Source organism: Pan paniscus, chromosome 6 (genome assembly GCF_029289425.2).
Source record: "Pan paniscus chromosome 6, NHGRI_mPanPan1-v2.0_pri, whole genome shotgun sequence".
Classification (NCBI taxonomy): domain Eukaryota; kingdom Metazoa; phylum Chordata; class Mammalia; order Primates; family Hominidae; genus Pan; species Pan paniscus.
Window position 1 is genome coordinate 79,217,487 of NC_073255.2, and position 144,179 is coordinate 79,361,665.

Below are 144,179 nucleotides of genomic sequence, written 5' to 3' on the forward strand. Positions count from 1 at the left end.
GAAGTATTCATTACCTCAAGCATGTATTTATACTTTGTATTACAAACATTCCCATTATATAGTTTTAGTCATTTCAATATGTGCAATTGAATTATTAACCACAGGGTCAATTTATGATCATAAAAATTATATGAGTATAATTAATATCCATACATTTCTGAGTCTTGATTAAATATTTTTTAAAATTTGTTTTATATATTTTTTGTACGTGTGGCCTCTCTGCTGACAAACAAAAACAGGCTTTTAGTTTTTATTTACATAGAGTTACATATACAAATGTATTACTCTAAAGATGTACCAGCCGGGTGCAGTGGCTCATGCCTGTAATCTCAGCACTTTGGGAGGCCGAAGTGGTCAGATAATTTGAGGTCAGAGTTCAAGACCAGCCTGGCCAACATGGTGAAACCCCATCTCTACTAAAAATACAAAAAATTAGCTGGGTGTGGTGATGCGTTCCTGTATTCCCAGCTACTAGGGAGGCTGAGGCAGGAGAATTGCTTGAACCTGGGAAGCAGAGGTTGCAGTGAGCCAAGATGGCACCACTGCACTCCACCCTGGGTGACAGAGCGAGACACCATTTAAAAAAAAAAAAAAGATGTACCTTAAGTATAAAAAAGTTATATAGCAAGTGAGTGTGTTTGTGTGTGACTTTGTATGCATTTTCAGAACAGAGGAACAATATTGAAACAAGTTTATTTTAATAAGGTGGGTAATTAACAAGAAACCTGGAAACCTTAGAGATTCTCAAAATCTATATTCTGTGGCTTATATTGAATTCGTTACTGTAAAATCTTATCCCACCCAAATCTTATTTCAAATTGTAATCCCCATGTGTCAAGGGAGGGACTTGGTGGGAGGTGATTGGAACATGGGGGTAATTTTCCCCCATGCTGTTCTCATGATAGTGAGTTCTGAAAGATCTAATGGTTTTATAAGTGGTGGTTTTTCCTGCTTTCCCTCCTGCTGCCTAGTGAAGAAGGTGCTTGTTTTCCTTTGCCTTCCACCATAATTGTAGGTTTCCTGAGACCTCCACAGCCATGCAGAATTGTGAGTAAATTAAACCTCCTTTCTGAATAAATTACCCATTCTCTGGTAGTGTCTTTATAGTAGTGTGAAAACAGACTAATACAGAAAATTAATACTGGGAGTTTGGGGCACTGCTATAAAGATAATTGAAAATGTGGAAGTGACTTTGGAAATGGGTAATAGGCAGAGGTTGAAACAGTTTAGAGAGCTCAGAAAAACCCAGAAAGATGTGGGAACGTTTGGAACTTCCTGGAGACTTGTTGAATGCTTTTGACCAAAATGCTAATAGTGATATGGATGATAAAGTCCAGGCTGAGGTGGTCTCAGATGGAGATGAGAAACTTATGTTTAAAATGGAAGCAGAACATAAAAGTTTGGGAAATTTGAAGCCTGACCATGAAGTAGAAAATAAAACCCAATTTTTTGAAAAGAAATTGAAGCCACTGCAGAAATTTGCAGCAGTAAAGAGGAACTGAATGTTAATACACAAAACAATGGGGAAAATGTCTTCAGATCTTGTCAAAGATCTGAGGCAGGTCCTTCCATCACAGGCCAGGAGCCCTAGGAGGCAACAATGGTTTCATGGTTGAGGCCCAGGGCCCCACTGCTCTATGAAGTCTTGGGACTAGGTGTCCTGCATCCCAGCTGCTCCAGATCCAGCTGTGGCTAAAAGGGGCCAAGGTACAGCTTGGGTTATTTCTTCAGAAAGTGCAATCCTCAAGCCTTGGTGGCTTCCATGTGGTGTTGGGCATGTGAGTGAACATAAGACAAGAGTTGAGCTCTGGGAACCTCTGCCTAGATTTCAGAAGATGCATAAAAATGCCTGGATGTTCAGGCAGAAGTCTTCTATAGGGGCAGAGCCCTCATGGAGAACCTGTAATAGGGCAATGCGGAAGGGAAATGTGGGGTTGGAGCCCTCAGGCAGAGTCCCCACTGAAGCTGCCAACTGGAGTTGTGAGAAGGCCACTATACTCTAGACCCCAGAATGACAGATCCTCCATGAGCTTGTACTGTGTACCTGGAAAAGCCACAGGCACGCAATTCCGGTCCATAAAGGAGTTGCCTAAGGCCATGAGGGCCCACCCCTTGCATCAGCATGGCCCAGAAGTGGGACATGAAGTCAAATGACATCATCCCAGAGCTTTAAGATTTAATTACTGCCCCATTGGAATTCAAGCTTGCATGGGGCCTGTACCTCCTTGGTTCTGGCCAATTTCCTCCATTTGAAAGAGTTTATCTAATTCCTGTACCCCCATTGTATCTTGGAAGTTACTAACTTGCTTTTGATTTACAAGCTCATAGGTAGCAGGGACTTTTCTCAGATTGGACTTTGGAGTTAGACTTTTGGGTTAATGCTAAAATGAGTTAAGACTGTGGGAGATTGTTGGGAAAGCATGTTTGGTTTTGAAATATGAAAAGGGCATGAGATTTGGAAGGGGCCAGGGGCGGAATGATACTCATGGTGTTCTTGTGATACTGAGTGAGTTCTCATGAGATTGGATGGTTTTATAAGTGGTCATTTTTCCTGCTCTCCTTCACCTAGTGAAAAATATACCTGCTTCTCCTTCAACTTCTGCCATTATTGTAAGGTTCTTGAGGCCTCCCCAGTCATGCTTATCTGTGAGTCAAATTAACCTCTTTCCTTTTTAATTACCTAGTCTTGGGTGTGTCTTTATAGCAGTGTGAGAATGGACTAATAGACACAGTAACTTAATAACAAAGGTATTATTGTCCTCAATTTACAAGGAAAGAAAAAGAGCCAGAGAGAGAAATAATTTGCTCACAATAGCAGAGCCAGTATTAAAACACAAGCAACTTTGACTCCAGAGATAATGCTCTTGAATACAACAATAAAAACCCTTTCAAACAGAAAAGAAGTTACCTTTAACATCCATTCTTAAAAATTTAACAAAAATGAAAATGGATACATTTGTATTGTTATATATGTATATATATGAATGTATATTATAAATAAGAAATACTTCATATAAGCCAGAAAAAGATAAATACTTATCTTAATGAATAAAATTGAAAAGCAGATGAATTAATTATTATTTGCAGATGATATATGTGTTTACTTAGACAACAAAGGCAACTGAAAGGCTATTTTAGAAATCTATTCAGGTGGAGAGGCAGAATTCTCAGATGACCCTCAGGTTCCCACTTCAGTGCACACCTGCTGTGTATCATTTTCTCCTGAGTGTGAGAAAATGTGTGTGACTGTGGGGACCTTATTCATGTAATTAGGTTACAAAGGTATTGGCTTTCTGTTTATCATAAGAGAGATTATCTTTATTACACCAAACTTAATCAGACATGTTTTTAAGAAAAAGAGCACATCATAGAAAAACACCCCTGCTTCCCTGAAATTAATCAAACTTCTAGGTAAGCCAGGTTGTAAGCTGCTTATGGTGGCCACATGGCAAGGGATATATTTGTATATTGTCTCTATTTTTGCCTTCAACATGTTACTTTCAGAAGGAAGAATAGGAGGATCTCATGGCAGAGGAAAAAGAAGAGATCTTATTAATACAAGAAATAATCACTCCTCATCTGGGACAGCTTAAGAAAAACAGAGACCAGAACATGACCACATCAATGGGAAACAAAGGCAACTTGGTTGAAAGGGCTCACTGGCATTAGGAAGCAATGTTTACACAGCCGAAGTAAATGATCAGCCTCTGGGATACCAATAGTCTACCAACAGTCTACCAATAAGGCTGAATTCATTCTCATTCTGATTAAATTAGCATTTCTGCTCCATTCTGTTAACTCAGTTTTACATTCATGACAAAAATACCAGGCAGACCATTGAGTGTCCTCCTAGAATTGAACTTATCCTGAAAAAGCATACCCAATTATTTAATTTCAACACTGGAAAATGTTGAAAAAATAATGAATTTATTAATAATAATAATCTGACTTTCTAATTTTAGAGAATTCTCCTATTCTGTAATACAATATTGAACTTTGAACACCTTAACATGAATATTTCTTGAATGCATAAATTGTTATGTAGGTAGTTTCTCTTTTAGATTAATGCAATAAGACTAAAAATTAGAGAAAACATTTGAAATGAAATAAAAGTCATCAGAACCACATCTTTCAATGGCTTGGCACAATTACCATGCTCTTTGAAATGGTCAAGAAGCAAAGGCAAGGTTTTGTCTTTGCCCAATTATTAAGTCCTTGACCTTTTGAAATCTAATATCCTGGCTAAAAAAAGTAGGAGGGACTATTTTTAAGGTGGCTGCCTAGAGTGTGCAATTCAATATGAGAAGAATTTTGATAATTAGGCAAGAAAATGCATACCACATACACACATTACTCTTCTCTGATTTGCTTTAACATTGAAAGATTGGAAATTGCAAATCTCGTCTCTCAATTTAGGGTAAATTAACAAAAGATTCATGTTTCAGTTAAGCAAGTTATTGTATAAAAGTTATAGGTAACAGATGTCATTGGCTGCAAAAAACAACAAAATAGTATGACTACATTCAGTAACTGTCTAGCCATGCAAATGATAGACCAATTAGATTAAGATCCTAACAGGTGCTTGCAGAAAGCATTTACGTGCAATGTTGTGACCCTCCCCCAAACACCTTTTTCTGTCTCCTTACAGAGATACCAATTTTTCCTGAGTATCTCAGGGTGAATACTGGGAACTGAGATGCTCAGTGTTCGGAGTTGATTACTGGAAACATAGGTAACACATTTCTTCTATATTATAAAGAAATTTTATGAATCTTACTCTGCCTCAGAAAGGCTTTTAGTAAAAGATTGCTCATGTATGACACTCTATTTGGATTCATGGACATTTTCAATATTCCATTTAAGTCAGAGACACTGAAATGTCAACCAAATTTCATAAAACATATTTGAATGAGATGATGTTAGCTAAGAATTTTATTTCATCAGTAAATTTAGAGGTACATAAGAAATGTGTGTACTTTGGGCCAAATCACAGTGTTTGCCACATGGGAACAATTCAGACAAGTGCTCTTCATCATTACTCTTAAAGTAGCACTAGCAAAACACCCATTTCCTGGCATTAGCTGGCCTGTTTTTCACTGATGTGAAGTGCAGAAGGCATTGAAACAGTGAAGAAGGATGATATACATGGAATAATTATATGAAGTACAATTGTGAATAAAAAGTAGCATTTGATATTGTACAACTATAGATAAGATGACTAGTATGAGATAAAAATATTTTTAATTCTATTGACAGAATAACTTCATTCACAATATTACTATTTCAAATAATTTTTTTGCTTTTTATCCAATATTACCTGAGCTCCATAGGAATCAACAAAATGCATCTTTATTTTACCACAAGAATTTTATTCATGCATATGCTTAATTTGCTGAAAATATGTGAGCCTCCCATGAAAGATTTATACTTTTATTGTGTCATCTTTTGCTGAGAAGTGGCTGTCCTGCCAGAAAACTGCTATTCTCAATTGTCCTCACACTGACTCTGCTCAACATAGTGACTGGAAGTGATGTGTGCATAAAAAGCAAATGTGTCTTCTTTGCATCTTTTTTCATCTATTGGCTGAAGAAAGAGAGAGTGCAGATAGGAAATTTAAAAAAAATCTAATCTCCGAATAATCACAAAGAAGTTCTCTTAACCAGAAATAAGCCAAAGGGGATGGTGATGTAAGCAGAAAATGTATTACGTTGCTAAGCCTTTGAAATTTTAGGGTTTATTAGTATGACAACCTGCATTGCTTTAACAAACATATTAGTCTTTCAGTTTTAATTCTTCTGAATATGATTCAATTTCCTGATGAATCTGAACTGAGAGGAGAATAACATATTTGTTAAAATTAAAAATGTGAGGAAAAATGTCAATTCTCATAGATAGGCCTAGGGCCATGGGTAAGGTCCTGGGTCTTCTACTTGTATGAAGATCACAGAGGATTATGACACCCATGCGTATTGAATAAATCCCATGGGTGGTACAGAGAGTCTCATAACAGGGCCGAGAACACAGATGAGATTGAGTCTTGTATGAACACACAGCCAAAAGTAGAAATTGTTACATGTCCATGTGTACACAGCTCACAATTGAGGTCCTGAATCTCACACCCAGGGGCAGTTGAGAGCTAGAATTGAGACTCTCATATGCGGATCCAGTCCACAGGTGAAGTGGGAACTCTCCAACCAGGATTCAGCACACCATTGATGTTGTGACTCCTCTACTGGAACACAGCTTGGAGAAGGGATTGGGGCTCTCATGGCAGGATGCAATCTGCTGTTGAGATTGTGACTCATGTACTTGGGCCTAAGTCTCAGGAGTTGTTGACTCTTACACTTGGAGTGGGAAAATGTGTGGAATTGGGAGTCTCATTCCTGGGCCTTCCTGCAGGTGTCTGTGACATGCACTTCTACGTAGAACCTTCGTAATTTGATAGTCCTTCTGGGCTCAACACACAGATATCTTGTGACTTATACCTGGGCCAAGCACCTAGGTGATGTGACTATTTTGCCTGGCCACTTCCCTCAAAGGAATTGTAATTGTAATATATCTCTTTACTGAGCACCTAGGTGACATAAATCTCTCCTTCCTGGACCCTGCCCACAAGTAAGGTTATGACATATCTAGCATTAAGTCTAGCACTTAATGATGTGACTGTCCTATCTTGTTTGTGCCCTGCCCTGAGGAAGCACTGTGACATTACTGGCCTAAGTAAAAAGGTAATTCAGGTCTTCTGCCTGGGACATGTGCACAGGGGGGGATTGTGAAATCTCTTGGCTTATCATCATGATGATGTGATTCTCCTCTCTTGTCTGGAACCTTTTTCCAGTTGGGATCACAACATATTGCTGGGCCCAGAACTGGGTGATGTTATTCTTCTCCCAGGGCCCAGCCTACAAATGGCATTGTGGCATCTCTCTGGGCCCATTGGCTAGGTGATGTGACTCTGCTTTTCTGCCTGGACACTTTCCACAAAAGGAATTGTGACATATAGCTGGACCCAGCTCCCTGGTGATGTAACTGTCCTGTATTGGCCCTGTGCAAAGGGTGCATTGTGATATTTCACTTGGCCAAGCAGCTAGGTGATATGACTCTCCTGAATGGGCCCTGCTCTCAGAGAGGATTTTCACCCATCGCTGGGCCAGTCATATAGGTGATGTGTCTCTCCTCTGTTGCCTGGACCCTGCCCAAAGTAAGAATTGTAATGTATCACTTACCCAGCACCCAGGTGATATGACTCTCATGTCTGGTTCCTGCCCACAGGTGAAATTGTGACATACACATGGTCACAGCTCACTGGTGGGATGTTGACTCTCGTACCTGGATTCAGCTAAGAGAACAGATTTTGACTCTGATATCTAGGCTTAGGGCAACAGGCAAGGTCCTGGGTCTGGATAAAGCCCTCAAGTGATACAATGTCATAACAGGACCAAGAACAAAGGTGACATTGTGACTCTCATATGCACTTCCAGCTGATAGAATTGTCACCCTCACACATAGACAGTGCTTACTGTTGAGGTCCTAAGTCTCACACACAAATGCAATCCAGACTTGGAATTGTGACTGTCATATGTAGATGCAGCCACAGGTGAGATAGTGACTCATTTTGAACTCAGCTCAGGCACAGCAATGAAACTCATACCTGGACCCAATCAATAGCAGAAATTCACAATCCTGGACATTTTCCAGCAAAACGTGTAAGAGTCAACACCTCTTGTGGGTTGAGTTTCCTATTTTGAGGTATAAGAGTCAACATATTTTTTTGTGGCTAAGTCCAGGTAGGAGTGATCACAATGCTCACAATGAACTGAGTCCAAACATAGGTAACAATCACACCTGTGAGCACTAACTAGGTAGGAGGGTCATATCACCTGGGAGCTGGGCCAGGAATATGTACCCATTGTTCTAAGCCTAGCTACAAAAGTCAAAATCTCTCTATTGTCTTGGTCTAGCTATGAGAGTTATTACCTTACCTGTGTTTTGGGCCCAGATATACATCACAATTTGAAGTCTGGGCAGGAACCAGGAAGAAAAATCACATCATCTAGGTGTCCCCTGTGGGAGAGGTCCAGGTAGGAGAGTAACATCTTCTTGGTGCTGAGCCAAGTGAAATGTTCCAATGCCCTCTGTGGGCAGGGCCCAGGCAGAAGAGTAGAGTCACATCACCTAGATGCTGAGTTCACCAAACATGTAAAAATATCCCCTTAGGGCAGGGCTCATGCAGGAGTGTCACGTCATCCAGGTGTTTGGTCCAGGCATATGTCACAATCCCTCCTGAAGGCAGCACCTGGGCACAAAAGGAGAATTACACCACCCAAGGGATGGGCCCAGAGATGTCACAGTGCCTCTGTGGGCAGGGCCCAGGCAGGAGAGTCACATCACATGAATATAGGGCCCAGAGATATTTACAATCCCCACTGGGGCAGGGCCCAGGGAAAACGACATGAGCCACATCACCAGGTGCTGGGCCCAGTGATATATTACAATCCCCTCTGAGGACAGCACCAAGGCAAGAGTTACATCACCTAGGTGCCTGTGCCAGGTATATGTCACAATTCTACTTGTGGGATTAACCCAGGCTAAAGAGGCAAATCGCTCAGGTGCTAGGAAAAGGTATATGTCAAAATCACACCTGTGGGTGTGAACCAGAAAACATGCTACGGTGCTGAAGCAGGGATATGAAAAAAGCAGGGATATTTCTGTTGGCAGGGCCTAGGCAGAAGAATAATATTTCTTGGATGCTGGGCCCACTGATATGTCACAATTACTTTTGTGGGCTGGGCCCAGGTAAAAAAAGAGGGTCATGTGGCCTAAGGACTGGGCCCAGGGATATGTCACAATTTTCCTCGTGGGGAGGGCCCAGTCAGGAGAGTCACAGCACTTGGGTGCTGAACTTAGAAATATGTCACACCAGGCACGGGGGCTCACACCTGTAATCCCAGCACTTTGGGAGGCTGAGGATGGCAGATCATTGAGGTCAGGAGTTCAAGACCAGCCTGGACAACATGGTGAAATCCCGTCTCTACTAAAAATACAAAAAAATTAGCTAGGCATGGTGGTGCATACCTGTAGTCCCAACTACTTGGGAGGCTGAGGCAGGAGAACCACTTGAACCTGGGAGATGGAGGTTGCAGTGAGCTGAGATTGCATCATTGCATTCCAGCCTGGGAAACAGAGCAAGACTCCATCTGGGAAAATAAAAAGGAAATAGGTCACAATGTCCTTTGTTGACAAATCCCAGACAAGAGAGTCACATCACCTAATAGTTGGGGCCAGTGATATGTTACAATTATCCATGTGGGCAGGGTCCAGGAAGAAAAATGATAGTCACATCACCCATTGATATGTCACAAGTCTTGCTGTGGGCAGGCCCCATGTAGAAGAAGAAAATCACACCTCTTAGGTGCTGGGTGCAGTGTAATGTCACTATCTTTCTGAAGGCAGGGCCCAGGCACATGAGTCATACCTATTAGGTTCTTGGCCCAGGTATATGGCACAATTTTATTTGTGAACTGGACCCAGTCTGCAGAGTCAAATCACTCACATGTTGGACAAAGGTATATGTGACAATAACACTGTGGAAAGGTCCAGTGATAAGTTTCACCATCCTGCACATATCTTGACTCCCAGTAAAAGATTCATCATTGTGCTTATAATTTGGACACAGATATATGGCACAATACAACCTGTGGAGAGGGAGAGGCCAGAAAAGACACATCACTTGGGTGCTGGTCCAGAGATATGTCACAATCCCCCTTGTAGGCAGTACCCTGGCAGAAGAGTCACATCACCTGGCTGCTGGGCCCAGTGATATATCAAAATCCCCCCTGTAGGCAGAGCTTAGGCAGGAAAGGAGACTCACTTCACTTAAGTTATTAGCCTAGACAGGTGTCACAGTGGCCCCCATGGGCACAGCCAAGGCAGGAGAGTGACATCACCTTGGCCCTGGGCTCAGCAATGGGTCACAATCTCTCCAGTGGGCAGGAACCAGGCAAGAGAGGAGAATCACATCACCTAGATGCTAGGCTAAGTGATAGGTTCCAACGCTTCCTGTAGGAAGAACTCAGTCAGGAGAGTCACATTATGTGGGTGCAGTACCCAGCTAAATGTCACAGTGCACTCTAAGCACAGAGCCAAAGCAGTAGAATGAAGTCACATCACCTACATAATGAACCCAGAAATAAGTCACAATGCTCTTTGTAGGCAGGTACCAGGCAGGAGAGTCACAGCACCTGGGTGGCTGCTGGTCACACTGAAATGTAAAAATGCCCTTGGCAGGCAGGGCCCAGGAAGGAGTTTCACATTATTTAGGTGGGTGGTCCAGGTATATGTCACAATTTTATCTGTGGGCTGGGCCTGGGAAAGAGTCAGATCACTAAGGTTCTGGGCAAAGGTATATTTCCCAATCACACACTTGGGAATGTACAGAAATGAGTTTCACAGTTTCAGACGAGTCCTGGCTTCATGTATGAGAGGCAACCCCTCCTGTGAGTGGGGTTCAAGTAAAGGAGTTACAGTCTCAACAATGCACAAAATCCATGCACAACAGCCCCAATCTCACCTGCAGATTGTGTTCTGATAGGGAACTCACAGCCTCACAGGTCTGCTGAATCATGGTTTGAGAGTCACCAAACCACCTGGAAACCAGATCCACATATGAGAGTAACAAATCCAACTTGCAACTGTTTTGATGTGTGATATTAAGTGCCTCATTCGTAGGCTCTGTTTATGTGTAAGAATGAAGAGCCTGTCGGCTGGGTCTGCATACGAGAGTCACAATCTCAGCTGTTAGCTAGGCCCTGTTAGAAACTCTCTGTATCGCTCTAGGGCTTCCTGTGATCATCCTGAGTGTTGTAATGTTCTGTGAACTTTATACATGTAAGAGACCCAGGACATTACCTGTGGCCTAAGCCTGGCTACAGAAATGAAAATATCTCCCACTGGCTGTGTCCAGGTAAGAGAGTCATTCTTGTGCCTCTGAGCTGGACCCAGGTATATGCCACCATTTTACATTTGGGCAGGAACAAGGCAGTAAAGTCACATCACCTGGGTGCTAGACCCAGTGATATGTCACAATGCCCACTGTACTCAGGGCACAGGCAGGAGAGTCACATCATCTGAGTTCTTGGTTGAGCAATATGTCACAATCCCTTCTGTATGTAGAACCCAGGCTGCAAGAAGAGTCACATTACCTAGGTGCTGAGCCTGGCAATATGTCACAATGCTCCCTGCTAGCAGGGCCCAGGAAAGAGCACAGAGTCATACCACATACCTGATTGGCCTAGAAATTTGTCATAATCTTCACTGGGACAGAACACAGGAAGAAAAGGAGAGTCACATTACCTAGGTTATAGGCCCAGTGATATGTCACAGTCCCTACTGAGACCAGGGTCCTGAAATGAGAGAAAAGTCATACCACTTCTGTGATGTGCCCAGAGATAGGTCACAATGACCCCTTTGGGCTTGCCCACACAGGCCATGAGAGTCACATCACTTAGGTAACAAACCCAGAGACATATCACAATTTCCCCTGAAGGCAGGGAAAATTTCCCAGAGTCATGTCACAATTTCCCCTGAAGACAGGATAGTCACACCACCTAGGTTCTTGGCCCAGCAATATGTCACAATTCCCAATGGAGGCCAAGATGAGGCAAGAAAGTAGAGTCACATCACATAGGTGAAAAGTCCAAAGATATGTTACAATGTACCCTGTGGTAAGGCCCAGGCTGGAGAGTTACATCACCTAGGTACTTGATCCAGGTATATGTCACAGTCCCAACTGTTGGCTGGGCCCAAGCAAATTAGTAAAATAAATTAGGTGCTGTGTGAAAGTATACACCACAATCACACCTGCAGGAAGGACCAGGAATAAATTTCACAGTTCTACATATTTCCCAGCTTTAGGTCTGACAGTCAACACCTCTTGTGAGTTGCATCCAAATACACGAGACACAGTCTTAACATCGGACAGGATCCGTCCATGAGAGCTCTATCTCCACTGCAAACAGTGTTCCCATAAGATAGGCACAGCCTCACCAGGGTGCTGAATCTTGGTCTCAGAGTCACTATCCTACCTGTTGACCAGATGCATGTACGTGAGTCAAACTTTCAACTTTTCATTGCCTCTGGGCGTGAGATTCAGAACCTCAACAGTGAGCTGTGTCTATATGGGAGAGTGACCATCCTTATTGTTGGCTGGGTATGCATAGGAGATTCACAATTTCCTCTGTGTTTCTGGCTGTGTTATGACACTCTCTGTACCATCTGAGATTTTCACATAATATGCTTGAGAGTGGAATTCTGCTCTGTGAACTTTGTTTGTATGGCTCTAAGATCTTACCCGTTACCCTAAGCCCAGGCAGAAGTCAACACATTTTCTCTTGCCTGGGTCCAGGTATGAGAGTCATCACCATGTTTGTGAGCTGGGTCCAGAAATGAGTCACAATCTTACCTGTGGTCAGATCTGCATATGACAGTCACAATTTCAACTGTGAACCCTGTCCACAAGGCAAAGTCAGGACCTCACTAATGGGATCTGTCCATGTGTGTGGGTGACAATTCTTACTGTCAGCTGGCTGTGCATATGAGAATAAGTCTCAACTTTGTATTGGGCTGTGTTGACACTCTCTGTACCACCATAGGGCATTATGCTGTATGCATGAGTGTTGTGATTTTTTGTGACATTTGTGTGTGTAGAAAAACCCAGAATCATCCCCATTTCCTAATCCTAACAATGAGAGTCAACATCTCTTCTACTAGCTTGTTCCAAGTATAAGAGACAACACTGTGCCTGTGAGTTAGTCAAGAAATGACTTCCCCTTCGACCTGTGGCCAAATCCACATATGACAGTAACAATTCCAACTGTGGTCTGCATCCATATGTGAGATTTATAACCTCACCAGTGGGTTGTGTCTAGGTTTAAGAATGATAATACCATTGTTGGCTGGATGTGCCTATGAGAGTCACAAACTCACCTGCTTGTTGGACTGTGTTATGACACAGCTCATACCACCCAAAGGCTTTATAAAATATTTGTGTCATAATCTCCTGTGACATTTTATAAGAAAACCCAGAACTTCACCCACCTCGGCTGGGTGTGGTAGCTCAGAGCTGAGGAAGATGGATCGCCTGAGGTCAGGAGTTCAAGACCAGCCTGGATAATATGGTGAAACCCTGTCTCTACTAAAAATACAAAAAATTAGCCAGGCATGGTGGCGGGTGCCTGTAGTCCCAGCTACTCTGGAGGCTGAGGCAGGAGAATCACTTGAACCTGGGAGGCAGTGGTCGCAGTGAGCTGCAGTCATGCCATTGCACTCCAGCCTGGGCAACACGAGCAAGACTCTGTCTCGAAAAAAAAAAAAAGTGTTTTTACCATTTAGTAGGAGGAAAAAAGTTTTATTTTCATCAATATTTGCATTGTATTTTAATGCACAGCAGGAACTTGTAAAAGAAAACCCAGAAAAATAACTAGGATAAGGCTGGGCACAGTGGCTCATGCCTGTAAACCCAGCATTTTGGGGGACTGAGATGGGTGAATCACCTGAGGTCAGGAGTTCAAGACCAGCCTGGCCAACATAATGAAATCCTGTCTCTACTAAAAATACAAAAAATTGGCTGGGCATCATGGCAGGTGCCTGTAATCCCAGCTGAGGCAGGAGAATCTCTTGAACCTGGGAGGCAGAGGTTGCAGTGAGCCAAGATCTCGGCATTGCATTCCAGCCTTGGCGACAAGAGCAAGACTCCATCCACCTCAAAAAAAAAAAAAAAAAAAAAAAGGATATAAAAATCACACCTGCAAAAAGTAAGTGGATTAACTTTACATAATATACTTTTCAGGTGAGGACTGGCCAGCCTCTGCCAGTTCTCGAGCACACTCAAAAAAACTAACAATTATCAAGGGTAAGTATCAGGGGAACCAGCCCCCCATTATTTCAGTGTAGGTTCTTCTCTATTTTCCCTAAGTGTCAGCTGGTCTGAGAAATAAAGAGAAAGAGTAGAAAAGAGAGAAATTTTACAGTTGGGCCTCCAGGGGTGATATCACATGTCAGCAGGTTCCGTGATGCCCCCTGAACCACAAAACCGGCAAGTTTTTATTAGGGATTTCAAAAGGGGAGGGGGGTATGAACAGGGAGTAAATCACAAAGATCACATGCTTCAAGGGGCAATAAAAGATTACAAGGGCAGAAGGGCAGAGCGAGATCACAAGGCCAGGGTGAAATTAGAATTACTGATGAGGTTCCATGTCCCACTGGGCATGCATTGCCTTGATAAACATCTTAACAGGAAGCAGGGTTCAAGAGCAGACAACCAGTCTGACTAGAATTTGCCAGGCTGGAATTTCCTAATCCTAGCAAGCCTGAGGGCACTGCAGGAGACCTGGGCATATTTCATCCCTTATCTTCAACTGCATAAGACAGACACTCCCAGAGCGGCCATTTTAGAGACCTCCCCCTGGGAATGCATTCCTTTCCCAGGGCTATTCCTTGCTGGGAAAAGAATTCAGCAATATTTCTCCTATTCACTTTCTGCAAGAAGAGAAATATGACTCTGTTCTGCCTGGCCCCGCAGGCAGTCAGACCTTATGGTTATCTCCCTTGTTCCTTGAAAATTGCTGTTATCCTGTTATATTTCAAGGTGCCCAGATTTCATATTGTTCAAACACACATGTTTTACAAACAATCTGTACAGATAATGCCATCATTACAGCGTCCTGAGGCGACATACATCCTCAGCTTACGAAGATGACAGGATTAAGAGATTAAAGACGGGCATAGGAAATTATAAGTGTATTGATTGGGGAAGTGATAAATGTCCATGAAATCTTCACAATTTACGTTCAGAGATTGCAGTAATGACAGGCATAAGAAATTATAAAAGTATTAATTAGGGGAACTAATAAATATCCATGAAATCTTCACAATTTATGTTCTTCTGCCACGGCTTCAGCAGGTCCCTCCATTCGGGGTCCCTGACTTCCCACAACAGGTAAGAAATAGAAAAGGGAAGGCCCCCCTCCAGCTAGTTTTCTCCCTCACCATGAGGCTATTTTTTTGCCAGTTTTGTATCAACAAGTAGAAAATGGAGTCAGAATGAGATTTGTACTTTTGGGGACTCTGGCAGTGAGAAACAAAGTAGAATATTAGATAGGCTTAGATATCCTAGAGGAAGATTTCTAGGTTACAATTTGAAATGCACCAAAAACTTGTGTGGTGTTAATGAAACGACTCAACCACTCTGAGTGTCAGTTTCCTCACGTGTATAATGGGGATCTATGCCTACTTCATCAAGTTGTTGCCAGAGTTAAATTCACTATCTTTTTTTTTCTTCTTTCAGACAGAGTCTCGCTCTGTCGCCCAGGCTGGAGTGAAATGGCACAGGCATGGGCCATCATGCCCAGCCTAAATTCACTAGTATTTAAAAGTGGCTGTTCCTGCAAGTGTCCACATCATTAATAAAATAGTATCAGACGCCAGGCACAGTGGCTCCTGCCTTTAATCCTAGCACTTTGGGAGGCCGAAATGGGTGGATCACCTGAGGTCATGAGTTTGAGACCAGCCTGGCCAAAATGGGGAAACCCCATCTCCACCAAAAATACAAAAATTATCCGGGCATGGTGGTGGCAGGCACCTGTAGTCCTAGCTACTCTGGGAGGCTGAGGCAGGAGAATCACTTGAACCTGGGAGGCAGAGGTTGCAGTGAGCCGAGATCCTGCCACTGCACTCCAGCCTGGGCAACAGAGCAAGACTCTATCTCAGAAAAAAAAAGTTATCAGACTTCAAAATACACAACAGAAATAATAATGAGACCAAAGACAAGATTCCCTGCTTCCTAAACAGTCCAGCAATACCCAGATGAGAAGACTGACAAGTAAGTTGAATTCTTCACAGCTCCACTGGAGAGAATGAGCATAGGGGCTCCAGCAAGATAAGCACATGGCCAGTGTCCAGTGACTAGTCTGGTGAGGGTAGAATCCCTAAAGACCCTGTGAAATACAGTTACACAACAGGCTAACAGGAAAGAAGTGGAACAAACCAGGCAAGCCAGCAGATACTACCAGGAGTGGGTGAGCAGAGGAGAGTCAGAGCCACAAAATCTAACCAGAAGACACCAAATTGCAAGAAGCTTCTGCTCTATGCATAGCAGCTGTGGCTGCATCAGGACCAATCTTCTCAGATAGCTGCCGTTAGACAGCACACACCAAATATCAGTGCTTCTAAACACAGGTCCAAAGACTCTCCTCTCCATTAATCCTCATTTTAAAATGATGGATAGGCTCACATTACAACATTCCCTTTTGACACTTGTGGGCAAGGGTAATCAGACACCATTACCTAAAGAGGGAACAGGGACTAGGGCGAGAATACTGAGGGACTGGGGAGGGATGCATGCACTTTACCACACAGACTGTCCCTAGAGGCCCTACTGTTAAAAAGAGCAGAGACTGCCAGAGGCGGTGGCTCACGCCTGTAATCCCAGCACTTTGGGAGGCTGAGGCGGGTGGATCATCTGAGGTCAGGAGTTTGAGATCAGCCTGGCCAACATGGTGAAACCCTGTCTCAACTAAATATATAAAAATTAGCCAGGTGTGTTGGTGGGCACCTATAATCCCAGCTACTCGGGAGGCTAAGGCAGGAGAATCACGTGAACCCAGGAGACAGAGGTTGCAGAAAGCCGAGACTGCACCACTGCATTCCAGCCTGGACGACAAAGCAAGACTCCATCTCAAAAAACAAACAAACAAAAAGGGCAAAGCCCTAGTATTCTGCTGTCGTCTCCCTATACTTCCTCATCTTGCCACCTGCATAGATGACACATGGTTTCTCTTCCTTTCTTTACAAAGGCACTGATGAACCCAGGTGTAATTAATCCTGAAGTAGTAAATTCTTTATAAGCTTCACAAGTACAGTAATAGAGTTCAATGGTCACAATCATGTTTTCCCTTTTTTGACAGTGTACCACATTCAAAAATCACAAATGAGAAACTATTGGAAGTGTGACATGAATGAACTATTACTTTCATGTAGATTAACAGCCAGATTTTTACAGATTAGATATAAAAACAAGAAAGCTGGTACCAACTTTGTGAAAGTAACTTTCTTCCTTCCTTTTTTTTTTTTTTTCTTCTGTTGCCCAGGCTGGAGTGCAGTGGTGCAATCTCTGCTCACTGCAACCTCTGCCTCCAGGTTCAAGCAACTCTCCTGCCTCAGCCTCCTACGTAGCTGAGATTACGGGCACATGCCACCATGCCCAGCTCATTTTTGTATTTATAGTAGAGACAGGATTTCACCATGTTGGCCAAGCTGGTCTCGAACTCCCGGCCTCAGGTGATCCACCCACCTTGGCCTCCCGAAGTGCTGGGATTACAGGCCTGAGCCACTGCCCTTGGCTGAAAGTATCTGTTTCTGAGGACACAGGATTTTAGGGACATCAATTATTAAGAGGCTACATGGAAGCAGAAGTGCTCCTGGATGTTTCCACTATCTAGACAAAAAATTTCAACACATCAGTCCCAGCAAGTTTAGTTACATCCCTGACTGCTGTAGGTGATGAGCATTCCATCCAAAGCAGAGATGTTAAACTTCATAGGTTTCAAATGACTTCCAAGTGATCCACACCTTGAAAGTTGCTCCCACAAAGCTGGAGCGCCATCTGTTCTGGAGAGAGCTGGTCACCATCCACGTCTTTGAGACAGTGGCCAGTCAGGTCTAAGGTGAGATGAGGCCCATGGTTACACGTGTAAAATATCAAAACAATCATCATGTTTAGGTTGATTTTTTGGAGGCCTAGATCCATAAATGGGTAGGTGAAAATGGCCCACCAGACACATGCCTGGAAATATTGGGGCTTTCTCCTCTGCTTTTAGCAGATCCCAGTGTGCCAATAATTACTGTCCCTCATGTCTCAACTTCCACTTCCACGAAAAAGGGGTCAGTGAGGTCGACATTTTCACCAAACCACAGCCCATGTTACCCACTGCAAAGCTGAAGTTGTATACGGGCGGCCCAGGCAGCAAATTTCTCCCAAATGCTGCTGAACTGGAGCTCTGCCTGGAGTAAGCAGAGGCCGGTGGCACAATGTACGATGTCTCAGACAGACATCAGGCCAGTTTCCGTAGTACTTTAGGAAAGCAGGCGGCTCCCTGGGCTGGAGGCGGCGCGATGTCATGGAAAGACCAGCGGGTAAGGATAAAGAGAGGAAACCGAGCTGCTCAGTCGGAGGTGGGACCTGCCAGATTGGGGCAAAAGCGAGGTGTACTTAGAAGAGTCACACCTTTCTCACTGTCCAGCCCAGATTTATCCCTCATATCCCTCTCCAAACTCACTCCCCATGGAGAGAAAGGCAGCAGGGGGTGAGCGGGCACCACTGCTTTGCCAGGTCCACACCACCCTGCCCCTCCCACTGAGCCCGGTGCCTGCTGGAACTGTAGTCCTGCAGCCAAGCGACCAAAGAGCCGGGAGTCGTTGAGAGACTACAACGCCCCGCATGCCCGGCGAGGTGCGCAGCGCCCTGCCTCTCTCTCTCTAATGGCTGTGCCCCAACCCCGAGCCCGGAGCATGCTGGGATTGTAGTCCTGTAGTCCTGCAAACAAGGGGCTGGGAGCGGTTAAGAGACTACCACTCCCAGGCCAGGCGCGGTGGCTCACGCCTGTAATCCCAGCACTTTGGGAAGCCGAGGCGGGCGGATCATGAGGTTAGGAGATCGAGACCATCGTGGCTAACACGGTGAAACCCCGTCTCTACGAAAAATACAAAAAAGTTAGCCTGGCGTGGTGGCGGGCGCCAGTAGTCCCAGCTACTCGGGAGGCTGAGGCAGGAGAATGACGTGAACTCGGGAGGCGGAGCTTGCAGTAAGCCGAGATCGCGCCACTGCACTCCAGCCTGGGCGACAGAGCTAGACTCCGTCTCAAAAAAAAAAAAAAAAAAAAAGAGACTACCACTCCCAGCATGATGCGCGTCCCCAGGGCTTCGCCCGCCCCCAGCCCTGCGAAATAATACTGTCGCTTTGTCACTAAGGGGCTAGGAGCGATTAAGAGAGTACAGCTCCCAGGATGTACGGCGATGGCACCCGTTTCAACTCCGCTCCTCTGAGCGTCTAGAGCGGTTCCCCCATGCGGAGGAGGTCCTGGCTGTTCCGAAATCTCGCCTGCCTGCGGGGAGCAAGCATGGCCTGGGCAGCAGATCTCAACCTGTGATTGTGACATCATCGCCCCTACCTGAAATGCCGGCTTCTTGGGCGGAAGTTTGATTTTTCACAAATCTGCAAGGGGCAAGGAGCCTCTCACAGCCTGCTCATTGTTACGTAGTTAGATTTACCCTCCCGCAGCTCAGCTCAGCGCACATCTTTTCTTTCCTTATCCCGTCCTTTCCCTCATCCCTGCCTACCCCGCTTCTGACATGCATAGTGCAGCTTCTCCGTAAAGGTGGAGCTAATGACCCGTGGGCCTAGCAGTTGTTAGGCCTTTTGGGAGCTCACGATGGGAGCTCCCTGGTAAGTGAAACCGTCAATTCACTGCCTAAAATGACAATACCCCATCTCTGGTATCTTTGCACTTGCCTCTTCAAAGCCACCTTTTCCTTTTTCTGTGTATGGACTGTCACAAATCCTCCTCTGCACCCCAAGAACACCCCATTGGATTTCCGGGCTGGCTGCTTGGCCTACACACCTGGGTCAGGCCTCTCGCCGGGATGCTCCTGCCACTGTAATAAAGAGGAGAAAACGTCACAGGGGAAAGGCCTGACTCCTTCGTACAGTCAGGAAACTCAGCCTCACAGAGAAGGGACCCCTCTCTTATTTTCAGAGTCCAAAATAAGCCATTTTGGGAGCCACATCCACCACTTTTGTGACTCCCACACAGGTTGGTTCCCAGGAATCAGGTGTCTTAGTGTTAATACTGGCCAATAGGACAAAACAGGACCCTTGGTCCTTCACAAAACATTAGGAATATTTGTGTACTGAGGTAATGTACAATGTCTTTTTGCCCTGAATAGGGCTCCCTTAGAAACTCTTTTAATAATAATTTTTAAATATCACTCTGGAACCACTTTTAGTAATTTGCTGAAGGAACATCACAGTAATATCTTAATTCTTAAATATCTTAATTCATCCCATGTTTTTCTTTTAGTTTTTCAAATTAACTCTAAGTAATTCATACTGTACATTTCCAAAATTGAAGTACACACAGCTTTAATTCTGCGCAGGGAGGATGCAGCAGGAGAGAATATCCTGGGCACATCTTTCTGGAGAATCATTTTTACTACAAGATTTGTAAGAAACAAATTTATTTCCAAAGTAAGAAATTAAAACTCTAAAACAAGGCTAGAAAGTCATCTGCCTTTAATAACCCTTAGTCATCTATGCCTGATATGTGAGACTTTCTCCAAGATAAAAACTCTCAAGGATAACCTATTTTCCATCATTATAAATAGTAAAAATTAGAAATCATAGAAAGTCAATTGAAAGCCCTGTCCTGCCAGTTTCTTAAATCACAATATGGCCTATGGCCTTGGTATGGTTTTACTTGGATTTTTTTTCTGGGATTTGTTGACTTTGCTTGGATATAAAAATTAGGGGTTTTGGCCTGTAATCCCAGCACTTTGGGAGGCCGGGGCGGGCGAATCACGAGGTCAGGAGATCGAGACCATCCTGGCTAACATGGTGAAACCTCATCTCTACTAAAAATACAAAAAATTAGCCGTGTGGTGAGGGGCACCTGTAGTCCCAGCTACTCAGGAGACTAGGCAGGAGAATGGTGTCAACCCGGAAGGCAGAGCTTGCAGTGAGCTGAGATCGCACCACTGCACTTCAGCCTGGGCGACAGAGTGAGACTCCATCTCAAAAAAAACAAAAATAAACAACAAAGAAAACAAAACTTGGGGGTTTTGACCAATAGTTTTCAGCTATTAGTTGTTACTTTTGTACCACATTTATTGGTAAGACTCTGTCCATTTTCTTCAAACTTTTTTTACTCTTTTTTTTCAGATTCAGTAGTTTCTATTGTTCTGTCTTTTTCTAATCTATGAATCAACCTAAAAGTACTATTTTAAAATTTCATTATCTTTCTATTTGGTTCTTTTTAATAATGTGCATTTCTTGCTGAGATTCCACATGTATTCATTCATTATGAGAACGTTTTTTCTTCACCCCATGACTATAGTTTCAATGGCTGCTCTCAAATACTTGACTGCTGATAACAACATCTTGGACGTTTTGGGGATAGCTTCTAATGCCTGTGTTTTGTCTTGTGCATGAATTACATTTTGTGTTTCTTCTCATGTCTCTTAAATTTTAAAATTGTATTTTGAAAACTATAAATAATACTTACAGAGACTCTGGATTCTGTTGTATTCCTTTGAAGAGTGTTGTTATTTTTTGAAGAGGGAGTTAATTTGGCTGGATTCAAATTCAGATACCCTTCTCCCTTTCAGTGGGCACAGCTAAAATTCTCATTCAGTTCTTATCTGTACATATATCCTATGTATGATATATAGATGTGTGTTTCTATATAACAATATATGACATTGTATCCAGATTTTACCATTGTTATTTGTAAGAGTATTGTTCAACAAGCTACTCCACCATTACTGAAAGCCAAAACTTCAATTTTATATTCTTTTTGGATTTTACATAAATGGCATTATATAGTATGTATATTTTTACATCTACTTTCTTTTGTACATCACATTTGTAATATTCATCAGTGCTGCTGCAGATATTTAAACACTGAGATTACAGGCATGAGCCAACATGTTCAGCCTATAATATTTTAGGAGGCTAAGGTAGGAGGATCACTTGTGGCTGGGAATTTTAGACCAGTCTGGACAATATAGTGAGACCCTCTCTCTACAAAAAAATTAAAAATTAGCCAGGCATGGTGGCATGTGTCTGTCATTCCAGCTACTCAGATGGCTGATGCAGAAAAATCTATTAAGCCCATGAGTTCAAGGCTGCAGGAAGTGATGATTACAATCCTGCACTCCAGTCTGGGTAACAGAGCAAGACTGTCTCTTAAAAAATATATATATAAAAATTTAAAAGAATTTTATACATGATGTTAAATTACACATAAAACTAACTATTTTAACTATTTTAAAGGTTTCAGTTGACATGAATTAAGGACACTCATTAATTTGCTACCATAATTTCCATGTATAAAAAGCATTTTCCATTTTTTGAAACTGAAACTGTACCCATTAAACAACAGCTCCTTGTTATTCTCCCTCTAGCCCCTGGGAAACACTCTCCTACTTTGTGTTTCTATGGATTTACTCTTAAGTACCACACATGAGAGGAATCATATAGTAAAGAAATCATGAGGAAGAATGATAAAAACATATCACATGCTTATTAATTTTGAATAAAAACACCAACAGAGATCAGTAGTACATGGTGATTATAAATAAACAGATAAATGAGAAAAAGGAATTGGCAGTGTGCATTGTATTTATGACAATGGGGCCTCAAGTACCATAGTAGTGAGTCCTCTGCCCCAGTCACAGGGCTGGTCAGTGGTGGAGCTGGAAGCCCAGTGTAGCTGTCTGACACCCGGATCCCATGCCTAGCCCAAATGTCACTGAGCTCTAAGGTACTTTCCTCCTGCTGGTCCAGGCACTCAGTGTTCCCTAAGATTTATCATGGCATGTTCTCCATGGCCAGGAGGGTGGTGTTGCTGGACTACTGGGATAAGAGATCCAGCTGGCAGGCAGGTTGTAGCTACAGTATAGAGGCAGATGTGAGGCTAGTAGAATCCACATCCCTGGCCTCCTTCCCAGTGCCTGCCCAGCTGGAGTGCTGGGTCCCAGGGGTCATCACGCAGCAGGGCCTGACACTGACCAGGGAGCCATGGCCACAGGCTCTTGGCAGCTGGCCCAAAACAAATATTCTCCATGCCCTCTGACAATCTGCTAGACCCTCACCTCTCAGTCTTACTGAGCCACTCAATTAACTGGAGGCAGACCCGAAATTGCTCCACAGGCTGAAGGTGATAATTGTCTGCAGACAGCTGAAGCAGCTGCTTCTCCTGGAAGACTTTGATCTCCTGCAGCTAAAGGGAAGGACAAGTGGAAGATGTGGATAGGAGGTTCCAGGAGACAGGGATTATGAGATTTCAGGGGACAGGCCTTGAATGGACACCCAAAAGTGAGTACTTATCCCCATTACCACCTGACGGCACAGGGTGTTGCCTCCATCCTGGGCACATTTTCCAGTTATCTGGTGATGGGAGACCCTGCCAGAAAGGATTTTGTGGATGGGAGTGAGCCTGGGATGGGCAGGGCTGGAACCAGGATCCTGAGGCTTGGGAGAAGAGAATCCAGGATTACATCCTTAGATCTCAGCACTTGGCAAACCTCCTCTCATGAGAGCCTCACGGCTGCCTCTGTGAACTGAGGCTTCAGGCCTATGAATCTATGAATCTTCCCTATGAATGTTGAAGACTCCACATCAGCCGCCAGTCCCTGTTCCCTGAGTGGTGAAGCTGCAGAGCTGCCTGCTTGCAAAGCCCAGTGAGGTTTGGCCTGAGCTGGACTCAGACTCTCCCTCAGGTGGTGCCAATGGAAGGAGAGTAAACTTCCTACTAACCGGGCCTGGGTGAAAAATGTTGAAGGGAACTTGTGGGGAAGAGAGGTAACAGGGGCTGGTTTCTGGGGCTTTTCTCTTAAGGGCCTCTTCCTGTTCTCTAATGCCAGGCAGCCCCAACCTATTTTCAGAGTTGGATACAGACAGCCCCTCCTCCAGGAACTGGTTTTTGATTTCAGTCCCCTACTCACACCCTCCATTGTGATGGGTCTCTTTATCTGTGTATCAAACCTTTTCAATAAATCTAAGATGCAGAGGATGGAATCTAAATCCTCTGAGATGCTCCATCCTCTGCATCTCAGATTTACTGAAAAGGTTAAGCTGGGTGCAGTGGCTCATGCCTGTAATCCCAGCGCTTTGGGAGGCCAAGGCAGGTGGATCACTTGAGGTCAGGAGTTCAAGACCAGCCTGGCTAACATGGTGAAAACCCATCTCTACCAAAAATATAAAAAATTAGCCAGATGTGGTGGTATGCACCTGTAATCCCAGCTACTCATGAGGCTGAGGCAGGAGAATCGCTTGAACCCGTGAGGTGAAGGTTGCAGTGAGCAGAGATCATGCCACTGTACTCCAGTCTGGGCAACAGAGCAAGACTCTATATCAAAATAAATAGATAAATAAGTTAGATACACAGAGTATTCTCCCCAGGGGCATCTGTGAGTTTTACCTCTCCACTCTCCCCCAGTGTTGCCCCAGCTACTCATCTTCCTTTTTTTTTTTTTTTTTTTTTTTTGGTATTATTCACATTTCCCTGGAAGTCAGACAGCCAGTGTTCATTAGAAAGGCCCCTTAGACTAGGTCCCCTCCCCACTCCCTTCATACTGCATTACTGCCAGGGCCACCAGGGTCAGGGCATGTGCACAAAGCAGGAGTTGGGTCTGCAGCAGGTTCTGGGGTTCAAAGAACGGAACAATGGGAGCTGAGGCTCAGGGACCTCCCACCCCAACTCTCTCTGATGACAGAAAAACTGGAGGCTCCCATTAAAAAAGTGCTCAGGCTCATATGAGCTGCCTGCCCTTAGAGAGGTCTAAGTTTACTCTCCTTCCATTGGAACCACTTGAGGGAGAGTCTGAGTCCAGCTCAGGCCAAACCTCACTGAGCTTTGCAAGCAGGCAGCTCTGCAGCTTCACCACTCTGGGAACAGGGACTGATGGCTGATGTGGAATCTTCAACATTCATAGGGAAGAGGGGCCTGATGCCTCAGCTCACAGAGGCAGCCGTGAGGCTCTCATGAAAGGAGGTTTGCCAAGTGCTGAGATCTAAGGGTGTAGTCCTGGATTCTCTTTTCCCAAGCCTCAGGATCCTGGTTCCAGCCCTGCCCATCCCAGGCTCACTCCCATCCATATAATCCTTTCTGGCAGGGTCTCCCATCACCAGATAACTGGAAAATGTGCCCAGGATGGAGGCAACACCCTGTGCCATCGGGTGGTGATGGGGATGAGTATCCAATTTTGGGTGTCCATTCAAGGCCTGTCCCCTGAAGTCTCATAATCCCCTGTCTCCTGGACCCTCCTATCTACATCTTCCACTTAAAAAAGCCAAAGACACTCAGCTGCCTCTCCCCAACTCTCTCCCCTCCTCCTAGCTGGCCTCCAAAAACATGAACCCCCATGTTCCCATGTTAACTCTGTGGTGAGATTTTTACAAGTCACAATGTTATGTGGTCCCTGCCCCCACTATTTCCCAAATCCAGCTCTTCCAGGCTTTTACTCAGATTTGTCCTATAGAGGCATTTCAAGGACTGTTGCCACAGGAGGGAAGGGCTACGGGAGAAAGGCCCCTTGCTCTTTTGATGTGGAGGCCTCCGGCTGTGAGGGAGGAGCTCTTCCCTCTGACTCCCTGGAGCTCCTCCCCATCACAGGGACACTGCCTTTTTGCTGCTTTAGCCCCATCTGGCCTCTCTGTGGTTTCGTCTCCAGGGTGGCCAACATGGATGTCTTCATCTGCTAGAGTCAAAGAAAAGGTCAGTGATACTATGCTCCCTTCACCCAGTTATGCCCAGTTACACTGACCTGGTATCCTGGATAACTGGTGTGAGTAAGCTGGTCCAATGCTCCTGTCATCTCCGGTAAGTTCTGATTCTAGATTGACTCCCTGCTCCAACACTCCCTGTATGTGGAACCTTGGGCATGCAGCCAGGCCTCCCTGAGACTGTTTTCTCAACTTGAAAGTGTGATGGGAACCACCTACCTCACTGGGCCTTGTGAGGACTCAGTTATATGTAGCTGTCACCATTGTTCTCATCATCTCAGGAAGAGCCAGGCACAAGCACTCTCAAAGTTCTTTTCTCCTTTGAAGCTCATCATTAGCCCCTCTCAGTCTCATCATCCCTACATTTTTTGGATAAGAAAACAGAGGCCCAAAGAGGGCAGTGACTTGCCCAGGGCCCTAGAGAAGAGGCCGGCTCCTTCCCACACCTGGAGGCACTGACCCAGCTGACTTTACCCCGCAGCCCAGCACTATCCCTGACTAGGGTCCCATCTTCGTTCTCCATGCTTGTTTAGGTCCTCAGGCAGGCTCAGCTTTGGTGGGAAAGAAACAGGGTGTTTTGGGAGGTCTGGGTGAGTGGCACCACTAACCAATCTGCTAGGCCCTCACCTCTCAGTCTCACTGAGACACTCCATTAATTGGAAGCAGACCCAAAATTGCTTCACAGACTGAAGGTGATAATTGTCTGCAGCCAGCTGGTGCAGCTGCATCTCCTGGAGGACTTTGATCTCCTGCAGCTAAAGGGAAAGACAGGATGCTGAGACAGGGCCTGCAGCATACACATAACTATAATTCAGAAATTGATATACACACACGTAAATATAATCAGAAAGTGATATAATCTTATATGCAACGTTAAATACAAATGTCCCTCAGGCAGGGCCAGGCCCCCAACACAAGGATAAATCGCTGCCTGAACATGCTGCAGGCAAAAACCTGTCACTCTTTCCTCATTCAGCCCAGTGTCTCATTACATCTCCTGTCGATCAGGGTCTAAATGTGTGGGGCGGAGAACCCCAGCCAATCAGTGGTGCTAGCGTGAAAACTGCCCAATCAGGTGCGCAGCTAGAGAGGAAGAGGCGGGCTCTTCAATAGGGCAAGGCCTTTGTCTCCTAGCTCCTAGGCTCTGAGTCCAGTACCCGTCTGTACTATTCCATCTCTTCCGCTCCATTAGCTCCTCGGTGACTCCACCATAGCCCCTGTTATCCTGTGACCTGCAGGTACTGGGAGATCCATAGGGAAGAAGGCGGAACATCCGGAGGCTGGGAAATGGTGAGTGCGCGTAGTGGGTGTCCGGAGAAGGGGGAAGAGGCTGTTTGAATCCGGCCGGAACTGGCTGCGGTGGGATCTTGGCCTCGCGGTCAGCTCTGCAGCAGCTCCGAGTCCCCGTGGGCACAGTTCAGTCCTCACTTCCCTCCGTCGCAGATTAGGAGCTGAGCCAGCAGCCAAAACCCGAGCGTCTTGTTTTGTCCATAAACGCGAATTTCTTTCCAGCCCAGAGCCTTTTTGGGCAGCTCTGTGTCGCAATCCCGAGTCTCCTCCAGATTGTGCGGGGACGTCATAAGACGAGAATCCTCATTCAGGGTCTGGAGTTCCTCCGTGGAAGAAGCAGTGGGCCTTGGGGTCCCCAGTCCCTCCTTTCTCCTTTTAAAAATTGTGGCTTATTTTATTTATTTATTTTGGAGACAGTGTCTCACTCTGTGCCCAGGCTAAAGTGCAGTGGCAAGATTTCGGCTCACTGCAGCCTCCACCTCCTGGGCTCAGATGATCCTCCCACCCCAGCTCCCCAAGTAGCTAGGACTAGGGAGACATGCGCCGCCACCTCGCCTGGTTTTGTGGTTTTGTTTTTTGTTTGTTTGTTTTGTAGAGACGGGTTTTTGCCATGTTGCTCAGCCTGGTCTCGAACTCCTGAGCTCAGGTGATCCGCCCCCCTCGGGCCTCCTAAAGTGCCGGGATTACATGCATGAGCCACTGTCGTAGCCTAAATTGAGGCATCTTTAGGATATAGTTTCGAAGTGTTTTCCAGCCCAACTCTCCTATTTAAATGTAATACCCCATGTTGGAGGTGGGGCCTGGTGGAAAGTGATTGGATTATGTGCGTGAATTTCTCATGAATAATTTAGCATCATTCCTCTTGGTATTGACCTCTCGATAGTGAGTGAGTTCCCTGAAGTTCTTATTTAAAAGTGTATAGCAACCCCCTTGCCTTCTTTTCAAGCTCCTGCTTCACCTTGCACCAGGATTTTAAGCTTCCTGGGTGGGGCCCCCCCAGAAGCAGATGCTGGTGTTATGCTTTCTGTACAGCCTGTGGAACCATGAGCCAGTTAATCCTCTTTCTTATAAATTACCCAGTCTGAGGCATTTATAGTAATGCCAGAACCGATTAATACAAACAGTTTATTTGCACAAACAGCAATTTATGAATCAGAGAATACCCAACTATGGTCTGGGGGCTCAAAGGAGAGACTTGGAACAAAAGGCTTTTGTAAGAGGTATGAGGAAGCAAACCAGATTCAGTATTTGATTGGTTACAGTTATGTATTGCATTTGCACCCATCCAGTGGAAATGTCCTGGTTATGTACTTAGAGCTTTATTGGCAGCTTGTGGTTGGTTAAGCCTAAGTTTTGTGTTTTTTTTTTTTTTCTCAAAGTTAGTAATTTGTAAGAAATTCCTTCGACGTAGTTAGGTTTCCTTAGGCAGAATCCCAGAGCATCATGGCCATTTCAGCCTAATTGCCAGCTATTTAGTTATTTTAATGCTCTACAGGGTCGTTGGTTTTGTCTGCAATTTTCAAATGTTTGGCAAGCAGGGTCTCAAATCCAAAACTTCTCCCAGCCTAACTGTTATAGGGACTGTAGAAAATTCTACATTTCCAATTTCTTTCCCACATTCCCCAATGCCGACTATCCCTGTCCAAATCACATTATCAGCTATTAGTCCTTTATTTAATTTCAAAACGGACGTGGCATTTTAATTGTTTATTTTTGTTTAAGAGAGCAGTAGGTGGCTCTTTTTAATTTCGTCTGTTCGTGAACATTTCACATAACAGGAAAGCAGAGAGTAATCACCTGACGCTCTGCGCATCTCCTCTCATCTTCTCTAGGCACGCGCGCCTTCCCAGCATGTCTTTGGATCCTTTGCAGGGTGATGTGTCCTCAGTCACTCTCCTGTATTTTCCTGGTTCCAAGTATTACAGCTTTCTGGGGATGACCCAAGATACCCACAAGGACCATATCTCTTGGAGTGTCTAGCAAACATTAACCCCTGGGTCATCTCCTTTCAGAGAAGAGCCTGAGGTATTGGGTGGAGCCTCTCAGGGGAGCAGCTGGATGCCCTCGTGCTGAGAGCAGTTTCCTGATACACCCTTCCTCTAAAAAGCTAACTGCTTTAACATTAAGATTTTTTCCCTCTCAACCCTAGCTTTCCTTTCTGCAGACACATTGGTGCTCAACCAATCAGGTGCTGGTATTGAGGGAAAAAGGCACAAATGCATCTTGCCCTCTGGTTTCTCTCAGGCTTGTGAAGGAGAATAACTGTCCCAAAGTATAGGAAAGACCCACCCTAGTGAGGGCGTGTATAAATTTGCAAAGCAAAATACACAGCTGCCACACAGGGGGCAAGTGCAGTGTCTTTTGGGAGAGTGATGATCAAGTACTTCAGTGAGCAGAATGGGGGTGGGAGAATCTCTCAAGTGATTGACACATGAATCTAAAACATTTGTGTTCCAGTCAGCACTACTTCACCCCGTGTTTGTTGCCTTGAATATATATGTTCAGTTATTTCAACTTCAGTTTTTCATTAATTGTATAATGGATTTTATCATTAGAGCTTGAAAGATTAAAAAAAACCACAAATGTTTTCTAAGAGAAAAGAGGTAGATTTCAGAAAAAAAATAGTTTATATTCCATTGGTTAAAAATTCTCATTTACCTTTTATGTATTGCACAGTGAATGTAGTAAGATTCTGAGGTCTGTTCTGTTTTAGCATGATTTCAAACAGAATCCCAGGGCTTAGCTTTGGGAATGCTACCTGGGAAAAGACAGAGGAAATGTCTGTCTCATGATGGTTGCAGAAAAATAAATACATTTTTACAAGAAAGCGTGGTAGATTAACACGTAAATTACAAACATTCATGAAAACATCAGTTTCTGTCTCGTGCAGAGTGGAGAATTTGTGGTAGTGGGCAACTCATTATTTTTTAGAAAAATTTCTACTTCATAGGAAATATTTATGTGTACACAATAAAAAAGTATTTGCCACTATACATACATATCTTTGCTCAGGTAATACGTAACCTAAAGCAATATGATTGTCTAGTATAATTGTAGCCAGTAAATCAGTAGCTTTTTTTTTTTTTTAAGCTGCAATGGATGCAACAATTTTATCAGTAATTCTTTCTAAGCTTATAAAAATATTTTAAATCATATGTTCATGGGAAGTGACACCTCACCAAGGCAAAAGCATTTTTTCCAATAAAGTGCATGAAGGTGTTCTTTGAAAGCCAGGCAGATAATTAGCAGATTTTTTTCAAATAGAATCTTCATCTAAAACAGATTGGTGGCCAAGCCTGCAGAAAGTTAGAGAGAATTTGTCCAGTGCTGGGTTTTTGCAGAGCTATGTATGGAGAGGGCGGTGACCAAATATTCTAAAAGATATTGGTCTTCAATTTAGTGGCATAGGTATTGGCCAAGAAAATCTAATATGGTTCCTTCCAACAAATTTGAAGTAAATCTTTTTCTTCATAAAAATCTTGTTTAAAAAAGAAAATCAAATTTTATTCTTGTATTATTATATTATTATTAAAGCTAATTTTAAGAAAACCTTATAAACAGATGTATTCAATCTCAGTCAGCTGACCATACAAGATAAGATTTCTAGAAACATTTTATAACCCCTTAAAATTTTCTTTATTCTCTTTCTCCAACTTTCTATATCCATTGAATTTACCTCATTTTCTTTATCTTTTATTCTTTCAATTTTTTGTATTCTTTAACCTCTAAACCCAGCAAAATTGCCTTCTCTTTAAGAAAAACCACATCCTCTTGTCTCTTTCTAAAATAATTTTTTTCACCAAGAAACACATCTTATTTTCCTTGTACACTCTGTATGTAAAATTGTTTCTCTCCTTAACAATAGTTTTAGTTATTATATCTTAGCCAGAATTTTAATTTTTAGTAATCTGAATATATAGTGAAAGCCTGAGAAGTAAGCAATTTTAACTATTAGTCATGTAGTAAACATTTAGAAATATATATTTTATAATTTTTAGAAACATAGGATTTTAAATGGAAACATTTTTAATGTGGAATAGGACATACTTACTAACAGATCTAAATATCTTTTGTTTCTGTGAAGAAACCAAAAATATTTAGCTTAAACTTATATTTAAAAATTAATATCTTAGCATTTTATCTTATTTAGAGATAATCTAGATGTTTAATGAATAGCCATTATTTAATGTAGGTTAGCAACAGTCTAAGATTATAGTTTCCATAAAGATTTGAGAAACTATTTAAACACATTACAAAGCAATTAGTATTGTAAGTTTTAAGCTTTTGTCCCATTTACATCTGTTTTATTTATTTATTCTTAATTATTTTTGTAAAATCTCATGAAACATTAGACTGATACACTCATCTGAAGTTAAACTTTCTATTATCCATTTTTGTATTACTGTATTGGACAAGTTATAAAAGCAATAAACTTTCTACATATATATTTTTCTATATATATATATTTTGCTGAGAAGTCAGAAGACACTGTTTTTTATTAAATCAACAAACTAGTCATATTTGCCAAAAGATTTACTCAATTCACATATTCTTGAAAAATATTTGGGCTTTTTTTTTAATTCATGAAAACTTATTTATCTTTAATTTAGTACCATGTAGATAATATACAAACACATTTATAGACATATACATACATGTAGACACAAAATATAACTTACTCATGTTTGTATCTAACAGCCCTAGAGAGGGAGTTCATTGTAAAAGGGAGTAGAGCTTCAGGCCCCAAAAAAACCTGTTTACCCACAACTTCCGGGGCTTCATGAGGAAAAACAGGTACCCTGCCAAAGAAGGAGAAGCCTGTGGCGCTTTATCTGTGTTCTTCAAGGGGTCCCAGGCTGCTAGAAGTTTCCTTTAGGTGTCCTCCTTAGTGACAAAAGGTTTTAAGTGGAAGATGAGAAAGATAGAAGTAAATGGAAGAATTAATTCTAGATGAGACAGTTTGAGATTTTGTTTTCCAAACAGCCGGTAAAGTTTTACATTATCCTTGGCAAAAATCATGTCAGCAAGAGAAGAAACAGGCACATAGAGATACCAGTTTAGGGAGAGAGAAATTCAGTTGACAAAAGACCTTATATGAAAAAACCATAGGCCTCAAATTTATGTATGTATAATATGTGTGTGTATGTATGCATATGTATGTATATGTGTGTGTGTGTGTGTGTGTATGTATATATAGCCTGATTGTCAATTTTAAATAAATGGACTTTTGACTGTAGAGCTTTTAAATTTTTTAAATTTAGATTTTACCCAGGTAAATCGAAAACATTTCTTTACTTTTTCTTTCTAAAATTTACATCAAGAAGAAATTTTGGAGATGGGACATTTTTGTTTATTGGAGGTATAGGGTGATCACTATTTAAAGCTGTATTTAAAATATTTAAAACTATTTAATATTTGAACATTTATCTTTGGAATTTTTGAGTAAATAGTTTTCTTTTTTCCAAACCACAGTATACAGTTTTATTTAGTCCTGGAGAGGAGACTAAACAAACAAAGCAACAAAAGTTTCTATTACACTCTAAACATAAACTGAAATTTTAAGTTGAAGGCATATCTGAACTAGTGACTAAAAACCAACACATTCATGAGGCCAAATCCAAGAAATCCTGTGTGGCTTTAAAACTTCAGAGAAAGAACAAAAAAAATTGTAGCTCTGGTATAATCAAAACTTCTCCTAAGCACAGCTTACCGCAAATGGGGTACAGTCTTTATTTTCAGGCCATATTTTCTAGTATCTCAGCTTCTCAGCTTACCATCTGCCCACAAAGGCCAGACACAAGATTTTAAGAAATGGTTGGTAAAACAGGAGAAAAAAAAGCTGTCTATGGGAGTAGACAAGTTTACAAATGTGTACTCCAAAAGATCAAGAGTAATAATAAAATAATGAAAACAAATACATTATTAATTAATTATTATGTGGGTAATGTTTTTTGCCTAAGCTAGAGATATTCACTGAGATAAAATTTAGAGGTTTGGTCTAAAAAACTTCAATTTTTTTTTCCCAATTTGATCTTAGCTGGAATGCTGTTTTGCTAATTCTCTGGATGTTAACATTTCAAATACATGGTAAGATTTACGTCTCCTAGAGGCTGAGAAAAGACTGGAAAAAGTTAAAGTATGTATTGTAAAATGTACTTTGAAATCTCTTACTAGAATTTAGCCAGGCAAAACAGAAAGAAGGCCTTTCATTAAATTTCATTCTAAAACCTGCCTTTTCCAATTGTGCATGGAAAGATATTAATTTAGAACTGTCAAAAGACCTTCATTTTTGTCATTGCATTTTGGGGTCATCTGAAGTCATGTCGGTCCATTTACCCAGGCATTTGCAAGGTGAAGCTCCATAGGTATTATACATAAGTTCAGCTTATGTTTCTAAGGGATGTTACCTAGAAGGAAAGGCATGGTTTTGATGATCAGTTTTCCATAATTTAGAAACTTTTCAAAGGTGATCATGGCCAGAGCAGTGTACCAGGGCTAAGTGTGCTGTGTATGAGCATCACTCCTCAAGGTGTCACCCAAGAGTTGCTGATTATAGTGCTGGGTGAGCAATGCTTATGTTTACCTTCCAGCTTAGCTAAAAGTCTCTGCAGGTGTTTTTCTTTTGGGAAGACCCTGTGAGACTGGTACACATCACTGAAACTCATCCTAACACCTCCAGATAGTGAATAGGTCTCATGAGATCTGATGGTTTTTTAAACAGGAGTTCCCCTGCACAATTTCTCTCTTTTTTTTTTTTTTTTTTGCCTGCTGCCATCCACATAAGATATGACTTGCTCCTTCTTGCCTTCCACCATGATTGTGAGGCCTCCCCAGCCAGAGTGCGCAGGCAGAAGTTTGATGCAGGGGTGTGGCCCTCCTCATGGAGAACATCTGCTAGAGCAGTCCAGGAGGGAAATGTGGGGTCAGAGCCCCCACACAAAGTCCCTACTGGGGCACTGCCTAGTGAAGCTGCAAGAAGAGGGCCAGTGCCCTCCAGACCCCAGAATGGTAAATCCACTGCAGCTTGCACCGTGCACCTGGAAAAGCTGCAGACACTGGATGCCAGCCTATGAAAGCAGCCAGGAGGGGGGCTATACCCTGCAAAGCCACAGGGGCGGAGCTGCCCAAGGCCATGGAAGCTCACTTCTTGCATCAGTGTGACCTGGATGTGAGACATGAAGTCAAAGGTGATCATTTTGGAGCTTTAAGATTTGACTGGCCTGCTGGATTTCAAACTTGCGTGAGACCTGTAGCCCCTTTGTTTTGGCCAATTTCTCCCATTTGAAGTGGCTGTATTTACCCAGTGCCTTTACCCCCATTGTAAGTAGGAAGTAACTAACTTGCTTTTTGATTTTACAGGCTCGTAGGCAGAAGGGACTTGCCTTGTCTTGGATGAGACTTTGGACTGTGGACTTTTAAGTTAATGCTGAAATTAGTTGAGACTCTGGGAGACTGTTGAGAAGGCATGACTGATTATGAAATGTGAAGATACGAGATTTAGGAAGGGCACGGGGCAGAATGATAGGGTTTGACTGTGTCCCCACCCAAATCTCATCTGGAAGTCCCACATGTAGGAAGGACCTGGTGGGAGGTAATTGAATCATGGGAGCAAGTCTTTCCCATGCTGTTCTCCTGATAGCGAATAAGTCTCATGAGATCTGATAGGTTTTTTTGTTGTTGTTGTTGTTGTTTTTCTTTGGAGACAGAATCTCACTCTGTCCCCCAGGCTGGAGTGCAGTGGCACAATCTCGGCTCACTGCAATCTCCGCCTCCTGGGTTCAAGCGATTCTCCTGCCTCAGCCTCCTGAGTAGCCAGGGTTACAGGTGTGTGCCACTATGCCCAGGTAAATTTTGTATTTTTAGTAGAGATGGAGTTTCACCATGTTGGTCAGGCTGGTCTCAAACTCCTGACCTTGTGATCTGCCCACCTCAGCCTCCTAAAGTGCTGGGATTACAGGCGTGAGCCACTGCACTGGGCTGAGATCTGATAGTTTTAAAAAGAGAAGTTCCCCTCCACACATTTTTTTTTGTTTTGCCTGCCACCATCCATGTAAGATGTCACTCATTCCTCCTTGCATTCCGCCATAATTGTGAGGCCTCCCCAGCCATGTGGAACTGTAAGTCCAATTAAACCTTTTACTTTTGTAAATTGCCCAGTCTCAGGTATGTCGTTACCCGCAGCATGAAAACACACTAATACACGGAGTGGGCGGGACATGACTGCTTCCTCATTCCTGTGTCTCTGGGCCTAATTATTTAGAGGTTAACTCACATTAATCAGATAAAAAAGTTGTGTCTAATTTCTCATTGTTAATAGATTATGTGTATCCAGCACAGGGGTGGAAGCAGTAGGGGGAGAAGGCTGTTCTGGAACACCCATCTGGGCATAAATACCCTAACCATGAGCTGCCAGGCTCTGTGAGGGAGGCACAGATGTACAGCAGGAATTAGTATATGCAGAGGCTCTCTCAGTAAGTAGCTGTTTTGGGCTGGCTTCTGCTTGCAACGAAAGCCATGCCCTGGATATGAGGGTGGCCTTCCCTCAATGCACACACATGTCTGAAAGCACACCTCAGTTTCTGGTTGGTCTATGCAGTGAAAGAAAAACTCATCTTCAGGTTTGTCTTCAAAAGGAGAGAAAGATGAGGTTGCTTAGAACCTCAGGAATTAAACTTGCTGGGGTAGAGACCAATATATGTTTCTTGCTATAATCGCATTCTCACACTGACACAGCTCTTTACGATATGCTATGACCAAGGCTCCCTACAGGCACATAGAGGTCTCTCTCTTCTATCTTAATAGCTGCTGAGTGTTCTAATATAGATGGTGGCATGAGACTATTCACCCTTTGCCCTGTGAATAAACATAGCTGCTCTGTCTGTTATTTTGCTATGACAAATAAGGTCACAGGGAATAACCTCAGAAATATTTGTTTAATGTTTGTAAAGCTCTGTTGCACGGTATAGTCATAGAATTGAGTTTCCAGGCTTCAAAGTTAATGCTTAGGTATTTTGTATATTCTCTTCTAATTTGATTGCACAGGATTGTCTGTTTTTTACAGCATCACTGAATATTGTGGAATTTTTTATAACTGAGATGTAAAAATAGGTATCTCTCTGTAGTCTTAGTGTACATTTCCATTTTTATGATATTATTTTCAAATTTATGAGCCAACTGCCTTTATTCATCAACTTTTTGTCTATTGTGTTAAATACCTAAAATTGTGTTAAAATTGATGTCTCTAGGATGTTACAAAATTTTTTAGGTGATTTTTGTGTCTTTTAAAGTATTTTAAGGTTGTTCTTTTATATGTTTTACATATCTCTTTAAAATTTTCTCCTAGATGTATTTATTGTAGCTTTGGTAATGCCATCTTTTCCCCCTCATTATATTTGCTAAATTTTCACTGGTTTTCTATATGAAAATTATTAAAAATAATATTGTAAAATATGCATAACATAGAATATATTATTTTAATCCATTATTAAGTGTACATAGGCCGGGTATGGTGGCTCAGGCCTGTAATCCCAGCACTTTGGGAGGCTGAGGTTCGCGGATCACAAGGTCAGGAGTTTGAGACCACCCTGGCCAATATGGTGAAACTCCATATCTACTAAAAAATACAAAGATTAGCTGGATTTGGTGGTGTGCACCTGTAGTCTCAGCTACTCAGGAGGCTAAGGCAGGAGAATCACTTGAACCCAGGAGCCAGAGGTTGCAGTGAGCCAAGATCACGCCACTGCACTCCAGCCTGGCAACGGAGTGAGACTTCATCTCAAAAAAAAAAAAAAGTGTACATAAAGTGACAATAAAGTATATTCACACTGTTTTGCAACCATAACCACCATTGATGTTCATAATTCTTTTTGTCTTGCAAAGTTGAAACTCTATATATTTCCCATTGTCCACTGTCTTATAACCACCATTCTACTTTCCTTCTCTCTGAATTCTACCATTCTCGGTCAGTTATGTAAGTGGAGTCATACAGTATTTGTTCTTTTGGAAATGGCTTGTTTCAGTTAGCATAATGTCCTCAAGGTTCAGCATGTGTCAAATTTATTTTCCCCTTTAAGGGTTAATAATATTTCATTGCATGTAAATAATGCATTTTGTTTATTCGTTGCTGAAGACATGGGTTGCTTCCAGCTTTTGGCTATTGTGAATAGTGCTGCCATAAACACAAGCATACGAATATTTTTTCAATCCCCTGCTTTTAATTATTTTGGATATATATTTAGTAATGAAATAGCTGGATCATATAATTCTATGTTCTAAATAGAAGAATGTTCATTTTATGTTTGTTTTTTTCAAGAAATGTCCACATTGTTTTTATAGTGGCTGCACCATTTTACATTTGCACCAGGAGTTAAAAAGCATTCTAATTTCTCCCTCCTCTTTACACCACTTGCTCTTTTAGGGATTATGTTGTTTTTTGTGTAATAGCCATTGTCATGTGTGTGAAGTGGTATTTCAATATGATAGAGCATTGATTTTTATATTTATTTTATAAACAGGTTTATTTTATATCCTGCCACTATGCTAAATCTTGGTATTTGTTGAATCTCTTGGGTTGCTAGGTATATTGATATCATCTAAAAGTAGAAATTATGTTTTTATTTTTTTTATTTTTTTCCTTTGGGAATCATGTTTGATAAGGCTATGTACGATATGCCAGGCACTATTCTAAGAAGTGCTAAGATAGTAACTCGTGACATCAAAATACAGTGTGAGCAGGAGTGAAGATATGGACATTTCTAAAATTACAGCTGAGAATGTGACAAAAGACATCTAATAGAGAAAAAAGTTGGCTTTAAAAATGGCCTGAAACTTATCCCAACAATTAAAAAGTCAACTTTTATAAGTTACACAGGCTCTTTGTGTCTCACAGCTCTCATTTGTGAAACAGAAATAATAACATATTATTTATTTTATTGTTGAGTATGTTAAGAGGCAGTAATATCCTGACTTGAAAATTAAAATATCAGTGTAGTTAACTGAGTAACAGTAATAAGAATATGTCAATTATTGGAATAGATTAGATAATAGTTTATTTAGTAGGAGCATCAACATTTTCATCCTACAAAAAATGTACATCTTTCTGTTTACTCTTTACAAAACTACTTAGTCACTCTCTATTAATTACTAAAACCTCCTAATTCTTAGTAAGGCCTTTCTAGGGCCACCTAAACTTACAGTCTTTAACCACACTGTTTATCAGGATTCCCTTCTTTAGCTCCTTTTTTCCTTATCTTGCCTGGTGCAAACCACAGTTTTGCTCTGCTTTTCTGTTGTATGTGTTTGTATAAAGACATCTGCCTTTGTGTAAATTCTAACCAATTATAGCTGTGACATTTTCCTCAAAACATGTAAATTCTGTGAGTTCTTTTTTATTTGAAATCTCCTATATCTTTACCATATTATGAGCACTCATTTGAAGTAATAAGCATTTAAAAAATACTAGATAAGAAATGTTGAAACAGCCCCCAAAGAATTATTTATAACAAATATTAAACTACAGTTTGTTGCGCGTGAAACACTTATGATTACATTTCAATAGGTTCAGTGCTCTCTAAGTATGTTTTTACAATGTATTTTTTAATTAACCTTAGGCAGTATACTGTTTTAAAAAGTAAAACAAAAATCTATTCACAATGGCAAAGACATGGAATTAACCCAAATGCCTTTCAACAGTGGACTGGATAAAGAAAATGTGGTACATATGTACCATGGAATACCGTGCAGCCGTAAGAAGGAAAAGGATCATGTTCTTGACAAGGACATGGATGGAGCTGGAAGCTGCTATTCTCAGCAAACTAACACAGGAACAGAAAACCAAACACTGCATGCTCTCATACTAATAAGTCGAAGCTGAATGATGAGTTACATGGACACCTTGGGGGAACAACACACCCTGGGGCCTGTCAGGGGGCGGGGAGAGCATCAGGAAGAACAGCTAATGGGTGCTGGGCTTAATACCTGGGTGATGGGTTGATCTATGCAGCAAACTACCATGACACACATTTACCTATGTAACAAACCTGCACATCCTGCATATATGACCCAGGACTTCAAATAAAAGTTGATTTTTTTTAAAAAGTAAAAAAAAAAATACCTAAAAGCAGGGGTATTTGTGGTACAAAAATTCATAGTAAACACATACCCACAAACTATTTGAAAACATCATAATCTGATCTCTTAATGCAGTTATATTCTCCTTTATTACTTAATAAAGTATAGATTCATGGCATAATTGTCAAAGGCTTCCATCTATTCCTACCACATATCCATTGTTGCTGATTTTGTTCATTTTCTTGTTTTGTTTTTGATTTGTTAATTTTCCAACAAAGCTGGGATAAAAGCATCTTCATGCTCATGCTATAATAACTTCTCACAATATGCCCTGGGTTACTCAAAAGAAAATGGAGTTGTTTTTCTCATGTTTTTGACACTTGGGTCAATCATCAACAAGTAACAGAAGCCAAGGACATGTGCGTGCCTGTGAGTTACTCAGCAAGTGTCAGGCAGGCCCTGGGCTGAAGGGAGACTCCAGGTGTCTCAGAAAAGGGAGGTTCTGCTCTAGTGCACACAGACTGTCACACTGTAAATTGTTCTGTGATGCCATGTTTCTCCCAAGGTCAACAGGAACTGAGGACACATAGGAAGTGAGTTATGATGTCAGACTCCTTCTCCCATTTAGCTACCAGTATGTGATTCTGCCCACCTGGACACATGCACACTATATAATAATGTGCTCACAACCCTCTTAGGACTAATCTCCATGCTCACAAATTGCATCTACATTTTCTTTGCTCCTAGAGTTTTCAGCCAAATACAAGGGCCTAGAGGACTTTAGACTTATCCCTGTCCCCAGACCCTAAACCTGGTGCATCCACGCAACTGGGCTTCTGAGTCACCTGATCATAGTCTCTTCTACCTGCATAGACACAGAAATAAGCCAGAGCCTAACCCTTTCTGAGCCACCATCTGTGTAGCACAAATTAGTCTTTCTACTAACTCTGGACTTTCCCCTGCCCATAGGTCCTGTAAAACTAAATAATTCAAAATTTAAGCTATTTGATATTCTAAATTATTCCAGGCCTCAAAGGAATGTAAACACAAGATCTGGGTAATACGACAGGCAGCAGTAACAAGGCAGCTGTAACCTTTGTTTTTCTGTTTATGGATTATACCTACGTCTACATCTGTATTCTTTTGTCAGGTGTTGTAAATGGCTGAAGTGCCCCATGGAAGACCTCTTTACCCTTCACTATTGACTTTCATTGTAGATTAACCTATTGCTTATGGCTATTGCATTGTCTTTTTTTTTTTTTTTTTTTTGAGACGGAGTCTCGATCAGTTGCCCAGGCTGGAGTGTAGTGGCACGATCTACGCTCACTGCAACCTCCGCCTCCCAGGTTCAAGTGATTCTCCTGCCTCAACCTCTTGAGTAGCTGGGATTACATGTGCCTGCCACCACACCCTGCTAATTTTTGTATTTTTAATAGAGACGGGGTTTCACCATATTGGTCAGGCTGGTGTCAAACTCCTGACCTTGTGATCTGCCTGCCTCAGTCTCCCAAAGTGCTGGGATTACAGGCATGAGCCGCCGCACCTGGCTGGCTATTGCATTGTCTTAAGATGAAAATGTTAAATACACTCTTAGGTTGTAAAGGAAAGAAAAACCAGTTGTAAAAAAAAGGTAGAAAAAATACAGTGTAACTGATTAATTTTTTTGTAAATCTTAAACCAGCCTTGTATAGAAACTTGTAGTCTTCTTAAATTTCTTTGTTTTTCGCCTGTAGAAATAAGAACTTAACTTTCAGCTATGAAGCACTCATCTCATTTCACTAGAGCCTTTGTCTCCTGGATGACTGTTTCTAGCTTTTCACTTGAATAAACTCTCTAAAACTGGATGTTGAGGCCTTATTGATTATTCAGATTATTTCAGATTAACAGTTCTTCATAACATCTTTCTTCTGCCTTTACTTCCTGACTAAACCCTCTTTCATGAGAACAAATTGTACCCAATGCCACTCCTCAGGTGCCTGATTCAAATGCCTACTGGAAATCAGATGTCCATGAGTTCAAGGTCATGGCCTTAGACCTGGCTGTTATAAGGGCAAATACAAATTAGAAATACCAGACTTAATTATCCAACTTGAAGATAAAAGACATTTTGCTCTCCTCTTTAAAAATAATTTTAGAAAATTTTTATATGTAAATTTGTTTTGTCTCTATTAAATATATGTAAATCATTTAAATAGGTAAATAGGACTTTGTCAGTCTCTTTAAATTAGAAATGTCTTTCTCTAGGACCTGGAAACCATTGCTTTGAAATGTAAATGGTTTACATTTCTGTTGGACAGTAGGTAACTTCATAAAATATTATGAAGCCAAGGAAAGCTTATTTTGCTTTTGAATATAGCCAATTTAAATTTTCATTGAATATACCCAATATATAGATAGGCTTCTCAATTAATAGTTTTATTTAGGATAAACTATATATGACAGAGTATGCTGTTAAGTCTTCTACTTAAAGACTAAATATGGTGATTTTTATTTCTGCTTTTGTAATCTCAGCAGATTGCCTATGATGCATATCACATTCTGGTTTAATTATGTAATAAAACAATTTTCTTCTACCATTTTAGAGTGTCTCTGAGGTTGGAGATAATTTTGTTTTTAATTATGCTTTCCAAACACTGTAGAGAATTACCAGACAGGATATAAACACAGAGATGCGCACATGGCTTTAGTTCAGAGAGGCTTTTCTCTCTTTGGCTTGCCCCAATATCTGCAGGCAGAATATTTCTGTGCCTATTTGTGATACACAGTCCCTTCCAGAGCAGTTCAGCCAGATTTGTAGAAAAATAGCTTCACAGCAGAGCAATCAGCCATTCCAGCCCCATCTTTCAATGCACTTGGCACCTTCAGACCTGAAAGTAATTCCAACACCATGGGAACCTGGATCCCAGATCTTTAGCCAATGGGCTAACGTTTTGTAAATTTTGTTTATCTTTTCAAAAAACTAACTTTTCATTATGTTTATCTTTTGATATTTTGTTTTGTATTCATTTATTTCTGCTGTAATTTTTATTTTTTTCTTCTAATTTTGGGTTTGGTTTGCTCTTTTCTAGTTCTATATGATACATCAATAGTTTATTTGCAGTTTTTTTTAAAACTTTTTTTGATGTAGGCACTTATTGCTATAAACCTTCTTAGTACTTCTTTCACTTATTCATAGTTACGTTTTTCATTTCTTTCAAGAACATTTTAAATTTTTTTCTTAATTTCTGTATTGGCCCACCAGTCATTCAGGAGCATATTTTAATTTCTCTGTGTTTACATAGTTTCCGAAGTTTTTTCTGTTAGTGATTTCTAGTTTTATTCTATTATCGTCAGAGAAAATACCTGATATAATTTTATTTTGGGAGAGCTTATTTTAAGAGTTATTTTGTGACCTAACATATGGTCTATCCTTGAGAATAACCCAGGGGCTGAGGTGTAGAATTTGTATTCTGTGGCTTTTTGATGAAATTCTTTGTAAATATTTATTAGGTCTATTTGGTCCATAGTGCAGATTAAGTCCAATGTTTATTTGTTGATTTTACTATCTGGATTATGTGTCTGCTGCTGAAGGTGGGTTGCTGAAGTCTCTAGCTATTATTGTATTGGGGTTGATCTCTCTCTCTTTAGCTCTAATATTTACTTCATGTATCTGAGTTCTCCAGTGTTAGGTGCATATAAACTTGCAATTGTTATATTCTCTTGCTGAATTGACCACTTTTTTATAATATAATAACTTTTGTTTTCTCTTTTTATAGTTTTTTTTTCTTGAAATCTGTTTTGTTTAATATAAGTATAGCTATCCCTGCTCTTTTTTTTTGTTTCCATTTGCATGGAGTATCTTTTTCTATCCCTTTATTTTCAGTCTTTCTGTGTCTTTATTGGTGAAGTGTGTATCTTGTAGGAAACAGATTGTTGGGTCTCGTTTTTATTTTTACCCATTTGGCCAATCTGTGTCTTTTGATTGAGGAGTTAACTTAATTTACATTCAGTGTTATTATTAATAAATAAAGACACATCTGCCATTCTGTTATCTGATTTCTTGTTTTGTAGTATCTTCTCTCTCTTTTTCTCTCCTTTTCTCTCTCCCATTTATCCTGTCTTTATTTTAGTAAAGATGATTTATCTAGTGGTGTGTTTTATTTTTTATTTTTTGATTTTATGTATGTGTGTCTATTATAAGTTTTTTTATTTGAGGTTACCATGAGGCTTGCAAATAACATCTTATAACCCATTATTTTAAACTGATGGCAACTTAACACTTATAAAAATGAACAAACAAGCAAAGAGAAAACTAATAAAAAATACAGCTTAACTTTATGTCCCAACTTTTTAACATTTTGTCGTTTCTATTTATATCTTATTATGCTGTCTATGTCTTAAACTTGTGTAGTTAGTATTTTGAATAACTAAGCCTCAAAAGTAGAAATATAAGAGTTATGGCCTTAAGGAGGTAGAGAAAGAGTTATTATTTTTAATAATTATAAGTATGGACTAATCTTTTAGTCTTCTCAAAATATGAATAGTTTACATACCATATTTACAGTGCTAGAAAATTTTGTGTTTGTCTGTGTCCTTCATATTACCAGTGAGTTTTGTCCCACATGTTTTCTTATTGCTCATTAATGTTCTATTCTTTTAGATTGAAGAACTGCCTTTAGCATTTTTGTAGGACAGGTCTGGGGGTGTTAATAAAATCTCTCAGCTTGTTAGTTTTTTTAATGGTTGAAGGATATTTTTGCTGGATGTATTATTCTAGGATAAAAGTTTTTTCCTTCAGTACATTAAGTATGTCATGTCACCATCTCCTTGACTGTAAGATTTCCACTCAAGAGTCCATGGTCAAACATATTGGTGCTTGTTTGAATGTTGTTTCTTTTCTCTTGCTGCTTTTAGAAACCTTTATCTTTGACCTTTGAGAGTTTTATTATTAAAGACCTTCAGGTGGTCATATTTAAGTGAATTGTACTTGGCATTCTATAACCTTCTTGTACTTGAATATATATATATATATATATATATATATATATATATGAAGTTCTCATTATCCCTTTGAATAAACTTTCTACCCAGAACTTTTTCTCTACCTCCTCTTGAAGGCCATAACTTTTAGAATTGCCCTCTTGAGGCTATTTTTTTTTTTGTCTCATCTGACTGTATCTTTTCAAATAGCCTGTGTTCAAATTCACTAATTCTTTCTTCTGCTTGATCAATTCTGCTGTTGAGAGACTCTGATGCACTCTTCAATGTCATTTGAATTTTCAGCACCAGAATTTTTGCCTGATTCTTCAAAATGATTTTAATCAATTTATTAAGTTTATTGGATCAGATTCTGAATTTCTTATTTTTTGTTGTTGTTATTTTGAATTTTGCTGAGCTTTTTCAAAACAGCTGTTTGAATTTCCTGTCTGAAAGGTTACATATCTTTGTCTCTCAGGATTTGCACACTAGTGCCTTATTTAGTTTTATGAGGTTGCGTTTTCCTGAATAGTCTTAATTTTTGTGGATGTTCATTGATGTCTGGGCATTAATGAGTTAGGTATTTATTTTAGTTTTTGCATTCTGGGCTTTTTAATACCTGTCCTTCTTAGAAAGGCTTTCCAAGTATTCAAAGGGAATCGAGTGTTGTAATCTAAGTCTTTGATCATTGCAGTCATATCTGCATTAGGGGACACCCCAACCTGAATAACACTGTGATGCTTGCAGACTTGTAGAGGTACCACTTTGGTGGTCGTAGGTAAGATCCAAGAGAGTCTCTGGGTTACCAGGCAGACTCTTTTTCTATTTTTTTACATTCTGCCAAATAAATGGAATTTCTCTCTCTCTCCATGCTGTGCTGCCTGGAGCTGAGGCTGGTGTAACACTAGCACCCCTGTGGCCACCATCACTAGGACTACACTAAGTCGTACCCAAAGCCAGCACAGGACTGGCTCTCACATAAGGCCCACAGTGACCTAGCTACTACTGATGTTCACTCAAGAACCAAGTTCTCTTCAGTCAGTAGTTGGTGGATCAAGCCAGGCTCATATCCTTTCCTTCAGGGCAGTGAGCTCTTACCCACCCTGGGCTGGGGGAAGCAAAATGCAATTTGGTAGGAAGAACATGGAGTCAGAAGCCTTAGGAATCTACTTGGTGCCCTATTCTGCTGTGGCTTAGCTGGCACCGAAGCCATGAGACAATATCCTTCCTACTCTTTTCTCTCCTTTCTCAAGCATAAGAAGCCACTCCCCATTGTCACCACCACCCAGAGCCCACAGTAAGTACTTCCAGGCTACTGCTGATATCCAGTGAGGACCCAAGGGATCTTGCGTCAGCTTGTGGTGAACTCTGCTGGGCCTGCTTCTTTTGCTTCAGGGCAGTGGGTTCTTCTCTGGCTCAGGGTGGTTCCAGAAATGTCATCCAGGAGCCAAGGCCTGAAATCAGTGACCTCAGGAGCTATCTTGTTACTGCTACCTCACTATGACTGAGCTGGTAATCAAGCTTCAAGACAAAGTCTCTTTTACTCTTCCCTCTCTTTTCCTCAAGCAGCAGTCTCTCCACATGGCTGCCACAGCTTGGATTGCACTGCAGTAGGTCTCAACCCCCAAGGGCTGCAAGAAGTACTACTTGGTTACTGCTGATGTTTATTCAAGGTCGAAGGTGATGAATCCTGCCAGAACTGGTACCTTCCCTTCAAGGCAGTGTGTTCTCTTCTGGCCCAGGGTATGTCTAGAACTGTCACCCAGGAACTAAGTCCTAGAAAGGGGGCCTCAGGGCTTTTTCTGATGTTGTATTCTACTGTGGCTGAGATGATGTCCAAGCTGCAGGACAAAGTCTTCTTTACTCTTCTCTCCCCTTTCCTCAAGTAGAAAGAAAGATTTTCTCCTGGAGCTGTGAACTGCACTGCCTGTGCCTGGGGTAAGGATGATGCAGGCACTTTCTTGGCCATCCCACCTGGCATCTCACAAAGCACCAGGATTTGCCCAGAAATTGCAGTCCCAGTGGCTTACCTTTTAAGTTTATTTAGAACCCCAGAGTGCTTTAGCCCATGTGATGCGGCTACCTGAAACTAAAGTTTTGATTACTGAAATGGACACTTCCTCTCTGACTATGGCTAGTCTGAGTGCTCCCTCTGCAGGCTCTGGCTGAATTCTGCCCCATGTTGCTTTCTGCTGTGACAGGCAGCACTGAGTTTTACTGCTAAGTCTCACAATTACTGCACTCTCCCTTTTGTAAGCCCATGGATTTTCTGTCTCTGCCAAGGTGCATTTCCAGGGAATGGAGGAGGGCTGCTATTGGCAATTAACAGCTTTGTTACCCTCTTCAGTGCCTTTTTCATGTGATGCTAAAACTAGGTCCTGTGATCGCTCCCCAGAGTTTTGGTTCTTATGAAGATGCTTCTTATTTGGATAGTCATTCTACTTGGTGTTTTATCTGGGGGATGGTTGCTGGAGGGTGCTATTTAGTCATCTTGCTCCACTTACCCCCTGCAGCCATGTTGTTTGAATTAAGTGCCACATGTGAGGCTAAGGTGAGCCCAGGGTCAACCATGAGTGCTTTCAGATACTTTCACGAGAGGTGAGTTTAGTTTTAGTCCCAGATAAAGATCATAGAGACTGCTCTGCTTAGGTTTGGTAGGGGCAGGTCACTGCGGCCCATATTCTCATTGCTGCAGTAGAAATTTCTGGCATCTGTGGCAGAGAAGGGCAACTGAGTGTTGGAAAGGGGAAACTCACATTTTGGTTTTTATTTAGGAGTTTACTGGTTCCAAACCTCCCCTGTGATAAAAGACAAACAAAGGCAGACTTTATCTGCAATTCTAGGACCTTCTGCCTGTGAGTGTGGTGATTTCAAGGGAAGGAGTTTTGCTCATGCTTCAAAGGCATATTCTCAAGAAACAGGTTTAATTTGTGCAGATAATCACACCTGGAAGGGATCACAGAGAAGGAGAAGAAAAATAAAGAAATGGCTTATTCTGAGGTGAATGTGTCTGAAGTCAGAGACTGTGTCCACTTTTTCTTCTGAAATATCACGTGTGTAGAACTTGCAAATGTTAACTTCTCCACTTGTGATGTTCTTGCCTAATCAGTTTAACTCCTTTTCCACTTTTTATTCTCCTGATAGTCAAGGGGCTCTGAGAAATACTTCTTTCTTGTATACCAGAGCCTTCTCTTTATTTTCCACATCGTAGCTTTTAATAAGCCGTGAAAAAATTGTCACCATGAATTTATAACCTGCAGCATTACAAATGTTCCTTTTGTGGCTGTTGAACATGGAAAGGTGTGGATGCCCAAGATTCCTGTTTGAGATTGTATCAGGTCCTTGGTTATCACTGAAGAAGGAGAACATGTTCTGTTTAGCTTCCATTAAATCTGTGCAAAACTGCTTATAAAAATGCACATTTAATGAGAATGGTCTTTATTGCCCAGGATAAGTCAGAAAGTTCTGAATAAAAAATAATTAGAAGAGACTTCCTCTCTAGGATGCTAAAGCAAGGAAATAAGAGAGGACACAAACAAATTGAAAAAAAAAATTCATGCTCATGGATAGGAAGAATCAGTATCATGAAAATGGCCATACTGTCCAAAGTAATTTATAGATTCAATGCTATTCCCATCAAGTTACCATTAACTTTCTTTGCAGAATTAGAAAAAAGTACTTTAAATTTTATATGGAACCAAAAAAGTGCATATAGCCAACACAATCCTAAGCAAAAAGAACAAAGCTGGAGGCATCATGCTACCTGACTTCAAACTATTCTACAAGGCTACAGTAACCAAAACAACATGGTACTGGTACCAAAACAGATATATAGACCAATGGAACAGAACAGAGGCCTCAGAAATAATACCGCATATCTGCAGCCATCTGATCTTTGATAAACCTGACAAAAACAAGCAATGAGGAAAGGATTCCCTAGGTAATAAATGGTGCTGGGAAAACTGTCTCGCCATATGCAGAAAACAGAAACTGGACCCCTTCCTTACACCTTACACAAAAATTAAATCAAGATGGATTAAAGACTTAAAGGTAAAACCTAAAACCATAAAAACCCTAGAAGAAAACTGAGGCAGTACTATTCAGGACATAGTCATGGGCAAAGACTTCATGACTAAAACACCAAAAGCAATAACAACAAAAGCCAAAATTGACAAATGGGATCTAATTAAACTAAAGAGCTTCTGCACTGCAAAAGAAACTATCCTCAGAGTGAACAGGCAGCCTACAGAATGGGAGAAAAATTTTGCAATCTATCCATCTGACAAAGGGCTAATATCCAGAATCTATAAGAAACAAACAAATTTACCAGAAAAAACTAAACAAACAGAATGAGAAAATTTTTGCAATCTATCCGTCTGACAAAAGGCTAATATCCAGAATCTGCAAGGAACTTAAACAAATTTACCAGAAGAAAACAACCCCATCAAAAAGTGGGCAAAGGATACAAACAGTCACTTTTCAAAAGAAGACATTTATGCAGCCAACAAACATGAAAAAAAACTCATCATCACTGATCATTAGAGAAATGTAAATCAAAACCACAATGAGATAGTATCTCATGTCAGTTAGAATGGTGGTTATTAAAATGTCAGGAAACATGATGGTGAGGATGTGGAGAAATAGGAACACTTTTACACTGTTCTTGGGAGTGTAAATTAGTTCAACCATTGTGGAGGACAGTGTGGCAATTCCTCAAGGGTATAGAACCAGAAATATTGACCCAGCAATCCCATAACTGGGTATATACCCAAAGGATTATAAATTATTCTACTATAAAGGCACATGCACATGTATGTTTATTGCAGCACCATTTACAATAGCAAAGACATGGAACCAACCCAAATGCCCATCAGTGATAGACTGGATAAAGAAAATGTGGCACATAAACACCATGGAATACTATGCAGCCATAAAAAAGAATGAGTTCATGTTCTTTGCTGGGATATGGATGAATCTGGAAACCATCATTCTCAGCAAACTAACACAGGAACAGAAAACCAAACACCGCATGTTCTCACTCATAAGTGGGAGTCGAACAATGAGAACACGTGGACACAGGGAGGGGAACATCTCACACTGAGACCTGTCAGGGGATTGGGGGCAAGGGGAGGGAGAGCATTAGGACAAATACCTAACACATGTGGAGCTTAAAACCTCGACGACAGGTTGATAGGTGCAGCAAACCACCTTGACACATGTATACCTATGTAACAAACCCACGTGTTCTGCACATGTATCCCAGAACTTAAAGCTTTTAAAAAAAAAGTTTAACTAAAAAAGAGAAAGACTTATTTATATACACCATTAGAGATTACAGAACATGAGAGAGATTTGTAGCTTAAATTTTGCTTAAAACTGATGTTTCTTCATGACTAGGCTCAGATTAAGTTGACCCTTTTTTGTGTTAATGTTAATCATAGCACAGTAGTGTCGTATCCTTTGTTAATCAGCACCGGATACAAATTTCTTTTAATATAGTTGATCTTCATTTATTTACTTGGTAAAAATGCTCTCTGACAGATATTTTTTCACTCGAGTTAATTATTGTACTCTTTATTTTTAATAGGTACCTTGAGGAGTTTTATCAAGTGATGTGCAAAAACAAGATTAAGCCACATTTAATCTGACAGCTCTTCTTCTTACCTTCTCTTTGCATATCGCTTCCTATGGAAAGTGAAGGCTCTCATCTTTCTTTACTGGTCAAATAAACTAAAAACCTAGGCTGTGCCACTTACTGAATTTTTGACAAAATATTCTCCTTGGGCCAGAAGCAATGATACCACTGGCAAACTTCTTATCAATTCAAAAACTCAAGCTTTACCCTAGATCTTCAGAGTCAAAATCTGCTTTTTAACAAGATCTCCTGTTTATTGCTATGCACAATAAGATTTGAGAAGTATGCTTTTAACTCACCATGAAGTTTCCATGTGGGAAGTATAGACAGCTCATCTTGTATTATGTAAATATAGCATTAAGTAATGTACATGCCTGTGTTAATGTCCTTCATTTTATACTGTATCATCAAGAAAAGTATTGTATATACACTGGTTTCGTGATCTTATGCCATTTTTTCTCAGAGTTAAAAATACATTAGAGAATATTTCTGTGCTAGAAAGTATCCTGTTGGATAACTCCAGTAACTCATATAAGTCAGAACCAGCTCTCTTTACTCTCATTTTACCTGATGTCAAATCAAGAATTATTTCTTTGGTCACTTGGTAAATATGTTTTGTTTTTCAGCGAGTGCTAACATTCAGGGATGTGGCTGTAGAATTCTCCCCAGAAGAGTGGGAATGCCTGGACTCTGCTCAGCAGCGTTTGTATAGGGATGTGATGTTAGAGAACTATGGAAACCTGTTCTCCTTGGGTGAGAATAACTTCAATATACAACTCATATTCTACATTAAATATTTTATTTCCTCTTTTTTTTTTGAAGTTCTGCTTCGCATAAATGAGTTTCAGAATCCTGCTTCAAAAAGAAAAAATTGGGTATCTGTTTAGGTAGTAAATATAATCTTTAAGATGTTTCATCTTAACATTAATCTTTCCCTTTTTTGAGCTCATCTGTATATTTCAGTCTAAATTATGGTAATATCAGAAATTTGATAGCATAAAATATTGTTACCCACTCCTAAAAATGCAATTTTCACAACTGATTTTTGATGCAATATTACTGGGTAATAGAGCTAATAACCCACAAATTTACTTTCTAAATATTCTGAAGTTTCTGTTACAAAACAGTAGATTGGAATTAATTTTCTAGAGTCTTCTATAATGTTCTCTCTTCTCTACTGAGCATAGTACTAGATTGGTAATCAGATTATCCTAGCAAGAGTCATGTTATTTTTTTCTAATAAAACAGGTCTTGCTATCTTTAAGCCAGACTTGATTACCTATCTGGAGCAAAGAAAAGAGCCCTGGAATGCGAGGAGACAGAAGACAGTAGCCAAACACCCAGGTAGGTGGGAGTGAGTGAAGCAAATGACATAAATGACGGTTCCCAATGTCAAGGAGGAAGCCAGACCTTGAAACATGCTTCCAGAAGCTCTGCTCCAGTGGAAATCGTTTCTGAGAAGCCTTCATTTCTTTCTCTTGCTTTAACATAGGGGAATTTTTTGTCCCATTCTTGTGAATTTTCTAAGCACTGTACATCCCCTTCAGTAATGTGTGTTGTTGTTGCTGCTGTTGTTTTTTTTTGTTTTTTGTGGGTTTTTTGAGTTTACAGTGATAAAGTCTTTTTCATGCCTTAAAAGAAAATGTGTGATTTGACTGCTTTTCCATTGCTTGGGGGAAACAGCAGTATCTATTTTTGAGAAACTATATTAAACCATTTTTTTAAGTTCTGTTTTTGGATAATGTCTAAATGTAGAAGTTTTGGTGATATTGCAATTTGGATCAGAAATCCCAGGAACACCACAAAAAGATGTGTGCTTCCTGGTTTATAATTTTCTATTCTATGGAGGCTTCAAATGTGATTTTACAGAAATTTATACTCAGTAATTATATTAAAACACTAAGCATCTCCCTAAATGAAACAAACTCTAAAATAGTATTACTTCAAATGTTATTCTTTTCATATAAACAAATGTTGGCAAATGTGGCCAAATTCCTCAACTGTAATATAGTTCAGTGTATCTACTTCATACATTTATTAAATATACTGTGTCATTGGGGAGCTTGCAACATTGTTGAGTACATATTAAACTCCCAATCTTTATTTTAAATGACATCATTTTGTGATTTTATTTAGTATAAAGCTTACTGTGACTGTGTCATTCATATGTATGTATATAAACATGTGTATATATGAATGTGTATGACAGAGACATATAATACCAGTAACGTCAATTTTTTCACAAATAATTGAATACCTATATATTATATATAATGTATTGATTTTATATCTGTATACATAATGAAATGATTAATACAATCAAATTAATGAACAAATTTATAACCTTACATACTTACCTTTTTTGTAGTGAGAACAGTTAAGATCTCTCAGCAAATATTCAGCATACCTAACAGTATTACTTTCTATAATCATAAAGCTGTACCTTAGGTTACCATAACTTATGTCTTTTCACTGAAAATTTGTACCATTTGAACAACATATCCCACTTTCCCCACCTCCAGGACCTAGCACTCACCTCTATACTCTCTTCTTCTAGGAGTCCAACCTTATTATATTCTCCATAGAGGTGAGATCATACAGTATTTGTCTTTCTGTTTCTGTGATGTTTCACTCGGCATAATGTCATCTAGGTCCACCCATGTTGTAGAATGTCAGGGTTTTATTATTTTTTATGGCTAAATAATATTCTATTTTGTATATATGCCATGTTTTTTTTTTGTGCAGTCAGTTTCCACAAACACTTTAGATTGCTTTTGTATCTTGACAATTGTGAAAAATGCTTCAATGAAGATGGAGGTGCAGGTATTTCTTTGAGATAGTAAATTTATTGTATATGCAGAAATGAGATAGCTAAATTGTACAATAGTACTATTAAAATTTTTTTTAAAGAACCTTCATACTGGTTTTCATAATGTTTCTAAGAAATTACACATCACCAAGAATGTACATCATTTTTTTTCTTTAATATATTCTTGTCAACACTTGTTATAAATCTTCTTTTTGGTGTTAGCAGTCCTAACAGGTATAAAGTAATATCTCACCATGAATTTAATTTGCATCTGCCAGATTGGTGACATTGAGCACCTTTCTACATACCTGTTGCCCAACTATATGTTTTCATTAATTAACATTTATTTAGTCCTTGACTTATTTTTAAATCTTGTTATTATTACTGCTATTATCATTATAGTTGCCTTTTATTTATATGAGTTTCTTATGTTTCTTATGTGTTTTTGATACTAACCACTTATCAGATATGGTTTTCTTATTCTATTTTTTCTTGGTTATGCAGAAGCGTTTTAGTTTGATGCAGTTTAATTTGTTTATATTTGCTTTCATTGCTGTACTTTTCTGTTGTATCCCAAAATTCATTTTCAAAACCAATATTAAGGTTTTAAAATATGTTTTCTTTTAAGATTATTAAGAATTTTGTCATACATTAGAGTCCTTATTTTATATTTAGTTAATTTTAAATACAGTGTAAGAAAAGTGGTCTAATTTTATTATTTTACTTCTGGGTATTCCCTTTTCCCAGCCCCAAGCATGGAAGAGACTGTACTTTCTGCACTGTGTGTTCTCTGTGGCTCAGTGTCAAAGATGAGTTGATCTTACATGATTTGTTTCTGGGCTCTCCATTCTGCTCCACTGATATCGGTGTGCATTTTTATCCACAGAGCATCCTGTTTTTATTACAATAGCCTTCAAATGTAGTTTAAAATTAGAAAGTATAATGCCCCTAGCTTTGTTTTTAATTCTCAGAACTGCTTTGGCTATTTAAAGTTTCTTGTAATTACATATAAATTTTAAGATTGAATTTTCTATTACTTCGAAAAATTGTACTAAAATTTTAATAGCGGATTTATTGAATCTAAATTTTCCAATTTTATAGACTGATTTCAGCAGGTACAAATCTTCTCTTGGGTCAGTTAGCTGATAGAATCTTTTTGGGTATGCAGTGGAGAGGGGTTATACGTGGGTCACATGGCTGCTTCTTGGTCTGTTGTGGAGTTTGCCTTTAGTGAGTTTGTTACCAGGAGCCTGGGTAGTTGTTAATCCTGTCTTATTTCTTGGCAGACTGAATTGCCTTTAGGACTTTGATCTGTAGGGCTAGCACTAGGGCAGAGTTCTGCAGTAGGTTTGGCATATGGTGTGCCTGATGTGTGTTTCTTACTGAGTATGTGGCAGGATTTCCTCAGGTCACTCTCTGGGCACCTAGATTGGCAGAACTGGCCACAAACTGTGACTATCGGTGCTGAAACTGAGTCACTGAACTGTTTCAGAGAGCACAGTAAAGGCCAAGGTCTGCAGACCTACTGCTGTAACCACAAATAGGCATCTTTCTTTGGGTCTCTGGATGTGCAGAACCACTCCTTGACTATGGCTGGAAGGAGCCGGAGATAGTTATAGAGTCACTGCAGAATTTTAAGTGGGTCAAAATAGGTGAACCATTTCTTGGTCTGTAGCTAAGACCAAGCGTTTTCAAGTTTGCCGCCTGAATGAGGGCCTGCCTTTTCAAAATGACTCCAATCAATCTTTAGTTCTAGCAGGTTTTAAAACCCTCTCCCTGAAAAACAAAATTATGATAAAGGTCTCTTCTTTGATAAGGGGTCTCACCGTATCACCCAGGCTGGTCTCAAACTCCTGGCCTAAAATGATTCTTCTTCTGACTCACCCTACAAAGTTGCTAGGATTACAAGTGTGAACCACCAAGTCTGTCTATTTCTTATAAGACTGTTCTAGGGGTAATGAACACCCTTACCTTTTGTTCATATTAGAAAGTCTTTATTTTTTTCTTATTTTTTAAAGTAAATTTCTCCCAGATTAAGTATCCTTGATTGGTAGCATTTTTTTTTTTCATCACCTTGAAATTTGGGAAGTTCTTAGGCCCTTTTTTTCTTTAAATAACCTCTGTATGACTTTTCCCCTGCATTCTTCTTCAAAGACTGCTTTCATGAATATATTGGTCTCCTTAATGGTATCTAATAAGTTACATATTCCATGTTGATGTTTTTCAATTTTTTGTGTGTGTTTTTTTTTTCATGACTCAATATTTATAAGTAACATGTCTTTAGTTTTCTGATTTTTGTTTTCTGGTCAATTATTCTATTGTGACTCTACAAAATTTTTCAACAATTATTTTTCTGTTCCACAATTTCTACTGGGTTCTTTTTTTTCTTTGTTCTATTTTTGAGTTATTGAGCATACTTAGTATCATTATTTTGACATCTTTGTCAGATAATGCAAAGATCTTCTTTTCTTAAGGATTGAGTTTTGGAAATTTATTTCTTTAAGTGGGGTATGTTTTCTGTCTTTTTTATGTCATGTCATCCTTTTTTGAAATTTGGAAACTTAAAAACAGCCATCTAATCTAATATTTAAAGACTTGCTTAAAGACTGGCTATAGCAATGGGCCGGGCTATAGATTTTCAGTGCTTCACAAACATGTTCTCAGTTGTCTTTGGATTTTTGTGTGTAATTTCTGAGATAAAGAGACTTTTCCTCATTTTCTTTTCAGATTCTATAATCTTTTGCTTCCCTAGTTGACTGTGGCATTGCAATTCCTCTAGTATTGTAACAAGCATTCACCTTTCTTCTAGCACATACAAACTATAATTCTCATTACTCCATCATTTTCATATTAAGGGAGACAGACTCTATTAATTGGACAGTCTCCTGTAATTTCATAACTTTAAACAGACCCACTGTTCTAGATCTCTCCTGAGGGTAGTACTGGGAGTTGATTGTGCTTTACTTAGCCCAATTGGTGTTGAGGGAAAGAAAGGTTGTGTTGGAAAGTCTTTAAGCTAGACCTGGTTACCTTCTGCATCATAGAAAATATTACTGGAGTGTGAAAAGAGTGGAAAGAATAGTTTACACTCAGAATGATTTGGTAGATAACACATGTGAAATGTCCAAAGGCGAAGGAGAAAACAAGAGTTTAAATTGTGGATTGGGAAGCTGTTCTCCAATGGAATTGATTCTTGAAAAGCCTCTTACTGTCATGGAAGAAAATTTTTTGATGCATACGTATTAGGCTTTTGAATTCTCTAAATCTTCAATTTATTTAATAATCTGCTGGTGCCTTCACAGTGAGAGACAAACTCATATTTTTGCTGTGAGGATCTAAATAATGTAACTGCTCTTCTGTTGCTTTGAGGGATTTGGAAAATTTGTGCAGATTTTTGGAGACCACTATGTTAAGCTGTTTTTAAAAATCTGTTTGTGCCTTATGTTAGACATCTGTGAGAGGAGTAGGGGAGACATTGAGATTTGGTCAAGAGATTTGAGAGAGGCCAGGGACAGATGTCATATGTTTTCTGCTTTATAATTTCCAGTCAACTGATCATACAGAAAATGAAAGTGATAACTTTTATCAGAGTACAAAGCATCTGATTAAGTACAAGAAAATCTAAACATCTATTTCACTTCAAAAGTATCTTTATTTTAGTAGGAACTAAGCTTAGAAATTTAAATGCTGTATGACAAATGCCTGTACTGTGGAATAGTTGATTTGATCTACTCAGCTCACAGAACGCATGAAAACACTAATACCATAGGACACTGTCCAGCATATAATAAACTCGAAATTGTTACCTCTTTCTTAATAACCATTATTTTTAAATTTTATCTTCTTTACTATGAAGATTACTAGGGCTGTGTCCTATATATATTTTTTTCTTTCTTTCTGATTTGCTGTATACCAACTATGTCTGTAATTTCACAGGTTCTGAGCTAATGTGCTCAAATGTATATGTTATATAAAAAGTGAATTAGATAATTAATAGGCACACCATATATTAAAATCTTTGATTTATATGTCTAAGTTTACTGCATACAAAATGTTATCAGCATTTTCATCAACTTTTCTCAGACTTTGTCTACATAATTGTATAAATTTATTTCTAATTGTTCATTTTATTTTATATCATATTGTACTGTATTTATATTGTTTATATTATTTAGTAATATAATGCTTTGCTTCCAAAGGTCACCTTATTGCCTTTACATTTTGTGCAAAAATAGTAGCTATATATTAATGACATAATAAATATGTCCAGTATTATTTAAGTGCCTATTTCATCATATTTTCTCATCAAAGCTTTTTATAAATGATTATGCATTTTCTATAAAATGTTATTGCTTTCACTATATACTAGTGATTCAAACTTTATTGTCTTCAATAGCAACAACCTGAAATCAATCTAGTTGCCTATCAGTGGTGGATTGGATAAAGAATATGTGGTGCCTATACACTATGAAATAGTACACAGCCAAAAAAAAATTATGCTCTTTGTAGCAACACTGATGCAGCTGAAAGCCATTATCTTAAGTAAATTAATGCAAAAACAGAAAGCCAAATACTACATGTTCTTACTTACAAGTGAGAGCTAAATATTGGGTATACATGGATATAAAGATGGAAACAATAGATGCTGGAGGAAGGGAGGAAAGAGACAAGGCCTGAAAAGCTACCTATGGGGTACTGTGCCGTCTACCTGAGTAGTAGTAGCAATATCCCAAAACTTCGCAGTACATAATATACCAATGTAACAGACCTAGACATGTAGCCTTTGAACATGTAGGAAAAGTTGAAATTGAACAAAAATACCAAAATATGTGCTCTTTATAAATGTGCAGTCACATTTAAAATGCATGGCTATCTAGAATAATTATTTTTTAGTAGTACACTATGTTGATTCAATATTTTTTGGTTAATTTTTTTGTTAAATTTTGTTTCACTATTTTATATTTTAGTGGCTCATGTTTTAGTTGGCTATGTCACATTAATTAATTGTGCTTTTAGTTTTTATTTGTGTATAATTTTTATGCCAATATTCAACTCTGTACACATTAAAACAATATTCGGACAGAAGTCAGATATGAATCAGTCATACGTATATTGCCATTATAATTATTTATGTGTTTGTTTGCCTGTGTAAAATATTACTCCTATTTTATGACTTGTATATTTACTTTTTTATTTTTTGGTTATTAGTCAATGATTGTTTTATTCTTAATTGTAAAAACTACAAGGGTCAGGTGTGGTGGCTCACACCTGTATTCCCTGCATTTTGAGTGGTCCAGGCGGGCGGATCACCCAAGGTCAGAAGTTCAAGATTAGCCTGGCCAACACGGTGAAACCCCATCTCTAGTAAACATACAAAATTAGCCAGGTGAGGCACGCCTGTAATCTTAGCTACTCCGGAGGCTGAGGCAGGAGAATTGCCTGAACCCTGGAGATGGAGGTTGGATTGCACCACTGCACTCCAGTCTGGGCGACGGAGAGAGACTGTGTCTCAAAAAAAAAAATTATGGAGACTTATTTTATGTGTTGTATGGTCTCTTCTGAGAATGTGCCATATGTACTTGAGAAGAATGTGTGTTCTAGTATTGTTGAGTAGAGAGTTCTAGGTGGTTTGCAATTCTGTTCCAGTTTCTATTTCTTTACTTCTTTGATCTTCTGCCTGTAGTCACTTGCTATACCCATTCTCTGCCTATGATACTGAAGTGTCTCTGCTGTCTGAAACTGTCAAAGTATACCACCTTTATTTTCAACACTGTCATGGAATACAGAAATTAGTCTTTGGTAAGGTCTCAAAAAGCCAGAAACATGAACACATGTACCACTGTTTTATTTATTTTTGGAGGGGGAAGACAGGAATTGGGAGTCTATATTTAAAGTCATCATGGGATGAAGAATGGCTGTGGTGGGTAAATATGAAATACTTTTATTACACTTCTATGTGGTTCTTGGCATTTTTCTCACGAGGTGCTGCAAATGCTTAACTGGTTCTTACACTTCTCACAAAGGCATTTTGGTCAGTATATTTCTGTTAAGCTTATATGTCTATAAAGGAAGTAGAGCCTGTGGTATTTTATTATGTCACCTTGTTAATGTGCTTTGTATAATTATATATTTGTAAAGTGTATTCACCTAAGTCTGATGAGGGAGAAATTTTGTGGTTCTTTTTTTTTTTTTCAGCTGGCTCTTTGCATTTTACTGCAGAGATATTGCTGGAGCACGACATAAACGATTCATTTCAAAAAGTGATTCTGAGAAAATCTGGAAGCTGTGACCTTAATACTTTACGTTTAAAGAAAGACTACCAACGTGTGGGTAATTGCAAGGGGCAGAAAAGCAGTTATAATGGCATTCATCAATGTTTGTCAAGTACCCATAGCAAAACCTGTCAATATAATAAATGTGGCAAAGCTTTTGGGTTGTGCTCAATCTTCACTGAACATAAGAAAATTTTTAGCAGGGAGAAATGCTACAAATGTGAAGAATGTGGCAAAGACTGTAGGTTGTCAGATTTTACCATACAGAAGAGAATTCATACTGCAGATAGAAGTTACAAATGTGAAGAATGTGGCAAAGCCTGTAAAAAGTTCTCAAACCTTACTGAACATAATAGAGTTCATACTGGAAAGAAACCCTACAAATGTGAAGAATGTGGCAAAACGTTTACCTGTTCCTCAGCCCTTACTAAACACAAGAGAAATCATACTGGAGACAGACCCTACAAATGCGAAGAATGTCACAAAGCCTTTAGGTGTTGCTCAGACCTTACTAAACATAAGAGAATTCATACTGGAGAGAAACCCTACAAATGTAAAGAATGTCACAAAGCCTTTAGGTGTTGCTCAGACCTTACTAAACATAAGAGAATTCATACTGGAGAGAAACCCTACAAATGTAATGAATGTGGAAAAGCTTTTATGTGGATCTCGGCCCTTAGTCAACATAACAGAATTCATACTGGAGAGAAACCCTACATTTGTGAAGAATGTGGCAAAGCCTTTACCTACTCCTCAACCCTTATTAGCCACAAGAGAATTCATATGGAATTGAGACCTTACAAATGTGAAGAATGTGGCAAAACCATTAAGTGGTTCTCAGACCTGACTAATCATAAGAGAATTCACACTGGAGAGAAACCCTACAAATGTGAAGAATGTGGCAAAAGCTTTACCTGCTCCTCAAACCTTATTAAACACAAGAGAATTCATATGGAAGTGAGACCTTACAAATGTGAAGAATGTGGCAAAACCTTTAAGTGGTTCCCAGACCTGACTAATCATAAGAGAATTCACACTGGAGAGAAGCCCTACAAATGTGAAGAATGTGGCAAAACCTTTACCTGCTCCTCAAGCCTTATTAAACACAAGAGAAGTCATACTGGAGACAGACCTACAAGTGCAAAGAATGTGGCAAAGCCTTTAGGTGGTTCTCAGACCTTACTAAACATAAGGTAATTCATACTGGAGATAAACCTTACAAATGTAATGAATGTGGAAAAGCTTTTACGTGGCTCTTGGCCCTTAGTAAACACAAGAGAATTCATACTGGAGAGAAACCCTACATTTGTGAAGAATGTGGCAAAAGCTTTACCTGCTCCTCAAACCTTATTAAACACAAGAGAATTCATATGGAAGAGAGACCTTACAATGTGAAGAATGCGGCAAAAACTGTGTGTCTCAGACCTAACTAATCAAAAGAGAATTCATATGGAAGAGAGACCTTACAAATGTGAAGAATGCGGCAAAAACTGTGTGTCTCAGACCTAACTAATCAAAAGAGAATTCACCCTGGAGAGAATCCCTACAAATCTGAAGAATGTAACAAAGGCTATAGGTGGTTCTGAGACCTTGCTAAACATAAGATAATTCATATTGGAGAGAAACCCTACAAATGTAATGAATGTGGAAAAGGTTTTATGTGGATCTCGGCCCTTAGAAAACATAAGAGAATTCATACTGGAGAGACACACTACATCCATGAAGAATGTGGCAAGGCCTTTACCTACTCCTCAATCCTTATTAACCACAAGAGAATTCATATGGAAGAGGGACCTTACAAATGCGAAGAATGTGGCAAAACCTTTATGTGGCTCTCAGACTTTACTAATCATAAGAGAATTCACCCTGGTGAGAAACCCTACAAATGTGAAGAATGTGGCAAAGTATTGAGCTCGTTCTCACACGTCATTAGACGTAAGACAATTCATACTAGAGAGAAGCTCCGCAAGTGTTAAAAATGTGGAAAAGCCTTTAACAATTCGTCATATTGTGTTCAACATCAGAGACTTACTACTGAACAAATGTAGTATAAAGGTAATGACTTGAAGAACATTTAATAACATCTTAGAGGGTCTCTAAGAACTTGCTTCATAACTGGGTGCTTTTGTGTTGGGTGCGTATATAGCCCTTTACTATTATGTAATGCCATTTTTTGTCTTTTTAAAAAAATCTGTTGATTTAAAGTCTGTTTTGTCAGAAACTAGGATTGTAATCCTTGCTTTTTTACTGTTTTCTATTTGCTTGGTAGACTTTTCCCTTTATTTTGAGCTTATTTGAAATGGGTATCTCAATTACAGCATACCATTAGATCTTGGTTCTTTATTTGCCACTCTGTTTTTTAATTTGGGCATTTAACCCATGTACATTTAAGGTTTGTATTCATATGTGTGGATTTGATTCTGTCATGATCATCTTAGCTGGCTATTTTGCACATTTGTTTATGTGGTGGCTTTATCGTGCCAGTGGTTTGTGTACTTTAGTTTGTTTTTGTAGTGACTGTTTATAGTCTTTTTCTTATTTAGGGCTTTCTTCAGAAGATCTTTTAAGGCAGGTCTTGTGGTAACAGATTTCCTCAGCATTTGCTTATCTGAATACGATCATATTTATTTTTTGCTTCTGAAGCTTACTTTGGCCGGATGTGAACTTCTGGATTAGAATTCTTTTTTTAAGAAAGTTGAATATTGGCCATTAATCTCTTTTGACTTGAGGGATCTCAGCTGCAAGGTTCATTGTTGTCTGAGTTTCTTTTTAGAGGTGACCTGGTCTTTCTCTCTAGCTGCCTTTAACATATTTTTTTCTCTCATTTTGACCTTGGAGAATCTCAGGATTATGTATCTTGGGGATGACCTTCTCGTGGGGTATATTATTGGGGTTCTCCACATTTCTTGCCTTTGAATGTTGGCCTCTCTAGGTTGGGGAAATTCTCATGGATGGTATCCCGAAATATGTATTTCAAGTTGTTTTCATTCTCTCCATCACTTTCAAGCACTCTCTTTAATTATAGATTTGGTTTATTTACATAATCTGTTATTTCTTGGAGGTTTTGTTCATTCCTCTTTATACTTTTTTCACTATTCTTGTCTGTCTTATTTCAGAAAGCCAGTCTTGAAGCTCTGAGATTCTTCCCTCTGCTTCGCCTATTCTTCTATTAACACTTGTGATTACATTATAAAGGTTTTGTATTGTGTTTTTCAGTTCTATCATGTTGGCCATATTTTTCTCTAGACTGGCTGTTTTTTCCATCACTTCCTGCAATTATTTTTTCTTCCTTGCATTGGGTTGCAACTTACCTTTGTAGCTCAATGAAGTTTGCTTCTACCCATATTCTGAATTCTGCTTCTGTCATCTTAGGCCTTGCTGGTAATGTAATTTGGTCATTTGGATGAAAGAAGTCACTCTGGCTTTTTGTGTTTTCAACATTTTTGCACTGATTTTGTCTCATCTTTGTGGGCTATCTTTAAAGTTGCTGAACTTTGAATGGGGTTTGGTTTTTTTGATCCTATTTGATGGTCTTGAGTATTTGATTGTGGTAAAAGGTGGATTCAGCCAACAGGCTTTGTTCCTGGGAGTTTTTTTTGTTTCGTTTTTGTTTTTGTTTTTTTTTATGGTGGTGGAGGGGGCAATGCTCAGCTCACAACTCAGAGGCTGCATACTCTAAATGCTCAGCTCACAACTTAGAGTCTGCATACTCTAACTCTGGGGGAGTTGTATTGAGCCCCAACTGTGTTCTCTGGCTCCTTGTGATTTGGAGTCTGCCACTCTGTGGGACTAAGGTGCCACAGCTGCTGCAGAGTGCTAGTGGATATGGGGTTTCTGCCTGTCTTTGGGTATTCACTTCAGTGGCAGGAGCAAAGCAGCTGGGAGGGGAGTGGGGGTTACCTGCTGGAGACTGTGTGCTATTTCACTAAAGGTAGTGTTGGCTTGGGGCAGGATACTGGCCAGTAAAGGTTTTGATGCCTTCTCTGTGCCCCCCAAGAAGGAATGATTGTTCAGAGTGTGGGAGGATACCCTGTTCTCCGCACAGTTTTACCACAAAGGCCAGGGTGGGGCTTTCTGGCTCTCTACCCACCAAAGCTTCATCTACAATGGCAATTGCTGGGAGTGGCAGGGGCATACTACATTTCCATTTGCTGGTGGGGCAAGCAAAGCCAAACTCACCTTTGCAGACATGTGCCAGCAAAGTAATATGGGGAGTTGCCATGGTCTTGGGGGAAGCTGGAGTACAGGGAAGAAACATGTGAGCTGGTACAGTCACAGGGGCTGCCTTGCTGGAGCTCTTCATGGGTCAGGCATGGCCCACCAGTGCAGATGCTATGGTATGGGCTCCTAGGGTACCTGAGACTGCCCTGTAAGCAGTTGTGGCCAGACTGGATCCCTGGGAGAGGCCAGCAGACCAAGGAGTGCTCAGTTGGATCAGCTTCTTCTGATTTGCAAGACCATCCTGCAGAAATTAGGTCCAACAGTTCCCCTAGGGCTAAAGTCTCTTATGGGAGAAAGTTGAGCCTATGGAAATGGCCGTCAATGGCCACACTCTACTACAGGTGCTCTTGCACTAAACCCTCTGGGTACCACATGAGCTGGGTTGCTGCCCCACCTCTTTGTCTGTCTTCTGGTTGCTGCATCTCAGAGACGTGTAGGCCAGCAATCACTCAGTGCAGTCCGACCAGGATGGAGGATCTGTGCTTTTGGCCAAATTAGGGGTTCACTGGTAATGAGCAGTGGGTAGTTTGTGGGACCCATGGAGGATGGACTGGCCCTCTCTCCTTGGGTAAACTACAGCTCGTTTGAGGTGTGAATAAGGCACTTAGGGTGTTGGATTTTTCATTAGTCTGAGGGTAGCAAGGACAGTTCTACTGCAGAGGCAATGGCAAAAATATTTTCAGTTGCTCTTGGAGGCTCTGTCTAGGGAGTCGCGAAGTTGCTACTGGCTCAATAGCTCTGGCAATGATTGGCTAGTGCCCCAGGCCTGGAGAACTTGCCCAGTGAGAATATATGAGAACAGGCACTCACGTAACAGTCTGGCCACTTTTCTGAAGGGCTGCTGCAGTACGCTGGGTGTCCACTGCAGTTTCTAGTCACCTCAGATTTTCCAGTACCTGACGACATTATCACCAGTGAATACTGTAAAACAGCAACAATGGCAGCATGCCCTTTTTTCTAAGAGCTCCATCTAAGGGAGGTATAGACCTGTTTCCAGCCCCAAAGCAACTGTAGGAGGTAGCTGGAAACCCCTGTTGAAAGGTCTTACCCAGTGAGGAGAACATGATTGGGGACCCACTTAAGAAAGCAATGTAGGCTGGGCGCAGTGGCTCATGCCTGTAACCCTAGCACTTTGGGAGGCCGAGGCAGGTGGATTGCCTGAGCTCAGGAGTTCAAGACCAGCCTGGGCAACATGGTGAAATCCCACCTCTACTAAAATACAAGAAAAGAAAATTAGCCAGGTATGGCGGCATGCACCGGTAGTCTCAGCTAATCAGGAGGCTGAGGCAGGAGAATTGCTTGAACCCAGGAGGCAGATGTTGCTGTGAGCCGAGATTGTGCCACTGCACTCCAGCCTGGTGAGAGAGCAAGACTCCGTCTCAAAAAAAAAAAAAAGAAAGAATGCAGTCTAGCCACATTTTTGTAGGACAGCTCTGCTGTGCAGAAGTACCACTTCCACCCCCAGTTTATTTGGACTCTTCAAAGCCAGAAGGCTGGAACAGCTAAGTCACACAAACAGCAAAAATGGCTGCTCACTCTTCCCTTTAGGAGCTGTATCCCAAAGAGGATTCAAAACTCCATTGATCAAAGAGCACCTGTGGTGGTAGCTGGAGACCCTGGTTGGGAACTGCTTTGCAGTGAGGAGGAATGAGATTGGGGACCTGCTTTAACAGACAGTCTGGCCATGTCTTTTTAGAGCGCCTGTACTGTGCTAGGAGATCCTTTCTGTCCCCGGTCAGCTTGGGCTCTTCAACACATGAAGGTTGGAATGGCTAAGTTGCCCAAGAAGCAAAGATGGCGGCCCACTCCTCTTTCTGGTAGCTCCATCCCAGGGAGGTACCGTACTGCTACCAATGGTTGGCTGGAATTTTAAGCCAGTAGTTCTTACCCTGTGGGGCACTGTGGAAGTGGGTCCTGCAGACCATCACTGCTCAGCCCCCTGGATTTCGCCTCTTGCCTATGGGTATGTACAAGGTTATAACCTCCTGTTTGCTGAGTTGCAGCTACTTTTTCTGGGAAGCCTGGAAAGCCAGAGTATCTGAGGCTCTTGAATCTCTGCACAGGCCTCAGTGGCTGCTCTGCTGAGACTCCATGTAGCTCTGTGTGTTAAATTGAAGGCCTTGGTGAAGTGGGTTCATGAGGGTATCTCCTCACCCGAAGGTTGCAGAGATCTGTGGGAGAATCATGGGTTTCTAGGGTCACACATGCACTCACTGCTTTACTGGGTGGGGAGGTTCCCTTGGCTCCATGTTGTTCCCTGGTGGCCCATTGTCCTGCCTTGCTTTACTCCATTCTCCGTAAGTTAAGTTGTTTCTTTCATTAGTTCCAATGCAAGTACCTGGATGTTTCAGTTGAAGGTGCTGTATCTATGCACACCTTGCATTCTTCTCTGTGAGAGCTACACAGTCTAGCTCCTTCTACTTTTTTATATTAAAATAATTTATTTTCAAAGGCAAATATTGATGTAATTTAACTCTTACATTTGATGCTATGTCTTCATTCTAGAATTTATGTGAAAGAACATGGTCAATGGTTGCTGCACCAGAGTTAGGAGAAGTTCTTCCGTATCAGATAAAAAGATTTATATACTTTCCTATGGAAGATTAAGAGAACTGAAATCTAAGATACATGAAGAAATTCTAAGTGGAAAGGCCACTTAGTGGTTGATTTACAACAGCATTATAAGTGACAGGGTGATAGAAGTGTGGTAAGTGATTAGGATAATATTCTGCATAGTAAGAGAAACAATTTGAATTTTAGAAGGAAATTGCTTTACCATTTGCAAACTAAGGTAATTAAAATACAGTGAATTTCAAAATGCCTTTTTAATGACAATGTATGAACTTAATTTATTTTAATAAACCAAAATTATTGTTATTGAGTTAAGGCTATTTTACATTGAATGTGTATCTTGCCACTAATGTTAACTTATCCCATCTTACCCAAGGTTGTAGGTCAACAGATGGTAACAATATACTATTGTGTGACTGTGGAATAACATCTCTAGTGATTTGTCGGTGGTCTTTAACTTAACATAATTTGGAGAATATGATTCCTACAAATTAACATTTTTGTTTTTCTTGTAACTACAGGTTATTATGATGTTTGTAATGAAGATGAGTATAATGGAGCTATATGTTTCTGAATTCTGAACAACTATTTACAAAATTTTATCCTACTTTTTTCTGTTGAAAATATGACTTCTCTCGTCTGCTAAACACGTACAGACCTTTAGTTTTGATTTACATCAATTTAAATATACAAATGTATCACTGTAAAATAAACTTTAAGTGTAACAGATTTATAGAGAAAGTATTCGTATTTGTTTATGGTTGTATACCTATTTTGAGAAGAAAAGAAAAATATTAGAATGAAACAGATAATTTTACATGTGTTGATATCTTGCCAGCAAACCAGTAATTTCAAAGATTTTGAAAGAAAATCTGTTTTCTCTGCTTTGTATTAAATTCATTTATCTAAAATGTTATTGCTCCTGACTTAGAATCATCTTTTGCAAATTCTTCTTTTGTTTGTTTGTCTGTTTTCTTGTTGTTCACCATAGGCATAATATATCATTTTCTCGTCATCTAATTTCAGAAAACATTATTTGTACTATCCCCTCAGAGATTATGAAAGTGACTGATAAAATTTAATGGTGTTCATAAAATAATTTTCACATGTAATTTCACACTGAGTGTATTATTGTGTGTTATTTAGTATATTTTACATTTTGTTTCAATTAGAGAATGCTATTTAATCCAATTTTCGTTTAGTTATTGATCATTTTACTTTGTAAAATTGATATAATTGATTTTATTAAATTTATTGGGTCAATTTATTCAAGTAAAGAGTTGAACATTTTATTTTGGCATATACATGAAATAAACCAACAAAAGCAATACTAGCTATGTAATAGAAGCTACATAATTAGAAATAACTTCTTTTTGAAATCAGCCTGTTGTCTCAGGTGAAAAATTGAAAGTATCTATAGTGGTGACATTCTGCATATGAAGAGAGTATAATCGTATCCATGCTGCACAATTGACTCTCACAATTGAAACAAGATAAAGAGATGGACATTTTAGCAAAACTAAGTGAAAACCTTGTAAAATTTTCGGATTATGTTTCTACATTTAAACATCTACTGGGGGAGGTAGAGGCCAATTCTATGCAGTTCAAACCTGGAATTGCTGACAGATGTTAAGGGTATGCTCCACAGGTATTGATGCCTAAAATGCCCTGAACTCTTTTCATTTAGATTAACAAAAATATGGTTTTAGTTTTCCTCCTCTATATTCTGGCTTAGACAGAATTATCAAGCTATTTCAAGTGGATTTGATTCTAGATCTTTTTTTTTTTTTTTTTTTTTTTCCTGAAATGGAGTCTCACTCTGTTGCCCAGGCTGGAGTGCAGTGGCACAGTCTTGGCTCACTGCAACCTACACCTCCTAGGTTCAAGCAATTCTTTTGCCTCAGTCTCCCAAGTAGCTGGGACTACAGGCGCCCACCACCACACCTGGCTAATTGTTTGCATTTTTAGTAGGGACAGGGTTCACCATGTTAGCCAGGATGGTCTCAATCTCCTAACCTCATGATCTGCCCGACTCAACCTTCCAAAGTGCTGGGATTACAGGTGTGAGCCACTGCACCCAGCCTTGGTTCTAGATCTTGACACAGCACATCCTCAACTTACTGTCTCCAAGAATAGAAAAGCTGTGTGATATGGAAGAACAAAACCAAACATTTGTTATAGCTCAAGGAGATTTTATTTCTGCCCTGCTGTCCTGGGCTGTCAGAAGTGTAGTTCTGGCAGAAATTACTAGAAGGTAGAAGTGGGAAACGATCCTAAATGAAAATTGGGTGTGTGTTAAGACTGTCTTCTTAGGAACTGGCAGAATCAGCCTTCAGTTCTGGGTAGATTTTGGGCAATTGGGTGATATATAGATAGAGTGGTTATGTTGCATCAGGTCCTAAGGCAACTCGGCTTCTGCTAGTAGTAAAATCCAGTAAGATTGGTATTTTTTTGGACTATGAATTGGGTGATTTTTTAAAATAATAATTTTTAAAATATGTCAATTTTGAATTGCATACCTAGCTAAAAAATTTTAAGTTGAAGATGTAAAAATAATTCATACAAGTAATATAAACTATGTTTTCTTAAATTATTTATTTAACAAATCTAATTACATTTTAAATAAATTGCTGTCACCTGTTAGTATTTGTGAAGCATATATATTTTTAAGATTTTGCCTCTAAAACAGGTAACAATTTGAACAAAGAGGAAAACAAAAATTCAATGATTGGCATGAAAATAAATCTCAGGAAAATAAAAGGTTTGTATGATGACCTAATTAAAATAATGTAAAGGATAAAAATCTTAATATTTGTTTTTACACATTTTTGCACAAAAGTAGCACTGAGATAGTAATGTGCAGAAAGTACTATTAATTATATTCTTGAGACTTTCTTATTGACTTTGGCACTTAGAGAACCTCCAGCACAGGCCCAGGATTCCCTAGGCATTTCTTCCAGGAGAACATCGATGGAAATGAAGCAGAAGGCCATGTCCACAAAGATAAATGGGTGCTCACCTCCTAGAGACCAGTGGGTGCAGGTTGCAGAAAGAGTGGGCCCTTCTTGGAGGTCCGGGAAGGGGCCATGGGCACCATCCTAGAAAAGGGGCCTGGAGCTCCACTGAGCCCTCCTGCCTGCATGGGGCCTCAGAGGGCCCTGGGTGAGGCCAGCCTAGGTGCTCTGTCCTGTCCCTGGCCCTTAAGTCCTGCCTCACCTGCTAGCTTTTTCCACAGAAATCAGGATGGCAATCCTCAGTGCAGCCCCACTAGAGGAAGGAGATCAAGAGTGTCAAGGCCCACACTCATCTTGGCACATTAAGTAACTTACTGATTAACTAGTCAATAAGTAAGAGCAGAATGTGTGGCTGTGACCCCCTGAGATCACATTCTAGGAGGTACCCTGGGTGGCACCTGCCTGAGGCTGTGCATTGGAAGAAGGATGGACAGGTCGACTGGGCTTCAGTGAGCATGTACCCCTAGCCAGTCTGGGGAGACATGGACTTGGCAAGAGCAGGCAATAAGGGTGGCATACAGCAGACATGCTGAGCTGTCGGGTAGGCACAGAGGGGTAGGCATGAGCGGTTCCTGAAGGGGAGTACCCTCTCAGGGCCCTGAGCTCAGCCTAGAGATCCCCCAGCCTTTTGAAGCACAGGCTGTACCTGGAGCTGCACAAGTTGGGAGGGGCAAAAGCACTGGGCTGAGGCATCACCTTTTTTCTTCACTGGCTCCTATAAGCCTCAGGCTTCCCTAGGCATGCCTTGAGGAAGAAGATCCCTCTTCCTTGTGAGTGTAGGCGTAGAAGCAGCCAATCATGTGAGGTAAGCCCACCCACAGCCACTTTTGTGGGCCCACCTGGGCAACCTCACTCCAGTGGCCTGTGAAACCCAGCTGGAATTCCAGGGTCCAGAATTCACATTTGGTTCTAGAACCAAAGAGTTCAGCACCCAGGCCAGAACAGAAGTGGGCCTGTTAATTCCATGGCACAAGGCCCAAATCAGAAAACTGGCTTAACTGTTCAGCTGCACCCAGGCAGTGTGTGTATTGTCCCAAGCAAGTCCTGTTCTCTTCCTGGCTCCAATTATTTCACCTGCAACTTGTTATTTGTACCAGCTCTTTCTCTACCCCCCACATCCTGTGGTTTTTGAAATTCCTCTGAAGACTGCATGAGCTAAGCTTTAAGGGTCACAGTGCTCTAGCCTATTCAGGCTGTGCCAGGAAGAGAGATCTCTCAACCTACCTTGACTCTTAAGAGTCATGTATAAATAGTACCAAGTCTAGCAGGAGGGCTGTCACATACTCAGACTCTTTTTCTGGTCTCCATACCAAAAGATACATTAGAATGACAAGGCAAATAAGACATAGACCTGGCAGTTCTGTCTTTTAAAGGGCAGCCTCAGCCTGGTCACCCTGAACCACAATTTCAGGGTCTGTTTCAGCCTCCCAAAGTGCTGGGATTACAGGCGTGAGCACTCACACCTGCTCAGTGGTAATTTTGGATTTGCTAAATTTCAAAGATTAATCAGGGAGATGTGAGAAGGTGCCGAGACCAGCTCAGCTGGGGAGACCCTAACCCAGCTGTGCTAGAGGAATTAAAGACACATACACAGAAATATAGTGTGTGGAGTGGGGAATCGGGGGACTCAAAGCCTTCGTAGCTGAGAGCCCCGAATAGAGATTTGCCCACATATAAACCAGTGATAAGCATTGTTTCTACAGATTATAGATTAACCAAAAGAATTCCTTACGGGAAACAAAGGGATGGGCCGAAACAAAGGGATTGGCCTGGCTAGTTATCTGCAGCAGGAACATGTCCTTAAGGTACAGATCCTTCATGCTATTGTTTGTGGTTTAGGAACGCCTTAAAGCGGTTTTCCACCCTGGGTGGGCCAGGTGTTCCTTGCCCTCATTCCAGTAAACCCACAACCTTCCAGCGTGGGCATCATGGTCATCACGAACATGTCATGGTGCTGCAGAGACTTTTTTATGGCCAGTTTTGGGGCCAGTTTATGGCCAAATTTGGGGGCCCATCCCTAGCAGAAGTTGAGTGGAACACGTGCTAATTTATTTTTTTAGAGACAGTGTCTTACTCTGTCACCCAGGCTGGAGTGCAGTGGTGTGATCTCGGCTTACTGCAGCCTCAGTCTGGGCTCAAGATCCTTGTGCCTGAGCCTCATAAGTAGCTGGGACCACAGGTGTACACCAGCATTCCTGGCTAGTTTTTGTATTTTTTGTAGAGACGGGATCTTGCTATGCTGCCCAGGTTACAGATACAAATTTATATCAGGTAAAACCGCGAAACACATTATGTGCCCCTCATTCCTCCTGTTTGTAATTCCCTTCTTGCCTTTTCCCTTTTCATATGTTAGGTTTTGAGCTCCTTGGCCTTCTCTCTCTCTTTTTTTTTCTGCTTATGGAAAACTGTTACTGAGCTTGGGAATGTTGTGGGAGAAAGGTAATTTCAGGGGGACAAGAAAGAGAGGCTGGGCACGTGGCTCACGCCTGTAATCCCAGCACTTTGGGAGGCCGAGGTGGGTGAATCACCTGAGGTCAGGAGTTTGAGATCAGCCTGGTCAACATGGTGAAACCTTGTCTCTACTAAAAATACAAAAATTAGCCAGGTATGGTGGCGCATGCCTGTATCCCAGCTACTCAGGTGGCTGTGGCAGGAGAATCGCTTGAATCCAGGAGGTGGAGGTTGCAGTGAGCCGAGATCGTGTCATTGCACTTAAGCATGAACAATAAGAGTGAAACTCCATCTCAAAAGGAAAAAAAAAAAAAAAAAGAGGATATGTTTCTTCTTTTCAGAAGCTGCAAAGTGGTAGACACCATTTCATGTCATAAAATTGGTTCAAATAATCTTATCTGAATAAGGTGTGTAATTCAAATACTCATGAAATTTGTTCTGTTTTCTGTTGCTAAAAACGGTACTTGGGAACAAGATACTGAAACATGCAGGAAATGGATGAATCTCAAAAACATGCTGTGTGGAAGAAGCCAGACCCAAAAGAACATTCCATATCATTCTATTGATGTGAAATTCTAGAAACACCAAACCTAATCCACAGTGACACAGAGCAGATCGGTGGTTGCCTGGGTCAGGGGTGGAAGGTGGATTGACTGGGAGGGGTCAGAGGGAACTCCCTGGAGTAATGGGAAAGTTTTTTTTTTTTTTTTTTTTTTTTGAGACAGGGTCTCGCTTTATTGCCCAGGCTGGAGTGCAGTGGCTCGATCTCAGCTCACTGCAACCTCTGCCTCACAGGTTCAAGAAATTCTCCTGCCTCAGCATCCTGAGTAGCTGGGACTACAGGTGTGCACCACCACACCTGGCTGATTTTTATATTTTTAGTAGACACGGGGTTTCACAATGTAGTCCAGGGCGGTCTCGATCTCCTGACCTCAGGTGATCAGCCTGCCTCGGCCTCCCAAAGTGCTGGGATTACAGGCACAAGCCACCGCAGCAGCCTACGGAAAGTTTTTTTTTGTTGATTTGTTTGTATTTTTGTATTGAGACAGGGTCTCATTGTGTTGCTCAGCCTGGAGTGCAGTGGCTCTGCCTCAACTCACTACAGCCTTCCTGACCTGAGCCTAAGTGATCCTTCCACCTCAGCCTCCCAGGTAGCTGGGACCACAGGCCTTTGCCAACATGCTTGGCTAAATTTTTAAATATTCTTTGTAGAGATGATATATGACTATATTGCCCAGGCTGGTCTGGAACTCCTGGGGTCAACAATGCTTCCACCTTGGCTTCTCAAAGTGTTGGGAGTATAGGCATGGGCCATCGCACCTGGCCTTAAATTTTGTTTGTTTGTTTGTTTGTTTGTTTGTGACAGCATCTTGATCTGTCACCCAGGCTGGAGTGCAGTTTTGCAGTCATAGCTCACTGCTGCCCTCAACTCCTGGCTCACGTGATCCTCCTGCCTCAGCCTCCTGAGAAGCTGGGACCACAGGTGCATGCCACCATGCCTGGCTAATTTTTTTTTAAAAATTGCAGCCACGTATCTCCTATGTTGCCCAGGCTGTCCTGGAACTCCTGGCCTCCAGCTGTCCTCCCGGTTCAGCCTCCCAAAGTTGGGATTACAGGCATGAGCCACTGCACCCAGTAGAAAGTTCTGTATCTTGATAGTGGCAGTGGGTACTGAGGTATATCCATTTGCTAAGCCTCATCAAACTGCACAAAGTGAGACCCTGTCTCAAAAAAAACCTATGCACTTAAAATGATGCATTTTATTGTATGTATACTTCAATAAAGTTTATTTTAAATAATGAAACAACAGTCCATGGAAGTATTTATACAAAGGGGAGGGCGGTCTTTGAAGACATTCAGAATTAAGAGATCAGTTTTAGACCTTGCCAAAAAAAAAAAAACACCCCAAAACCAAAAAACCTTTAACCTCAAAAACCACGCAGGAGGGCGGCTGAGGCCAGAGGATCGGAAATGCCTGTTACTCTAATTGGATATTGTGCTTGATAATTGTTGTCATGGTATTGATATTAAAATATTAAATAGCAATTAAAATATCAAGTGACATCTCTGTAGATATAAACACGTATGTGTGTGTGTGTGTGTGTGTATATATATATATGGGCTGAGCATGGTGGCTCACACCTGTAATCCTAGCACTTTGAGAGGCAAAGACGGGAGGATCTCTTGAGGCCAGGAGTTCGAGAGCAGCCTGGTCAATATAGCAACACCCCATCTCTATTTTAAAAAAATCTGCGGTGAAACCCCGTCTCTACTAAAAATACAAAAAATTAGCCGGGCGTGGTGGCGGGTGCCTGTAGTCCCAGCTACTAGAGAGGCGGAGCTTGCAGTGAGCCAAGATCGTGCCACTCCACTCCAGCCTGGGCGACAGAGCGAGGCTCTGTCTCAAAAAAAAAAAAAAAAAAAAAATCTGGCCGGATACAGTGGCTCACACCGGTATACCCAGCACTTTGGGAGGCTGAGGCAGGAAGATCATGAGGTCAGGAGATTGAGACCATGCTGGCTAACTCGGTGAAACCCTGTCTCTACTAAAAATACAAAAAATTAGCCGGGCATGGTGGCACACGTCTGTAGTCCACCCGCCTCAGCCTCCCAAAGTGCTAGGATTACAGGCATGAGCCACTGCACCTGGCCCTATATCCAGATAATTTTAAAAACATTTTGTTTTAAAACAAGACAGGCAGATCACCTGAGCTCAGGAGTTTGAGACCAGCCTGGCCAACATGGTGAAACCCCATCTCTACTAAAAATACAAAAATCAGCCAGGCATGGTGGCGCGTACCTGTAATCCCACCTATTCAGGAAGCTGAGGCAGGAAAATCACTTGAATTTGGGAGGCGGAGGTTGCAGTGAGCTGAGATTGTGCCAATGCACTCCAGCTTGGGCGACAGAGTGAGACTCCGTCTCAAAAAAAAAAAAAAAAATAGCTGGGAGTGATGGCATGTGCTTTTAGTCCCAGCTACTTGGGAGGCTAAGGCAGGAGAATCACCCGAGCCCAGGTGGTTGAGGCTACAGTGAACTGTGATCCAGCCTGGGTGACAGAGCATGACACTATCTCAAGAAAAGTCTTTTCTTTTTATTATTTATTTATTTATTATACTTTAAGTTCTAGGGTACATGTGCACAACGTGCAGGTTCGTTACATATGTATACATGTGCCTGCCATATTGGTTTGCTGCACCCACTAACTCGTCATTTACATTAGGTATTTCTCCTAATGGTGGCACATATATACCATGGAATACTATGCAGCCATAAAAAAGGATGAGTTCATGTCCTTTGTAGCGACATGGATGAAGCTGGAAACCATTATTCTGAGCAAACTAGCGCAAGGACAGAATACCAAACACCGCATGTTCTCACTCAGGTGGGAATTGAAAAATGAGAACACTTGGACACAGGGCGGAGAGTATCACACACCAGGGCCTGTTGTAGGGTTGGGGGATGGGGGAGGGATAGCATTAGGATAGGATTAGTAGAAGAAAAGTCTTTTCGAGTTAGTATGGCAGAGTGATTTAGAGTGACAGCATAAACACTTGGAAACAGATTGATTAGGTCAAATTCCCAGTTCTGCATCTTACCAGCTCTGTGGTGTCAGAAAAGTTACTGAACCTTCATGTGTCTCAGTTTCCACATTTGAGAAATGGGAATAATAATAGTCCCTATCCTGTGGTTTGGTTATGGTTTGTTGTGTGGAAATTTGGTTCTCAGTGTTGGAGGTGGGGCCTGGTGGGAGGTGTTTAGGTCATAGGGGCAGATCTCTCATGAACGGCTTGGTGTCATTCTTGTGGCACTTAGTAATTCTCACTCTTTTTTTCTTTTAATTTTTTGAGATGGAATCTTGCTCTGTTGTCCAGGCTGGAGTGCAGTGGTATGATCTTGGCTCACTGCGACCTCCACCTCCCAGGTTCAAGCAATTCTCCTGCCACAGCCTCCCAAGTAGCTGGGATTACGGGTGCCTGCCACCACGCCTGGCTAATTTTTTTAGTTTTATTTATTTATTTTGTTTGTTTGTTTTGTTTTTTGAGACGGAGTTTTGCTCTTGTTCCCCAGGGTGGAGTGCAATGGCACGATCTCGGCTCACCGCAACCTTCCCCTCCTGGGTTCAAGCAATTCTCCTGCCTCAGCCTCCCGAGTAGCTAGGATTGCAGGCATGCACCACCACGCCCGGCTTTTTGAGCCAAGGCATTTGAGACAAGAGCCAAGGAGTTTGAGACAGACCAGCCTGAACAACGTAGTGAGACTCCAAAATGTCACCAAAAATTTTAAAAATGAGCAGGGTATGGTGGTGCATGCTTGTGGTCCCAGCTACCTGGGAGGCTGAGATGGGAGGATCACTTGAGCCTAGAAGGTCGAGGCTGCAGTGAGACATGGTGGTGCCACTGTACTCCAGTCAGGGCACAGGTTGAGATCCTGTCTCCAAAAAACAAAAACAAAAAAGTAGGCTGGGTGTGGTGGTTCATGCCTGTAATCCCAGCACCGTGGGAGGCTGAAGCGGGTGGATCACTTGAGGTCAGGAGTTCGAGACCAGCCTGGCCAACGTGGTGAAACACGGTCTCTACTAAAAATACAAAAATTAGCCGAGCATGATGGTGTGCACTTGTGGTCCCAGCTGCTCTGGTGGCTGATGCAGGACAGTCACTTGAGCCCAGGAGGTCAAGGCTGCAGTGAGCTTTGATGATGCCAGTGCACTCCAGCCTGGGCAACAGAGTGAGACCCTGCCTCAAAAAGCTGCTACACTGGTACTAAACTACATAATTATGTAATCAAATTATTCTTTCTCAACACACATTGATATATTGATGAATATATGTGGGAGTTTTATTACTGAAGCATTTGTTTCTTTAGTCTGTTTGCTGTGGAACCACATAGCCTTCCTGGTGTGCTAAGATGTGAACTGAAGTCTGCGCGCAGTGGCTCATGCCTGTAATCCCAGCTACTCAGGAGGCTGAGACAGGAGAATCACTTGAACCCAGGAGGCGGAGGTTGCAGTGAGCCGAGATCGCGCTATTGCACTCCAGCCTGGGAGAAAAAGTGGGACTCCGTCTCAAAAAAACAAAACAAAACAAAACAAAACGAACAAACAAAAAAAAAACGTGAACTGATACTCTTGGGCTGTGACTTCATGAAAAGATATTATCATTGTTTATAAACATAACAATTGTAATAACTTCTAGTGCATATAATTCTCAGAAAAATGCAAACTCTATTTTTAAAAAGTTAGCCAGGTGTGGTGGCATGCACCTGTGTCTAACTACTCAGGAGGCTGTGGCAGGAGGGTTGCCTGAGTCCAGGAATTGGAGGCTGCAGTGAGCTAAGATCATGCCACTGCACTCCAGCCTGGGTGCCAAAGCACATCCCTGTCTCTAAAACAAGCAAACAAAAAAAATGCATATACCAAATGATTGAGGCCGTTCTGTTAGGAGTGATGCTACATTATAACTAGGTATCAACAAGAATGGAATTATATGCTTATAATTGCACTTCTCTGATGACTGGAATTACTTTACACACATTAGCTTCTAGGTCCATACATATCAAACGTTATTTCTCTTTTCTCTTTTTCTTTTCTTTTCTTTTCTTTTTTTTTTTTTGAGACAGTCTTGCTCTGTCACCCAGGCTAGAGTGCAGTGGTGCAGTCTCAGTTCACGGCAACCTCTGCCTCGGGTTCAAGCAATTCCCCTGCTTCAGCCTCCCCAGTAGCCAGGATTAGGTGCATGCCACCACGCCTGGCTAATTTTTTCTATTTTTAGTAGAGACAGGGTTTCGCCATGTTGGCCAGGCTGGTCTCAAACTCCTGACCTCAGGTGATCTGCCTGCCTCAGCCTCCCAAAGTGCTGGGATTATGGGTGTGAGCCACTGCACCCGGCCTTCAAACGTTATTTCTCCTCTACTACCCATATATATATATTTTTTTTAGACAAGGTCTTTCTGTGTCCTCCAGGCTGCATGCAGCAGTGTGATGACAGCTTACTGCAGCCTCAACCTCTCATGCTCAAGCGACCCTCCCACATCAGCCTCCTGAGTAGCTGGGACTACAGGTATGTGCCACCATGCCTGGCTAATTTTTGTATTTTTTGTAGAGATAGGGTTTTGCTGTGTTGCCTAGGTTGGTTTAGAATTCCTGAGCTCAAGCAATCTGCCCGTCTTGTCCTCCCAAAGTGCTGAGATTACAGATGTGAGCCACTACACCTGGCAAAAAAAAAAAAAGATAATTAAAAAAACAAAAAGAAAGTATTCTGCTTACCATGATCCTGGGAACTGGGACCCCTAAGTCCATCAGACCCTAATGTTATAAAGATTGGAAACACATTACAAAACTTAGCCAGGTATGGTGGCACATGCTTGGAGTCCCAGCTACTTGGGAGACTGAGGTAGAAAGATCATTTGAGGGCTGGGTGCGGTGGCTCACGCCTGTAATTTCAGCACTTTGGGAGGCCAAGGCAGGTGGATCACCTGAGGTCAGGAGTTCGAGACCACCCTAATCAACATAGTGAAGCCTTGTCTCTACTAAGAATACAAAAATTAGCTGGGTGTTGTGGCACATGCCTGTAATCCCAACTACTCAGGAGGCTGAGGCAGGATAATCGCTTGAACCCAGGAGGTGGGGGTTGCAGTGAGCAGAGATCAAGCCATTGCATTCCAGCCTGGGCGACAGAGCAAGACTCCATCTCAAAAAACAACAACAACAACAACAAAAACCATTTGAGCCCAGAAGTTTGAGACCAGACTGAGTAATATAGTGAGACCCCATTTCTAAAATAAGTGTTTTTAAAAATTAGCTGGGCATGGCAGGAGGATTACTTGAACCCAGGAGTTCACGGTTATAGTGAGCTATGATTGTGCCACTACACTCCAGCCTGAGCAGGAGACCAAAACTCTGAAAATGGTTCACCAGAAGAGATGCTCAGAGGACCCCTTTCCAGTTTTTTTTTTTTTCTTGGAGACAGAGTCTTGCTCTGTCACCCAGGTTGGAGTGCAATGGCACAATCTCGGCTCACTGCAACCTTCCGCCTCTTGGGTTCAAGCAATTCTAGTGCCTCAGACTCCCAAGTAAGTGGGACTCCAGGCACGCACCACCATGCCCGCCTAATTCTGTATTTTTAGTAGAGATGGGGTTTCACCATGTTGTCTAGGCTAGTGTTGAACTCCTGGCCTCAAGTGATATGCACACCTCAGCCTCCCAAAATGCTGGGATTCCAGGCATGAGCCACCACTCCTGGCCTCTACTTTTCTATTTCTACTCTCTTTGATTCCGGGTCTGTGTGATCCAGCTACCAGGGACACCAGTTGTCAGTGTGTACCACACCTTGGAGGGCAGCATCCCAGATCTGCAGAGTGTTAGCTTCAGGCTGGTGCATTCACCGAGCCTTTCAGGGCTGCCCCATCTTCCTACCAGGCTGCCCACTTCTTTTTCTTTTTTCTTTTCTTTTCTTTTTTTTTTTTTTTTTTTGAGACAGAGTCACCTCTGTGGCCCAGGCTGGAGTGCAGTGGCGCGATCTTGGCTCACTGCAACCTCTGCCTCCTGGGTTCAAGTGATTCTCCTCTCTCAGCCTCCTGAGTAGCTGGGATTACAGGTACATGCCACCATGTCCAGCTAATTTTTTGTATTTTTAGTAGAGACGGGGTTTCACCATATTGATCAGGCTGGTCTCGAACTCCTGACCTTATGATCTGCCTGTCTCGGCCTCCCAAAGTGCTGGGATTACAGGCATGACCCACCGTGCCCGGCCTTAATTTTATTTTTTGTAGAGATGGGATCTCATCATGTTTCCCAGGTTGGTCTCAAATTCCTGTCTTTAAGTGATCCTCCCAGCTTGGCCTCCCAAAGTGCTGAGATTACCCATGCCCAGCCTTAATTTTTGTATTTTGGTATTTAGTATTTTTGTATTTTTATTAGAGACAGGGTTTCGCCATGGTCTCGAACTCCTGGCCTCATGCAATCTGCCTGCCTCGGCCTCCCAAAGTGCTGGGATTGTATAGGCGTGAGCCACTGTGCCTGGCCAAATAAAGGGAAATCTTGAGTCTCTTTGTATTAGTCCTTTCTTTATTGCACTCAAAGAATAACTGGAATTGGGTAATTTATAAAGGAAAGAGATGTATTTGCTCACGGTTCTGCAGGCTGTACAGGAAGCATAGTGTTGGCATTTGTTTCTGGTGAGGCCTCAGGAAGCTTCCAATCATAGCAGAAGGTATAAACCAAAAAGTATCTGAGACAGGTCTTGATCAATTTAGACAATTTATTTTGGGCTGGGCGCTATGGCTCATGCCTGTAATTCCAGCACTGGGAGGCTGAGGCAGGTGGATCACTTGAGGCCAGGAGTTTGAGACTGGCCTGGCCAATGTTGTGAAACCCTGTCTCTACAAAAAATACAAAAATTAGCCGTCATCCTAGCTACTCAGGAGGCTGAGGCAGGAGAACTGCTTGATCCTGGGAGGCGAGATTGCAGTGAGGCAAGATCACACCACTGCACTCCAGTCTGGGCAACAGAGTAAGTGAGACTCCATCTTAAAAAAAAAAAGTTTGTTTTGCCAACATTAAGGATGCATGCCTGGGAGGCAGGTCTGTATCTTTCTCCAAAGATTACTTTGAGAGGTTCAATATTTAAAGGAGAAAAGACAGATATTGGGGAAGGAAGAAGACATTTTAAAAAGGTGTGGGTAGATAAGAGACAAACGGTCGCATTCTTTTAAGTCTTCAATCAGACTTTCTTTTTTTTGTTTGTTTTTTTGGGTTTTTTTTGAGGCGGAGTTTTGCTCTTATTGCCCAGGCTGGATTGCAATGGCGCCATTTCGGCTTACTGCAACCTCGGACTCCTGGGTTCAAGCGATTCTCTTGCCTCAGCCTCCCAAGTAGCTGGGATTACAGGCCACCGACACCTTGCCCAGCTAATTTTTGTATTTTTAGTAGAGATGGGGTTTCACCATCTTGGCCAGGCTGGTCTTGAACTTAAGACCTAAGGTGATCCACCTGCCTCAGGCTTCCAAAGTGGTGGAATTATAGGCATGAGCCACCATGCCAGCCTTTAATCAGACTTTCGCCAAATACACAATGTACATCTGGGGGAAGGGTAGAGGAATACTCACTTAGGCCATTTCTTATCTTTTTTGAGACATAGTTTCAGTCTTGTTGCCCAGGCTGGAGTGCAATGGCGCAATCTCGGCTCATGGCAAGCCTCTGCCTCCCAGGTTCAAGCGATACTCCTGCCTCAGCCTCCCGAGTAGCTGGGATTATGGGTGCCTGCCACCACACCCGGCTAATTTTTGTATTTTTAGTAGAAATGGGATTTCACCGGGCGTGGTGGCTCACGCCTGTAATCCTAACACTTTTGGAGGCTGAGGCAGGTGGATCACCTGAGGTCAGGAGTTTGAGACCAGCCTGGCCAACATGGCGAAACCCCATCTCTACTAAAAATACAAAAATTAGCCGGGCAGTAGTAGCATGTGCCTATAATCCCAGCTACTTGGGAGGCTGAGGCAGGAGAATTGCTTGAACTCGTGAGGCAGAGGTTGCAGTGTGCGGAGGTCGCATCACTGCACCCAGCCTGGGTGACAGAGCAAGACTCCGTCTCAAAAAAAAAAAAAAAAATTTGCTCGGGGTTTCACCACGTTGGTGAGGCCAGTCGTGAACTCCTGACCTCAGGTGATCCACCTGCCTCGCCTCCCAAAGTGCTGGGATTTCAGGCGTGAGCCACCGCCCCCAGCCGTCACTTTTGCCTTTGTCTAGTTCAGGGAATCTGAATTTTTCTAGCAGAGGAAGCAAACAAATACGCATTTGTCTTAGGTGAGCAGAGGGATGACTTAAGAGGTCAGTAAAATTCTTGGTGCTCACAAGGAATTTCCTAGCAGGCAAACTGGGTGACAGGTATGTAGCTTTTTTTTTTTTTTTTTTTTTTGAGACAGTCTAACTCTGTTGCCCAGGCTGGAATGCAGTGGCATGATCTCGGCTCACTGCAACTTCCTCCTCCAGGGTTCAGACGATTCTCCTGCCTCAGCCTCCCGAGCAGCTAGGATTACAGGTGTGCACCACCACGCCCAGTTAATTTTTTGTATTTTCAGTAGAGACGGGTATATCACCAGGTTGGCCAGCCTGGTCTCCAAATCCTGACTTCAGGTGATCCGCCCACCTCAGCCTCCCAAAGTGTTGGGATTACAGGCGTGAGCCACTTGGCCTCTCTCCTTGCATATTCATGTGCCTGCAACCCCAAGAGGGAGCTCCTGGCCCCTTGGTTAGGGTCGGGGCCCCAGAGGCCCAGGGTCAAGGCTATGGCCCCATCCAAAGGACGTGCATCCATGCAAGAGGCTGCATCCGACAGGAATGGAAGAGGCTTCGCTGGGGCCTGCTGGAATTCTTGCTGTGGAAAGCAAGAGGAGGTGCTCCTTGAAGAAACGGGGATACCACGATCTCAGGGGTTCTGTCCTGGCCTGCGTCCCTGGATCATCCAGCCTGTGTTGGGGTGGGCAGCCGACCTCGCCCTTCTTAGCGGGGGCTGAGGGTGAGCGTCCCGCTTCCCCAAAGGCCTAACCCAGGGTTCCAGCCGCAGGCCCCACTGGGCAGTGCGGGGCCCCGCCCGCCCCTCCAGGCCTGGCACTCGCCCTCAGCAAAGATGGCGCGGACGGTCTCAGGCGCCTCACGCGACCCATCCGCCGGGCTCCTCCGGCGCTGCTCTTAGCCCCGCAGACGGCTGCCGAGCGGTGCAGGGGAAAGTGTGATCCGAGGCACGGCGGTGGCTGCGCGCTGGCGCTGCAGGGCTGGATGCTGTATCCCCGGGAGAGCCCGTCGCGGGAGTCCAAGGAGCTGGGCGGCCTCTGGAGCTTCCGCGCCGACTTGGACAATCGACGCCAGGGCTTCGAGGAGCAGTGGTACCCGCGGCCGCTGCGGGAGCTGTGGGGCAGGGCCGGGAGGCGCCCGGAAGCCCGGCGGTGGGAGGGGGGAGCCCCGGTTCCCTGCAGGCGCCTTCCCCTGGGCGCCCCGGAGCTGGCGCCCTACAGGAAGTTAAAGGTCAATGGGCTTAGGGGCGCAGACTTGGGGGACGGGGAGACCGGGGGAACTGGGGAGGGCCGAGGCGGGAGAAGAAGGAAGCGCTGCTGCCGAACCCTCTCACGAGACGAAGGGTGAGCCCGGGCAGTGTCTTTCTTTTTAATGTTTATTTTAAATTTTAAAAATTGTTTTGAGACTGGGTTTGGCCCTGTCGCCCAAGCTGGAGCAGAGTGGTGTAATACTAACTTCTGAGCTCAAGGGATTCTCCCGCCCCAGGCTTGCAAGTTAGCTGGGGCCACCACGCCTGGCTATTAAAAAAAAAAAAACAAAACCTTGACCAGACTTGGTGGCTCACGCCTGTAATCCCAGCACTTTGGGAGGCCGAGACAGGTGGATCACTTGAGGCCAGGAGTTCGAGACCAGACTGGTGAAACCCCGTCTCTATTAAAAATACGAAAATTTGCTGGGCATGATGGTACACACCTGTAATCCCAGCTACTCGGGAGTCAGAGGCAGGAGAAGTGCTTGAACCCGGGAGGCGGAGGGTGCAATGAGCCGAGATCACAGAGCCACTGGACTGCACTCCAGCCTGGGTGACAGAGTGAGACTCCGTCTCAAAAAATAAATAAATAAATAAATAAATAAATAAATAAATAAATAAATAAATTGTTTTTTCTTTTTTAAAGATATAGGTCTCACTGCATTGCCCAGGCTGGTCTCGAACTCCTAGCCTCAAGCCATCCTCCCACGTTGACCTCCCAAAGCACTGATTACAGGCATGAGCCACACAGACACTGGTCTGGCCAGAGCGGCATGTGCTGCACAGAGCTGGGAGGAGGGAGACAGTTTAGACCTCCTGAGGTCAGCTCTGCTGAGGCAGGAAGGTCCCTTGGTTTTCAAGGTTCAGGTTGAGGACAGGACATGATATCAGGCCAAGGACACCACCCCTGTTTTCCTCCTAACTTGGATATGGTCAGCAGAGAAGGGGGACCGGGTGAGGTCTGGGCCGCGTTTTCCTTGCTTGCATCCCCTTAGAAAAACTTTGCACCATTCAGTACAGGAGGAAGAGAGAAGAGGGCTGGGTGCCAGCGTGCGTCCCACTCACAGTGTCCTAAGCAAAGCCCCGCATCCCCCCAAACAGTCTTCCTCCCTGTGACAGGCAGTGGGTCATCTGTCTTGGGAGATATTGGGCCCCATCCACTCCGAAGAGGAACTCTTGGCCCCGCTAGTCCAGGTGCACAAACCGCCTTGGCAATTGATCTGTCCTCAGCAAGTTGTCTGTCCGTTCTGCCAAGAGTCCCCGCTATGTGTCAGGACTTGCACTAGGCCTGGGGGCACAGCTCTGCAGCACACTGGCCCGGGATCTTTTTGGGGACCTAGGAGGTGAGCGCGGCTGTTCTCTCCACCATCGGGCCCCACCCTGGGCGTGCCGGTTCCCTCCAGGTTCAACGACATCTGTCAGGACTGGTGGCTGCGGCAGTTTGTTGGCTGGGTGTTGTACGAACAGGAGGTGACCCTGCCGGAGCAATGGACCCAGCACCTGCGCACAAGAGTGGTGCTGAGGATTGCCAGTGCCCACTCCTATGCCACTGTGGTCAGTGCAGCCAGGAGCAGGCAGGGTAGGTGGGTGGGCATGGCTGCTGAACAGCATGGGACCCCCAGCAGCCACCTACAGCCTGTCTCCTGGGGTGGGATGGTGGGGGGCCCTGCCCTGCCCTGGGGGCTGTGCCCTGTGTAGGGGGATAGGTGGCCTGATCTACACCCCTGGGATGCCATTCTTCCTGTCTGGCTGGCAGGCCCCTGAGCCCCATGCTGCAGGTTATGTGAGGGAGTGCCTGATAGCAGGGCCCCTCCTCATGCCCCAACCTGCTGCCCCCTCCTCATATCTCCTGTGTCTGCAGTGGGTGAATGGGGTCGACACGCTAGAGCATGAGAGACCGACAGCAGCAGTCTGGTCCAGGTGGCCCCTGTCCTCCTGCCCCCGCATCACTATCACCATCAATAATAACGCTCACCCTGACACCAGGGACCATCTGCTACATGATCAACACCTCCAAGTGGATACCATCCTGTCTCCACCGCACGCACCTACCTTCCCATCCCACCCTGTGGTCTTCCTGCTAGGGACAGGGTGGCCTTGGCAGAGTGGAGGCCCTGGATCTGAGGAGGCCTGTGAGCTGAGGTCAAGGGACTCAAGGCAAGGGCCCAGCGAACCACTGTCCTCCGACCCTAGGTATCCCAAGGGTTACTTTGTCCAGAACACAGACTTTGACTTCTTCAACTACGCAGGACTGCGGCGGTCTGTGCTTCTGTACACGACACCTACCACCTACATCGATGACATCACCATCACCACCGGCGTGGAGCACGACAGTGCTGGTAGGATCCTCCCTCAGTGGGGCCCAGGGTGGCTCTGTTTGTTTCCTGTTTGGAAAGCTCTCCCAGGGAAAAGGTTCTCCCAGCATCTCTGAACCCTCATAGTTTCCTATCTACCTATGAAGGTAAAATCCAGGCTGACTGGGGCACAGGCTCCCGAAATTACCCGTGTGGTTGACCTCACTTGGAGAAGAGGGGTCTGGCCTAATGTCACACAGCTCAGGGTGGCAATCCTGTCCCTTCCCCACCGTGCTGCTGTCACTCCAGCTCCCCTTGCTACACATCGTGCTCAAGGAATAGGCAGCTTCGGGGGGCCGGGCATGGTGGCTCATGCCTGTCCTCTCAGCTCTTTGCAAGGAGGCCCTGGTAGGAGGATCACTTGAGGCCAGGAGTTCAAGACCAGCCTGGGCAACATAGCAAGACCATCACTACAAAAAATTAAAAAATTAGCCAGGCATGGTGATGCATGCTGGTAGTCCCAGCTGCTGAGGCAGGAGAATCACTTGAGCCTGGGAGGTCAAGGGTGCAGTGAGCTATGACTGTGCCACTGCACTCCAGTCTGGGTAACAGAGGGAGACCCTGTCTTATTTTTTTTTTTTTTTTTGAGACAGAGTCTTGCTCTCTCGCCCAGGCTGGATGGCAGTGGTGCGATCTCAGCTCACTGCAACCTCCGCCTCCCGGATTCAAAGGATTCTCCTGCCTCAGCCTCCTGAGTAGCTGGGATTATGGGCACCTGCCACCATGCCTGGTTAGTTTTGTATTTTTTTAGTAGAGGCAGGGTTTCACCATGTTGGCCTGGTTGGACTTGAACTCCTGACCTGAGGTGATCCACCCACCTTGGCCTCCCAGAGTGTAAGGATTTTTTAAGTTTTCTTTTCATTTTTAAAATATATCTTTTTCTTTTTCTGAGATGAGGCCTTGCACGGTCGCCTAGGCTGGAGTGCAGTGGCGAGATTATTGACAGTGTTTTGTGGCCGCAGTTCCAAATTTAAAAGAATTTAGTCTGGGTGCGGTGGTTAATGCCTGTCATTCCAGCACTTTGGAAGGCTGAGGTGGACAGACTGCTTGAGCTCAAAAGTTTGAGACCCACCTGGGCAACATAGTGAGACCCTGTCTCAAAATAAATAAATTAAATAAATAAATAAATAAGAACTTAAACAAGAATAAAGGGCTGTGATTAATATATTAAGTCCTATAAGCATATGGTGATGTTTGATCAGGAGAATGAAGCCACCATTACAGAGTTCTCCTATTAATGGTGGGGGGCAAGGCAAGGTTAGTAAGATTTGCTATAAGTCTTCAAAAGGCTATTAGTGGGAGTAGTGTTTGAAGCTCTCGAGAGAGTAATATGATTCGGCTATGGATTCACTCATAGTTTGAATCTGCTAGGCAGAATAGTAAGGACAAAGTAAGTCCATGGGCAATTATGAGGGTAATTGCACCAGTAAAGCTTCAGGGCGTTTGAATGAAGATAGCCATAGTAACAAGTGCTGTATGACTTACGGAGGAATATGCAATAAGTGATTTTAGATCAGTTTGTCATAGACAAATAGAGCTTATCATAACTATCCCTCATAAGGATAACATGTGGAAGGGGTAGGCTATATATTCTGTCAGGGGGCTGAGGATAAGGGTAAGCCGTATTATGCTGTAGCCGCCTGGTTTTAGGAGAACCGCTGCAAGTACTATTGAGCCAGCAACAGGGGCTTCTATGTGGGCTTTAGGAAGTCGTAGGTGAAGTCATATAGGGGTATTTTTACTATAAAAGCCATAATACATGCTAATCATATATGGTTATTGGATCAGAAAATTAATAGTTCTTGGGTGTTAAATATTATTATGTTCAGTGAACCTAAGGTATTTCGAGTATAAATAAGTATAATAGGTAGGGGGAGAGATCCCATTAGTGTATAAAATAAGAAATACGAGCTTGCATTGAGGCGTTCTGGTTGGTTACCTCAGGGGGTGATAATAATTAAGGTAGGGATAAGCGTAGCTTCAAAGAGTATATAAAATATAATTAGTTCTGTGACTGTGAATGCCATAATTTAAAAAAAATTATAGGGAAATCAATATGGAAATATAGAGCTTTTTCCATAGGGGTGACTCCTGGGAGAGGTGGTACTGGCTTGCTATAATTATAAGAGGTAGTAGTCAGGCTGTTAAGATTAGAAGGGGTGATGTCAGCGATCAGAAGAGAAAGTTAATGAGAAGTTGCATAGATTGCTGAATTGATTAAAAAATAATAGGGCAATGAAGCTGATGATTAGGCTGTGAATAGTCGTATTGATTTAGATTATTGAGTTTTTAGAGAGTCATGTTATTGATAGCAGTATAATTGTTGGAATAATAATTTTTAGCATTGAAGTAAATTTAGGTTACGTACATAATCTAGGCCATACGTGTTGGAGATTGAAACTAGTAAGGCGAGGCCCACTGCAGCTTTGCAGGCAGCAAATACTGGGAGGGTAATGGGTATTATGAATGCTAGGGTGAAATGTATATTTAAAGTTATAAGGGTATTTATGATGAATAATGATAATATTATTCCTTCTAGGCATATTAGGGATGCTATCAGGTGGGATCGATAGATTAATATCCCCAGAAGTGATATGGTATATGCTAATATGATATTGATATAAATAGAAGGCATTTGGTAAATATGTTCTATTATAATCTAATGAGTCAGAATCATTTATTTTGGCTTAAACTATCTACCAATTCAGTTCAGTCTAATCCTTTTTGAGTTCATTCATAAGTTAACCCTAGTACTAAAATGATAACTAGTATAAGGGCTGTGCTGATTGTTAGTGTCAGGTTGTTTGTTTGAAGAGCTCATGGCAAGGGTAATCGGGCGATTTCTAAGTCAAATAGGAGGAATGTGATGGCTACTAGAAAAAATTTTATGGGGGGGGAATGCAGGCGGAGGATAATGGGTCAAATCTGCATTTGTAGGGGCTGGATTTTTCTATATAAATATTAAGTTGTGGGAGCCATAATGTAATAACTATTAGTGATAAGGCTAATAGGGTGTTGATTACTAGGGCTAGTATTAGGTTAATTACTGTTTTTCAGATGTTGTCAAAACTAATTGATTGGAAGTCAGTAGTACTCTTTATACTAAAAGAGTAAGATCCTCATCAGTAAATAGAAATATACAAGAATAGTCATACTACATCTACAGAGTGTCAATATCAGGCAGCGGCTTCGAAGCCAAAGTGATGGCTAGATGTAAAGTGATATTTTAATTGGCAGAAGAGACAGATAGTGAGGAATGTTGATCCAATAATGACGTGAAGTCCGTGAAAGGCTGTAGCTATAAAGAATGTTGAGCCATAAATTCATCAGAAATAGCAAAGGGAGCCTCAAAGTATTCTGAGACTTGTAGGAGGGTGAAGTAAATACCTGAGGTAATTGTGATAAGTAGTGCTTCAGTTATTTGTTTTTGATTATTTTCTAGTAGGCTGTGATGGGCTCAAGTAATTGAAATCCCTGATGCAAGAGGGGTACTTCCAGAGGGTTGAGGGGAGAAATGCCTGTTGGGGGTCAGTGTCCTCCTAGTTCTTGAGTTGGGGCTAGACTGGAATGGTAGAATGCCCAGAAGAATCCAGCAAAGAAAAATACTTCTGAGATAATAAATAAATTCCATATCAGAGGCCTTTCGGACAATTGTTGTATGGTGGCATTGAAATGTACTTTCTGGGATAATATCACGTCACCATTAATATATAGTCAGTGTATTGGTTAGTAGGCCTAAAGTTAAAAGAGTAATAGAGTTAAAGTGAGATCATATAGCTAGGCCAGATGTTATTAGGAGAGCTGAGAGAGCCCCTGTTAATGGCCAAGGGCTGAGTTTGACTAAATGAGAGGTGTGTGTTTGGTGGGTCATTATGTGTTGTCATATAAATAAAGGCTTACTAATAGTGTAAAGACATAAGCTTGGATAAGGGCCACAGCGAATTCGAGAGTGGTCAATAGAATTAGAATAATAAGGGTAATTGAAGCTGTGGGAAGGTTAATAGTTGATAATACTAGTGTGGCTCCTCCAATAAGTGTATGAGTAAGTGACTGGCCGTAATATTGGCTGTTAAATGTACAACTAGTGCCATTGGTTGAATAAGTAGACTAATGGTTTCGATGATTACTAGTATAGGGGTAAGTGATATGGGCGTGCCTTGCAGGAAGAGAGCTAAGGAGTTTTTAGTTTTAAAGTGGAACCTGTGATTACTGTTCCTGCTCATAAGTGGATTGCTATACCGAGATTTATTGATAGTTGAGTAGTTGGTGTAAATGAGTGGGGTAGAAGCCCAAGGAGATTGGTTAAGGCAATAAAGAGAATTAGGGATATTAGTATAAGGGATCAGGTTCGTCCTTTAATATTATGTGTGATTATTATTTGTTTTAGAACAAGTTGAACTAGTCATTGTTGAATAGAAATCAATCTTGTATTAATTATATTAATATTAATTAGATAGTTATTAGATGATACTAATTAGATAATATTAATTAGATAGTATATTAATTAAATAGTTGGAGGTTGGAAGGAGTGTGGTGGGAAACAAGATGATTAGTGCTGCTGCGGGTAAACCTAGGATTGTCGGGGCAGTAAATGAGGTGAACAGATTTTCGTTCATTTTAGTTCTCAAGGGTTGTTATGTTTTTGTGTTTCAATTATTTTTGGTGTAGGGGGTGTATGGTAAATGAAATTTGATAGTTTTAATTGAATAATCGAGAATAAAGTTATGATTGTTGATATAATAATAATAGGTCATGTGGAAGTATCTCGTTGAGGAATTCACTGTAGAGAGGTGTGATTTCTGTCAGAAGAAGTCTTTAAAAGGTTAACCCTGGGGTAGCTTTACAGTGAGATTATAGTGTGGATATAGACCAAGTTTTGAAAGTTTTTAATGGGACTAATTTTAAAACAATAGATATAAAGCTGTGGTTAGATCCACACATTTCTGAGCGTTGTCCATAGTAGAGGCCTGGTCATGTAGTGGTTAAGGCAAATTGGTTTAAGCGTCCAGGGATTGCATCTGTTTTTAACCCTAATGAGGGAATAGTTCATGAGTGCAGGACATCTTTGGATGAGATTAACATGCGGATGGGAATTTCTATTGAGAGGATGCTTGGTTATCGAATTTGAGGAGTTGAAGTTCTTCTGGTTTTAAGTTGGCTGTTGGAAGTATATAAGAATCGAAGCTTAATTCTTCATAATCTATATACTCGTAGCTTCAATACCATTGATGTCCAATTGTTTTAATGGTGAGAGGGGGGTTATTGATTTCATCTGTTACATACAGAATACATAGGGATGGGAGGGCAATTAAGATTAAGCTGATGGCAGGCAAGACAGGTCAGACAGTCTTTATTTCTTGGGCATCTATAGTGCTAGTATGAATCAGCTTTGTTGTATTAGAGAAATAATGTATAGAACCAGGAAACTAATTAGGAAAATAATTATAAGAGTGTGGTCATGGAAGGTAAGTAGTTCTTCTATAGTAGGGGATGAAGCATCTTGAAGACCTAATTGAACTGGATGGGCCATTAAGATATATAGGGCTTAACCTATAACTTAACTTTGACAAAGTTATGAAATAATTTTATTAATATCTTATTGAGAAAGTCATAGACGTTATGGGATTGACTTGAAACAGTCTCTGGAGGTTCGATTCCTTCCTTTTTCGCTTAGGTCTTCATGTAGGTTGGTTCTTCAAATGTGTGATAGGGCGGTGGACAGCCATATAGTCATTCTGAGTTGGTAGATGGTTGCACAATTGTTAGAACTTTTCGTTTTGAAGCGAAGCCTTCTCAGATCATGAAAATTATTAGCGTTACTGCTATTAGGGAAATAAATGAGCCTACGAATGAAATAGTATCTCATGCGGTGTATGCACTGGGATAATTGGAGTGATGGCGAGGCATACTGGATAGGCTGTGGAAATGCTGCAGGGAAAAAAGTTAAATTGACACATAAATATGATGGCAAAGTGAGTTTTAGCATAGATTTGATTGAGTGTATAACCTGAAAATAGGGGGAATCAGTGGACAAAGCCTTCTATAACAGCAAATATGGCTCCTATTGATAAGACATAATGGAAATGGGCTACAACATAATATGTATCATGTAAAACAATATCTAGTTATGAATTGGCTAGTACAATGCCGGTTAAACCTCCTACTGTAAAAAGGAAAATAAATCCCAGGGCTCAGAGTATTGCGGGAGATCATTTGATGTTACCGCCGTGTAATGTAGCTAATCAGCTAAAGACTTTGACATGAGTAGGAATAGCAATAATTATAGTAGCAGAGGTGAAGTATGCTCATGTATCTACATCTGTTCCTACTGTAAATATGTGGTGAGCCCATATGATAAACCCTAAGAAGCCAATTGATATTATGGCCTACACTATGCCCATATACCCAAATGGCTCTTTTTTCCCAGAGTAGTATGTTACGATATGGGAAATTATCCTGAAGCCCAGTAGGATGAGGATATAGACTTCAGGGTGATCAAAGAATCAGAATAAGTGCTGGTATAAGATAGGATCACCTCCACCAGCTGGGTCGAAAAAAGTAGTATTAAGATTGCAGTCTGTTAATAGTATAATAATGCTGGCGGCTAGGACTGGGAGAGAAAGGAGTAGAACTGCTGTAATTAGGACTGATCAGACGAAAAGGGGTGTGTGATATTGGGACATGGCTGGAGGTTTTATATTAATAATTGTGGTAATAAAGTTAATGGCCCCTAAAATAGAAGAGACACCTGCCAAATGGAGTGAGAAGATGGTTAAATCTACAGAGGCTCCCGCATATGTTAGGTTTCCTGCTAAGGAGGGGTAGACTGTTAGCCGGTTCCAGCACTGGCCTCTACTATAGTGGATGCAAGTAATAGCAGGAAAGAGGGTGGGAGGAGTCAGAAACTCATATTATTTATCCGGGGAAATGCTATGTCAGGGGCGTCAATTATCAGAGGGATTAACCTCCAGTTATAATTGGTATTACTATAAAGAAAATTATAACAAATGCATGAGCAGTAATGATGACATTGTAAATTTGATCATCACCTAGTAGAGTACCTGGTTGGCCCAGTTCCGCTCAAATAAGGAGGCTTAAGGCTGTACCTGCTATCCCTGCTCATGCACCGAATAGCAAGTATAATGTCCTGATATCTTTATGGTTGGTTGAGAACGATCAACAGTTGGTGAACATAAGTGAAGTGAGAAAAGGTAAAATGGCTGAGTAAGCATTAGACTGTAAATCTAAAGACAGAGGTCAAGGCCTCTTTTTTCCTGTCCCAAGGTGCTTTGCATGTTGAATTGCAAACTCAAAGGAGCAGCTTGAATCCTGCTGGGGCTTGTACGCCATTTTTCCCCCAACTGCAGGAGAAGTAGATTGAAGCCAGTTGATTAGGGTGTTTAGCTGTTAACTAAATTTTCGTGGTTTCAGTCCCACCAATCTAGCAAGGGCTTAGCTTAATTAAAGTGATTGATTTGCATTCCATTGATACAGAATAGAGTTTTTCAGTCCTTAGGGTTTTTTTTAGAAATTAAGTATAATTTACTTGCTAAGAGCTTTGAAGGCTCTTGGTCTTACTTAACCTAAATTTCTAGATTATGGATAGTGTTAGTGGAGAGATTGGTAGGAGGATGGTAGAGAAGATGATAAGTGTGGGGAGAAGTAATATGAAATATTTTTGAACTGTCATTTTATTTTTATATTATTTGATGTGGGGAATATTGTCACTGAAGTGGAGTAAACTAAGCGTATGTAAATATACAGATGGAGTAGAGTTATGATAGCTATAATGGCTGGGATAATAAGACTTATTTTTTGTAAACTCTTGAATGGTGATTCATTTAGGCAGGAATCCTATTCATGGAGGTAAACCTCCTAGGGATAATAAAATTGATAGAATTATAGATACTGACCATGTTAATTTGTTTCAGGCATGGGATAGTGATAGGGTTGTAGTGCTTGAATTCAGGCTGAGTGCTAGGAATGCAGTGGTTGTTAGGTCAAAAATGGTAATGTTTGGGTTATATATTAGTACTGCTGTTATTCAACCTATATGAATAATTGAGGAGTAGGCTAGAATTTTACATAGTTGTGTTTGGTTAAGTCCTCCTCAACTGCCTACTATAATAGATAAGATCAAGAGAGATAGGAGGATGTTCGTGTTTACTGATGGAAAAATTTGATATATAATTGAAATAGGGCCAGTTTTTGTCATGTGAGGAGTAGTATACCGAATGTTAGGGAAGTTCCTTGGGTTACTTCTGGAACTCAGAAGTGAAAAGGGGCTATCCCTAGTTTATTACTAAGCTGTTATTATTATTAAGGATGAAAGTTGATTAATAGTATTTATTGTTCACTGGAGAACAGGTTATTGAAGAGAATACTTATTATGAGGACTATAGATGCGGTTGCCCATATAAGGAAATATTTAGTGACTGCTTCTGTAGAGTGGGTTTTCTTTTTTAAATTGAGATTGGGATGAGGGCTGGTATATTTATTTCTAGGCCTGTTCAGATGAAAAATCAGTGTGAGCCTAACATTGTGATAAGTACCTGTAAAAACAGTAAGGTAAATAATAAGTTGAGCTAATGGGTTAATTAGGATGGGAAGGGTATAACCAACATTTTTGGGGTATGGGCCAGATAGCTTATTTAGCTAACCTTACTTTAGGACATGGTGTGATAGGTAGCATGGAGAATTTTGGATTCTCAGGGGTGGGTTCAATTCCTATAGTTCTAGAAATAAGAGGATTTCAACCTCTATTGTTTACTCTATCAAAGTAATTCTTTTGTCAGACATATTTCTTGTGTTTGGGGTGGGATGCTGGAGATTAGGATGGGTATTGAGATATGTCATATACAGAATACTAGTGTAAGTGGTAGAAAGTTTTTTTGTAAGAGGTGTATGAGTTGATCGTTGCGGAAACGGGGATATGCTGTTCGAATTCATAAAAATAGGTTAAGAGGAAGGTCTTGGTAATGAAATATGTAGTATAGAGTTTGGTGAATATATAGTGTGTAATGTTCCTAGAAAAAATGTAGTAGTTAGGGCATTTATTACGATAATATTCATATATTCTGTTATAAAGAAGAGGGCAAATGGACCTGCGGTATATTCGATGTTGAAACCTGAGACTTAACTCTGATTCTCCTTCTGTTAGGTCAAAAGGGGCTCAGTTAGTTTCTGCTAATGTGGAGATAAATCATATTATGGCTAGGGGTCATGATGGTAGGAGCAGTCAGAGGGACTCTTGTGTTGTGATGAGTGTATATAAATTGAATGAGCCGCTTCTCAGTAGGACTGATAACAGGATGATGGTTAGGGTGACTTCATATGAAATTGTTTGGGCGACAGCTTGTAATGCGCCGATTAGTGCATAGTTTGAATTGGATGCCCATCCTGATCATCAAATAGAGTAGACGGCTAGGCTTGATGTGGCTAGAATAAATAGGAGGCCTATATTAAAATTAATTAAAGGGTCTGGTATAGGGAGGGGAGTTCACAAAAGAAGGGCGATAGAAAGGGCTAGGGTTGGAGCAGCAATATAGAGGGCAATAGTAGATGTTGAGGGTTGTAAGGGTTCTTTGGTGAAAAGTTGTATTGCATCAGCAGATGGTTGAAATAAATAGTCCGTAGGGACCTACAGTGTTAGATTGAGATTAACATCATCTATAGTGCAAGGGCACTTTATGAAGTAGGTCCTATTTTTCTTGTCCTTTCGTACAGGGAGAAAAACAAAATAGAGAGAAACCTGTTGGAGACCAGCCTGGCCAACATGGCAAAACCCCAACTCTACTAAAAATACAAAAATTCACCAGACGAGGTGGTACACGCCTATGATCCCAGGTACTCGGAAGGCTGAGGCAGGAGAATCACCTGAACCCCGGAGGTGGAGGTTGCAGTGGGCCAAGATCACGCCACTGCACTCCAGCCTGGGGGACAGAGTGAGACTTTGTCTCAAAAAATATATATGTGTGTGTGTGTGTGTGTGTGTGTGTATGTGTATGAACACACATATATATGTATGTGTTCATATATGTATATGTATATATGTATATGTGTGTACATATATGTATATGTATATATATATATATGTATATAAAATTTTAAAAAAACAATAGAAACAAATGGCTGCCTGGGAGTGGTGGCTGCGGGGCACTCCCGTTTGTGTGGCCCAGGTCATGTCCCTCCCTCAGCCCTGGTCTCTCTTGCCTCCTGCAGGGCTGGTGAATTACCAGATCTCCTCAAGTGCAGCAACCAGATCCAGCTGGAAGTGCATCTTTTGGAGGCAGAAAACAAAGCCGTGGCCACTGGGGCCTTTACTCAGGGCCAGCTGAAGGTACCGGGTGCAGGCAGGAGCCTCTGGTGGCCTTACCTGATGCACGAACACCCCCCGATCTGTACTCATTGGAGATAATGGTGGTTTGGAACTTGGTTAAGGGAGGTCTTTTGCCCCCATCTGGGCTTCAGCAGGAGCCCAGGACAGATGAACGGCCAGGCGTGGTCCTCTGAGCTTTCTGATATTTCCCACCCTTGGTGGGAGGCCCAGTTTTTGTGTTTTTTTTTGAGATGGTCTCACTGTGTCACTCAGGCTGAAGTGCAACGGCCTGTTCACAGCTCACTGCAGCTTTGAGCTCCCAGGCTGCAGCAATCCTCCTACCTTGGCCTCCTTAGTAGCTGGGACTACAGGCACATGCCACCATGCCTGGCTAATTAAAAAAAACTGTTTTGGTAAGCCAGGCGTGGTGGCTTACACCTGTAATCCCAGGACTTTGGGAGGCTGAGGTGGGTGGATCACATGAGGCCAGGAGTTCGAGACCAGCCCATCCAACATGGTGAAACCCTGTCTCTACTAAAAATACGATAATTTGCTGGGCATGGTGGTGCATGCATGTAATCCCAGCTACTCGGGAGGCTGAGGCAAGAATTGCTTGAACTTGGGAGGCAGAGGCTGCAATGAGTTGAGATCACGCCACTGCACTCCAGCCTGGGCAACAGAGTGAGACTGTCTCCAAAAAAAAAAAAAATTTTTTTTTTATAGAGATGGGGTCTCACTCTGTTGCCAGGCTGGTCTTGAACTCCTGGACTCAAGTGATCCTCCTGCCTTAGCCTCCCAAAGCGTGGGAACTCCAGGCATGAGCCACCTCATCTGGTCAAGGGGAAGGCCCAGTTTTGAAGGGCAGGTCCCGGGGTCAGCCAGGGAAGGGCAGAGCCTCTGATTGCTGCATCTCTGCTTGCAGGCCCAAGGCGGCTGCTGGGGTGCACGAGGGGCCTTCCTGCCAGAGGGAGGGCCGGATGGGGCTCAGGCTGTCGTCGTGCTCACACCTGGTGCTTTGGCTGTCTTAGGTGCGGCTGACTGCACAGACGTCACTGGGGCCTTTGTCTGACTTCTACACACTCCCTGTGGGGATCCGCACTGTGGCTGTCACTGAGAGCCAGTTCCTCATCAATGGGAAACCTTTTTATTTCCACAGCATCAACAAGCACGAGGATGCGGACCTGCGTTTGTGCTCCTGGGTCCTCGTGGGGGCTGCTTCTGGTCACCTTCCACTTTTGCCTTCCCTATGTCCCACAGTTGAGGGCAGCTCAGGGCAATAACGCAAATGGCTCCAAACTGCCCCATGGTGGAGCCGGTGCTTGGGCTGGAGAGGGGGCTCATGGGGTGGCTCTCCAGGGTCCTGGCTCTCAGAGGAAGTGCAGCTTCGACAGGGGCAGGGGTCACTCCACTCTGCTGTCTCCTAGATCCTAGGGAAGGGCTTCAACTGGCCGCTGCTGGTGAAGGACTTCAACCTGCTTCACTGGCTTGGTGCCAATGCCTTCTGCACCAGCCACTACCCCTACACGGGGGAAGTGCTGCAGATGTGTGACCGCTATGGGATTGTGGTCATTGATGAGTGTCCCGCCGTGGGCCTGGTGCTGGTGTGAGTCCCCACCACGCACCCGCTCCACCTGCCCAGCCCGCGGACCGCACCGTGACCCTCTGTCCCTTCCCTCCTGGCCCACAGGCAGCTTTTCAACAATGTGTCTGTGCATCAACACATGTGGGTGATGGAGGAACTGGTGTGCAGGGACAAGAACCACCCCGCCGTGGTGATGTCGTCTGTGGCCAACAAGCCTGCATCCTACCTGGAATCTGCCGGCTACTGCTTCAGGTGAGTGCCCCCTGGCTGCCCTGGGCTGGATCGGGAAGGAGACCCTGGCAGGTGGCAGGCTGGGGTGGGTTTGTGCTGTTTGAGACCAGCCTCCTGTCCTAGCCTGATGGGAGCGCCGTCCATACCCAGGCAGTTCAGGGGACCAAATATCTACCCACCCAAGTTGTGGTTTTCTTTTTCTTTGTTTTCTTTTTTTTTTTTTTTGAGACGGGGTCTCACTGTGTCGCTTAGGCTGGAGATCAGTGACGTGATCTTGGCTCTCTACAACCTCCGCTTCCTGGGTTTAAGTGATTATTTTGCCTCAGGCTCCTGAGTACCTGGGATTACAGGCATGCGTGAGCCACTGCACCTGGCCTGTTTTTTTGATTTTTTTTGTTTTTTTCGAAACGGGGTCTCACTTTGGTCTCCCAGGCTACAGTGCAGTGGTGTGATCTCGGATCACTGCAGCCTTGACTTCCCAGGCTTAGGTGATCTTCCTGCCTCAGCCTCCCAAGCAGCTGGGATTATAGATGTGTGTCATCACACCCAGCTACTTTATACTTATTTTTTATTTTTTTGAGATGGAGTCTCACTCTGTTGCCAGGCTGGAGTACAGGGGCACGATCTCGACTCACTGCAACCTCTGCCTCCTGGGTTCAAGTGATTCTCCAGCCTCAGCTTCCCGAATATCTAGGATTACAGGTGTGTGCCACCACACCCAACTAACTTGCATTTTTGTTTGTTTGTTTGTTTTGAGATGGAGTCTCACTCTGTTGCCAGGCTGGAGTGCAGTGGCACAATCTCAGCTCACTGCAATCTTCACCTCCCAGGTTCAAGTGATTCTTCTGCCTCAGCCTCCTGAATAGCTGGGACTACAGGCTTGCGCCACCACACCTGGCTAATTTTTTTTTTTTTTTTTTTTGAGATGGAGTCTCACACCGGGCTAATTTTTGTATTTTCAGTAGAGACAGGGTTTCACTATGTTGGCCAGGATGGTCTCAATCTCTTGGCTTCATGATCCGCCCGCCTTGGCCTCCCAAGTGGTGGGATTACAGGCGTGAGCCACTGTGCCTGGCCAACTTTGTGTTTTTTAGTAGAGACAGGGTTTCACCATGTTGGCAAGGCTGGTCTTGGACTGCTGACCTCAGGTGATCCGCCTGCCTCAGCCTCCCAGAGTGCTGGGATTACAGGCGTGAGCCACCGTGCCCAGCTAATTTTTGTATTTTTAGTAGAGACAGGGTTTCACCATGTTGACCAAGCTAGCCTCGAACTCCTGACCTCAAGTGATCCACCTGCCTCAGCCTCTGAAAGTGCTGGGATTACAGGTGTGAGCCACTGCGCACGGCCCCCTTTTCTTCCTTATAATCGTGCAGTTCTAACAGCGTTCAGAGGTGGATTTTTCACTTGTGGTAGAGGCAGCAGAGGTTGTAGAAATGTTTCTTGAGACAGACACCACGCCCCAATTTCATGGAGTGCTTTGGGCTGAGCCAAGTCTACAGCAGGCAGAAGGCTCTGAGAAGTCGTCCCAGCCTGGGCAAAGGACAATTCAGAGCTCGGGGGCATGGGGTGTGCTCAGCAGGACTGGGTGGACAACGTTTTTTGCAAAAGTGAAGAGTTCAGGCTTCCAGGAGCGGATGCCTGAGGCTTCCAGACAGGCTTCTTTGGGTGGTGGCCAGAGGAGATGCCTGTTTTTCAGGGTAGGAATTGAAGGGAGTTGCCCAGGCTGGAGTGGTTCAGCCAGGCTGTCACAAGGCTTTGAAGCTTCCCATCTGAGAGCCTGGCTGTTAGATAGTGCAGGTTTGGAACTTGAGGCTGGGAGATTCTGTTCCATCATGTGCCAGCCACAGCCTTTGGATGGGCAGAGCAGTGATGGGGGAGGGTGTAAAAGAAGAAATAAACTGAGGAAAGAGAATAGGAAAACAGGCTTCAACAACAGTCTAGGCTGGGCACGGTGGCTCACGCCTGTAATCCCAGCACTTTGGGAGGCCAAGGCGAGTGGATCACCTGAGGTCAGGAGTTCAAGACCAGCCTGGCCAACAGATAGTGAAACCCCGTCTCTGCTAAAAATACAAAAATAAACCAGGAGTGGTGGCAATTGCCTGTAATCCCAGATACTCGGGAGGCTGAGGCAGGAGAATCACTTGAACCCGGGAGGTGGAGGTTGCAGTGAGCCGAGATCGTGCCATTGCACTCCAGCCTGGGCTACAGAGAGAGACTCTTTCTTTCAAAAAAAAAAAAAAAAATCTGTACTGTGCAGGCCTCAGGTGGGTGCCAGAAGCTCTGAGCAGGGACTGATCCCTCTGTTGGGTTTTTCTTCCCTTTATCCCTCCTGGTTAACTTGACTCGGCATAAGGGCCATTTCTTCTAAGAGTCTCTCCCTGACTCTCCAATCCAAGTTATGTTTATTGTCTTGTAGATACCAATTCCTGCCACCACTCGTCATTTCCATTCGCAACATTTCTTTCATTGTTTGTTTTTCAGAGTTGGTCTTGCTTTGTTGCCCAGGCTGGAGAGCGGTGGTGTGATCTCGGCTCACTGCAACCTCTACCTCCTGGGTTTAAGCAATTCTCCTGCCTCAGCCTCTTGAGTAACTGGGACTAGAGGCATGCACCACCATGTGCAGCCTATTTTTAAAATTTTTTATAGAGATGGAGTCTCGCTTTCAGGCTGGCCTTGAACTCCTGGCCTCAAGTGATTCTCCTGCCTCGGGCTCCCAAAGTACTGGGAATACAGGCATGAGTCACACAACGCATGGCTGACAAGATTCCTATTCAGCGTCTGAGCACAGAGAAGACTCCCTTGGCCTGGGGCAGGTGAGGTAAACCTCCTCATAGAGGGGACAGTTATGAGGACGCTCATAGCTGTCCCCTCTATGAGGAGGTTTACCTCACTTGCCTCAGGCCAAGGGAGCCTTCTCCGTGCTCTGCCCCTGTTGTAGCCTGAACCTGGCTCTCCCTGCATTCTCACCAGGCACTGTCGTTATTTCTTTGGCTCTCTCTTTGGACTGTGGGCTCAGGAGAGAGAAGGAGTTCTATTTATTGTTGCTTCCTAGGTACTCTGCAATATCTGACACAGCATGTGCTATATAATACCTGTTGAGGGCTTGAGGGCATGGGCGCGATCACAGAGCCATGTTTAATCACTCATTTTGTCCTCTTTATTTATGTATTTATTTATTTTTATTTTTGAGATGGAGTCTTGCTCTGTCACCCAGGCTGGAGTGCAATGGCGTGATCTCAGCTCACTGCAACCTCTGCCTCCTGGGCTCAAGCAATTGTCCTGCCTCAGCCTCCAAAGTAGCTGGGATTACAGGTACCCGCCACCATGCCCAGCTAATTTTTGTATTTTTGTATAGACGGGGTTCCCAAAATCCTAGAATTACAGGTGTAAGCCACCGCGCCCGGCCTGTTCTCATTTTTTTTTATCCATCTCATTTTTTTTTGTCCTCACCAAAGATATGTTGCTTTGTCTTGGGGTTTTTTTACATGTGAATTCCTGAACCTCATCCAGCCCCTCGTCCCCTCCCCAGCCAGCTCACACTCGTTTGTCACAGCTCCTGGGACTCCCATTGACATACAGGTAACAGCCACCCACAGTGGACTGTGCTGTTCTGTTTGCACCCTTAAATTTATCATGATTACAGAATGCCACTTCTGCAAACTAGTCAAGTAGGGGGAAGTGGCTCATCGATATGCATGCTTGCTCATCCTCTTTGAAAAGGTAACCAGCTCTGAATTCCTTTTTCTTTGAGACGGAGTTTGGCACGATCTTGGCTCACTGCTACCTCTGCCTCCCAGGTTCAAGCTGTTCTCCTGCCTCAGCCTCCCAAGTAGCTGGGATTACAGGCATGCGCCACCACGCCCATCTAATTTTGTATTTTTGGTAGACATGAGGTTTCCCCACCATGTTGGTCAGGCTGGTTTTGAACTCCTGACCTCAAGTGATCTGCCTGCCTTGGCCTCCCAAAGTGCTGGGATTACAGACATGAGCCACCATGCCCTGCCTCAGCTCTGAATTCTTAAGAAACTCTTGAGAGGGTCTAGGTCAGTGCTGATAGAACCTCTGCAGTGCTGGGCGTGATGGCTCACACCTGGAATGCTAGTACTTTGGGATGCCAAGTTCAGAGGATCTCTTGAGCCCAGGAGTTTGAGACCAGTCTGTACAACATACACCCCATCTCTACAAAAAATTTAAAATGAGTTGGGCATGGTTGTGCTTGCCTGTAGTCCCAGCTACTTGGGAGGCTGAGGTGGGAGGATTGTTTGAGCCCAGTAGGTCAAGACTCCAGTCAGCCATGATTGCATTGCTGTACTCCCACCTGGGTGACAGAGTGAGACCTTGTTTTTTTTTAAAAAAAAACACCCTTGCAGTGATGGAAATGTTCTGTATTTGCACTGTCTGAAATGGTAGCTATTAGCTACACGTGGCTATTGAGGTCTTGATATATGACTAGGATAACTGAATTGATTTAGTTTAATTAAAAAAGATTTTTTTTGAGGCAGACTCACTCTGTTGTCCAGGCTGGAGTGCAGTGGCGTAACCACAGCTCACTGCTCGACTTCCTGGGCTCAACCACTCCTTTCTCCTCAGCCCCCTAAGTAGCTGGAACCACAGGTGTGCACCCCCATGCCTGGCTAATATTTTGCCTTTTTGTAGGACTGGGTCTCACTGTGTTGCCTAGGCTGCTATTGAACTCCTGGTCTCAAGTGATCCTCCTGCCTCGACGTCCCAAAGTGCTGGGATACCAGACCTGAGCTACCATGCCCAGCCTGGTTTAGTTTAATTTCATTTTACATGTATGTATGTATGACAGGGTCTCGCTCTGTCACTCAGGCTGGAGTGCAGTGGTGTGAACACAGCTCACTGCAGCTTTGACCTCTGGGGCTCAAGCAGTCCTCCCACCTCTGCCTCCCAAGTAGCTGGGACCACAGGTATGTGCCACCATGCTTGGCTGATTTTTGTGTTTTTTTGTACAGATGGGGTCTTGCTGTGTTACCCAGGCTGGTCTTGAACACCTGGGCTCAAGCAGTCCTCCCACCTTGGCCTCCCAAAGTGCTGGGATAACAGGCATGAGCCACTGCACCTGGCCCAAAGACGTATTTTTACCTGTAGTGTAGTTCAGCCTTTAGACTGTACCAGCAGATAGAGGTGGAAAAGTAATGTAAAGCGAATATCAAATTACATTTATAAATAAAGCAGTTGCTCATTAAGGTTTTTTTTTTTTTTTAAACCTCCTTTTTGATTCTGGGTTACATCATTCCCTGGCTGTCTTTACCCCAGCATCAGTGAGTCCTGCAGTCACTATAGCCCCCTGCGAGGACAGATATTTTGGTCACCATCAAGTGGATCTTTATTTTTATCTAACATTTACAATTCTGCCATTTCTGACTCTTAGAATCTCTTTGCCTTGAATACCAGGGTCCACCTCTGATGTTCAGTGAAGAGTACCAGAAAAGTCTGCTAGAGCAGTACCATCTGGGTCTGGATCAAAAACGCAGAAAATACGTGGTTGGAGAGCTTATCGGGAATTCTGCCGATTTCATGACTATCCAGTGTAAGGGGCAGTTTGGCTCATGGGATAACGTACCTGTCCTCATTTTTTCAGGTTGCCTTGCCAATTCTGGCCATTTTGATTATAAGAATATTGGAAACAAAGGAGGGGAGCTGGCTTACTCCATGTAGGTTGCATTGAGAATTTTCTAGAAAAAGTAAGTTGTGCTTAGAAAGTAGGAAAGCAATCAGGCCCCCGCCTCCCAAATGCGGTCAAAAAGCAAACAGGAGAGTCAGCTATAGTGAATCGGAAATGGCTGGCTTGCCTTTTTCTTGTCTATTTCATAGCCAAGGAGGAAGGAAAAACGGGACCTCATCATGGATTTACTTTTGGGACACTCATTATTCCACAGTAGGGTACAAAGCCTGAGAGGCTTAAGGTATTTCAGTCTGTTGTATATTACTTGCAAAAAGCAGGCTGATTGAATATAGGTGAGTTTCAACATGTCTTGAATGGGGTAGCATTTAAAAGTCTTCAGGCTGGGCATGGTGCTAATGCCTGTAATCCTAGCACTTTGGGAGGCCAAAACGGGAGGATCGCTTGAGGCCAGGAGTTTGAGACCAGTCTGTTCAGCGTAGCAAGACCTCATCATCTACAAAAAAAATAAACGAATTAGCTAGGCGTGGTGGTGTGTGCCTGTAGTCCCAGCTACTTGTGAGGCTGAGGTGGGCAGATCGCCTGAGCACAGGAGTTGGAGGCTGCAGTGAGGTATGATTGCACCACTGCACGTGAGCCTGGGTGACAGAGTGAGACCTGTCTTTAAAAAAAAATTGGTCTTCAAAGAGAATAAGATCTGTACTCTCACGTGCAGATGGATGAGGGGCTGCCAAGATAAAATCTTCCAGCGTAGTTGTTCTCAGACTGTCATTCTTGCCCATTATAATTACCACCCAGGAACTTGGTAGAAATGCTAACTTTTGGCCGGGCGTGGTGGCTCACGCCTGTAATCCCAGCACTTTGGGAGGCCAAGGCAGGCAGATCACCTGAGTTTGGGTGTTCGAGACCAGCCTGGCCAACATGGAGAAACCCTGTCTCTACTGAAAATACAAAATTAGCTGGGCATGGTGATGCATGCCTGTAATCCCAGCTACTCAAGAGGCTGAGGCAGGAGAATCACTTGAATCTGGGAGGTGGAGGTTGCAGTGAGCTGAGAACGCGCCATTGCATTTTGGCCTGGGCAACAAGGGCAAAACTCTGTCTTAAAAACAAACAAAAAAAATTAATAATAATAATGCCTGGCACAGTGGCTCACGCCTATAATACCAGCACTTCGGGAGGTGGCGGCGGTAAGATTGCTGGAAACCCAGGAGTTTGAGATCAGCCTAAACAACGTAGTGAGACCCCATTTCTACAAAAAAAAAAAATTAGCCAGGAATGGTGGCACAAGCTAGTTGTCCCAGCTAAGGCTGAGGGAGGAGGATTATTTGAGCCGGGAGGTCGAGGCTGCAGTGAGCTATGGTCAAAGCACTGCACTTGAGCCTGGGCAATGGAGTAAGACTCTGTCTCAAAAAAATAATAAAGTTTGAAATATTGTAAGAATTACCGAAATGTGACACAAAGACACCAAGTGAGCACATGCTGTTAGAAAAACGACGCCACTACCCTAGCTCAACACAGGTTGCCACAATCCTCTCATATGTTAAGAAATGGTCCAGACATGGTGACTCATGCCTATAATTCCAGAACTTTGGGAGGCTGAGATGGGAGGATTGCTTGAGGGCAGGAGTTCGAGACCAGCCTGGTCAACATAGCGAGACCCCATCTCAGTAGTTTTAACTATTATTTATATTTTTAAATAAAACAAAACTATGTTAAGAAATGCAGTATCTGTGAAGCACAATCAAGTGAAGTAAAAGAAAATGAGGCTGGGCACGGTGGCTCACGCCTGTAATCCCAGCACTCTGGGAGGTCAAGGTTGGTGGATAGCCTGAGGTCAGGAGTTTGAGACCAGCCTGGCCAACATGGTGAAACTTCGTCTCTATGAAAAATACAAAAATTAGCAGGGCGTTCTGGTGCATGCCTGTAGCCCCAGCTACTCTGGAGGGTGAGGCAGGAGGATCTATTGAGCCCCAGAGTTTGAGGCTTTATTAAGAGTTATTATGTCACTGTATTCCAGCCTGGCTGACAGAATGAGACCCTGTCTAAGAAAAAAATCATAAAATGGTATATTAAGGCTGGGTGCAGTGGCTCATGCCTGTAATCCCAGCACTTTGGGAGGCTGAGGTGGGCGGATCACGAGGTCAGGAGTTCAAGACCAGCCTGGCCAACGTGGTGAAAACCCCATCTCTACTAAAAATACAAAAATTAGCCAGACGTGTTGGTGCACATCTGTAATCCCAGCCACTCGGGAGGCTGAGGCAGGAGAATCACTTGAACCTGGGAGGCGGAGGTGGCGGTGAGCCAAGATTGTGCCATTACACTCCATCCAGCCTGGGTAATATATTGGGTGAGAATCCATCTGAAAAAAAAAATGGTGTATTAATAAGTATGCTAATCTACTAGAGAATGCTGTTAAATGACAAGTAGTCCACAATTCCCTACAACCTCATTTTCATTGGAAATTAAAGTTAGGAAGTGTTAAGAATTCTAATCAATGTACATAATTGACCTACTAAATATAATAAGGGTGAAAGGAAACGACTGTATGAAAAGTATGCAAAGAAAATATGTTTTTAATAAGTAACGGTATGAGGTACTTAGGACATGTTTCCATTAATGAAAAAGAGATGGCCCGGCACGGGGGCTAACGCCTGTAATCCCAGCACTTTGGGAGGCTGAGGCAGGTGGATCACAAGATCAGAAGTTCAAAACCAGCCTGGCCAAGATGGTAAAACCCCACCTCTACAAAAAATACAAAAATTAGGCAGATATGGTGGCAGGTGCCTGTAATTCCATCTACTCGGCAGGCTGAGGAAGGAGAATCGCTTGATCCCACAAGGCAGAGGTCGCAGTGAGCCGAGATCTAGCTACTGCATTCCAGCCTGGGCAGCAAGAGTGAAACTCTGTCTCAAAAACTCCCCCCAAAAAAACAAAACAAAATCTCTCTGGGCTTTTCTTCAGGGAAGGCGGGAGAAAATTGTAACTTTTAGTTTTGCTATAATGTTCAGCTAATTTTGAAAAGAAAATAAAATCACAGAGCTAAAAAGATTGTTTCTGATGAATTCTGGTACAAAGCAGAATTACAGTTTAAATGTTTGTTCATAAAACATTGGGCCAAGCGTGGTGGCTCACACCTGGTATCCCAGCACTTTGGGAGGCTGAGGCGGGCAGATCACCTGAGGTGGAGAACTGAAGACCAGCCTGGCCAACATGGAGAAACCCTGTCTCTACTAAAAATAAAAAATTAGCTGGGCATGGTGGCACATGCCTGTAATTCCAGCTACTCTGGAAGCTGAGGCAGGAGAATCACTTGAACCCAAGAGGTGGAGGTTGTAGTGAGTCTGAGGTCCTAAGATTTTATTTTCCTTTTATAATACAGACATGAAATAATAAAAAATATATATTTGTAAGATCTGAGAGCTACAGTGTAAAAGAAAAAAGAACACACAAAAAAATACACACACATATATACACAAACACACGTATATGGTCTCTGCTCCTGTTTCCTGGTGCACAGCTCCTGAAACCCTTGGAATCTCCGAAGTAGTAAGTGTCTTTGTGGATGCTAATGAGACGACTGATTTCTGGTGACTCCTGAATAGTCTCAAAATGAAAAGTAGTTGCCAGGGGAACCAACCTCGTGATTAGGGGGTAGGAACTTTCAGCCCCCTGCCCCCAGATTTCCAGGGATGGAGAGGAGCTGAAGGTTTGAGTTGATCACCAGTGGCCACTGATTTAATCAGCCATGCCTATGTTGCCATCACGGGTGGTACATGCCTGAAATCCCAGCACTTTGGGAGGCCAAGGCAGGAAGATCGCTTGAGGCCAGGAATTTGAGACCAGCCTGGGCAACATAGTGAGAATTCATCTCTACAAATAAAAAAATTGGCCAGGCATGGTAGCGCATGCCTGTGGTCCAGCTACTCAGGAGGCGGAGGTGGGAAGATCACTTGAGTCTAGGAGATCAAGGCTGTAGCAAGCTATGATTGCACCACTGCATGCCAGCCTGGGTGGCGTAGACCCCTGTCTCAAAACCAAAACAAAACAAAAAGCAAACTAAAAACCAAATCATGCCTGTGTCTTGAAGTCTCCATGAAACTCAAGACAGCGGCTGGGCTCGGTGGCTCATGCTTGTAATCCCAGCACTTTGGGAGGCTGAGGTGGGCGGATCGGTTGAGGTCAGGAGTTCAAGACCAGCCTGGGCAACATAGCGAGGCCCTGTCTCTTTTTTTTTAATGAAAAAAAAGTAAACATGGGGCAGAGGAAAGAGTCAGATATGCATTTGTCTCAGGTGAGCAGAGGGATGACCTTGGGGTCTATCCTTTGTCCTGCAAGCATAAGCTATCAATTTACATTTTCAGGGTGAAATGCAACAGAACTATTCTAAGGTCAAAATCTTGAGGCCCATAAGGAATTTCCTTGTGGGTAAATTTTGAGGGAGGTGTGTAGCTTTAAAAAAAAAATCTTTGTAGCTATCTATTTAGGAACAGAATGGGAGAGGCAGGTTTGTATGATCCAGTTTCCAGCTTGACTTTTGCCTTTCACTTAGTGAGTTGGTGGTCCTGAGATTTCTTTTCCTTTCACTGTCATTATTCAGGGAAGAGGGTATGGTCTTGACATCAAAATTTCTTGGGTGATAAATCTACCAGGGTTTGGATGAGGCCAGACATTGCTCATTCAGTATCTCAAACCCAGAAAGATGAGTTACTGACATTGAATATGCTAAAGGAAAACAAACAGTTCAGTTGAATTTCTTGGATTTCATCTAAAACAGTTCGGGTTTTTTGTTTTTGTTTTTGTTTTCGAGACAGGGTCTTGCTCTGTTGCCCAGGCTTGAGTGCAGTGGTGTGATCTTGGCTCACTGCAACCTCTACCTCCTGGTTCAAGCAATTCTCCTGCCTCAGCCTCCTGAGTAGCTAGGATTAGAGGTGTGCACTACCATACCCGGCTAATTTTTGTATTTGTAGTAGAGACAGGGTTTCACCATGTTGGCCAGGCTGGTCTCCAACTCCTGGCCTCATGCAATCCACCTACCTCAGCCTCCTAAAGTGCTGGGATTAAAGGCATGAGCCACCATGCCCAGCCAAAAGAGTTCTGTTGAATTTCACCCTGAAAACATAAATGAAAAACTTGTCTTCACAGGTAAGGGACAAAGGACAGAACTAAAAGTCATCCCTCTGCGCCCTGGAGACAAAAGCATATCTGACTGCTTCCTGTACTTTGTGTTTATTTACCTTATGTAAAAATGCAGATTCACTGAGTGCAAGATGAATGCATAATTGACTATTCTTCCACCCTTTCCTTTCCACATGTAAAATGTGAATTCTGTAAATGCTGATCAAAGACTCAAAGGAACACAATTGCTTGTCTCTTCAATTTGCTTTCCCTCCCTGCTTTTTTTTTTTTAACCTTCCCCTACTGCCCACTCTTTTTCCCTTTATTTATTTGTTTATTTATTTAAGACCAAGTCTTGCTCTGTTGCCCAGGCTGGAGTGGAGTGGTGCAATCTCGGCTCACTGCAACCTCTGTCTCCTGGGTTCAAGCAATTCTCCTGCCTCAGCCTCCCAACTAGCTGGGATTACAGGCACGCCCCACCATGCCCAACTAATTTTTATGTTTTTAGTAGAGATGGGGTTTCACCGTGTTGGTCAGGCTGGTCTCAAACTCCTGACCTCAGGTGATCTGCCTGCCTTGGCTTCCTAAAGTGCTGGGATTACAGGCGTTAGCCACCAAGCCCGGCCTCTTTTTCCCTTCAAATATTTAAGTCTCCAAGACCCTCTTTGGAAGAAAAGCATCTATCACAAATGTTTCCTGTGGTTTTTATTCCTTTTTCCCTCCCATTGCGTCCTCAACATTGGCAAAATGACCTCTAAAAATGACTGAGACACACCTCAGGAATTTTCTTTGATTTACAAATGTTTACCAAATTTGCTTTGATTCAGCAAAACACAATAGCTAAAAACAAGGATATCAGAAAAATGTTGAATGACCGGCTGGGTGTGTCGTCTCACACCTGTAATCTCAACACTTTGGGAGGCCTAGGCGGGAGGATCACCTGAGGTCAGGAGTTTGAGACCAGCCTGGCCAACATGGTGAAACCCCATCTCTACTAAAAATACAAAAATTTTCCGGGCTTAGTGGCGAGCACCTGTAGTCCCCAGCTACTCGGGAGGCTGAGGCAGGAGAATTGCTTGAACCTGGGAGGTGGAGGTTGCAGTGAGCTGAGATCACGCCGCTGCATTCTAGCCTGGGCAACAGAGTGAGGCTCCGTCTCAAAAAAAAAAAAAAAAAAAAAAAAAGTTGGATAATATCTATGTCTCTGAAAAACCAATAGATTAGGAGGCTGATGAATAAGATCTAAGAGTCTATGAATTGGGGGAGTGGGAAAGCAAATCTTTATTTCTGCATTGCTTTTTGTGTTTTGGGTGATTTCTGCATTGCCTTTTGCGTTTTGAGTGATTGTGATTGAGAAATGTGGAATGGGTAGAATTAGTCCCATTTGGCAGATGGGTAGACTGAGGCCCAGACAGCTGCATATGGCTTACCACTCATCACATATCGAGTTATGCCTTACAAAAAAGGGATGTTGTTTCTTTTCCTGTGCTGTGCCCTCTTCTCATTTGGTAGATCTGTTTTGATTTTTTTTTTTTTTTTTTTGAGACAGTGTCTCGCTCTGTTGCCAAGTCTGGAGTGCAGTGGTGTGATCATAGCTCACGGCAGCTTCCAACTCCTGGGCTCAAGCAATCCTCCCACCTTGGCCTCCCAAAGTCCAGGGATTATAAGCAGGAGCCACTGTGCCCAGCCTTCATTCAGTAGGGAGTGAAGGGACCACTCAAAGTCCGAGTGTTTGCAGAAGAGAAAGAAAAAGGAAAGAAATTTGTGATGAGATAAAGCACACTAAACTACACAGGGGACTCTCAGCCGCTGGGATGAGATACTCTGCCTCCCTCCTGGTCTCAGGATCCCTTATGTTAACCATGTTTCTTGGCAATATTTTACCTGGGAACAGTTCTCTTGAAAGGTCCTCCCAGAGGCAAGGACTAACTAATTTGATGGAACTTGTTACCCTGCATTATGACTCAGTGGGAGATCAGGCGCCTCAGGATTGGGAGAGAGAAAAGCTCTTCCAACTCTTTCCTGATGAGACTCTTCTAACTCTTATGTGCAATTCCCTTGCATACAAATAAAACACCTCTGCATATCAGGGACCTTCAGAGCCCCCACTGGACCAGGATGTCCACTGCAGCCCTTCAGCCTTGGGACCCTTCCATATGCCTAAACTTTGACCTTCTCTGGGGAGACGTAATAGTTGAGGGGGTTGTTGGTATGCAGGGAAGTTGCACACAGGAGTCGGAAGAGTCTCATCAGGAAATTTCTGGGAATGAGGCTTTCCAAGAGAAGGAGAACTGTGTGATCTGAAAAGGGACCACAGGAAGGAGATAGGTGATGGACTCCAAGAACACAGAAGCTGACCAGGCATGCTGGCTCATGCCTGTAATCCTAGTGCTTTGGGAGGCTGAGGCAGGAAGATCCTTTGAGTCCAGGAGTTCCAGACCAGCCTGGGCAACATAGTGAGACCCCCTGCCCCAGCTCTAAAATAAATAAACAAAATCATGTGGGTATGGTGGTGTACTCCTGTGGTCCCAGCTCCTTGGGAGGCTAAGGTGGGAGGATTACTTGAGCCTGGGGAGGTGGAGGCTGTGATTGTGCCACTGTGATTGTACCACTGCATTCCCAGCCTGGATGACAGAGCAGGACCCTGTCTCAAAAAAAAAAAAAAAAAAAAAGAAGAAACATTTGGACTTCTGGTAACAACTCAGTGCAAGTTTAAGCAATTAGAGGATGAACATCTACCAGGCTTCTTTGTGCCAGCAATATTTTGAGAGCCCCTGTTTATTTCCTGTAATCTTTAGTGAAATGATATGTGCTATGTGTAATTGTGCCCCTCCCCGCAAACAAATTTATCTGTTAAAGTCCTAACCACTAATATTTCAGAATGTGACCTTATTTGGAGATAGTCTCTTTCCTGAGGTTATCAAGTTAAAATGACGTCAGTTGGGTAACCCCTAATCCAGTATGACTGGTGTCCCTGTGCCAAAGTGAAATTTGGACACACGCACATAGTGTGAAGATGTTGAGAAGAGACACAGGGAAAAGATGGCCATCTACAAGCCAAAGAGAGAAGTCTCAGAAGGACCCAACCCTGCTGACACCTTGATCCTGGACTTCTGGTCTTCAGAACTGTGAGATCATACATTTTTGTTGTTCAAGCCATCCAGTCTGTAGTCCTGTTATGGCAGTCTGAGCAAATTAATATAATAAGTCAAAATAAAAATGACTGCTGCGGCCGGGTGCAGTGGCTCACGCCTGTAATCCCAGCACTTTGGGAGTCTGAGGCAGGCAGATCATGAGGTCAGGAGATCGAGACTATCCTGGCTAGCACAGTGAAACCCCGTCTCTACTAAAAATACAAAATTTAACTGGGCATGGTGGCGGGCACCTGTAGTCCCAGCTCCTCAGGAGGCTAAGGCAGGAGAATTGCTTGAACCCAGGAAGAGGATTTTGCAGTGAGCCGAGATCATGCCACTGCACTCCAGCCTGGTCAACAGAGCAAGACTCCGTCTCAGGAAAAAAAAAAAACAACTGCTTCAACATGAATGAACCTCAAAAACGTACATGAAGTGCAAGAAGCCAGTGCGAAAGGCCACATTCTGTGTGAGACCATTTATATGAAGTATCCAGAATTCATAGATCCACAGGGACAGAAAGCAGACTGATGGTGGCCAGGGACTGGGAGAAGGAGGGAATGAGATATGACTGCTTAATGGGTACAGGGTCTCCTTTGAAAGTGATGCAGATGTTCTGTAACCAGCTGGCAAGGACGGTTGCACAACTCTCTGAATGTACTAAAGGCCCCTGCATTGTACATTTTATTTTTTTATTGTACTTATAAGTTCTGGGATACATGTGCAGAACATGTAGGTTTGTTACATCAGTATACACGTGCCATGGTGGTTTGCTGCATCCATCAAACCATCATCTACATTGGGTATTTTTCTTAATGCTATCCCTTCCCTAGCCCCCGACAGGCCCCATTGTGTGATATTACCCTCCCTGTGTCCATGTGTTCTCATTGTTCAACTCCCACTTATGAGTGAGAACATATGGTGTTTGGTTTTCTGTTCTTATGATAGTTTGCTGAGAATGATGGTTTCCAGCTTCATCCATGTTCCTGCAAAGGACATGAACTTGTCCTTTTTAATGGCTGCATAGTATTCCATGGTGTATATATGCCACATTTTCTTTATCCAGTCTATCATTGATGGGTGTTTGGGTTGGTTCCAAGTCTTTGCTATTGTCAACAGTGCTGCAGTAAACATCTGTGCATGTGTCCATTGTAGACTTTAAATTGAGTCATTTTCTGTTACATAGATTTCACCTCAGTTAAAACAAAAGAAGAAGACAGATGGTGTGCACCACTTGCAGATAAGAGCTGTTGGTGGGAAGGGGTGACCTGAAGAGTGCATGTTCCATTTTGTAGCTTACCTTTATCGAGTAGATAGAGGCTGCCTTTGAAAGGAAGCAGAAGTACATAAAATCCCTGGGACCAGTGGGAAAGAAGAAAAGACACTGGAAACTAGTTTTTTTTTTTATTTATTTAATCTTTTTAGACGAGGTCTGGCTCTGTCACCCAGGCTAGAGTGCAATGGCATGATCTCAGCTCACTGCAATTTCTGCCTCCCTGGTCCAAGTGATTCTCCTGCCTCAGCCTCCCAAGTAGTTGGGATTACAGGCACCCACCACACCTGGCTAATTTTTTTTTTTTTTTGTATTTTTAGTAGAGATGGGGTTTCACCATGTTGGCCAGGCTGGTCTCGAACCCCTGACCTCAGGTGATCCGCCCAGCTTGGCCTCCCAAAGTGCTGGGATTACAGGCATGAGCCAACGTGCTTGTCTGAAACTAGTCTTTTTGAAGTGGCCATAGGTGTTGGATATGCCACTGCTGAATTAAGTGGACAGGAACCCACTTGACCACTTCTTCTGTTGTTGCTGACTTAAGATAGTTCCATTTATGATTGTTTGACTTACAATGGTTTGACTTAAGATAGTTCAACTTACAATTTTTCGACTTTAGGATTGTGCAAATGTGATATTTATTTAATACAAGCCATACTTTGAATTTTGATTCAAAATGATTTATAGTAACTTTATTATAAAATAGGCCTGGTGTTAGATGATTTTACTGTAGGCTAATATAAGCGTTCTGAGCTAGGCAGAATGCTAGGCTAAGGCAGGCTAGGCTAAGTTATGTTTGGTAGGTCTGGCCTACTGAATGCACTTTCAAAGTAGGATGTTTTTGGTTTGTGATGGATTTATCCAGACGTAACTCCTTTGTAAGTCAAAGAGTGTCTGTAATTGTGCCTGGCCTCATGTAAGAAAACACCTGCCCCAGTGACCTCCTCAGAATCTGGATGAATCTCTGCAGCAGATGTATTTCTTGGGCTGCTTTGGCATTTTTTGAATCCCTTTTCTATGTTCAAAAATTTCCAAGCTTTTGAGACTTGCCTCTTCAAGACGAAAGCCAAGAACTCGTTTCCAGGCATCCTTGTAACTAGGGCACAGTGACACAGATCCAATGTGAATAGCTGAGAACAATTTAGCAGGCAGTGACATGAGGAAGAGGGTTCTTTGCAGAATTGATTCCTGGTGAGGGTGAGAAAGGGTGTCCAGCATTCAGGGGCAGCTGAACAGGGCTGAGGATTGAGGTCCCACACGCCACTATGGGGGAGGACTTTTTGTGCTGTGAAAGGGGTTCTGGAATTCAATATGGCATGGGCGTTTGGCCTAGGAGCCTCTAGCCTTGCTTCTGTGAGCCCTCGTGGTGATTCTCAGGCTGCCTTTTCTTTTGACATGGAGTCTCACTCTGTTGCCCAGGCTGGAGTGCAGTGGTGTGATCTTGGCTCATGGCAACCTCCGCTTCCCGGGTTCAAGTGATTTTCCTGTCTCAGCCTCCTGAGTAGCTGGGATTACAGATCCATGCCACCACACCCGGCTAATTTTTGTATTTTTAGTAGAGATGGGGTTTTACCATGTTGGCCAGACAGGTCTTGAACTCCTGACCTCAGGTGATCTACCCGCCTTGGCCTCAGGCTGCCTTTTATACCTGAACTAAGTGGGGTTTTGCCAATAAGAACCTCTACTGAGACAGCCCACCCAGGCAATGCTGGACAACCTGCTTGCTTTGAAGGCAGGGTTGTCCCAAGACGGGCAGCATCTGGAGGCTCCAGGGTGGCCTTGGAGTGGTCTGTGGTTGGGCCATTTGCAGGAGAGGAGGAGTCTTGTCAGTTGATGAGAACACCCTGTACTCTACTTGGGCAATCTATCCTTCACCCTTTTCCTACTGTTTTTTTGTTTGTTTGTTTTTTTGAGAAAGGTATCGTCTGTCACTTAGGCTGAAGTGCAATGGTATGATCTTGGCTCACTGTAGCCTCTACCTCTCCGGCTCAAGCAGTCCTCCTGCCTCAGCCCCTGAGGAGCTGGAACCACAAGTGTGTACCACCATGGCCAGCTAATTTTTATTTTTTGTAGAGATGGGGGTCTTCCTGTGTTGCCCAGGCTGGTCTCGAACTCCTGAGCTCAAGTGATCTGCCTACCTTGGCCTCCCAAAGTGCTGGGATTACAGGCATGGGCTACGTTGACTGGCTCTCCTACCTTTTTTTTTCCTGACTTTCCTTTTGCTTCAGACTACATCTAAACCAGATTCCACCTGGACATGGCTTTCAAGACTGGAGAGAATTGATCACCTAGAGCAGGAATGGTAAACACTTTCCATTTGTTCCATGAAATGTCACATTAATCAGGCAGAGAATGTTATCCTGCCAAGCCTGAATATTGTCATGTGGTCTGCTCAACACTGCACTCCTAGCATCAACCTCTAATAGTTTATTGTCAACACAGACAATCAAATATCCTCACCATCTCTGCACCACAGCCTTACCTTAAACCTAAGAGTTTGGGCCCGGTGGCTCACATCTGTAAACTGAGCACTTTGGGAGGCTGAGGTGGGAGGATTGCTTGAGCCCAGGAGCTCAAGGCTGTAATGAGCCGTAATAGCACTACTTCACTCCAGCCTGGGTGACCAAGCAAGACCCTGTTTCCAAAAAAATAAAAATAAACAAGAAAAACAAAGCAAAACAAAACACCTAATATATTATGATGGGGAGAGAGAAAGGCCTTTACAGTACTGTAGTGAAAAGTCAAATGGACTGGAACCTGCATCCGCCCCTTGGGGCACTATCCAGAACTTCTTGCCATTCTCATTTCAGCAGTAACAACACAGATTTTTATAGAAACTAAATTTATAAAATTCACATAATTAGGGAATGTCAAAGGAAACACATGTTCCATGGGATCTGCAGTCCTTATTAAGACAGAGAAGAACAGAGAGGGAGCCAGTTGAGGTGAGGGTTGGCTTGAAATCGGCAGCTCTCTGCAGAAGCCAGATCTGAGTAGATCTGAGGGGCTGGCACTGAAGGGCACAGTTGGGAGGACCCCAATAAGATTACTCTAGAGACTTGTCCTCTTGAGTTGCCATGGGCCTGTTGGACACTCTGCCCTCTCCTAGTGGAAGGCTCCTCTGCTCTGAACTTTGAGAAAGGCATAGAAGCATTGGCCTTGTTTTCTCCAGCATGGAGACACCTTAGGGGCCATCAGGTGGTGTTTCTCAATCTGGGCACAATTATCAATGGGGGCAAGAAAATCCCCCATTCCTGTTGCTGCACAACTGGCATCCTTGACCCATTCAATGTCCTTAGTGCTCCTTTTCCCTTCCCTAAAGTTATAGGAGCAATTCAATGCCTCCTCATGCATTTCCAAATGTCCCTGTTTGAGGCTAACTCATTGAGTGGGTGAAGGAAAGAGATGTGTCCGAACTCACCCATGCAGAGACAGGGGTGGAATGAGATCTTGAACTCCTTAATCCAAAGCTCTTTCCATTGAGATGTTCAGGTAGAAAAAAAATAAAGTTCTTTCCATAAAAAACTACATGTGTTTGTGTACCTATGTGTGTTAAGGAGACATGTATGTATGCCATGACCCAACACACAGTGTCAGCCTGAGAAACTCAAGCATTTCCCAAGAAGCTAGACTTTGTACATTTGAAATGGGTGGAAGTCATGCCCTGAACCATGAGATTAGCTTCTCACAAACACCTAAGCTCAGCCACTCCCAAGGTGCCTTTCTCTTCTCTATGTAAAGTTAGTTTACATTACAGCAAGGTGTTACCGACATGTTGGGTTCAGTCTAGGTTCTGCTGTACACTGCACAGAAAGCCAATCACTGAGACAATGAGTAGTGCCAAGGAAGAAGGCTTTAATTGAGTGCTGCAGTCAAGGAGATGGAAGATCAGCCACAAATCCATCTCCCTGACCAACTAAAATTAGGGGTTTATACAGCAGAGAAGAAATGTAATCATGTGGAAAGCAGGAATTAGGGAGAGGAAAGGAAGAGAAGTTGGCCAACAGAAAGCAGGTAATTGCTTAGGCAATTATGATGGATGAGAGGTCTGGCATCTCACTATCCAGATGTGATGGTCTCGTGAGTTTCAGCTACTTGATTCTATCTGGGAGGGCTGATGGTTGGTTTCCTGAGAAAGGAACTCAGATAAGACAAACTTAACTTTCTTGAGTTTTAAGACTGGGAGGGCCAATTTTTATAAACTATAAACTATAAACATCATTTCTAGGGGACAATTGGGACGGTTTTATAGGGACATTTTTGTTGAAGAATGTCTTTTGTTCTTATCTTTTTATCCATGGTAGTTATAGCTGTTTATACTCAGGACACACAAACACTCAAGATACTGCCTCTCTGGCTTGTAAGGGACATCAAGTGATATGGTTTGACTGTGCCCCTACCCAAATTTCATCATGAATTGTAGCTCCCATAATTTCCATGTGTCATGGGAGGGACTCAGTGGAAGTAATCATGGGGACAGGTTTTTCCATACTGTTCTCATGATAATGAGTAATTCTCTTGAGATCTGATGGTTTTATAAAGGGGAGTTCCTCTCCACATGCTTTCTTGCCTCCTGCCACGTAAGATGTGCCTTTGCTTCTCCTTTGCCTTCTGCCATGATTGTGAGGTCTCCTCAGCCATGTGGATGTATGAGTCCATTAAACCTCTTTCCTTTATAAATTACTCAGTTTCAGGTATGTCTTTATTAGCAGCATGAGAACAGACTAACACACCAAGGCAGCAAGTGCTTGGCCCTATCTAAGGGTTGGAGGATGACAACCATGCAAGGGAAGCAGAGACTGGGCCTTGCAGTGGAGCTCTATCAGAATTTCCTCTTGGGCAATAACTACCCTCTCCCATCCCTAATGGAGCTGCCATGTTCATTTATGACATTATTCATCCCTCTCCCCTCTCTCATGCTACAGCTTATTCATCTAGGGCTGAGCACTTCACCCAAACAAGGTTATAATTTCCTTCCCTCAAATACTTGAATGCATGATGCCTTTACCACCACATTGGAACTATGGTACCACTTGACCGTAGTTCTTTAATAGTAACTAAAACTTTGATGTTTGGGGAGCTGTTGGCATCTATATTTTAACCACGTGTGGAAATCCAGGCAGCTGGGAGCCTGGGGGAAGTAAAAATGCAGAGAAAAGCAAGGGCAAGATAGGGGAAGCCTGGTCTCTGGTTCTGGAGGATTTGGAGGTCCATTTCCATCCTGCCTATTTCAAGGCTGTTTCTGAAACTGCCTTTGCAATAATTATGACAGTGAGAGAAATCTGACTGTCTTTGTTAGCTTTAAAACAGAAGTGATAACAGCCTCTTCCCGAAACTAACCCCCTCCTTGCTGGGGGACTGAAACCACCTTTGTAAGACTAATGAAAGGCTGCAAGGTTAGGATAATGGAAGGGGCCGGAATTCTGCTAAAATGTAGGCATAGTTAACGTTAATCAGCCATTGTTATTTAGTTTGATTTTCTATAAGCCCTGTATTGCTCAAGTCTTTTTAATCAGAGACACAAGACTTGTAACTTCCCCAGTTGCTCCCATAGATAGCATCACTCTGTCAAAACCTAAGATTAGTCTTTTTTTTTTTTTTTGAGACAGAGTCTTGCTCTGTTGGGCAGGCTGGAATGCATTGGCACCATCTTGGCTTATGCAACCTCCGCCTCCTGGGCTGAAATGATTCTCCTGCCTCAGCCTCACAAGTAGCTGGGACTACAGGCACATGCCATTATACCCTAATTTTTGTATTTTTAGTAGAGTGGGGTTTCACCATATTGGCCAGGCTGGTCTCGAACTCCTGGCCTCAAGTGATCCACTGCCTTGGCCTCCAAAAATGTTGGGATTACAGGTGTGAGCCACTGCGCTTTGGCCCTTAGATTAGTCTTTGAGATGTTTTTCAGACTTTTGCATTCTGGAGACTGACTGACTTCACCGGAACCTGTGATTCACACCCAGGAACTGACTCCCACCAGAAACCCCCACCCAGAAATTGATGAGTGTGTGAAGACAGTTTGATTGGACTCCTATGATTTCATCCCCAGCCAATCAGCAGTTTCCATTCCCTAGCCCCTTGCTTACCAAATTATCCTTAAAAATCCTAGCTGCTGAGCTTTCAGGGAGGCAGATCTGAGAAACATCTCCCATCACTCTGCTTGGCTGCCTTGCAGAAATTAAACTCTTTCTTTGCTGTTTTCAGCACATTAGGATTTCTGGACAGTGGGTAAGATGAATCTTGCAGGGCTGTTACCATTTGTACAACTGTTCCTTGAACCCCATGGACCAATGAATTTCTTCCTTTGCCTACACTAGTTCACAATGAGTTTCTCTCATTTGCAATCGAGTTCCCCTAAGTAGGTCCTGAGTCTGCAGGGTGGACATCTGTCTCTCCTTGAGTGTTGCGGGAAGCCAGGGACCCCGAATGGAGGGACCGGCTGAAGCCATGGGAGAAGAACATAAATTGTGAAGATTTCACGGATGTTTATTAGTTCCCCAAATTAATACTTTTATAATTTCTTATGCCTGTCTTTACTGCAGTCTCTGAACATAAATTGTGAAGATTTCATGGACACTTACCACTTCCCCAATCAATACCCTTGTGATTTCCTATGCCTGTCTTTAATCTCTTAATCCCATCATCTTCATAAGCTGAGGAGGATGTATGCTACCTCAGGACCCTGTGATGATTGCGTTAACTGCACAAATTGTTTGTAGAGCATGTGTGTTTGAACAGTATGAAATCTGGGCACCTTAAAAAAAGAACAGGATAACAGCAGTGTTCAGGGAACAAGGGAGATAACCTTAAACTCTGGCTGCCGGTGAGCTGGGGGGAACAGAGCCATATTTCTCTTCTTTCAAAAGCAAATAGGAGAAATATCGCTGAATTCTTTTCTCAGCAGGGAACATCCCTGAGAAAGAGAATGCATCCCTGAGGGTCAGCCTCTGAAATGGCCGCTTTGGGGGCAGCTGTCTTTTATGGTCATAGCTGTGGGATGAAATAAGCCCTGGTCTCCCGTAGTGCTCCCAGGCTTATTAGGATGAGGAAATTCCCACCTAATAAATTTTGGTCAGACCAGTTGTCTGCCCTCAAACCCTGTCTCCTGATAAGAAGTTATCAATGACAATGCGTGCCCGAAACTTCATTAGCAATTTTAATTTCACCCCAGTCCTGTGGTCCTGTGATCTCGCCCTGCCTCCATTTACCTTGTGATATTACCTTGTGAAGCATGTGATCTCTGTGACCCACACCTATTCGTACACTCCCTCCCCTTTTGAAAATCACTAATAAAAACTTGCTGGTTTTATGGCTCAGGGGCCATCATGGAACCTGCTGACATGTGATGTCTCCCCTGGACACCCAGCCTTAAAATTTCTCTCTTTTGTACTCTGTCTCTTTATTTCTCAGACCGGCCGACACTTAGGGAAAATAGAAAAGAACCTACGTGAAATATCGGGGGTGAATTTCGCCCGATAGAGTGCTACCCAGAGGGAGCTGATAATGAGGGCATCTGAGTGACAAGGGCCCTTTAGGCCAAGCTTCAAGAGGGAAAGTGGGTAATGCAGTGTTTATACTAGAAAGGCAGTGGCAACCCCACAGCAGACTCTGGGAAGTTTTCACAGTAGCTTTCTGCTGTGTAGGACCTCTGCTGTTAACCTTTCCACTTCAGCCTGAAGCTACCCCAAAAATTTCTGGACCCCCCCCACCAACCGCAGTCTTGAATGAGAGACTCTGCAACCTTATCGTAGACCCACCCGTGACTCACAGGCAGATCTGCTGCCTAGACACACTCTTTTCAGTGGAGTGAACTTCATCTTCCCGAGACTTTTTGAAGATCTCAGGGAGATGAGATTATTATTTTAGTTGGTCCGTCTGGCCATATAGAGTACATGACCCAAATAATGTCTCCTCCAACCCATCCCTCTCTACCTAAGAATATTTTTGCAAATCCCATTGCATGTGGTGAATGACTATCTTTTCAATAAATAACCCCAAAGCACCAGAAGACCTGGGACTATCCCTGTAGTCCCAGCTACTTGGGAGGCTGAGGTGGGAGGATTGCTTGAACCCAGGAGGCAGAGGTTGCAGTGAGCCATGATTGCACCACTGCACTCCAACTTGGGCGACAGAGACAGACCCTGTCTCAAAAAAAAAAAAAAGCACCAGAAAACTCTTCTCAGCAGAGGTGCTCGGATTGATTATGGATGGATCTTGGAAGAGAACCTGCCATGTTAAATATAGCTGGGCCTCCCTTAGAGACATTGAATATTTAATGTATCCTGAACACCCTTCAGGTGCCACTGAATACTTTTTTTTTTGAGACGGGGTCTCGCTCTGTCAGCCAGGCTGGAGTGCAGTGGTGCGATCACGGCTCACTGCAACCTCCAACTCCTGGGTTCAAGCGATTCTCCTGCCTCAGCCTCCCGAGTAGCTGGCACTACAGGTGCATGCCACCACGCCCGGCTAATTATTTTGTGTTTTTAGTAGAGACGGGGTTTCACTGTGTTAGCCAGGATGGTCTTGAGCTCCTGACCTTGTGATCCACCCACCTTGGCCTCCCAAAGTGCTGGGATTACAAGTGTGAGCCACTGCTCTTGGCTGCCACTAAATATTTTAACTTTTCCACCAGATGAACAGGAAATGTCAGTGATGGACCGAAGAAAACATTCCAAAAACTATTTGCTTTTGTCACTAGGGTTTGCTAAGCCTAGATAGCCTCAGACTCAGCCTGGAAGAGGACAGAGGAGCCCTTCTAAAGGTAAATGTTTTACTGGATACAGTTAATCTATTAGAGTTATGCTTGTCACTTAATTTGTGAGTGCAAATTATTTCAAGACAGTGTAGCTTTTACATACTCTCCTGTTAAAAGCACTGATATTCTGCAAAGTAACAAATTCCTTCCTAGCTTAGCAAAGGATGATAATGAGTTATTGGTAGTATCACCATCAAGCTCTTATTTGCGTAAGTAAAATGAAGTTAACATGTGGATAAAATAAAACTTAAAAATGAAATATTGTTAAAATAATTAATGAATTTAGACATTATTGAGCAAGTACGTTTGGCAACTGATTGGAATAGAGCATTTAATTAGTCTCGTTGAATCAAAAATCAATATTGAACATTATACAGCACATCAGAATTATATTAATTTCCTCCTCTGTTAATATTTATATCATTTCTACCATGAATCTCAAGCCCTTTCTTCTGGGGGTCAGACTCCGTGCATCAGGAGGGAGATTGGGTGTCAGATCACCCTTTGTTCTTGCAGAGAGGGTGACTAACCAATCCTGAAACCCAGGAGTACCCCACTTGATCTTCTTAAAATAAACTCTCCAGAGATGTATCGCAAAATCTGAGTGCTAACCTTATTCTGCACCAAGTTCAGCTTAGGGAGGGAAATTAAGAATCTCAGTTGTGGGCAGGGTGAGGTGGCTCATACCTGTAATCCCAGCACTTTGGGAGGCCAGTACAGGCAAATCACTTGAGGCCAGGCGTTCGAGACCAGCCCTGCCAACATGGCAAAACTCTGTCTCTACTAAAAATACAAAAATTAGCTGGGCGAGTGGCTCATGCCTGTAGTCCCAGCTACTTGGGAGGCTGAGGCACGATAATCGCTTGAACCCAGGAGGCGGATGGTTGCAGTCAGCCAAGATTGCACCACTGCACTCCAGCCTTGGCGACAGAGCCAGACTGTGTCTCAAAAAAAAAAAAAAAAAAAAAGAAAAGAAAAGAAACCCAGTTGTGGACTGAAGTCAGGCAGGACTTTCATGGGGTTCCTCAGGTTTTGTGGTATTAGTGGCTGGGAAGCACCTGCTTCCATTCTTCCCATCAATCCTGATCTCAGATATCCTGTGGATGCTTAATTCTATTAGTTCTGTTAATTATTATTTATAATAATTCTATCAGTATTATATATCACCTCTGATATATAATTGGCTAGGCCAAGGTACTCAAGTACCAGATAGAGTTGACTCCAGTCAACTCTATCTGGGTGTTGCTGTGAAGGCTTTTGTTTGTTTTTTAAACATGAGATGGACATTTTAATTAGTAGATGTTGAACAAAACAGATTAATCTCAATAATGTGAGTGGGCCTTTTCCAATCAGTTGAAGGATATTGAAGCAGGGTCTCACTCTATTACCCAAGCTGGAGAGCAGTGGTGCAATCATAGCTCACTGCAGCCTTAAAGTCCTGGGTTCAAGCAATCCTCCCACCTTTGCCTCCTGAGTAGCTGGGACTACAGGTGCATGCCACCATGCCTGACTAATTTTTTAATTTTTGTAGAGATGAAGCCTCACTATGTTCCCAAGCTGGTCTGGAGCTCTTGGTCTTTAGTGATCCTCCTACTTTGGCCTTAACTTCAGGTAAAGACTGACTTGCCCTGAGGAAAAAGGGAATTCTGCCTGTATACTGCTTTTGGACTCACACTACAACATCAACTCTTCCCTGGGTCTCCATCCTACCAAGTTACTCTGCAGATTTTGAACTGGCCTCTGTAATTGCATGAGCCAATTTCTTAAACTCTTTCTTTCTCTCCTCCACCCCCAACGTGTGTGTGTATGAATGAAATAGGAAGGAAACAGAATGAAATAGAACCTCCTATTGGTTCTGTTTCTCGGGAGACCTTGATTGATATGCTACTTAAGATATTGGGCCCTCATTTGTCCTGACCATGTCTCAGGGGAGGCCCATGAGGTTCCACCTCCGGAGGCCACCAGCCAGGAGACTCTGAGATCACTTTCAGTTACAAGAAAAATGACAGTAGTGCCTGGGTCAATGACTTCCTTAATCAATAGGTCAATGGATTCCATAGTCAACTTGAGAGTAATCCCTTTCGTAGTTGTCTTGAGAGTAGTGGCTTCCATAGTCATCTTGAGAGTAGAATATAGTCAAGATGACAATGAAAGCCAGTGGCCTACTGACTTGGGAATAGAAGGAGGATTATTCTCTAACCTACAGTGGACACTGTAGATTCTCCCTTGAGTGTGACTGGGTCCCCTTAGGTCATATGTCTCCCCTGACCTTGCCAGGAGGACACCATGCAACTAAGTAGCTTAGACCAGAAATTGGAAAAGTATAGCCTGTGGTTCAACATCCAACTCGCCATCTGTTTTTTTATGGCCAATGAGCAAAAAATGGTTTTTACATTTTAAATGGTTGGAAAAAAATTGAAAGGAGAATAATATTTTATGACGTGAAATTATATCAAATTAATTTTCAGGGCTCATATATACATTTTATTGGAACACAATCACACCCATTGGCTTGTATATCCTCTGTGGCTGCTTTCTTGATACAATGGCAGAGTTGAATAGTTGCAACAGTGTCTTAGTCCCTTTTTTTTTTGTACTTAGCTATTTAATTAGGTTCTTAAGACATTTAGAACACCAATTTGTGAGGATAAATTCCATTCGTCAGGGCAAACACAGATCGCAGGTAGCCCTGGAGCTGAGAAATAGCTTTGACTTTTGGTAAAATTTGTGACTCCACAGCTTTCTGATCAATCTTGCACTGCTCTGTAATCTCATATTTCTCTTTTTCTGTGTCGAAGATCTTGCCTTCCTGGTGTCTGGGCTTCCGCAGCTGCTGCTTCTTGAAGTAAGCATCAGTAAGATGTTTTGGGATTTTTACATTGCTGATATCGATTTTGGTTGAGGTGGCAATGACAAATTTCTGGTGTGTTCCTCGTAGAGGAACTCAATTGAGGACCAGAGGTCCAGTCACAAGTAACAAGCCACTAGCCAGCTGCTTCAGGAAAACCACCCTCTTGCCCCTGTGGCATCCAGTGAGGATGATCAGAATGGTCCCAGGGGTAATGCTGGCTTGCAGTTTTCTCACATGCTGACTGAAGGGTTTTTTGCTGTGGCTCAACAGCTTTCGAGGTACATCTTCAGTAGGATAGTATCTAGGCATTTTGTGAAGTTTAACCACCTGGGTACCACCATTCTTGTCACCACCAACTGGTTTTGTAACAGTTGCAAGAACCTTCTCCTTTTTCTTTTCAACCTTTGATTTAGCGGCTGAGTACTTCCTCTTATGCATGGCCTTTCTAGAATACATGGCAGACCGGGAATACCTGCCAGTTCCTCTGACAAGGACAGGGTTGTGGCTGCAATAGGGCTTCCCCTTCTTGGGCTTTTTAACTTTAAGATTACCCTCTTGCACCTTGCCACCAGCATCAGCCTTCTTGGCTTTGGGTTTCTTCTCTTTAGTATCTGGCTTCTCAACTTTTTCACCTGCCATCTTGCAAGATGGGAAAGAGCGTCTTAGTCCCTTTTTGTGCTGTTATAATACAGTAACTGATACTGGGTAATTTGTAATGAATGTATATATTTTTTCTTTTATTTAGAGATGGAGTCTTGCTTTGTCACCCAGGCTGAAGTGCAGTGGTGTGATCACAGCTCATTGCAGCCTCGAACTCCTAGGTGCAAGGGAACCTCCCACCTTGGCCTTCCTAGTAGCTGTAACTACAGGCATGCATCACCACACCAAGCTAATTTTTAAATTTTATTTAGAGGTGGGGTCTCCCTCTGTTGCCCAGACTGGTCAGGAAAATCCTGGCCTCAATTATTCCTGCCTCAAATTCCTGAGTCACTGGGATTATAGGCATGAGTTACTGCACCTGGAAATTTATTGGCTCAGAGTTCCAGAGGCTGGGAAGTCCAAGATCAAGGGGCTGGCATCTGGCAAGGAGGCTCTTCTTGCTGCATCTTCCCATGGCAAAGGGGCAAAAAGTGTAAGAGAGAGCAAGAGGTCCAATTCAGAGCCTCAAGCCCTTTCATAATCAGCATTAATCCATTCATGAGAGTGGAGCCTTCGAAACTTAAACACCTCCCATCACTGTTGCATTGGGGATTAACTTTCCAACACATACTTTTTAGGATACACATTAAAACCATAGCAAACAGAGACCATATGGCTCACAAATCTAAAATATTTACTCTCTGTTCCTGTACAGAAAATGTTTGTCTATGCTTGGTTTAGATTTGTTGCTGTCCATGTATACCTAGAACTGGGAATGAGGGCTGTGTGGATGAGGGGCAGACATTTTAACAAGATCAGGATTTTATTAAGAAGGAAGAAAGACAGAATTAATACAGTATAGGAAGTCAGTGCTGTTCCCTACACATGAGACTTCTCAGACTCAGTTTTCCCATATACAGTTGTGAGATATAGCAAAATATATATTATGGGGAATTGTTGAGAATTCAGGAGAAGGCATGTAGACATAACTGATTGACAGATTCATGAAATAGCTGCCTGGATGATTACGTGGTTAGATGGATGGATTGATGGATGGATGAATAAACGGATGGATGGATGGTTGGGTGGGTGGGTGGGTGGATGGATGGATGGATGGATGGATGAATAGATGGGTGGATGGGTGAGGGATGGCTGCCTGGATGGTTGGATGGATGGATGGATGGATGGATGGGTGAATTGATGGATGGATGGATGGATGGATGCAGGGAAGGATGGAGGGAGGGATGGATAGATGGATGGGTGGAGGGATGGATGGATGCATGGATGCATGGATGGATGGATGGATGACTGGTTGGATGGGTGTGTGGATGGATGGAGGATAGATAGGTGGATGGATAGGGAATGGTTAAAGTGAGGCTGGGAAGGTAAACTAGCCCATATTATGTCAAATAGTTCTGGCTTTATTCTGCAACCATGGGGAGCCTTTTAAGTACTTTAAGCAGAGAATGACAAGGTGACATTTGCATTTGAAAGAGATACCATGGCATTTTGTAGCTGTCTAGAGCAGAGAGGTCATTTGATTGAAGAGCAAAAGGAACAAAATTATTGCGGGATCTGGCCAGCAGCCCGCAATGCAACGGGGCTCTCTCTTTGTTCCCAGGCAGATCAGCAGGTTGAGAAATAACAGACACACACAAGATAGTGAAAGCTGGGTCCAGGGGAGTCACCGCCTTCTGGTCCTGCAGTGCCAACAATGCACTGGATATGCCAGCATTTATTATTAAGTTTAGTGAGGGCGGGGGTAGGTTAGTGAGGGATTTAGGGTCATTTGATAATGAGGTGAGATGGTCACATGGGGATGAAGTAATTCTTTAACATAACATTTGTATGTAGAAGTACAGTACATTTGTATGTAGAGGTACTGCATACAGAGATAAGAATTTACAATATAGTGTGTGCGTCAGTAATTTCTAACACAGCCTTAAAACAAACACAATCTTTCCATAACCTATGATTAGCAAGATATTAATCAGCAGTAACAATTGCAACAAAAGCTGGTTACAAACAATCCATGGAAACAGGAGGTGAAGCTAGACATCTGGTTAGACCAGAAATTCTCAGAAGGGAGTATGCCTTAACCCTAAAGAGGCCTAGAAGAGCCGTGGCAAGATGAGGGTGTTTATGGCCCTATCGTACCCATATGGACAGGTGCCCCCCCATGCGTCCATTTATAGGCTCTCCACGAGGGTCGCATTCCATTCCCAGAGCTATGAACATCTTTTCTGGGATAGGAATCTTGATGATGTGAAACCTCCCTGACTGCATGTCCATTCACAGGCTCTCTGCAGGGGGAAGCACATCACGTGCTGTTGGCTTGTTCTGGCAGTCCAACCTGGCATTGTCTTTACACAATCCTGCATGCAATTTTGTATTTACAATAATCAGGAGCATTTCATCTTTTATTCCATAGCAATAGTTTCAGGGGATCTCCCTACAGGTTAAGAAATGCGTAGTTTATTGTCACCTTTGTTCAGTTCTTGAGAGATGAATGGGTGATTTGGCGCTATTGGATGTGGGAAGTGTGGAATGACAAGAGCATTCTAGGACTTGAAGCAAGGCTGCTTGAAATAGCATTTGGCAAGGCTCCAGACCTAAGGAAATCATGTAGAGGCTGTGGTTTTCTAAAACCCCCCTAGGTAATGTTGATGTTTAGCCAGGTGCAGAATGCAGCCTGAAGGAATGAGAGTTTCATATTAGAAGGAGCCCCTTAAAATTGCACTAATATTTGAAATTTGGGTAGGGCAACTAAGAAACTGACTTTGTGATTTCATTTAAATTAATTTACATTTGAAAACTGAAGCAATACAAAATATTTTTCCCTGGGAGGCTTAAGCAGGAGAATTGCTTGAACCTGGGTGACAGAGTTTGCAATGAGCTGAGAGAGCACCACTGCACTCCAGCCTGGGTGACAGAGAAAGACCTTGTCTCAAAAAAACCCCAAAAATTAAATAAATAAAAATTTAGCATCTGGCCGGGCATGGTGGCTCATGCCTGTAATCCCAGCACTTTGGGAGGCTGAGGTGGGTGGATCACCTGAGGTTGGGAGTTTGAGACCAGCCTGACCAACATGGAGAAACCCCGTCTCTACTAAAAAAAAAAAAACAACAAAAAAAAAACAAAAAACAAAATTAGCTGGGCGTGGTGGTGCATGCCTGTAATCCCAGCTACTCAGGAAGTTGAGGCAGGAGAATCGCTTGAACCTGGGAGGCGGAGGTTGTGGTGAGCCGAGATTGTGCCATTGCACTCCAGCCTGGGCAACAAGAGCAAAACTCCATCACCCCCGCCAAAAAAAAAAAAAAAAAATAGCATCTAAATTGAGATGTATTAATTGTAACTTATGCTTTGTATTTCATAGATATATTTTTAAAAATCAAGTATTTAGTTTGTAAATATTTTTGATATTGCCTTAAATCAAATTATATTATTATTTTTTTCTTTTTTTTTGAGATTCTTCATGTGATTCTTCTGCCTCAACCTCCCATGTAGCTGGGACTACAGGTGCCCGCCACCATGCCCAGCTAATTTTTTGTATTTTAGTAGAGACTGGGTTTCACCATGTTGGCCAGGATGGTCTCGATCTCCTGACCTCATGATCCCCCCGCCTCGGCCTCCCAAAGTGCTGGGATTACAGGCATGAGCCACCGTGCCTGGCCAAAAGTATATTATTAATATTAAATCCATCTGATTCTGTTGGACAGTGCTTACTTAGAACAATATGAAAGATTTGAAGTGCTACATACTTAAAGCCACCCTCAATTCTTTTTTTTTTGAGACAGAATCTTGCTCTGTCACCCAGGCCGGAGTGCAGTGGTGCGATCTCGGCTCACTGCAACCTCTACCTCCCAGGTTCAAGTGATTCTCCTGCCTCAGCCTCCCAAGTAGCTGGGATTACATGCATGTGCCACCATGCCTGGCTAATTTTTGTATTTTTAGTAGAGACGAGGTTTCACCATGTTGACCAGGCTGGTCTTGAACTCAGGAAGCCACCCTCAATTCTGATACTAATTCTGTAAGGGTGTGAGTTGATACAAGATTAGGTTCTGAAAATGTTTGTCAGAGCAACCATTAGAGTGTAATCTCCATAAATCTGGTATCTTTTTTATTTTCTTAACCATTCCTAGAGCATGTTTTAGGTACTCTATAAGTATTTGTTGCATGAAGGCACTGAGGCAGAAGGAGTATGAGTAGAGGACATGGGCTGGATGGAAGAGGTGCTAAGTAGATCGACTCTGCTGAACTTCGTGGCTGAATTTGGGTCTTGAACACAGGGATATTTTGAGAGGAGTCTTGGGTTATTATTAAGTGGGTATTGGGATTAAAGCAGCTATGGGGAAGAGGTTACTCATAACTTTTACACATGGTTGAGTTTTGTTGTTTTTTTTGACACCGAGTGTCGCTCTGTTGCCTAGGCTGGAGGGCCGTGGTGCTGCCTTGGCTCACTGCAACTTCCGCCTCCCATGTTCAAGATATTCTCCTGCCTCACCCTCCTGAGTAGCTGGGATTATAGGCACCTGCCACCATGTCCAGCTCATTTTTGTGATGGGGTTTCACCATGTTGGCCAGACTGGTCTCAAACTCCTGACCTCAGGTGATTTGTTCGCCTCGGCCTCCCAAAGTGCTGGGATTACAGGCATGAGCCACCGTGCCTGGCCAAGACGTGGTTGACTTTTGTCTGGTGAAGATATCCAGTTGGTGGTTGACTGAGTTTGGAATTCAGGAGAAAGATCTTGTCTTGATAGGGGAGTTATCAGCAAATAAGTGTAGGTTGATGCCAAGCATGTGGACAAGTGGAGAGATTGGACAGAGCACAAAAGGGAACACATGGGAACCAGCAAAGGTAAGTGAAATAAAGAGTGAAGAATTGAAGCGAGTTTCCTAAAGAAGTGAGTAATAGTATCACAAGATATTCTAGTCAGGTGTGGGGGCTCCCAACACTTCGGGAGTCTGAGCCAGGAGGATCCCTGGAGCCCAGGAGTTTGAGACCAGCATGGGCAACATAATGAGACCTTGTCTCTACAAAAAATTTAAAAATTAGCCAGGCATGATGGTGCATGCCTGCATCCCCAGCTACTTTGGAGGCTGAGGCAGGAGGAGGCTCGAACCCAGGAATTCGATGGTGCAGTCAGTTGTGATCCTGCCGCTGAACTGTAGCCTGGGCAACAAACCCTGTCTCCAATATATACACACACACACACACACACATATATATGTATATATATACACATGTATATATATACATACACATATGTATATATATACACACACATGTGATATGATATATATGATTCTGGAATTCCATTGAATTTGCCAGTGGGGACTACGTCGGGTTGGTGAATCTTGAATAGTTTCAATGTAGTGGTGGAAACAAAAACCTAAATTGTGGTAGATTGAAGAGTGCATTTTAGACAGACAGTGATTGCAGACAATTATTTGGAGGACTTTGGTTGTAAAATGGTGCAGTGTGTTAGGGTAGGAGCTAACTACTCCTGGAAGGTTTGGTTTGGTTTCCTTTCTTCTTTTCTTCTTCCTTCCTTCCCTCCCTTCTTTCTCTTTCTTTCTTTCCCTTCCTTCCTTTCTTCTCTCTCTCTCTCTCTCTCCCTCTCTCTCCTTCCTGCCTGCTTTCTTTCTTTTCTCTTCTCTTCTCTTCTCTTTTCTTTTCTTTCATTTTTAGTAGAGCTGGGATTTTGCCATGTTAGCCAGGATGGTCTTGATCTGATCTTGTGATCCACCCGCTTCAACCTCCAAAAGTGCTGGGATCACAGGCGTGAGCCACCACCCAGGTTTTGTTTTCTTAAGATAGGAAAGACTTGCTTGTTGTTGCCTGTGGGGAAAGAGACAGCAGGGGAAGATTTACAGCTCTCCAAACTTTGGCTCCAGAAAGCTGTCTAATTTTTCTCTTAGGAATGTGTAAACACTTCTGTGCACATTGCCACCAGCTAAGTGCTGATGGTAAATAAATACTCAGTATTCTTGCAGCTTATGTTCTTAGAAAGCTGAGACAGAAATAGACATTACTTTTTTCTTTAAGGGGTAACATTAGAGAAACTGAGTAGAGACTGAAGACCACAGGGGCAATAGTGAAAGAACTAAAAGCCTAAACTTGGATTGGTGCCTTGTCGCATCATGAATTAACTAGTTATCTGACGGCCTTCTGCTTGGAGTTAGGCAAGGTCCCTGAAAGTTATCTTTGATCATGAGGGAGCATTCCACGAAGGATGATTTGATACTGGCTAACCCCTAGTGGAAAACAAGATTTGTCATAGGAAGAATCTCCTGAACTCTTAAGGAGCATTTAAATGGTATTTGAATTTAAAAAAAAGGAGGCGGGGGGGGGGGGGTAACCAGGTGCAGTGGCTCACCTGTAATCCCAACACTTTGGGAGGCTGAGGCAGGCAGATCACCTGAGGTTTGAAGTTCGAGAGCAGCCTGGCCAACATGGTGAAACCCTGTCTCTACTAAAAATACAAAAATTACCCGGGTGTGGTGGCAGGTGCCTGTAATTCCAGCTACTCGAGAGGCTGAGGCAGGTGAACTGCTTGAACTCGGGAGGTGGAGGTTGCAGTGAGCAGAAGTCACACCTTTGCACTCTGCCTGGGCAACAAGAGTGAAACTCCATCTCAAAAAAAAAAAAAAGAAAAAGGAAGAGGAGAAAGGAAAAATAAATGTTTTCCTGTATAAAGGTAAAATTAAAATTAAGAAGTGAGAGATGTGCTTTGGGAATATTCAGTCATGGGGGACACTCAACTGAGGACACCATATAGTTCATAGCACCAGCAAATTTTAAAAATATTGAGGTAGGCTGGGCACAGTGGCTCACACCTATGAATCCAGCACTTTGGGAGGCTGAAGTGGGCTGATCACTTGAGGTCAGGAGTTTAAGACCAGCCTGGAAAACATGGCGAAACCCTGTCTTTACTAAAAACACACACACAAAAAAATTAGCTGAGCATGGTGGCACATGCCCCAGCTACTTGAGAAGTTGAAGCAGAAGAATTGCTTGAACCTGGGAGGCGAAGGCTGCAAGGAGCTGAGATCGCACTACTGCACTCCAGCCTGGGCAAAACAGCGAGACTCCATCTAAAAAAAAATTAGATATTACAAAAGTGCAATTCCACATGTTTTACTTAAATCAGATAGCAAATTCTGTGTTTTTGAATAATTTAATTGATGATGACAAAATAATTTTTAGAAAATTTTATCACTAACTTGTTAAAAAGGGATGGCACTTCCAATGAACCTTTGGCAGAATACTGATGATTCTTTTATCAGATCTGATTAGCACCATAGGACTGACAGTAGCATAGGCATTGACCACAAACTTGTGGACACTGTCGATGACAGGGCTGAATACCCATAACAGCATTTTGGAGGATGAGACAATTAAGTCCAATGAGTACATAACCACGAAGAAACTCACCAGCAGCAAGATGGTCTTGGTGGCCCTTTTCTCTGGGGAGGTTCTTAATAAAAAGCTAGTGCTGTGAAGGTGCTGGGAGCGCCTCTGATGCCTGGACAAGAGAATCACCATGTAGGCACTTGAGAGCGGCATGATTCCTACAAGGAAGACATCTCTGGATAACGACAGAGTAACAAACAGCCTTCTGATGGTGACATTCATTGGGGAAAGTGAGCAGTATTTACTGACATTCAGAATTATCTGGGTCACATTGGAAAAACCTACAATGTAGATTATCATGTCACTGTTGAAAGACAAATTGAGGGACCAAAAAAAGAGTAAACCCAGGATATGTTATTTTATGTTTAAATCTCACCAACCAGGAGGTGCTGGGGCTAATGGTGATGGCCTGAAGCATGCTCAGGAGAGAGGTGGTGCAGATCAAGAGGCCCCTCATTACCTTGTATATGTAGAACACAGCCTTACATCTGAAGTTATTCTGAAAATTCTGTGACTCAAACACGTCTAGAGACAATAACTCTGCTGCCATGACTAGCATCACTATGTAGACAGAAACCAAGTGACAGATGATCAGGTCATGGTTTTTTAGGCTTGTGATCCTTAAAGAATGTAAAAATGTGCCAGAGAAGAAGAAAGATGTTGGCTGAGATTCCAATGCCAGCTTGAAAACAAAAGGCCTTTTGAAAGATAACATGTGAAATGTGTGTTCATCCTAATGACATAGAAGAAACATTTTGAAGACCTGAAAAAAGTAGATCTGTGTCATCAATGTCCTTTTGTCGGTGTTCAAAATTATTACCATTATTATTTTTATTTTACTCTCATTTCTTGATTAACCCCATCTTATATAAATTCTTGATAATGTATCTCCTGTACTATTTCCTAAACCAAATAAATATATACATATATAATTATTATGAATCTCTATATAGTAAATACATTTTCAGTTTTGCCTAAGGTGCATACTATCTATATTCCTCATGTACCTTGGCCTTCATCTCAGTAATCATATCCTTATTCTATGTTCTCATTTTATATTTAGCACTTCAGTCAGGCATATAAAATGAATAGTATTTGTACAGTTGAATTAAATGTATGTTAATGTGAAAAGACTCAATAAAAAGTATGGTCGGTTGAGTCTCAGGATCTATCATTTTGATACAATTTATTCATCATCACTTTTCCTTCCATGGTTTTTGACCCTTGTGATTTTACTGGACTCACCATGATAAATTCATGATATTTCATCAGCATAAAGCAATTTTCATCCTATCTGCACCCTTATATTCTCTTTGTCATGAATTATAATGTGTAATGTGATATCTTGGAATTCAAATGTCAATATCCTTAGAGGGACTGGGGGGACATTGTTCTGCTTAATCAAACCCTAATTTACTGTATATAATATAGAAATGGTTCTGGCTATCTCAGTTTAGTTCACATCCCAGAGATTTATTATGTGATTTCTCTTTATCTCAGAACACATTTTTAAATATTTTCCTCTCAGTTACCAACAAAATAAATACTACCATTTTTTTTTTTTGAGACAGTGTTACTCTGTTGCCCAGGCTGGAGTTCAGTGGCATGATCTCTGCTCACTGCAAACTCTGCCTCCTGGGTTCAAGCGATTCTCCTGCCTTAGCCTCCCAAGTGGTGCTCACCGCTACACCAGCTAATTTTTCTATTTTAGTAGAGAAGATTTCACCATATTGGCCAGGCTGGTCTCAAACTTCTGACCTTCCAAAGTGCTGGGATTACAGGCGTGGGCCACCGAGCCTGGCCATTACTTTTAATTACTTTGTTTCGGGCCGAGGGCAGTGGCTCACGTCTGTAATCTCAGCACTTTGGGAGGCCAAGGTGGGCGGATCATGAGGTCAGGAGATCGAGACCATCCTGGCTAACATGGTGAAACCCCATCTCTACCAAAAATACAAAAATATTAGCTGGGCGTGGTGGTGGGCACCTGTAGTCCCAGCTACTCGGGAGGCTGAGGCAGGAGAATGGCATGAACCCAGGAAGCAGAGCTTGCAGTGAGCCGAGATCTCGCCACTGCACTCCAGCCTGGGTGACAGAGCGAGACTCTGTCTCAAAAAAAAAAAAAAAAAGTCTTTGTTTCACCATGAAGTTGCATCAAAATAGTCACATGTTGGTCTTCTTCCTGAGACTTCACTTAATACAGAGATACTCTACCATGCCTAGAAAAATACTTAAGTCTTAGTCTGAGTATTCAGTAAGAATACTGTCTTCAATAAGACTATTCAGTAAGATAAAAAATACTTCAATAAGATCTTCAATAAGATCAAAAATACTTAGTCTTCAATAAGAAAGATAATTTCTCTCAAGTTTTCTTGGGATAACTTCAATACTATAACACCTTGTAAAATTTTGCAGAACAATTTTGCAGTTACAATTTCATGTTATTTGGCCAAGATTCTGATGTCATTTATCATTTTACTTTAATCTAGGACTAAGAACAATTTAGCTTCATGACATTAAAAAAGTGAAACACCATTAAACTCACTCGGATTTTTTTAAAATGAAAGTGTGTCAGATTCAAGGTCACTTATCATTATACAATTCCATAAATAAAAATATATGAGACGATGCAAAAATGTTGACACTGAGTATCCTTGGACAATAATCAAAAATTAGTGACTGAGAAAAAGTTGCTCTAAAACCACCAGATATGTTTGATTTTATAAAGCAAACATCTAGTTGATTAAATGGTTATTACTCTTTCTACAAAACTTTAATAAGTAAATCCATTTATCTTGGAAACAATGAAAGATTTCCACCAGCACACATCTACACCATCAGCGCAGTTCAGTTCTGCTGTCAAGTTGAAATCAGAAAAAAAAAGTAATTTTAAATTAAAGACTTAATGGTATCCAAATTTTAAGGATCACATTTCAGTACTAGAAAAATATATTTGAACATAAGATAATAATATATGTATAATGAGTTATTAACTATATATCTGTATAGTTTTATTAATATAACCCATATGTTATGAACCACACACCAAAAGAAGATATAGGACAAAGAATTAGATTAAATAACATAAATAAGAATTTTAATATTTTGTTTTTTCACCCTAAAAAAATCCAGTTTATGCTCTCAAATTCATTCTCCTTTCTCTGTAAATAACCTAAACACACTGAAACAGAATAATCTTCTGCTTGATCAGATGATGTATTTTTCCATTGAGGCTCTTGAGAGCATTGATGCTGATCCCAGACAAGATCAGCAATCTTGGTTGTCACACTCTTGGTTGTCATAAATTAGAGCACACAAATAGGGTATGATTGAATTGATTGTATCTTCAAAAATTTTTCTCACCTGCCAGAGCTAAACAATTGATAATTGCCTTTAACATATTAATCCAAATATTAAACTTAGCCGTGTTCTATATTGTTATTTGATAAATCTAGCAACTACACCATGGAAGAATTATGGAATTTGCATTAATATGATGCCAAACTGGGTGAAACAAAATAGGGGAAAAATCCATAGATGCTGCTTTTAGGTTGTTCAGAGTGAAAAAAAAATATTGGTTCTATGTGACCCATTGAAAATTTCAAAATCTAAATGCACAGCTTAGCTCTCGCCATTAGAAGTGACAACCTAAGGCTGCTGGGGCTGAGGGTGAAGCTCCTGAGCACGCTCAGTAAACACATAATGCAGCTCAAGTTTACTCTCATTATACTGCCTTTCACTGTAGTGTATTCTCAATATTTTTAAGTCCCAAAATGTGTAAATAATCATGTATAAGAGGGGAATAACACCATTATACAGACCAGGAATGAAAATCTGATCATAAAAAAACATAAGCTTAGATCAGACATCTGAAGCAAAGATAAAGGGTGTGTAAAAGGAAAAAGGCAACTACAGGAATCCAAAAGCTGTTTTGCATATGATGGGTATGTTATTTGTAGAAAAAGAAGTTTGATAAAATATACTTCCTCATCGTTATTATAAAATATAGTTTTTTAGTATTTTATTAGTAATATTTATTTTATTAGTAATACTATTTGAATAGTGATTGTCCCTTGTGTAGATTTAAAATATAATCTTTATAAATGTAAATTTTTAGTTGTATTAATAAAAAGCCTTATTTTTATTTATTTATTTATTTTTATTTTTATTTTATTTATTATTATTATACTTTAAGTTTTAGGGTACATGTGCACAATGTGCAGGTTAGTTACATATGTATACATGTGCCATGCTGGTGCGCTGCACCCACTAACTCGTCACCTAGCATTAGGTATATCTCCCAATGCTATCCCTCCCCCATCCCCCCAACCCACTACAGTCCCCAGAGTGTGATGTTCCCCTTCCTGTGTCCATGTGTTCTCATTGTTCAATTCCCACCTATGAGTGAGAATATGTGGTGTTTCGTTTTTTGTTCTTGTGATAGTTTACTGAGAATTATGATTTTCAATTTCATCCATGTCCCTACAAAGGACATGAACTCATCTTTTTTTATGGCTGCATAGTATTCCATGGTGTATATGTGCCACATTTTCTTAATCCAGTCTATCATTGTTGGACATTTAGGTTGGTTCCAAGTCTTTGCTATTGTGAATAATGCCACAATAAACATACGTGTGCATGTGTCTTTATAGCAGCATGATTTATAGTCCTTTGGGTATATACCCAGTAATGGGATGGCTGGGTCAAATGGTATTTCTAGTTCTAGATCCCTGAGGAATCACCACACTGACTTCCACAATGGTTGAACTAGTTTACAGTCCCACCAACAGTGTAAAAGTGTTCCTATTTCTCCACATCCTCTCCAGCACCTGTTGTTTCCTGACTTTTTAATGATTTCCATTCTAACTGGTGTGAGATGGTATCTCATTGTGGTTTTGATTTGCATTTCTCTGATGGCCAGTGATGGTGAGCATTTTTTCATGTGTTTTTTGGCTGCATAAATGTCTTCTTTTGAGAAGTGTCTGTTCATGTCCTTCGCCCACTTTTTGATGGGGTTGTTTGTTTTTTTCTTGTAAATGTGTTTGAGTTCATTGTAGATTCTGGATATCAGCCCTTTGTCAGATGAGTAGGTTGCAAAAATTTTCTCCCATTTTGTAGGTTGCCTGTTCACTCTGATGGTAGTTTCTTTTGCTGTGCAGAAGCTCTTTAGTTTAATTAGATCCCATTTGTCAATTTTGGCTTTTGTTGCCATTGCTTTTGGTGTTTTAGACATGAAGTCCTTGCCCATGCCTATGTCCTGAATGGTAATGCCTAGGTTTTCTTCTAGGGTTTTTATGGTTTTAGGTCGAACGTTCAAGTCTTTAATCCATCTTGAATTGATTTTTGTATAAGGTGTAAGGAAGGGATCCAGTTTCAGCTTTCTACATATGGCTAGCCAGTTTTCCCAGCACCATTTATTAAATAGGGAATCCTTTCTCCATTGCTTGTTTTTCTCAGGTTTGTCAAAGATCAGATAGTTGTAGATATGCGGCGTTATTTCTGAGGGCTCTGTTCTGTTCCATTGATCTACATCTCTGTTTCGGTACCAGTACCATGCTGTTTTGGTTACTGTAGCCTTGTAGTATAGTTTGAAGTCAGGTAGTGTGATGCCTCCAGCTTTGTTCTTTTGGCTCAGGATTGACTTGGTGATGCGGGCTCTTTTTTGGTTCCATATGAACTTTAAAGTAGTTTTTTCCAATTCTGTGAAGAAAGGCATTGGTAGCTTTATGGGGATGGCATTGAATCTGTAAATTACCTTGGGCAGTATGGCCATTTTCACGATGTTGATTCTTCCTACCCATGAGCATGGAATGTTCTTCCATTTGTTTGTATCCTCTTTTATTTCCTTAAGCAGTGGTTTGTAGTTCTCCTTGAAGAGGTCCTTCACAGCCCTTGTAAGTTGGATTCCTAGGTATTTTATTCTCTTTGAAGCAATTGTGAATGGGAGTTCACTCATGATTTGGCTCTGTTTGTCTGTTGTTGGTGTATAAGAATGCTTGTGATTTTTGTACATTGATTTTGTATCCTGAGACTTTGCTGAAGTTGCTTATCAGCTTAAGGAGATTTTGGGCTGAGACAATGGGGTTTTCTAGATATACAATCATGTCGTCTGCAAACAGGGACAATTTGACTTCCTCTTCTCCTAATTGAATACCCTTTATTTCCTTCTCCTGCCTACTTGCCCTAGCCAGAACTCCCAACACTATGTTGAATAGGAGTGGTGAGAGAGGGCATCCCTGTCTTGTGCCAGTTTTCAAAGGGAATGCTTCCAGTTTTTGCCCATTCAGTATGATATTGGCTGTGGGTTTGTCATAGATAGCTCTTATTATTTTGAGATACGTCCCATCAATACCTAATTTATTGAGAGTTTTTAACATGAAGGGTTGTTGAATTTTGTCAAAGGCCATTTCTGCATCTGTTGAGATAATCATGTGGTTTTTGTCTTTGGTTCTGTTTATATGCTGGATTACATTTATTGATTTGCGTATATTGAACCAGCCTTGCATCCCAGGGATGAAGCCCACTTGATCATGGTGGATAAGCTTTTTGATGTGCTGCTGGATTCGGTTTGCCAGTATTTTATTGAGGATTTTTGCATCAAAGTTCATCAAGGATATAGGTCTAAAATTCTCTTTTTTGGTTGTGTCTCTGCCTGGCTTTGGTATCAGGATGATGCTGGCCTCATAAAATGAGTTAGGGAGGATTCCCTCTTTTTCTGTTGATTAGAATAGTTTCAGAAGGAATGGTACCAGTTCCTCCTTGTACCTCTGGTAGAATTCGGCTGTGAATCCATCTGGTCCTGGACTCTTTTTGGTTGGTAAGCTATTGATTATTGCCACAGTTTCAGATCCTGTTATTGGTCTATTCAGACATTCAACTTCTTCCTGGTTTAGTCTTGGGAGAGTGTATGTGTCGAGGAATTTATCCATTTCTTCTAGATTTTCTAGTTTATTTGCGTAGAGGTGTTTGTAGTATTCTGTGATGGTAGTTTGTATTTCTGTGGGATCGGTGGTGATATCCCCTTTATCATTTTTTATTGCGTCTATTTGATTCTTCTCTCTTTTATTCTTTATTAGTCTTGCTAGCGGTCTATCAATTTTGTTGATCCTTTAAAAAAACCAGCTCCTGGATTCATTAATTTTTTGAAGGGTTTTTTGTGTCTCTATTTCCTTCAGTTCTGCTCTGATTTTAGTTATTCCTTGCCTTCTGCTAGCTTTTGAATGTGTTTGCTCTTGCTTTTCTAGTTCTTTTAATTGTGATGTTAGGGTGTCAATTTTGGATCTTTCCTGAAAAAGCCTTATTTTTATCATACATTTTACAACATTCATTGAGCAGCCTTATCAGCCCTATGAAATTTAGGTGCCAGGGAGAAGGGGTTTGTTGTTAAGTGGCAATAAATGGCAAACTGAAAAATCCGGTCGGCAAATTTAGAAAAGTAAAATGTTTCCACCAAGATTAGGCCTGTTAAGAAGTTTTATAAAATACACAAAGACTAAAATAATAAATATGGTAAGTATCAGATGCATCAAATGATTGTAATGCATTTGCCACTCTTTGCAAGTTGAAATTAGTGTAGACGGCAGCTAGAAGCTGCTTGCTGACACGGATATTTATAATTTCAAGACATTTAATTCTCAGCTTCGTTAGAGGAAAAAATAAGCAGGAAAATTATTACTTTAAATGTAGGCAATAGAAAAATATTGGAGGGTCTTGATCACAAATTCTATGCTACCAATTTTGAAAAAGTCTAAAATCCTTTTGGAAGAGTGTTTCTTTCTGATTATTTCAACTGAGGAGATACCAGCTAAGTGTAACACTCACTTTTTCCTAAAAATGTGAAAGATCTTGTACAATCGTGCACCTGTGAATCACATTATAGATTAGGCCTGTCTTACCAAATGAGTCAAATACTGAATTTGGAGGAATATTTCCAAGTTGAAAATTGCGATTGGGAAAACCGCATCTTCTATTCTTTGTGTACACTTACTATGAGCAGTTGAGGTCCTTTCTTCCTAAATACATAAAATGCAGATATTTGAAGCATTTAGAAATGCTTTTATTTCCCTAATGTTCAGAGATATAGTGATTTTGTACTATTATATTTCTTTGAGGGCTTGATGCCCTTATGAGCCACAATTAGACAACCATTACTATCTTTTTCTTTTCTGTTTTGACTTCTCCTTACCCCTTTCTCTCTTTTATATGTTAAAAATCACAGAGCTAGAAAGCATTATTTCCTAATAAAGTTAGACAAAATTAACTTCTACATTTTAACAGCAAAATTAAAATATACTGGCCACATTCATGAATATATTTTTAATATGTAAATTGCAAATTTGAAACTTACAGAAAAAACTGTAAGAATGCAAAACTTGGAGAATTTTTTATAATAATAAGATGCTATTTTCTTCAAATTTTGAAGATTATTATTCTCTCATTATTATAAATGTTACCCAAACTAATATATAGAACATTTTATGTTTTGACTTAATAAAACAAAATAACTTATTATATTAGCTGTTCATAGTAATAAAATATAATACACTAAAGCTGAATTTGTTTTACAAATTTGTATAGTATTACAAGTTTTACGTGTGTAATGTAGTGATTAACTCTACAAAATGTGATAAATGACAAGAGGAGATATTTGTTTACAGTTTCATGGTAACCAGAACCAAATCCTGTATGTGCTACCACACCACAATAAAACAAAATAATTTTATGGTTATTCACTGAAAGCTAATTAATGTAAAATATTAAATAGTAATCATGCTTTGAGATGACTGTAAACATTATAATATACTGTAGTTTTCAACTTTAAAAGAACAAACAAGTATGACTAAATTCTTATGAATTCAGATTTCTCATGTTTCAAAAAATAAAATTTTGGCTAGGTATATACAGTAAGTTAAACTGAGAAAAAACTAGTATAATAACAAAATACAATTACAATTTAAATACAATATTACAAAATTAACAAAGTATTTATAAGATCAATATATTATTACCTCAGTATTCATAAAGTTGCTTTTCTCATTTGGAATCATCTATTGTACTTAGATATGATTCACTGAGACATGACTGAAATTAGGAAAAGACAATGATCCTAGCTCTTCATTGAGAAAATTCTGCCTCATCCCACCACTCGCCTGAGTCTTCAGCTCTCACTGTTAATAATGCTGACAGACAGACAGTCACCCAGCTGAGTCTTTGGAGTGAGTCTATGTTTGTAAGATGAGGCTCACACTATGTGGTTATAAGGAAGCAACGCCATCAGCCCATTCCCTCCAGGCTTATAATTTTCACGTCAACTATAAAGATAGTACAAGCTCTGGTTTTGTGATTTTAAGAAAGGGAACCATCAAGGGAAAATGAAACTTTTTGATTCCTAGAAAATACATTAGAAACAGCCATGCTCCAACTTTTCCATGTGTAAGCTTATTTCCCCAGGTATATTCAGCCCAGTGGGTTGTATGGTGTCTGTTCTTATAAACAAAACAGTGATCTCCCAATTACCCAACCTTCAAAATTGGTAAAACACAATGTCAGATTTTCCACTGCATTACTACTGGTTCAAGTAATTCATGGTTGCCCTCACTAATGTTCCCTAGTAATCTCTGATTTTCATGGTACGAAGTAGACCAAAAGCACCTTTGTGAGAATCAGAAAAATCACACCTCTATCAGACCTAAATGGGCAAAGTGCTCCATTTTCCTGAGGACACAGTTCTGAGTCAGGGCACTAGACATGGGAGCAAAATGTAGGCTGCTTTATACCTCTCACTACTTTGTCCGGGTACATTTATAGAGTATAGAAATGCACATCTATTTCAAGCAATGAGTGTTTGGATACAAACTGTCCATGCCAAGAGTTTTTTTTTTTTTTTAGATATGAAGTATCAAAGGGTTATTCTACCACCCTGACCCTCAGGTTTCTTTGTGGCTTCCACTCACAGGAGTGCTTTACACACTCAGTAGTAGAGCACACATTTTATAGCAAAGGCCATTTTTGTTTTTTGGCTTCTGTGACACCAAACACGATTCTATTAAAACTAAAGTTAATCATAATTATCACTGCCTATTTGCTTTCTTAGTCTAATATTGTATGTTAAATTGTTGTATGTTAAAATAGTGATTTCTGTTTCTATAAGGCACTCAGCCTCTTCAGTTTCAGCATGGCTGTGCTCTCATGCAACATCTTTAATTCTCTAAAAATCATGCCCTTCATTTGGCCTAAGTCAGGACCAAACAACTCACAGACTTTTATTGTCCACAAGTTTAATTCTTCCTGGTCACTGCATCCCCGTCCAACATATCATCAGTTGTCATAAATATAATTTTATTTTCAATTCAATTTAAAAACAATTTCATTTCCTTTTTTTAGATCATAATTTAGTTGCCTTTTCTAAGCCTTTCAACTCTATTTAAATCTTTTTGTCTACTCATTGTAGAAAAACTGTCAAGAAGTAATTCTCTGAATGTGAAAGCTATCAATAAAAAATAAAGGCAATATAAGGCCTTCCAGGTAAACAAAAACTGAGTTGATTTCAACTAGGTGAAAATACAAAAATTAGCTGGGTGTGGTGGCGGGTGTCTGTAGTCCCAGCTACTCAGGAGGCTGAGGCAGGAGAATTGCTTGAATCCAGGAGGCAGAGATTGCAGTGAGCCAAGATCATGCCAATGCACTCCAGCCTGGGTGACAGAGGGAGACTCCATTTCAAAAAAGAAAGAGTGGGGGCGGTTCCAAGATGGCCGAATAGGAACAGCTCCAGTCTACAGCTCCCAGCGTGAGCGACACAGCAGACAGGTGATTTCTGCATTTCCACCTGAGGTACTGGGTTCATCTCACTGGGGCTTGTCGGATGGTGGGTACAGGACAGTGGGTGCAGTGCACCGAGTGTGAGCCCAAGCAGGGCAAGGCATCGCCTCACCCAGGAAGCACAAGGGGACAGGGAATTCACTTTCATAGCCAAGAAAAGCTGTGACAGACGGCACCTGGAAAATTGGGTCACTCCCACCCTAATACTGTGCTTTTCCAACGGTCTTAGTAAACGGCACACCAGGAGATTATATCCCATACATGGCTTGGAGGGTCCCACACCCACGAAGCCTCACTCATTGCTGGCACCGCAGTCTGAGATCGAACTGCAAGGTGGCAGTGAGGCTGGGGGAGGGGCGCCCGCCATTGCCGAGGCTTGAGTAGGTAAACAAAGCGGCCAGGAAGCTCGAACTGGGTGGAGCCCACCACAGCTCAAGGAGGCCTGCCTGCCTCTGTAGACTCCACCTCTGGGGGTAGAGCATAGCTGAACAAAAGGCAGCAGAAACCTCTGCAGACTTAAATGTCCCTGTCTGACAGCTTTGAAGAGAGTAGTGGTTCTCCCAGCATGGAGTTTGAGATCTGACAATGGACAGACTGCCTCCTCAAGTGGGTCCCTGACCCCCGAGTGGCCTAACTGGGAGGCATCCCCCAGTAGGGGCAGACTGACACCTCACACGGCTGGGTACCCCTCTGAGAGGAAACCTCCAGAGGAATGATCAGACAGCAACATTTGCTGTTCAGCAATATTTGCTGTTCTGCAGCCTCCGCTGCTGATACCCAGGCAAACAGGGTCTGGAGTGGACCTCCAGCAAACTCCAACAGACCTGCAGCTGAGGGTCCTGACTGTTAGAAGGAAAACTAACAAACAGAAAGGACATCCACACCAAAACCCCATCTGTACATCACCATCATCAAAGACCTAAGGTAGATAAAACCACAAAGATGGGGAAAAAACAGAGCAGAAAAACTGAAAATTCTAAAAATCAGAGCGCCTCTCCTCCTCCAAAGGAATGCAGCTCCTCACCAGCAACAGAACAAACCTGGATGAAGAATGACTTTGACGAGTTGAGAGAAGAAGGCTTCAGATGATCAAACTTCTCCAAGCTAAAGGAGAAGGTTTGAACCCATCACAAAGAAGTTAAAAACCTTGAAAAAAGATTAGATGGATGGCTAACTAGAATAACCAATGCAGAGAAGTCCTTAAAGGACCTGATGGAGCTGAAAACCATGGCATGAGAACTATGTGACAAATGCACAAGCTTCAGTAGCCGATTTGATCAACTGGAAGAAAGGGTATCAGTGATTGAAGATCAAATCAATGAAATGAAGCGAGAAAAGTTTGGAGAAAAAGAAGTAAAAAGAAACAAAGCCTCCAAGAAATATAGGACTATGTGAAAAGACCAAATCTACATCTGATTGGTGTACCTGAAAGTGACAGGGAGATTGGAAGCAAGATGGAAAACACTCTGCAGGATATTATCCAGGAGAACTTCCCCAACCTAGCAAGACAGGTCAACATTCAAATTCAGGAAATACAGAGAATGCCACAAAGATATTCCTCGAGAAGAGCAACTCCAAGACACATAATTGTCAGATTCACCAAAGTTGAAATGAAGGAAAAAATGTTAAGGGCAGCCAGAGAGAAAGGTCGGGTTACCCACAAAGGGAAGCCCATCAGACTAATAGCAGATCTCTCGGCAGAAACTCTACAAGCCAGAAGAGAGTGGGGGCCGATATTCAACCTTCTTAAGGAAAAGAATTTTCAACCCAGAATTTCATATCCAGCCAAACTAAGCTTCATAAATTAAGGAGAAATAAAATCCTTTACAGACAAGCAAATGCCAAGAGATTTTGTCACCACCAGGCCTGCCCTAAAAGAGCTCCTGAAGAAAGCACTAAACATGGAAAAGAACAACCGGTACCAACCACTGCAAAAACAGGCCAAATTGTAAAGACCATCAAGGCTAGGAAGAAACTGCATCAACTAACGAGCAAAATAACCAGCAAACATCATAATGACTGGATCAAATTCACACATAACAATATTAACCTTAAATGTAAGTGGGCTAAATGCTCCAATTAAAAGACACAGACTGGCAAATTGGATAAAGAGTCAAGACCCATCAGTGTGCTGTATTCAGGAAACCCATCTCATGTGCAGAGAAACAC

The 144,179-nt window shown here is 42.3% G+C and overlaps 1 protein-coding gene and 4 pseudogenes across 1 annotated transcript; 2 read left to right on the forward strand and 3 right to left on the reverse strand.

Moving 5' to 3' along the window:
• The first annotated feature begins 23,922 nt into the window (after positions 1–23,922).
• On the forward strand, positions 23,923–64,021 carry ZNF727 (zinc finger protein 727). Its single transcript, XM_034964265.2, has 4 exons — positions 23,923–26,845; positions 50,132–50,258; positions 50,754–50,849; positions 58,510–64,021. The coding sequence occupies exons 1-4, from the start codon at positions 26,843–26,845 to the stop codon at positions 59,781–59,783; spliced, it is 1,500 nt and encodes a 499-aa protein (XP_034820156.1). The 5' UTR covers positions 23,923–26,842; the 3' UTR covers positions 59,784–64,021.
• Positions 64,022–83,276: 19,255 nt separating this feature from the next.
• On the forward strand, positions 83,277–94,888 carry LOC117981240 (beta-glucuronidase-like; annotated as a pseudogene).
• Positions 88,107–88,852, reverse strand: LOC117981005 (ATP synthase subunit a-like; annotated as a pseudogene).
• A 28,016-nt stretch (positions 94,889–122,904) lies between the features above and the next one.
• On the reverse strand, positions 122,905–123,778 carry LOC100975979 (large ribosomal subunit protein eL6-like; annotated as a pseudogene).
• Positions 123,779–131,000: 7,222 nt separating this feature from the next.
• Positions 131,001–131,899, reverse strand: LOC103785457 (putative vomeronasal receptor-like protein 4; annotated as a pseudogene).
• Between the last annotated feature and the right edge of the window lie 12,280 nt (positions 131,900–144,179).

Coding starts and splice junctions, on each gene's coding strand:
- ZNF727 (XM_034964265.2), top strand. Junction 50,259..50,753: donor TGGAAACCTGTTCTCCTTGG/GTGAGAATAACT, acceptor CTAATAAAACAG/GTCTTGCTATCTTTAAGCCA. Junction 50,850..58,509: donor GACAGTAGCCAAACACCCAG/GTAGGTGGGAGT, acceptor TTTTTTTTTCAG/CTGGCTCTTTGCATTTTACT.